This window comes from Parasteatoda tepidariorum, chromosome 5, assembly GCF_982258835.1.
Source record: "Parasteatoda tepidariorum strain Cologne lab strain chromosome 5, Ptep-v5.0, whole genome shotgun sequence".
Classification (NCBI taxonomy): domain Eukaryota; kingdom Metazoa; phylum Arthropoda; class Arachnida; order Araneae; family Theridiidae; genus Parasteatoda; species Parasteatoda tepidariorum.
Window position 1 is genome coordinate 12,292,221 of NC_141759.1, and position 144,179 is coordinate 12,436,399.

The window sequence follows — 144,179 nt, forward strand, 5'->3', positions numbered from 1 at the left end:
GATGCCACATCCACCCTATAGCCCTGACTTAGCACCATCGGATTACCATTTGTTTCGATCCCTTCAAAGCCATTTGAATGGTTAAACTTTCGATTCCGATCAGGCTATTAAAAATGAGTTGGACCAGTTCTTCGCTTCTAAAAATCAAAGCTTTTTCGAACGTGGAATTTTTCAACTTACCGAAAGGTGGCAAATAGTAATCCAACAGAATGGTCAATATATCATTGATTAATGTTTGTTGTTAATATAAAAAAATTCACTTTGGAAAACATGAAAAAAAAACGACATTAATTATCGAACAACCCTATAAATTTGTGCTAATTTTACCTTGTTTTGTGTTTAAATTTAAAGATAATTTCGCTGTTTTGTGTAAAAGTATAAAATGCCACCTTGCTTTTCTTTTAAAACAACTTATACATTATTATACTTTTTAACTTATCTAAATTTGTACCAATTTTACAATGTTTTGTTTTTAAATTTGGAGATAATTTCGTTGTTTTGTATAAATGTCTAGAATGCCACCTTGCTTTTTTTTCCAAACAACATATTACTATAGTTTTTACTTATCTAAATTTGTGCTAATTTTACCATGTTTTGCTTTTTAAATTTAACGATAATTTCGTTGTTTTGTATAAAAGTATGAAATGCCACATTGTTTTGAATTATAGTTTAAAATCAAATTGGCATTTCATTCTCTCATATTCAAACTGATTTCATTCAACTATTCATACTCTTGTGGAAGAAACGAGAAATAACATTTCTTCTATCACTTATAAAGTATTTTGAGGCAATTATTAGGTCCACAATAAGGTTATATTCACGAAAACAAGAGCCTCATTTTACAGAATGTTGTAGAGTATTTAACTCAATGGTAATGTTGTAGCTTAAAGAGCATATATAGCGGAAAAAAGCATGTGCATACATGTTTAAACTTATAGAGAAACTATCCACCAAAACTAAACGGTACATCTGATAAATACATATTGATGGGTACAAATTCTCTTTCACTTAAATATCCTTGTAAAATTGGGCGCATTCCTTTCCTGCCAGAATTTTCCATTGAAATTAATACTTTTCAATTTAACCAGACCATAATAATTACTTTGGGAAATCAATTTATTGTTGCATTTATACACAAATACTTGATCTTACCTAATTCGCGGATCCATTTCAATAGGAATTGTACGTCCCGCTTTTGCCGGTTTGTCATTAAGCATTTCATTAAATGCTTGGCGGTAGCGCATAAAATATCATTTGGAACTAATATCATAATAATCATTTGGAACTCTGTTGGTCAATTTTAGGCATTCTATATAAAGCTATAGAATACCAGATTTCATTTATTGGTTTAAAAAAAGAAAAAAAGCATAAAGCATTCCTGCAAAAATATCAGGACATGGAAGTTGAGGGTCGACAATGTCACCTTAGTGGTCAACTGTCATTGTAAAAAGCCTCCGCTGAGAATTGAACCTCATATCTTTGCAAGGTCAGCAAACAACTGACCCCTCACGGCTTCATGTATATATTTTCAATATATATATGAAACTCAACATAAAAGATTTAAGACTTTCAAACTGTGGTTTATCTATGATATTCTACACGCACAATACAAACCAAATTAATGCTTTATTTGTACTAAAAACGCGTTCTCAATGAAAAGTTTCCACCATATGATAGTGAAGAAACCGAAACAATTATATGATTTCTGAGCAGGTAGCATTTGCATTAGATACCAACAAGTCAAATTCTAAGATTAAATTCTCAATACGCACTCAATACATCTACCATCAAAAGTTTCACTGGCGGATGTATTATTTCTAAATCGAAAATTATTAACGCGAACTAAAGTTACAAAGATAAAAATACATGTTAATTTTAATTAATATTTTGGTGCGGTAGATAAACAAATTTCGTTTTACTTTTCTGTAATCTGAAGTAAATTCCAACAAAAACCAAATAAATAAAAGAATGGTAACCATTTCGCTATCTATATATTTGTAAGTACATATCAATCTACATTATCAATACATTTGTGAGAGAATAATAAGAATAGTGAAAACAAAAATTTTCCAGAGCATACTAAGCAAAAGGATCAAAAATTGTGAAAGATTAATATTAAAACATTCCATTTAGATTGAATTTATTTTTTATTCATTTATTTGTTTAGGTCAGGTAGAGTAGCAACTGCAGATTACAAATTAGGAGACACAGGGATAGTGGTGACAAAGGGGATGATTATACTTTTTCCACTTTACGCAATGCATTATGACGATGAATATTTTCAAAATCCTGAAATATTTAACCCTTTCGCGCCGACTGTCACAAATACGTGCCAGCATAAAACCGTATCAACCAGGGTAAAAAGATAATACTGGTAATCAAAGTAATTCTTTAGCAGTTTATTAGTGGGAGGAGTTATAATTGTTTGATTTATTTAATTCACCATTACTTTGTTCAAAATAAAACTATTTAGTTATACTTTGAATTAACATTGATTATATATATGATTAAACTAGCAATAATTAAAGTAAAAGCAAAGTAAGTCTGTCAAACCAGAAACGACTACATTTAAGTTACCGTTTTTTATTTAATTACATCCCGATTCTGATTTTGTACGAATGCTTTTCTGAATCACCCGTCCCCAAGGGGTTAATCCCGAGAGGTGAAACGTGGATCATAATTTTCTTGGAGGCGAATGCTATGCTATGCTATGTAAATGTAAATAATCAGAATTGCGGTTACCGTTCGTGGAACAGTAAATTATATAGGTTGTAAATTTGAGTCTGGCAACGAACTCACACAGTGTATTCTTATTGAAGAAGTAAATTCATGTAGGTGTTCAAGTAGTGCTGTTTACCTATGCTATTTTCCAGTGCTCTTTTTCCTTGCTTTTCTTTTGGCTTTTTTAGGTGGTTCTGGCGAAAATTATTCCTTTTGTAAAACTTTTCGCAAGTTCCTTGTATGTGTGGCGAAAATGTGTAGTTGTTGCACCTCGTTTAAGTAAATTCCATTGAAATTGAACACTGTTCCATGAAAATTGATTTTTGTCAAAAGGGAGTAGATTTCACACTCTTACGTTTCATTCCGTATGCCCCCGTACGTATGATTTGAAAAAATTGCGCCTGAAGTGCGCATGCTTCAATTCTAGTAAAATACAGTTGTGTCCATGAAAAAGTATCAAATTTACGTGAATGAAAAAGAAATTTTTAAGAATTCCTCAAATTTAATCACTTTATCGTTGTGGAATATTATCTTACTTTCGACCACATATCCAAAACGAACATTTATAATGGAACGTGGATATTATGGAAGTTAAACTAAACTAAATTGTATAATTAAAGAAAATATATTTTCTAATTTCAAATAACCAAAAATATTTAGTTTCTTAAGGACCTATTACAATTCGACGACCAAAATTTTAAACTAACGCATATAATTTAAAAAAAAATTAAATCAACCGATTGTTGTAACATCACAAAATTCATTTTAACATTTCGTAATAACGAATCCTTCATTTTCATTTTGTGTTGGCGTTTTATTTGATCAATTTGGAACACGGCTTTAATGTTAATTTGAAGCTAAGTTTAAATAAATTTTAAAAAAACAAACAATTTTTAGCAGAAATGGTCAGAGTCCTTGAAGCTTGCACTACGGAACGGTTAGCAAGATTAAAAAAAAAAGCATGCTTCAAATCTTACGGATGAAAGCGTACGGAATGTAACGTAAATTTCCAAAGTCTGTCTAATGTCTTCAAAACCTGTAGTAAAGACCATAACGGTTTTCCTGAAATCAGCATAAAAAACTACTTTATAAAAAGAAAACGCCATAGCTGATATCTTTATATTAATGTAAGCTTCTCATAATGTCACTCTTTCATCCTTTTTGAACATGATTATCGAATTCCATTTTATTTGTTTCTAGATTCATGGATTCATCTCCGCAAAAGCATTTTCAGTACGCCTATTTACCATTTGGCGAAGGACCAAGAAACTGTTTGGGGATGAGATTCGCTCTGATGGAAATCAAATTATGTACGGCAAACATATTGCATCATTATAGAATCAAAACTCATTTAACAACAAAAGTAAATAACCTTTGATTTTACTAATTTCTTTTTATAGATCTTAAAAGAAATATTAAATTTAGTGACTTTTTTGCAAGTACCATTGGAGTACAGGAAATTCACGCCTTTTCTCAGTCTAAAGGAATTACCTCTAGGTTTGGAGACAAGAAATAAATTCACCACAGCAAAAATCTAATTTCTAAAAGTGTATTGGAAGTTACGTGACGCAATGTATCTTTAACTTATACTATGCCGTGTTTTGAAAGGTAACGTATTTCAAAGGTTTCCTTCGTTGTAGAAGTTCTTTACCTAATGATTAATTTGGGAATTTGTTTTAAATTTATTTGCAGGCCTTTTAAATTGTTTGTTTTAAAAGCAACACTGCAAAGGTGTATATCAAGGATTACCTTTATTGTAGAAATTCTTTATAAGGAAATAAATATTTCATTTTTTTGGGGAAATGTATTTCATATTCTTTTGAATCATATACTAACTAATAGATCATAAATTAGTGCCGAGAACAGAGCTGCTAGCAACAGCACTTTCATTTGGATTTTTTTTAGTGGGATCGAAACAGCCAATTTGAAAGTATTAGACTATTATAATATTTGAAGTAACAGTGTTATAAGATTAGAAAGTAGTCAGAAAGATAAAAAAAAAATTGTCTTAAGAGTTTGCCAAGTGTGTTAAACATTTTGCATTAAAAAAAGTACTGCAAAGGCGCATTTTAAAATTACCTTTATTCTAAAAATTCTGAATACATGATTTGCAACAAGTGTAGATTTAAAGCTTTCTAATAGGTGTCAATCCATGATATTCTATACACAAAAATCAAATTAATGCTTTATTTGTACTAAAAACGTGTTCTCACAAAAAAGTGTCCACCTACTTATTAGAAGAAACCTAAACAATTATACAAATTCAGAGCAGCTAGGATTTGGATTACATGTAGGCGAATCAATTTCAATGAGTTGAATTTTACGGCTGACTAAGAATATATTCCAATAATGTACTCATTAATACATCTACCAGCTGAAGTTTTCAATGGCGGACGTATTGTTTAAATTGAAAATCTATAATTTAAAACTCAGATATATTGCAATGATCAAAATTTATATTAATTATAATTAATATTTTGGTGTGGTAGATAAATAAATTTTGGTTTCTCTTTTTTAATACTTCAGAGATGCCAACTTGCTCCGAACAGCAAATATATATTTTAAAGTGGTAGTTTATCAATTTTCATTCTTGGTTTAATAAATTCAATTTAGTAGATTTTTATCCACCACTATTTCTAAATAATTCGTAAGCGTATATAATTCACCACTTTATGGTACTTTAGTCATGCTATACCTTTTAAAAAGCATGCAAAATCGTCAAATGTTTGCAAAATTTACTTTGCAGTTATTTACCGTTTTTTTTTTTGTTGTGTCCGGAGCAGTTGGCATCTCTGATACTTTAACGTGAGCGCATTTATCGAAGTACCTGCCTCTCGGCACTAGCCTATTCATCTGAGATTAAACTGCCAAATTCAACGGTCGAATGACTAACATACAGAACAGTAAAATGGGATATATATATATATATATATATAAAGATTTGTATAATAATTCATAAGATACAAGTGCGATGACAAGAAGTCAGAATAACATGAAAATTAAGCTATTTACATAGTCGAAAAAATAATATTTTTCAAGTTTACAACATAGTGAGTAAAAACAAAGTCGAAAAACTAGTTTATACCTATTTACAGTGGAGCGAAAATAGATGATGTAGATCTTAATCTTAGAAGAGAGTAATAGTTTGGATAGACTACATTACCTCTCTGCCTCTCCTCCTCCCATAATGAGCGTCGCAGATGCACAGAGGAGTAATTTAATCTAGAGGAATAATATATATATACATATTCTTTACTGTTATCTAAAGTAGATTTCGACAAAAAGCTTATAAATAAAAGAATGGTAACCATTTCGTTATTAATATATTTGTCAGTATATATATTAACATTTAACCATTATCAATATACTTGAGGGAGAATAATAATATTAGCAAAAATAATAACTCATTTCATTCAATCCATACTCTTCTTGAAGAAACTAGAATTAACATTTCTTCTATAGCGTATACAGTATTTTGAGGCAATTATTAGGTCTACAATAAGGTTATATTCACGAAAGCACGTGCCTCAAAATAGCACAGAACGTTGTAGAGTATTTAACTCAATAGTAATGTTGTAGCTAGAAGAGATAGAGCATGTGCATACATATTTACACTTATAAAGAAACTGAACTCTCCGGCAAACCAAAACGGTCCATCTGATACATATATATTGAAGGGTACAAATTCTCTTTCCCTTATTATACTTCTTGAATTTGGCGCATTCCTTCGTTGCCAGAATTTCCCGTTGAACCAAATGAAACAAATTTATTGTTGTATTTAAATACAAATGCTTGATATTACAAAATTCGGGGTTCCATTTCACTAGGAATTATACTTCCCGCATTTTCCGGTTTGTCATTAGGCATTCCATTGTATGCTTGGCAGTAGTGCATAAAATATCATTTGGGACTAATATCATAATAATCATTGGAACTTTGCAGGTCAATTTCAAGCATTTTATATAGAGCTATATAAATCCAGATTTCATATATTGGTAAAAAAAAATCATTGCTACAAAAATATTAGGATATAGAGGTTGAGGGTCTACTATGTCGTAGCAATGACTCCTTAGTGGTCAACTGTCATTGTGAAAAGCCTCCGCAGAGAATTGAACCGCATATCTTGGCAGTCTCAGCAAACCACTGATCTCTCACGGCTTCATATATATTTGCTGGTAGCTAATACAAATGCTTTGCTTGAGTAAATATAACATATGAATATCTGATTCATCGAATCTAATTTGACACAGATATACAGATTTGACACAGATATACAGAATTTGACACAGATAATTTGACAGATATTGACATAGATAAGTATAAACATAATTTGAAATATGTATACATAAGTTGACATAAATAAATATCAACATAAATTTATACATATTTCACACATTAAATTTCTATATTTAATTGGCACACGTTAATTTATGACATACACTGAAAGTCTGAAATTTAGAGTTCAGTGTTGATGGGAAAAGGAATTGGGAAATAAAATAATCACTGAGCTAGAGAGGTCTCTCCTATGATCCTCTGTAAATAGCTTCTTCATTTTTTAAAAGGTCTTGGAGCTCTTTCACAAGTGATGCGAGTCTGTGTGCTAATTTAACTGGTGTGGAAGCAACGGTACGAGGGCCCTTCGTGCTGACAAAGAATAAACTCTCATAATGTTCTCGTTATATCTACCAGCTGAAGTTTTCGCTGGAAGTTGTCTTATTTAGATTTACTTTTCTTTACTGTGGTATTAGGTTATGGCTCGAATTACCATTTATATACAATATAATTAATATTTTAATGTGGTAGATAGAGAAATTTCGTTTCCCTTTTCCAACGCTTCAAAGTAAGCGTTTCATCAAGACACAAGCTTTGCGGCTCTATAACCTATTTCTCTGAGATTAAATTGCCAAATTTAACTGACGAATGCCGTCAAATGACTAATATACAAAACAGTAAAATGTGTGATATATACAAAAAAAAATATTGTAATAATAATTGATAAGATACAAGTGCGATTACAAGAAGTCTGAATAACAGAAAAATTTGAAAGTTTAGACTTCGGTAATTTTTGAAGAAGTAGTATTATAACATTAGAAAGTAGGCAGACTTGTTAAAAATTTTGTCTAAAGAGGAAAACTGCAAAAGTACCCGGTATCAGCAGGTCTTTCATAAAAAATAACAGTTATTATAAAAAGCATTAGGGATGACAACTATCTTGATAAAACAGGGCTATTTAAAAATTGTATAGCTTTGCAAAAGCTTGTTCCGAAATTATATAGATAAATTTTAATCTAAAAATAAGACATGCGTAGCAACGCTAAGCTGTAATATAATTTTCTTTAATATAGTGGTAGTTAAAAAAAATTAATTATGATAATATTTTTAAAATTTTTATAATGTATTTTGTTAAGAATCATGTCATCAGTTATAGTTTTTTTTTGTTTTTTGTCTAACTTGCACAGTACTCCTAATTTCTGCAATAGATTTTTCTGAAATAAATAGAGTTGTAAGATGAGTTATTATACTTAATTTCATTTTGGATTTAATAAAACTGTGATTTGCAATGATTTTGAATACATGAAAATGAAGTTCTTGTAAACACAAACATTGCTACAATTACTGGCGAAATTGTGGTAGGTTATTGTTAAGAATCATGTTATCAGTTATACTTTTTATTTGTCTTACTTTCCCAATTCTCCTAATTCTTACAACAGAATTTTTCTGAAGTATAAGTAAGATAAGTTATAATACTTAATTTAATTTTGGGTTTAATAATTATGATTTGCAATGATTTTGAACACCATTACAACAATTAAAAAAATATATAGGACCTGATAATCATGCAATTAAGATTAGTTAGACATACTGACTTCAAAGAACTTTATTTGAAAATATTTAAGGGGGTAAAATAATTTACTGTTTAGATAGCAACTTTGAAAAATGTGAATTGTTAAAAAACTCTTTTTTCGACATGAATCTTTTCATCAAAAATTGTGAAAATTCTGAAGAACTAAAGTTTTGAATTAAGATATAATAAAAATTCTGTTTTCCAGATTCTTTCTGCATTAATGTTAAAAGAAGAAAGAACAGCTGCTAGAAAATACCCCCTTTCCACATCCTTACTTACAGGGAATCATTAAGTGCTTTTGTATACCGATAAACTTGCGTTCGGTATTATTCCTTCATTCGAGTTTCAAGTAATAATACTGTTGAGTGTTACATAAATGGTATTGTCTTGTTACAGCGCACATTATGGGTATCATATGTAATGAACATGTAAAGAAAAATGAGGATAGTTATTCCTAAACGCTCTAAGTTACAGAGTCGTTCCGATAGTCACAGTAGTAGTACTTCCTGAGTAGACAATACTTCCGATTTTTTCAGGCAAGGCAAAGAAAATTTGTATAAGTATGTTACATGTAACAGAATCGCTTTTACTTATACTTTATTATCCGCATAACTAATTAACATTAGTTTTGAACACGCTTGCATTATTTTCCTTTTTACTTAAGTAGGGGAAGATAAAATGAGACAAAGAATTATAAGCCACCCAGCTATCTAATAAATCTATGATAGATATTAGTTCTACCGGATATTCCTGTTCTCGAAAGCATACACCTTCAGTACAGTAATGCAAAACAGTAATTTACAGTAATGCAAAAGGCTGTTTCACAAATAAAAGTGTTGGGTAATTTTCCCTTTGAATCAATGGTATTGTTATAGATTAAAGTGACACAGAATACATAGTGAAAAAGAGCATGTTCAAACTTGTGATGCAAGTATCAGTCAGAAATAAGATACACATGAGAGGTCTACATTTAAGGATAAATGCCCTATGATTTTTTTTCTAAAAGCATCTTTTGCATCCTCGTATAATGGGACACGTTAATGTATAATCCTTGTATAATGGGACACGTTAATGTATAATGGGACACATTCCGGTAGACCCTGTAGCTCTGATACCACTTTTTCTTCTCATCCTGATTATAGATACTCTAAAAATGCTTCTCATTCAGGGGAACCAACTACAGCCTTTTTTGGCAAAATATTTTATAGACTGACAGACCATTTAAAATGAAATCTTTCCAGATATTAGTTAATTTTGATAACATTTTTAGCGCGTTTACACCAGAAACTTGGCACAAATTGTAGCAGAGTACCTCCGTCTGATAGCATGATATAAATTGAGACTAAATGGCTTTTTCAAGAAAAAAGATTCAAGTGTTGGCTGTGAAGCCTCTGTTAAGTTACAGTAAAATCTGAGTAATCACACCAGAAACTGAAGAAGAGGTGTTCTTTTATATCAGCCTTTGAATCATTTACTTATAGTGGTTGGGAGTATAACTTTACATCAAAATTACTCAGCAAAAAGTCAGACATTAAAAAGTAAAATTTACTACCAAAAAAAAATTCTACGCAAAGAGTAAAAAATATACAACCTAAACATGAGAATAAAGCCTTTAAAATTAAAGACTTTATTATTACTTCTCATGAAATAGTTATCACAACTTTTTAACTTCTTCCAGAATTTGATTATCCTAAATTTTAAAAGTTATGCCTAATTCGCTTGTTACTTTAGCGTTAGAAATACGATGATTTTTTGAAAAATCTGATGGATGCCGTTGAAGATCAAAAACCAGAGAAAAAGAAAATAATTTTGCTGTTGAAAAAGACGAAACAGATCAGCAACAAACAGAGAGGTGCTTGAACAGTTGAAATACAACTGTAGGTTCTAAATTTCAAACATATTTTTTTAACTTATGTAAGTTTGTGCTAATTTTACCATGTTTTGTTTTTAAATTTAAATTTAAAGATAATTTCGCTGTTTTGTATAAAAGTGTGAAATGCCAACTTGCTTTTGAATTACAGTTTAAAAGCAAAGTGGCATTTCATACTCTCATATTCAAACACATTTCATTCAACTATTCATACTCTTGTGGAAGAAACGTGAATTAATGTTTCTTCTGCAACTTATGCAGTATTTTGAGGCAATTATTAGGACAACAATAAGGTTATATTCTCGAAAACAAGAGCCTCATTTTACAGAATGTTGTAGAGAATTTAACTCAATGGTAATGTTGTAACTTAAAGAGACAGAGCATATATAGAGGAAAAAATCATATGCATATAAAAAAAAACTATCCAACAAAGCTAAGTAGTGCATCTGATATATACATATTGAAGGGTATGAATTCTCTTTCAGTTATTTATATCGGCACATTTTGCATCCTTTTAAAATTGAGGGCATTCCTTCACGGTCAGAATTTTCCGTTGAACCAGATACTTTTCAATTTAACAGGACCATAAAAATTACACTGGGAAACAAATTTATTGTTGCATTTATATACAAGTATCTTACCCAATTCGGGGTTCCATTTCACTAGGAATTGTACTTCCCGCGATTGCCTGTTTGTCATTAGGCATTCCATTGAATGCTTGGTAGTAGTGCATAAAATATCATTTGGAACAAATATCATAATAATAATTTGGAACCTTGTAGGTCAATTTTAGGCATTCTATATAAAGCTGTAAAAATCCAGATTTCATACACTGGTAAAAAAAGCATTCCTGCGAAAATATCAAGACCTGATGATTGAGGGTCGGCAATGTCTCCTCTGTGGTCAACTGTCATTGTGAAAAGCGGCCAGTGAGAATTGAATCTCATTTTTTCGAAATGTCCGCAAACCACTGATCCCTCATGGTTTCATATATATCTGCATTATATATGGTACTCAAAATAAAAGATTTAAGACTGTGGCTTATCTATGATATTCAACACACATAAATCAAATTAATGCTTTATTTGTACTAAAAACGCGATCTCACTAAAAAGTGTCCTCATTCCTAAGAAATTAACCTAAGTAAAGAAAACTAAACAATTATACGAATTCGGAACAACGAGCATTTGGATTATATACCGAGTAAAGGTCTATGCCTTAAATCAGGGCTTCTTAAACTGAGGGTCGCGACCCCCAGGGGGGTCGCGAGACTACTGAAAGGGGTTCGCAAAGATCTGATACTTTTCAATCATTATAAATAAAATTTTAAAATTAGTATACACACTACGTACTAACATAAATACAAATAAAAATCATACAAAATACTATTGTAGTTTTATTATAACTATTTTTTGAAAAAAGTGGCAATGCAAAACTGTTATGTAGGGCCTATAAATGAAAATATGGAAGTAGCATTTAAAATAATAAATACAACGCGCTCCTCGATTTTCAACTGAACGTTCGACATTGATGTCTGGCCGCCGGCGTCAGTGTTTGCAAGATAACTTAGTGATTATAAGTACCCAGACGCCGCGTGGCCTTACAGCTTACACATACAATACGGAAGCATAATCAAGCTAGGCTAGGCGAATCGGCATATTATTTTTATAAAAGAATAATAAAAAAAAAAAATAAAAGCTTCTTTTTCGGCGTCTTTGTGATACGGTGCCTTTGTGCGATGCACACTTTGAACACGCCATGCGTCGTGGTTGATCTGATCGTAATTTGTTGTCATTGCACTGGTAAAGATTCGAGTGTAGTTATTTTTCTGTTTGTACTTCAGTTTGGACTCAGCTTTGTCTTCGTAGTGACATGTGTGTATTTACTGTGTAATTTTCAGTTGGTGTTTTTAATTATTACGTTAAAGTTCAACTACATTTTGTTTAATTATTTATTATTATTTAACCATCATGGATAAGTGGCTAATTAAAATTCCAACTAATAAGTCTGCCACGCCGTCACAACCAAGTTGCAGTGCTTCAAATCCGACTTCTAGCAAAACAAAAAAAAGAAAATATGACGAATCATATTTGCAGTATGGCTTCACATGCTCTTCTCACAACAATGAAGAACAACCAGTGTGCTTAATTTGCAAAGAAGTTTTGGCTGCAGAAAGCATGAAACCGTCAAAACTGCAACGACATTTGAATACTAAACATGCAACGTTATCAAAAAAGTCAATAGAATATTTTGAGCGTCTTTTGCAAACATCAAATAAAGAAAAGAACACTTTGGAGAAGTATGTTACTTTGAATGATAAATATCTATTGGCATCGTATGAAGTTTCGTATTTGATAGCAAAAACGAAAAAGCCTTTTACTATTGGAGAGCAACTTTTACTACCTGCAGCTATAAGAATGTCTGAAATTGTTCATGGAAAACAGTATGCTGCTGAAATTAGTAAAATTCCATTATCAAATGACACTGTGTCCAAAAGAATTTCAGACATTAGCAATGATCAATTTCAACAGCTTCTTATGAAGCTTAAAGACAGCTCAAAGTTTGCAATACAACTGGACGAGTCGACAGACATTTCAAAAATGGCACAGTTGTTACTTTTTGTAAGATATATTTATGAGGGAAGAATTCATGAAGATATACTGTTTTGTCGTCCTCTGGAAGGTCATACTCGTGGAAAAGATATATATAAAAAAGTAAATGAGTTTTTTGAAAAAGAAGGATTAAATTGGAAAAATTGTGTTGGTGTGAGCACGGACGGTGCTGCAGCAATGACCGGACAAGATCTTGGTTTTACAGCATTTGTTAAAGCTGGAAATGATCATATTACATTTACACATTGTATGATTCACCGAGAGGCACTTGTTGTTAAAAAAATTGCACCAGAATTAAACACTGTGTTTTTTGATGCAGTCAAAATCATTAACTTAATCAAAAGTCGAGCACTTAATAGTCGATTGTTTAAAAATTTGTGCATTGATATGGATTCGGATTATACAAGTTTATTGCTACATGCTGAAGTTAGGTGGCTATCAAGAGGTCGAAGTTTGAAACGATTATTAACTTTAAAAGATGAAGTTCTTATATTTCTAACAGAGCAAAATTCTAATTTGGCCGATTATTTTCAAGATAATTTATGGCTTCTCAAGCTATGCTATTTGGCAGATATTTTTGATAAAATCAATGATATGAATTTATCAATGCAGGGAGTCTGCGTTAATATGTTTATATTAAAAAATAAACTTGAGGCCTTTGTTAAAAAAATTCTTATATGGAAGAACAGAGTGGAAAGTGGATCGCTTGAAATGTTTCCATTTACTGACGAGTATATAATTAGTAACAATATTTCAAAAAAAGATACTCCTATAACAAAAATTATAGTTAATCATTTGAAGGATATGGAAGTTTACATGCATAGGTATTTTCCCAATGATATCGATACACAACAATGGATTTGCAATCCATTTTCAATTGAAATGGAAGAAATTAATTTTTTAAACTTAAAAGCACAAGAAGAATTTGCCGAATTAACAAGTGATACTACCTTGCGACTTAGATTTTCTCAAGTGCCTGTGCATGAATTTTGGATAGAAATCAAATCAGAATATCCCCTACTATCGGAAATGGCAATGAACAAATTACTGCCATTTTGTACAACATATTTATGTGAATCAGCCTTTTCCACATTAACTTACATAAAATCAAAATACCGTTCAACTTTAATAAACGTTGAAAATTTATTACGATCTGCACTAACTCAAATTGAGCCTAGATTTAATTATTTGCGTAAAAATAAACAATCACATCCGTCACATTAATATTGCTTGATGTTAATAATATGTTTTTATTAAAAAAATTGTTACAAAAGTTTATTTTTTCTATTGAATATATAGATATAGTTTTATGTTTTCTTATAAAAAAATTGTTACAAAAGTTTATTTTTTCTATTGAATAAATATATATATAGTTTTATGTCATTCTATTTATTGTGTTTTATTACGACCGATATCCCGTCAACGTTTCCAATTATATATATGTGAAATGAATGGGTCCGTATTCTTTAATCCTTATTTTATTTACATTGTAAAATAGTGCGATATTACATCTACATCTACGGTTAATATATATTTCATTATATGGAGGAGGGGGTCGTTTAAAATTTCCTAAGCTTGAAGGGGGTCGCTATATAAAAAAGTTTAAGAAGCCCTGCCTTAAAAATTGCAGCAGTTTAAGAATAAATTCTAATAATGTACTCATTACATCTACCAGCTGCAGTTTTTGCTGGCGGATGTATTATATACATCAAAATTACTTTACAAAAATCATTATACTAGCTTAGAAGATGAAAATGTATATTAATTATAATTTATATTTTGTTGCGGTAGATAAACAAATATCGTTTTCCTTTTCTATAATCTAAAGTAAATTTAAAAAAAAACAAAAAAAAAAACATATAAATAAAAGAATGATAGCCATTTCGTTATCAATATATTTCTAAGTATATATCAATAAACTTTATCAGCTAACCATTATCAGTAAATGTGTGAGAGAATAATAATATTAATGGAAACAAAACTTTCCAAACATACTAAGCACTTATAGCTAAAACAATAAAATTGTATGTGTTTCACAATTTTTTTTTTCTGTAATAATTCCGAAAACACGCAAAAACATCAAAATTTCAGTACTTTTATGAGTAAAAACTTCAATGATCTGAAATAGTGACCCATAATTCAATTTCTTAGATAGTTATAAATTATTTAAGAATTGTGCCATTTCTCTTATTCACAAGACTTAAATGTGAGTGGGCTGTTAATCTACATTTTAGGGAAAATTGGGAAATGATGCTTTTCGAGAAATGAAGATTATGGACGCCGTTGTGTCAGAAACTTTCAGAATGTATCCTCCTGCTTTAATGTAAGTAGTATCATTAACCTTTTCGGAACCGGCAAATCATAAATGTATTCGTTCGGAATCTCAGAATCATGATAGTAAAAAATAGAAAATGGTAGCTTAAATTTGGGCAAGGCTAATTTGACAGATTTATTTTTGATTTCACTTTAAATTTAACACATACAATATTTGAGTTTTGAATGAATTTTTAATTCGAACTAAGTAGTAACCAGTCTGGCTACCAGTTTTATCTTATTTTTACCCTGATTATCCACACCCTGAGAATGCATGAAAGACTCGCCCGTCTGAAAGAGGTTAAATAATATCATAACTGCCAACTTTTACACATTTGGCGTAAAATGTTATTTCTATTTTTAAAGTGGCAGTAAAATCTTCATTTATGATCTTTTTGACCTCCAATATTTTTTTGTAAAAAAATTAACAATGTGTATATTAATATGTGAAACTGCTCATTGTACTCCGCATAAAGTTTTCCAAAATGCAAAATATGATATCTGCCTAAAATTATAATTTAATTACCATTTTACTGTTTCTTGGGTAAATCCTTCTAGAAAGGATGAATCGTTGGCAGGTATGTGATGTTACACCAGACCTGTCAGCCACTAAACTGTATGCAATATATTTTATACAGTGGTAGACACTTAAAATCCAAAACTTTCAAAGTGATGTGTGATTTTTTTAATATTTTATAATCTTCGACAAGGAGAAATAGGACCTATGTGGCCTGGTATATGAACTTTTAAATCATTTATATCTTGTGGTGTGAAAGATAAATTCAAATTATTAAAAAATAATATATTGAAATTAAAATGTAGCTAGAATAAATTTTTACAAAGTGAAAAAAGTTGGAAGCCCTGCATTACTGTGTTACAACAATGACTTCACCTGACGCAGCTCAGCAATTTTGCTTCACGCGCAGATCTTTTACGATTTGTTACACAAAGCCTTAAAAATTGGCCTTTAAACCTTATTACAGTAAGGTTTAATACACTCTTTAATATATATATTAGCTTAACATATTTCACCTAAATATATTACCAACGGTATATATTAAATCACCTTAGATACAGTCCCAGGCCAAAGAGTTTGCCAAGTGCGTTAAACATTTTTCATTAAAAAATATACTGCAAAGGCACATTTCAAACTTACTTTTATTTTATAAATTCTTGATGCATTATTTGCAACATATGTAACTCGAAATAAAAGATATAAGGCATTCGAACTTGGGGTTAATCCATGATATTCTAAACACACAAATCAAAGTAATGCTTTATTTGTATTCAAGACGCCTTCTCACATAAAAGTGTACACCCACAATTTTAAAGAAACCTAAACTATTATCCGATTTCAGAACAGGTAGAATTTGGACTACATGCCGGCGAGTCAAGTTCTATGCGTTGAATTTTATCGTTAACTAAGTATAAATTCTCATAATGTACTCATTACATCTACCAGCTGAGGTTTTCACTGGCGGATGCATAATTTAAATTTTATGTATACATCGTTTAAAAATTTAGAAATACTTGTGATTAAAATTTATATTCATTATAATTTATATTTTGATGTGGTAGATAAAAAAATTTCAATATCTTTTTATTTCTGTCCGCAAAATGAAATCAAATGTAGAAAACGTTTTTGATAGATTTCGCTAACGGCCATTTTGGATAGCAAGTTGATTTCCCACGAGTTCTTAGTCATTTAGATCACTTTGACAATCGATATATTTAGATAACTTTTTATTCCTGATATGAATACATTTCGATTAGAATGTTCAAGCATTAAGTAAATTTGATTCTTTAAATGATCTTAAAGATCTGTTTACTTTCTATTTGTTATAATTAAAATTTAGTTTTTTTGTTGTTGCAAGATTGTTTATCCCAAATAAGAGCATACATCGCGATCATCTCAGCATAGATTTTTTAGATTATCATATTGCAAAACTGAATTTCAAATTTTTTGAAAAGACCATAAATTGTGACACCGCAGGTTTTAAAAGAACTTTTACTCTTGAAAACTTAATATAAGACATAAACCTCAGGTCACGGTAGCTTATTTTTGTAGCTACGCAACTTTATCTAAAATACAAAATATTTGATTTTCTTTTCACTCCAAATTGCGATCAAATTACCAGATAGATCCACCTTAAAGATAAAATTTCAAGATGAGTTAGAAAAGGGACTTTGACGGTCTCAGGCTCCCAGATAAATTTTAATGATAATGATGATGATCATCATCATCCTTATAATTTGTTTTATATAGTCAAACCGTTTCTGCCCAACTTTATACGTTATTATAATAAATAATTTTACATATAACCGGTTTGTTCTTGCTTAGGTCCGTGTATCATTTGGTATCATATTGTAATGCAATACGTTAAAAATAAATACAAATAGGAAGTATATACAAAATCTCCTGAATAAAAACCCATTACTTGTACGTTTAAATATAAAAGTTAAAAATACTTGTGCAAAACATGCAATTATTAAAACACTACGGAGCATCTAATAATTTGGTTTAATTATTATATACAAATATAATACTTAATATAATAATTATTCCAAATTTATGTAATATATCGTCTAAATTTATCGATTCATCGAATTTTTATTATATATCGTCTAATTTAATCAAATTATACGCGAACGCTGGTTGCAAGTGCCAAACCAGAGTAAAAACAATAAAGCTGTATAGTATCACATGATAATTAAGATTTTACATGAAATCTTATAATGCGTCTAATAATTTGTTCAGGGATTGCATTAAGGTTTATATTAAGCCTTAATATATACCTTAATATTTCAGCAACCGCCTTCGGTGCTCATATTTAGTAGAATTTCAAAACAATCTTTAACAATATATAAACTTTAATGATATCCGAGTCTAACGTACAGCACAACTAGGTTAATTGAATATGCTAATTCTTCAACCCGTTTTCCAATCCTAACAAGTAAATTAGTTTGAAACAATTCATTAGCCAAATAGTTTCTCCGTTTAGCTGTTACCCGCGACTTTTCCCTCGCGAAAGTACTTTGATTTCAGTATCAACAAGTTTCAAGCCATGACCGCAAGCGTTGGCGGCGCTCAACGTGTTAAACATGCAGGGATTGATCTTTAATTTTGACCATGCATCTTTGAATTAGCGATAGAGTTTGCGATAAACAATATTACATTTTATCTAATAAAATATCTGATTCTAAATCTGGTAACCAGGACTGAAAGCGAGACTGAAAAGAGGAAATATTGGTAGTGGAAATACTATTTCAATAATAGAAAATTTTCGGGAGGAATAAATCTATTCTTAGCAATAACCAAATAATTGTTGTTAATTTTTTCACGGGGAAGAAGTAATTCAATATATAAGTTGTATCCGTAAATAAAATTTGGTAACAACGGATATTTTATTATTAAGGAAAAAAAGTTGAAAGCGAATTTTATTAGCTACCAGTTTTTACTCTTTTCCGTCTTGATATATGGAGAATTTCTGGTTGGCTGGTAACAGAACTAATATTTATTAAATACAAAATATATGTATTTTTTTAACTTTTGATTAAGCTGAAAGTTTTGTCTCTTCCCAAATGTTGTTTTAAGTTATCTGTGAATCGTGAAAAAATTATTGTTGAGTTGAAATGTGAATTTATTTTTAAACATTCCATTTAGACTTAATTTACTTTTTTTTTAAATTTATTTACTGATAACATTACTATTTTCGAAATGAATACAAAATTTATGTATTTTCATAGCTTTTGATTAAACTGAAAGTTTTGTCTCTTCGAAATGTTTGTTTTAAGTTATCTGTAAATTGTGAAAAATTTATATTAAAACATTCCATTTAGACTCAATTTATTTTTGCTTTATATATTTATTTAGTTCAGGTAAAATAGCAACTGCTTATTACAAATTAAGAGACACTGGGATAGTGGTGACAAAGGGGATGAATATTCTTATTCCACTTTACGCAATGCGTTACGAGGCTGAATATTTTCCAGATCCTGAAATATTTAATCTCGATAGGTAAAACATGGATCATAGTTTTCTTGGTGGAGAATGCTATGCTATGAAAATGTAAATAATCGGAATTGTGGTTACCGTTCGTGGAACAGTAAATTATTTAGGTTGCAAATTTGAGTCTGGAAACGAACTCACACAATGTATTCTTATTGAAGAAGTAAATTCATGTAGGTGTTAAGTAGTGCTATTTACCTATGCTTTTTTCCAGTGCTCTTTTTCCTTATTTTTCTTTTCGCTCCTTTGGAGCTTTTTCATTCCTTTAATTATTCCTTTTTGGAAAACATTTCGAAAGTTTCTTGTATGTGTGGTGAAAATGTGTAGTTGTTGCACCTCGTTTAAGTAAATTCCGTGGAAATTGAACACTGTTCCATGAAAGTTGATTTTTGTCAAATGAGAGTAGATTTCACACTCTTACGTTTCATTCCGTGTGCCCCCGTACGTATAATTTGAAGAAATTGCGCCTGAAGTGCGCATGCTTCAATTCCAGTAAAATACAGTTCTGTCCGGGAAAAAGTAACAAACTAACGTGAATGAAAAATAGATTTTTTAAAAATTCCTTAATTTAATCACGCTATCGTTGTGGAATATTATCTTAACTTTGACCACACATCCAAAACAAACATTTACAATGGAACGTGGATATTAAGGAAGTAAAACTTCTTCCAACTAAATCGTATAATTAAAGTAAATATATTCTCTAATTTCAAATAACCAAAAATATGTAGTTTCTCAAGGACCTATTATAGTTCGACGACCAAAACTTTAAACAGAAGCATATAATTTTTTTTAAAAATTAAATCAACCTATTGTTTTAACATCAAAAGATTCCTTTCAGCATTTTGTAATAACGAATCCTTCATTTTCCAAGTCAACACTACGGCAAGGTTAGTAAGATTTCAAAAAAAGCGTGCTTCAAATCTTACGCATGGAAGCGTACGAAACATAACGTAAATTTCCAAAGTCTGCCTAATGTCTTCAAAATCTGTAGCAAAAGAGCAAAACGGTTTTTCCATTTGAAATCAGCATAACAAACTACTTTATGAAAGGTAAACGCCATAGCTGATATCTTAATCTTATTTATCAGTGTAAGCTTCTTAAATTGTCACTCTTTCATCCTTCATCCTTTTAGAACATGATTATCGAATTCCATTTTACTTGTTTCCATATTCATGGTTTCATCTCCGCAAAAGCTTCCTCTGTACGACTACTAACCATTTGACGAAGGATCAAGAAACTGTGTGGGGATGAGATTCGCTCTGATGAAGATCAAATTATGTATGGCAAACATATTGCATCATTACAGAATCAAAACTCATTCAACAACAAAAGTAAACAACCTTTAAATTTACTAATTTATTCTTATAGATTGTAAAAGAAGTATTCAAGGTAGTGACCTTTTTTTTCGTAGGTACAGTTAAAGTACAGGAGATTCACGCTTTTTTTCAGTGCAAAGTAATTACCTCTTGGTTTAGAAAAAAACATTAATTTACCAAAGCAAAAAATTTCTAAAAATGTATCGGAAGTTACGTGACGCAATGTTACTTGAAGTTATACAATGCAGTATTTTGAAGTGTAACGTATTTCAAAAGTTTCCTTTATTGTAGAAGTTCTTTATTTAATAATTAATTTGGGGATTTTTTTTAAAACTTATTTTGCTATGACTCCCAGCAAATAGATCACAAAATTTCCAAGAGCGTTGCAGCTTACTTTAACTCTCTCATTTGGAAAATTTTAGCAGTGGTAGCAGCCAAAATTTTGTATAGTGGAAAATTGTATGTTTGCGTAGTATTTGACTTGATAGTGTCACGCATAAGAAGCCAGGGCTTGGAAATTGTTTGTTTTAAAAACAACACTGCAAAGGTATATATCAAGGATTACTTTTATTTTAGAAATTCTTTTTACGGAAAAAAATATTTCAATTTTTTGGAAACGTATTTTGTATTCTTTTGAATTATATACTAAATAATAGATCATAAATTAGTGCCGAGAACACAGCTGTCAACAACAGCACTTTCATTTGGAGATTTTTTTATTTGCAGCGAAACAGCCAATTTGGCAGTCTTTGACTATTATAATATTTAGACTGACAGTATTATGAGATAAAGAAGCAGTCAAAAACATAAAAAATTTTGCCTAAAAGTTTGCCAAGTCCGTTAAACATTTTGCATTTAAAAAAAATGCTACAAAAGAACAGTTCAAAATTACCTTTATTCTAGATATTTTAGACGTATGATTCGCAACATATTGAAACTCAAAATAAAAGAGATAATGCATTCTAGCTTGGGATTAATCCATGATATTCTACACACACAAATCAAAGTAATGCTTTATTTGTATTAACCCTTTCGCGCCGACTGTCACAAATACGTGACAGCATGAAACCGTATCAACCAGGGAAAAAAGATAAAGCTGGTAATCAAAGTAATTCTTTAGCACAGTTTATTTGTGGGCGGAGTTATAATTGTTTGATTTATTTCATTCACCGTTACTTTGTTCAAAATAAAACTATTTAGTTATACTTTGAATTAACATTGATTATATGTATGATTAAACTAACAATAATTAAGATAAAAGCAAAGTAAGTCTGTCAAATTAGAAACGACTACATTTAAGTTACCGTTTTTTATTTAATTACATCCTGATTTTGTACGAATGCTTTTCTGAATCACCCGTCCCCGAGGGGTTAAAGAAGCGTTCTCTCAAAAACGTGTCCACATTCGATTTCATGCCGACGAGTCAAATTCTATGCGTCGAATTTCCCCGCTGATTAAGAATAAATTCTCTTAATGTACTCATTACGTCTACCAGCTGAAGTTTTTCACTGGCGGATGTATTATTTAGATTTGGCATCACTTAATTGAGTTGCATGGTTTCAAAAGATTAAAAAAAATAATAATTATTATTAATATTTTGTTGTGGTAGATAAGTAATGTCGTTTCTCTTTTTTAATGCTTTAATGTGAGCGTATTGATTGAGGCACCTGACTTGTGACACTAGCCTATTCATCTGAGATTAAATTGCCAAATTCAACGCGCGAATGCTGTTGAATAACTTATATACGGAATAACTTTGTTTTGAAATTTAAAGATAATTTCGTTCTTTTTTCAGAAAGTACGAAATGCCACCTTGTATTTTTTTTCAAACTTATTTATTATAATAGTTTTTAACTTATCTAAATTTGTGCTAATTTTACCATGTTTTATTTTTAAATTTAAATAAAATTTCTGTGTTTTTTTTTATAAAAGTAATAAATGTCACATAGCTTTTGAATTATAGTTCAAACTTATATATTATTAGAGTTTTAAACTTATCTAAATTTGTGCTTATTTTACCATGTTTTTTTTTTTAAATTTAAAGATAAGTTCGCTGTTTTGTATAAAAGTATGAAATGCCAACTTGCTTTTGAATTATAGTTTAAAAGCAATGTGGCATTTCATACTCTCATATTCAAACTCTTTTCATTCAACTATTCATACTCTTGTGGAAGAAACGAGAATCAACATTTCTTCTATAACTTATGCAGTATTTTGCGGCAATTATTAGGTCAGCAATAAGGTTATATTCACGAAAACAAGAGCCTCAAAATAGAACAGAATGTTGTAGAGAATTTAACTCAATGGTAATGTTGTAGCTTAATGAGACAGAGCATATATATCGGAAAAAAGCATATGCATATAAAGAAACTATCCAACAAAGCTAAGCAGCACATCTGATACCTACATATTGAATGGCACTTTTTGCTTCCTTGTAAAATTGGGTGCATTCCTTCACGGCCAGAATTTTCCGTTGAACCAAATACTTTTCAATTTAACACGACCATAATAATAACATTGGGAAACAAATTTATTGATGCATTTATATACAAGTATCTTACCTAATTCGGGGTTCCATTTCACTAGGAATTGTACTTCCCGCGTTTGCCTGTTTGTCATTAGACTTTCCATTAAATGCTTGGTAGTAGTACAGTCCGCAAAAAAAAAAACGAATCACCCTGAATAACTTTCGTTCTAATGATTGGATTTTCACGAACTAAGTGTCAATCTTAATGGTTCCTGGGGGTGACCTCAAACTTGCTAATTAATTGGTGCTAACTATTAATTAAGTTACGAAATCAGACACAAAAACGTACTTTCTCTGAATAAACAGACATTTTTTTTTACATATTTGGATTTTTAACCTTCAAAATATAGGGGGTAGCCGCAATCTGGGAAATATGGTCCCCATAGATTGGTCAGGAGAGCGATCCAAAGTTCGTACCCCTTAATGTTAATTTCACTTTTTACGTTTTTAGTCATATTTTCAAAACTAATGAAGCAATTTAAAGAAAATTGCACCCACTCATAAAACTCATTTACCCAAAGATAATTTCATGAAAAAAATAATTTTTAATAATTATTAATTATTTTTTATTATTTAATAATATTGAGGATGAAAAAATTTTGAATTATAAGGTATGAATTTTTTTATACCATATTAATCTACATATTTTTCAATTGAAAAATCTAAAGTTTCAACTGTTTTTATTTATTAGAAGCTGAGAAAAATTAAAATTAATAATTCTTAAAAAAATTATTTGGCGACACTAGAGAAATGATTAAATGGGGCGATTAATATTAAAATGTGATAAACTTGCAAGGAACTTGACTTCGCGCGCGTAGTGTGAAATTTCATTCATATTTTTTTCGCTAATATTCGTTTGCTAATCTTTTTATTTTTATTTCTTTCTAACTATAAAATACAATGTTTCCTTTTTAGACTTAATAATTTATTTGAAATTTAGTAAAGAAGTTTGAATAAAATATTTTGAATAAAAAAGAATTTATTCAAGGAATGTTTAGTTTTATAAAATAGGATATGATATGATCTTCTGATAGAATATGATTACACACCAGATTGTGCTTCTTTAATGTGATTATTTTTTATTTTTTGCTTTTCAATAACTGATACAATTTCAATAATATTCATACGTATGCATAGATTTGGAATAATATATTTATCAATTTCTTGAATATATATTTTATAAATATTAATAAAAATACGTAGTCAGCATTTTTAAACATCTCTCACAACATCGCAAATTTCTCAACATCTTATAGGGTAAATTAACGAATGAAGTAGCACTTAAGCTTAGCTTGCCTTTAAGAAAAAATCATAAAAATTTCAAAATTTGTAATTTTAGCTAAATGATGGCGTCGACATATTTGTCATTAAATACAAATAATGTAAAAAAAATTTCGATAACTTGCATAATATTGTTTTAAGCTTTTGGTGGTTTAAATAATAAGTAGTAAGATAACCAAGTGAAGGAACAGTTCTTACCAGTGAATAAACACTAAATTTTCCAGTGAATGAACACTTAATTTAGAGAATGTTTGATGCTCGTTAAGAATCCATAGACCACACAAATGTGTAAAAACAAGATTTTTTTTGGAATTACAACATATAATCACAGTTAACGTGAAAAATGTTACTTTTCTTTCAGTCATGGAATGGAAAGTAAAATATGTTTGAATACATAATTTTAAAAAAAAATGTTTTTCATTTTTTTTCTCACAGTTCAATAGTCCGTTCTAAATTATGAGTGTTTATCATTGCGTAATCCGATGATGTTTTTATTATTATTATAATTAGATCACTTTTTTGTTTACTCTTTTCCCCATATTTTTTAAAGCTATTTTTTAATATTTTTAAGTATTTTTTTTCTCTTCGCCAATGGCCAATGTAAATGTATCTTCGAAATTTCTTTTGATTTTCCAGTACCATTTCTAGAATTCCTCACTGGATAATAAATGAGAAAAAGGAGTTTCGAAGTTTGAGTAAAATCCATCTCTCATTGACTTATATCTAGTGGGTCTTCAGCAGTACTTACCACTTACTTATGGAACCAATTGTTTTTGCAACTAACAATGCCTCAAGAGGACTTATATCAAAATCTGTTTTCAAGATACTTTCATTATCAATGTTAGTTGTATCAGCTTCAGTGCCAAAATTTGATTAGCCAAATGTTCTTTTTGAAATAAATTCTTCAATATTGAGAAAAGCACAGGCTATTGGATACTTGGGAGATTAAACTTTTCTGTCGTCAATGTTCCTTTAAAAATTTGCAACATAACTTGTGAGATTTCCTTCTCATGCTTCTGAAGAAATAGTGCATCGTTACTCTCGAAGCATGTATTTTGTTGATAAGTTTTCTTGCTCATTATCTCTTGGTGTCTGTTTTGCATGCATTTGTTAAAGGCAACGTTTTTTACGTCGAATGGAAAAATATCGCATTTCATAAAAGCATTTTAACTTCATCAGTTGATGCCTCAAAATCTTATTTAAAAATGGATGTAAAATTTTCTCGACATATTGCTTTACAATTCTTTTAAGATCTAACGGGAGATTTCCCTGAATTAGGTAGAAAACTAAACCAGAAAATTTGTTTTGATGAACATAACTTGCTCAGTTTCAAATTGATATGAGATTTACACCTATCCAAAACAAGCAAAATAGGGAATTTGGTAGCATTTTTAGTTAGCCATGGGTAGAAACATTTGCAATATATTTGTAAAATGTTGTTGCGGTCATTGTTTCATTTTATGAATCGCTTTTTCCAATGAAATATATAGCAGGGACTGATTCTGTAATATCTCAAAGAATTCTTCAGTAAGGAAAAACTACCAATGGAGGTACTTTTTCTTTCCTAGGAACTAAGGAATAAAAATTCTTATAATTTTTAGGGCCGCGGATTTTTCCTGTTTAAGGGCAGTATTCAACTCTTGTTTCGTTCGCATTGTAAATGCAATCACTTTCTAAAAGGATGCCTGGGCTACTTTCCTCCTAAAGATTCATCTAAAGTTCTTAAAACCAGTATTTCGAATATTATTCTCTAAGGGAAGTTTCGCTTTTTGAAATTATCTTCGCATTGCACCGAGTTATCGGTGGATGTCGCCTTAAAAAAAACTTCACCCATTTTTCACATGGATGATTGATTTTAAATGGATTTTTCCTACCAGTTCCCGTCTGGACGTTAAAAGCCGCAATAAGATAATAACTTAGCTAATTATTAGCACAAAGGCCTGCAACGAAATTTTCTATTCAAGCTTTCATTATTATATTTAGTCAGCAAACATAGCTTATTAAGGTGTCTAAGGTATGATGTAATAACTAATCACTACATTTATTACGATAAATTATTATTATAATTCTTCAAATAAATTTAGCAATTAAATTTGCATTTTGAAATGAAATTGTTATAGGAACTATTCATACAACATTTAACTGAATTTTAGGTGTCCTCTATATCGCAGAACTACTAATTATCCATGTAAAATCATATTTCATTCATACTATTCATTCACTGGGAAATCTATTCCCAGTGAAGAAACATGCCTGTTCCTTCACTGGTTAGAAGTTGTTTTTTGTACTTTTAACATAATTTTAATGTATAAAATGACTAAAAGTACAGAAAAATTAAAATTTTCCTTTTATTTTCATTAACTTGAAAAAATCACAATAAAGGAACACTTGTTTATTCATTGGTTTTTCATCGTTTGGCAATCCAGTTAATAAGCATCCCCTAATCTCAGTACTTGCTTATGTTATGATGCTTGAAATAAATAAAAACGTAACTTCAATAACCATATTTTGAATTCTCTTTTTCACCATGAGGAAAAAAAGCATTATTATATGCAATTAATTGTACTTTAAACGGAAAACTACCACCACTGACCTTATAATTGTGTCAAAGAAACAAGGCGTTGAACAGATACTAACAAATTCAAAACTTTTTCCAGAGAAGACTCTAAGACCAGGTAACTCAATGCATTGTTAGATGACTTCCTATTGTTAGGTAGTAAGCTACTGTTACCAATCAATCTAAATTAAAACGTTTAAAATCTTATTTTTAAAAAATATCGATGAAATGTTCCTTCACTGGTTGGTTTACCCTATATCGTCTTAATCTTAAAAGAAATTTCCGGAAGTGTTTCACAAGTGTTACGCAGAACTATTTTACCAATTATTTAAGTAAATTTTGACATTTTTAAGAATCTTATTCTTTACCCTTTTACGTTTATTATTTCTTCATTAATATGCTAATAATTTTTTTTAGTTCCTTAATTTAGGGTTTCTTTAAAGTAAAGTTCCTTTCTAAATTATAGTCAAGTTTTCTTAAAAAGAATTATTGTCTGCTAGCCAAGAATAAAACCTTGTTAAAAAATTAAAAACATTCCGCTGTTTAAAATTGTTTAATGCAAAACAGCTGATTATTTACTAAGGATACTATTTTTTTTTTAAAAAAGAGTATAAATTATTGATTGTCTTTTTTTTTGTTTTGTTTATCGTGACTTCAACATAGATTATCTAAAATAATTTTGATGTTTTATAAGTCACTACAAAGAGTATAAAGATACAGAACATAAAAAGCTGTCGAATACGTAGCCAAATTTTTAAGCTTCTTAAAATATCTCAGTATCTTAAATGTCGTCCTAACATCTTAGTTGTGAAATAAAATTTTTTATTATCTGATCACGTGTGATTCACTAATTATTTCATTATATCTTTTACTCTTTCTTTATGATACCAAGTAGATTTTTTTCCCGATAATATACTAAACTATTTTGTTTAATTTTTTTACTTTAGCACGATTTCCAAGATATTATTGTAGTATAATTTGTTATCAGAAAATGCCTTATTTTGTTAAGTAGGAAATACTAAAAATTAAAATTTGTAAGAAGATTCCGAAGCCGTGCCAATTTTAGAGTCATCTGATTTTAAAAAAAATGCTGTAAAAAATACGCAATTTCCAAACTTATTTTAATAATAGAAAAATAAAAAAACGTGGCAAGAGGGCTAACATACTTTTGACAGAAATTGTGAAAACTAATTTTTCCTATATTTCGTCAAAAGAGGATAAGAATGATATTGCTCCAAGGGACCTACTCAATAATTTCGCTATTTCCAGAATGAAATCTGTTTGATCGAAACATATTATTACTTGAAAATTAAAAGGAGGAAAAAATTAGCTTTTATTATTTATCTAATCTTATTCCATTTATTTAATGATAGCAGTATTAAGGTTAAGAATATGCGATGGAACTATTATACTATATTACTATTATACTATAAATGCATTAAATCATGTAGCTTGAATAATTTTATTTTAAGTAAATTATTTAATAATTTCAAGCAAATAAAGGTGTAAAAATAAACTCGATCAAAATACTCCGAAAGCATACCCTAAAATATATGTAGAATAAACTTTGGCATCGATACATAAAAAATACCTTTTCAAAACTTATTTTAATATCGAGTGAAATAATTTAATATGTTGTGTAACTAAATGGATAATCCCAAGAAACTGAATCGAAAATATAAAAACTTCATTGATTTAAAAAAATAATAGATGATAATAAAAGTAGACATGTTTTAAGCGTCCAATAATGAAAGTCACAAGTTATTCAAGCCTGACAAGTCTTGAGAATGGACGATTATATTTGAACGCTCGAAACATGTCTACTTTTACTTCCCTCTTCCCAGCAAAAACATAAGTTCTGGCCATCTTCGAAATTACTGACGGTACTGATTGAAAAGTGAAGGTGCAAATTACTGTCAGCTGGGTTGATTGCTGGGCCACCCTATGAACTTTTGCCAACATTGTAGGAAGTGTTGGGCCTGTACATTACAAACAGCCGCATCCCGTCAGTCTGAATCTACCCAATGGGCCACCAAGTTAAAGTTGTCTGCTGCCGCCAGTGAAGCGGTCGAGCGAGTAACTGTAACTGTGAATTTATTGTTTAGAAAAAGAAGCACGTTGGATTCTTATAATTTTCAAAAAAGGTAAGGTTTTATTTTTTTCTATTACATTGAAGTTATTATTTTAATCATTTTTGATTTACTATTGTTCAAATATGTTTACGACGTGCAGATTTCGGTTTACAAAGAACCGCGTTTGAAGTGCTGTTTTGGCGCTATGTTTTAGATTGGCAATCATCTTTATTCAATTAATACATCATAATTAACACCTTTCTAAGATAGAATAATAAAAAATATTAAATTTAATTCAATGAAAATGTACAGACAAATGTTTTATCAACACCAAGATCGCCGCCAAATTTTTAGCGACAATCGAGCAGTAGCACGCCAAAAACAAATATAAATTCTGTTGTATGTTGACTCTTTAAGTGCAATTCATAATATGTTGTAGCATATGATATAAATCAGGTTTATCTAAGTATATTATGAAAATAGGTTTGTATAATAATCAAGAATTTTCATTAAAACTTATTTCTTTATGTTAAATAATATTTAGATTTTAGTTAACTAATTGCTGTTAGTAATATTAAAAATTGTTTCTGTTATATGTATTTCATTTTAATGAAATTTTTGAGCTAAATTCAAGTGTAAAAATAGGTAAAGGTTTAATAATTTATACTAAATAGTTTAAATTAAGATGAAAAATTTATTTGTACATGTTAATATAAATAATTGCGAAGAATCGTGCTGTGAATTCTTAAACAACCTAAAAAAAATATAGATTATGGAAAGTTTTTTAGCACGCAGTTGCTCATACTTAATTGTATATTGGCTAACCAAAACAACCATAAATTCTTCGCCAAAAACAAATATAAATTCTGTTGTATGATGACTCTTTAAGTGCAATTCATAATATGTTGTAGCATATGATATAAATCAGGTTTATCTAAGTATATTATGAAAATAGGTTTGTATAATAATCAAGAATTTTCATTAAAACTTATTTCTTTATGTTAAATAATATTTAGATTTTAGTTAACTAATTGCTGTTAGTAATATTAAAAATTGTTTCTGTTATATGTATTTCATTTTAATGAAATTTTTGAGCTAAATTCAAGTGTAAAAATAGGTAAAGGTTTAATAATTTATACTAAATAGTTTAAATTAAGATGAAAAATTTATTTGTACATGTTAATATAAATAATTGCGAAGAATCGTGCTGTGAATTCTTAAACAACCTAAAAAAAATATAGATTATGGAAAGTTTTTTAGCACGCAGTTGCTCATACTTAATTGTATATTGGCTAACGCCACTTATACAAAAAAAAAATATTACAAAATTCTTTTATATTTTGAAATCAATGTTAAGTTACTTCATAATTTTTGTTAAGAGTTAAGTGAATAATGTTTTTATTGTGAATTTCAAGTTAATATTCATATAAAATAATGCCCGATTTTTATAGGGATTACAAAAATATATAAAAGTTCAATACAATATGAAAACAAAATTCATACTCAATAAAAATAACAAACAACTCTTTTTCTATTAGTTTTAAAAATGTTAGAAAACCTGTTAGCGCTCTCCATGAATTTCTATAGGTTTTCTTATTTCTTGCTGTGTTTATTATTAATTTAATGAACTCGCACTCATATTGGTAACATGCGATCAAAATTTCTACTTTTCGACTAGTTAGAGTACTAAAATCTACAGGAGCTCTGTACTTGTTGACAATTTAAATTACAATCATTTCCTGACCGCTATAGACAGAATATAATACCATTTTATTTACAAGTACAACTTCTTAAAAGGATGTTTGACCACTTTCGAAGTAGCCGAGGTGCTTCAAATTTAACTTGTATTCTATTGAGAAAACAAGTTATAACTGCTTCCGAATCACTGAAAGCTAAATTTATAATAATTTTTTGCAGAGAATCTTTCAGTGGAAATAAAAGTTTTTCAATTAACTCCTTGAAAGATTTTCAATGCTAACCTTATATTTTGTGATCCTAGAGCCGAACTTAGAAAATTTTGTTGTTTTATTGTTGACAATTCTGTTAAGAAAATTTCCTGACCTACAAGTTATTTTTCTCATTCTAATTTCTGAAAAATGTTATTCTAATTTTCATTCAAACGTTTTGAGTGCCCGTTGTGTAATGCTTTTTAAATTTTTGCTGAAAGTTAAGCGAAATTTTTTTTACTGTATATCTCAAGTTAATATTCACATGAAAGTAAGACCTTTTTTTTTCTTTTACCTCTTTAAATGTTAGAAAACCTGTGCCAGTCCTCCATGAATTTCTGTAAGTTTTATTACTTAATGTATTTATTATTTATTGAATTATCTCGCTTTCATGTTTGTAACAATGGTAACTTGCAATTGAAATTTCTACTATTTTCCAACTGAGTGAAGTACTGCGTCTCTGTTCTCATCAACTTCACTTTCCAAGTAGCTGAAGTGCTCCAAATTCAACTCTTATTCCATTGACAACTTACATCTTATCACATAAAGGAATTTTTTTTTTCTTAAACTAAATATCAAATCCTTATATTGAGCTTTGTATGGAAGTGCTAGACTAATATAATTATTAATAATAGTTTATTAGACACAATATGCTTTAATATTAGATTCCATTGAACACTAATTTAAACGTAAATTTACGAGTAGTTTGAAACACGGCTTAACGAAAAAATCTAGCCGCTTTTTTTTATTGATAATTTTCTTATTTTATTTTCATAATCTGTTTTGGCTTGAGCAAAATAGTTGTTGTTTGCCTGTCAGTCTGACCACAGCAAAGTGAGGGTTTAAACGCACATATTTTAAATTATTGTACTAGGGGGTGAACCATATGGAAACGACAAAAATTTGATTATAATCAATTTGAAAAGTTTTTTTCAGAATAAATTAAATTTCAAAAATGACTTTTATGTGAAACTGTTCTATTTTACATAAATTAAATTGAAAAAAGCAACTATTACCAAACAATTCCCCTGATACAAATTTTTAAATTTATTAATAGTTAAAATGATTTATCAATTAACTTATTTTTTTTTTCATCATCTGCAGAATCTTTGATGTGCATAAATAATTTAATATTATTTTGAGAAGTAATATTTTAATTATTATTATTTGAATTATGATTTTAAAGAAGGATTAAGGACATTTTAATGTATTAAGCAAATTCATTTATAAAGTACAGTGAATTCTCACTTATGCACCAGTCTTTGGGACCAAGAGAAAAAGCGTATAAGATTTAAAAAACAGTAAGTTCATGCAAATAAGAAAAGCTTCAGATTCAGCAAAAGCTAAATTTACAATAATTTTTTGCCGAGAATCTATTAGTGGGAATAAAAAAATAAATTTCAATTAACTCTTAGGAAGATTTTCAATGCTAACCTTATATTTTGTGTTTTTTTTATTGTTGACAATTCTGTTAATAAAATTTCCTGGTCGAAAAGTTATTTTTCTCATTCTAAATTTCCTGGCCTACAAGTTATTTTTCTCATTCTAATTTCTAAAAAATAATTTAATTTTTATTTAATCTTTCTGGGTGTCCATTGGGTAATACTTTTTAAATTTCTGCTAAGAGTTTACCGTAAAATATTTTTACTGTATACAAGGTAATATTTACATAAAAATATGACCTTTTTTTTCCTTTTAGCTTTTCAACCTGTGCCAGTCCACCATGAATTTCAGTAAGTTTTTTAACTTTTATCATATGCAGAATCTTGGATGTACATAATTAATTTAATATTAGGTACTTTGAGAAGTAGTATTTTAATTATTATTACTTGAATTATGATTTTAAAGAAGAATTAGGGACATTTTAATGTATAAAGAAAATTTATTTATAAAGTGCAGTGAATTCTCCCTTATGCATCAGTTTTTGGGACCAAGAGAAAAAGTGTATAAGATTTTAAAAACAGTAAGTTCATGCACATAAGAAAAGCTTCAGATTCAGCGAAAGCTAAATTTACAATAATTTTTTGTGGAGAATCTTTAAGTGGAAATAAAAAAATAAATTTCAATTAACTCTTTGGAAGATTTTAAACGCTGACCTTATATTTTGTGATCCTAGAGGCGAACTTAGAAAATTTTGTTGTTTTATTGATGACGATTCTGTTAATAAAATTTCGTAGCCTGCAAGTTATTTTTCTCATTCAAATTTCTAAAAAATATTATTCTAATTTTTACTTAATCTTTCTGGGTGTCCGTTGTATAATGTTTTTTAAATTTCTGCTAAAAGTTTACTGAAAAATTTTTTTACTGTATATCTCAAGTTAATATTTACATAAAAATAAGACCCTTTTTTTTCCCTTTTAGCTCTTCAAATGTTGGTAAACCTGTGCCAGTCCACCATGAATTTCTGTAAGTTTTATTACTTTTATCATCTGCAGAATCTTTGATGTGCATAAATAATTTATTATTTTGAGAAGTATTATTTTAATTATTATTATTTGAATTATGATTTTAAAGAAGGATTAGGGACATTTTAATGTATTAAGCGAATTCATTTATAAAATACAGTGAATTCTCATTATGCTTCAGTCTTTGGGACCAAGAGAAAAAGTCCATAAGATTTTAAAAACAGTAAGTTCATACAAATAAGAAAAGCTAGATAGAAAAGTTTCAATAGCTGAATAAAACTACAAATAGTCGTGAATAGCGGCTAAACCTTCTAATTGTTTTTAATGATTTCGAGTAATGTTTTTGTCATCTCTGTTTTCACGTAAACTGAGTAATAGTAATCGCTATAGCTTTACATTCCTTGACCAAAAACTAACGTTTTAATTGGTGGTGGGAAAGACACTGCTAGATAAATTTTGAAAGCATATGGGTGGTATATATGGTGGTTTCAATGTGGGTGGTGTGATAGATAAGACACCTTATTCAAATTCATATAAAAAAATGTCTTCCTAGAAACAATAAAGGTGAAAAAAATCCCATAGGGAAGAAAAATGAACTGTATTACTAGATCCAGTAACTTATTTCCTTTTATCTGTAACGAAGATTGTTTATTTGCTTTAAACTGAAAACTTTTTCTAAAAAATGGGATTATTTTTTTCTATTTAAACAAAAAATAAAATCAAAATTTTAGACTTTTAAAAAAAAATTGTGTGCTGAATTGAAATATTTATTTTCTGAATGATGCATAAAGAATTATAATTATTATTATTTTCCTATATAATGATCAAGGGCCTTTGAAAACCTTTGTATATATGCAAAAGGCACATAAAAGAGGTGGCGCAGAAGTGATTGGTCACTGTATGTAGTTTTATATTTTAATAATGGTTATTAATTTTCATTTTAATCGTTCACTTCCCTATTCAATGAAAAAAGTGTTATATTTATAAATTTTATTGATGTATATAAAATATTTTTTTAAAAATTTTATTAAGTACAGTAAGATTTTAATTGTGAAAACACAATCATATTTAAAAACCTACCTTGTTAACATAGCTTAAAAACGTGTAGGTTAAAGAGAAAAAAAAAAGTAACAACAAAGTACTGATTTGAAGCATCTTGAAACTAACCTGTACAATATTGAATGCCTTCTAAGACATTATTTGGTATTTGCGATAAGAACAATTTTTTAGTCCAAGCAAATAAAATGCCCCGTAAAAGTTAAAAAATTCTTAATAAAATGTGTAAGTAAATTTAATTTATGGTAACTAAGAAATAATGTTAATAACACCTACATTTCACTTATTTATCTATTCTTCAATAGTACAAAATATTTTTATTTGGCAATAATATATACACCTACCTTTTTAAAAACAAAAAAGTTTTCTTGAAACAGAAGTTTAAAATGTAAACACATTAGGAATCTCTAAACTAACATTTAAGTGCGACAGAAGCAAAAAGATTATAAAAATCTTACGATTTTATGAGTTAAACGAGATGAAAAACATCAGAACCAGTTTAATTGCATATTGAAATGTTGAAGTTTTAAAAGATTCTTTTTTAACTTTCCGCCCTATAAACGGGTTGTGGTTGTGTGACGTGGGCGACCCTGCTTCACCACAGGTGCCCACTGGGTAACGAGAAGAAAGTAGTAGTTCTGGCATTCCTGTGGCCAATGGGACAACCCCCCAATGCCTGCAATTTAAAAAAAAAAGGGAAAAAAGTCTATAATAAGGAAACGCCCATTGTAATGCTCCTGTCCTTGGGCAATCAAACAGGTTTAAATGTTTTCAGTCTAATTTTTCTCTGAATTATTCATTAGATTTAAATAAGTTTTGTTTCTTTTTATTAGTGGCCCATAATGTGTGTATCCTATTACAGAGTTTATTTGCTAGAATTCGAAAAGTATATGTTGAAATTGGTTAATGTGCAACTCCTGCTATTCTAATCTACAGAAAATGACAACTAATTTTTCTGTATCAAATAAAAATGCAGTGTACCTCCTCGAGAAGGGCCAACCGTCCTCACTGCCCTTTGACAACACTGTCTGATAATATTCCTTTTAAAAAATTTAATGTGTAAATTATGATTACACACTTTTAAAATTATTCGTGTTAATAAGTTTGATTCAGATACCATTACAAATATTTACTTTGTTAATTCTCAACTGGTTAAATTTTTAAAAGATTTTTTTAGTATCAATAAGTTTATTAAAAGATTTTTTAAAAAAATTTGAAATGAATATTTTTTTTAAAAATATGTACCTTTCAATATTTATTTTTAATTAATCGTTTATTAGTTAATAGTTTAAATTATGGAAAAAGCCTTCAAGTTTAGCAATATTTTTTTCTATTGCACAATGTTTTCTATTGCACAATGATTTTCTATTAGCATGTTTTTTTTCTTTGTAAGCTACAAATTTTTCTCATTTTGATAATGGGTGAGAACTACTTTTTGAAATATACATGTAAAATAGTAGGTATAGGATGGTAATTTTACAGTCGTTAAGAATCGAATTCAGCTGTTACATAATAGTACACATTTTGTTAACTATTTACGGTGTTAATTAAAAGCCCTTTAAAAACTCGGTGTACCCTTTTTTTTTTAGGAAGCACCTTTCCCTTTTTTATTCCTAGGCATAGTAATGGAGTATTTAACAAATATTTTTTGTTAAAAGAAGGAACTAAATTAATAAAAAAATTTGAAGAAAAGAAATTTCATCAGAGATGTAAACAATGTTATTAATATTTATGTAAACCTTTCATTTTTTGTCTTACATCTATACCAGTTATATAAAGACATTATGGAAATCGTGACATTGGTCAAATCTGTCGTTATTCTTATCTAGTTCTTGTGTTTTTTATATGAGGAAAACATTAATTTCACAAAGCATCACCATTAAAGTAATTTAAGAATTTATTGATTTATAAAGTTATTACAGAATTGTAAAATTATCTGCCTTTTTAACTAGCAAATTTTGAGCAACCTTTTTTCATATGGTTTCAATTCAATACATATTATTGTTTTGATGCCTATTTTAATATGAAAAATGTTGTAAATTTTGAAATTTTTTTTGTCAAGGGTATACAATTAAAAATTTAATCATAAAAGTAAAGCGAAAAAGAAATACTATTGATACATTCGTGCATGTAAGTAATATATATTTAAAAGTAATTTTTCTTCTACAGCTTTCCTTGAAACAATAATTTACATTAGAATATCATAATTGTTTTAAATATTAAATGCAATAAAATTGAGCACCATAAAATTAATGAAGAAAAAACTGCATGTTTTTTAAAATTAAATATTTTCTGAGAAAAGGTGAGCACAAAATTAAACACCCTGAATAACTTTTCATTTAACAGTTAGATTTTCATGTACTAGTTGTCAATCTTAATGGGTTCGTGAGTCAATATTCAATAATTTCATTCAGAAAGGAATTTTATGTTCAAAATCTTTCTAAATTATAAGACAGGTGTATGTTTTGCATGGTGTTACTAATTTGAAGACTAATTTGATGAGTCAAAATTTATCAATGAAATGATAAAAGCAAAAACTTTTCGATAGAAATTTTAGTTTTAAAAGCTCATTTTCACAAAAATACTTATGTTTTTAAAATATACGATTTGCATAATTTTTATTTTATTATCCTCTCTTTCAGGAGAACTCTTCTGTGCTATTCCAAGTGATTCTATGTAGACAAAGATATGATTTCTCTGTTGTTTTTATTATTTTTAAAATTAAATTGAAATTTGTGTAATATTTGTATTGATTAAGGTATGTCTTTGTATTTATATGTCTTTGTATAATAAAATGTTTGCAAGAGACAATGTTGATTATTCATTTAACTAATTTCAGGGTACATTCAGTTCATTACATGACTGGTTACATTAGTACATTTTTGTCCAATACACCTATTTTTTGTTAAATTTGCTGCAAGACTAAATATAATCAGTAAAACATGAATTCATGATCAGTATCGCACTAAATGATCATCTCTGGACAGCCTCTTAATATTATCGGCTGTAGGTTGTATTTATTTTTGTATAGGGTACAATAGTATCACTAGATTCCTTAAGAACACAGCTTTAATTTTAAAACATATATATACTGACTACAAGCTATTATAGACATATATATTGACTTCAAGTTAAACTTGAAAAATTACTTGTGAGATACAGAATTTTCATAATTCTGGACAGCAGTTTTATTATTCTGCTTTTAAGTAGAATATCACTGTAAAGAAAAGATTATTACATATGTTTACCTAGTTTAAAAATGTATTGATAAGTGGAAGCATAGATTGTGCACAGCAAATCTTTAGGACTAAGGGGTTGAACTGTGTAAAAAATATTCTTTGCATAAAACAATTTAAATGAAAAAATTAACCTAGAAATATTTTCTTAGTTCATATATTAATAATTTATTCAGAAATGTATTAGATAGCTAGATATTTATTTAGCTAATTGAATTAAATAAAAATTAGGTTTGTGGGTTTTAGTTACTCCTGTAACTAGGTCAATGACCTCTCGTAAACCTCTATAAACTAAAGGGATGCTGCTGGGTGTATATAAATTGCTGGCCCTCAATTATTGATTCATTGATTACCCTCTACTGGAAAATGTCGGGCAATCACTCACCCAGCGCGTTTTAGACAGTAACTGCTGGGTTAGGTACTACCGGCCATCGATAGGCCGGTATTGTTGGCTCGACAGAAGGCCAGCCATTCACTTTAGTACAGTTGAAAGTGACTTTTGCCGGCACAGACCCGTCGCTTTAGCTGGTGGCAAACAGCAGTTTTGTGGAGCTGGACCTACAAATTTGTTTTTGCTGGGTTCATATGTTTTGAAGCCAGTTGAGTTTTTATCGTCAATTTACATTTGGGTCTTTATCATTATTTTGATAAGGATTTTACACTCGTTAAAGTAAACATATGCATTTTAATATTTTAACAGGATTCATGTGGTCTTTAAAAACGTAAGAGCATCAATATTGTAAAAGTTATATTTAACTTAAAATTTTGAGACCGGATATTTTGAGTTAATGAAATTAAATATTTTATCTTTTAAATTTTTGGGTCCTATTCAGTATCTTAAGGATCTTACAAGCTCTTTTTAAAAGGAGAGTATCAGATATATATAAGAAAACATAAATAATCATAGTAGCAGTATTTGGTGGTAAATGTAGCTTATCGTAATTGAAGAATATGCTGCGCGACATTGTATGGTGAATTTGCGAACGTAAGTTTCAGAATGCATCGAAACACGAGGATGCTATTTGCTAATCATCTTTATCCAAAGAAAACCATGTAACCTAAATATCTAGCAGAATGAAGCGATTTTATAAACAACGAATCATACAATATGCAACATATTATTTCAATATCTTATTCTTAAACATAACATATTTTAATGTCTTTAAAATGCTACTAAACATTCAGCAATTCCTTGAGTTATAGAAAAAAGAAATATCTTAAATTACAGAAAACCTTGTGAATGTGCATTAGAATTACTATGCAATCTACATTTTATTTTTCTAGAACTTTTTTTTTCTTCCAACTTTCTTGCCTAGAAGATTCGATTAACCCTTTCTCGCCGACTGTCACAAATACGTGACAGCATAAAACAGTATCAACCAGGGTAAGATAAAACTGATAATCAAAGTAATTCTTTAGCAGTTTATTTGTGGTCAGGGTTATAATTGTTTGATTTATTTAATTCACCATTACTTAGTTGAAAATAAAAGTATTTAGTTATACTTCGAACTAACATTGATTATATATATGATTAAACTAACAAAAATTAAATTCAAGGCAAAGTAAGTCGGCGAAATTAGCAACGCCTGCATTTAAGCTACCGTTTTTTATTTATTTACATCCTGATTCTGATTTCGTACGAATGCTTTCATGAATCACCCGTCCCCAAGGGGTTCAAAGCTGTAAAAATGATTATCCCTAAAATTTTGTATATAGCTGTAATAAGTTATGTTAATTTGATTATAGTATGAAATCCTCGAATAAATTTAGCAAAAACAGCATAATCTAAACAATATCAGATAAAAAGTTCATGTATTTAAATTCTAAAAACTTACAAAATCATATATAATTTATAAATCGATTCAAATTTTATTTTCAAAGGACATTAAAATAATTTTTTTTTTTTTTTGCTTTTTAGACAGAAATTAGCTTAAAAATTGTCTATTGCCTAGAAACTTCGAGATATTTTCTATTAACAATGAATTAAACCTCTCTGAATAATCAGAAAACATTATTTCAATTTTTTTACAGTCATAGCATGGTTGCCTAGCAACCTAGTAAAATGAAGCATTTCTCTTTTGAATTACTCAATGGGTTATCTTAAAATATTCATTTGCGCAGGCGACTTTTTTTGGCGGTTTTCTGGACTATCGCCAAATATATAAACCTTTATTGCGGCCCAATTTACGATCCAATTTTTTTAAAATTTTGTCTACCCCCCCTAATTTAAGTGTCTAGATTCCAAATATGTAAAAAAAATTATATGTTTATTCAGAGAAAGACCGTTTTTGTGTCTGATTTCGTATGTTAATTAATAGTTAGCACGAATTAATTAGCATATTTGAGGTCACCCCCAGGAACCATTAAGATTGACACTTAGTTCGTGAAAATCCGATCATTAGAACGAAAGTTATGCAGGGTGATTCGTTTTTTTTTTTGCGGACTGTACATGAAATATCATTTGGAACTAATATCATAATAATAATTTGGAAGCTTGTCGGTCAATTTTAGGCATTCTATATAAAGCTATAAAGAAACTAATCATAAAAAAAAGAAGCATTCCTGCGAAAATATCAAGACATGAAGTTTGAGGTTCCGCAATGTCACCTTTGTGGTCAACTGTCATTGTGAAAAGCCGCCAGTTAGAATTGAATTTCATTTCTTCGAAATGTCCGCAAACCACTGATCCCTCACGGTTTCATATATTTTTGCATTATATATGGTACTCAAAAGATTTAAGGCAATCAAACTGTGGCTTATCTATGATATTCTACACACATAAATCAAATTAATACTTTATTTGAACAAAAAACGCAATATCACTAAAAAGTGTCCTCATACCTAAACAATTAACCTAAGTAAAGAAATCTAAACAATTATACGAATTCGGAGCAACGAGCATTTAGATTATATACCGAGTCAAGTTCTATGCCTTATGTCACGTGCATTATTGCTTTTGAAATATATCCACCAATGTAACAGCAACAAAACAATTTATTAATCTTTAAAACAAATAAACAAAGCAATTATGAGCATATTATAAGAGCCCTCAGCTGCCGAAATACAGAATTATAGAAATATTCTCTTATCGAGGAAAGACCACCCTACGCGCCGGCTCCTCTTTTCTTAATTCTTTAATTGGGTTAGTGATTAACTTGCCGTCTAGCGGCGAGCCAATCAGTACACCCTCCAACCAAGATTGAAATATAACTTTTTCAATGTCATGTGCATTATTGCTTTTGAAATATATCCACCAATGTAACAGCAACAAATCAATTTATTAATCCTTAAAACAAATAAACAAAGCAATTATGAGCATATTATAAGGGCTCTCAGCGGACAAAATACAGAATCATAGAAATATTCTCTTATCGAGGAAAGACCCGCCTACGTTCCGGCTTTTCTTCTCTTAATTCTTTAATTGGGTTAGTGATTAACTCGCCCTCTAGCGGTGAGCCAATCACTATACCTTAAATTTTTGCAACTGATTAAGAATAAACTCTAATACCGTACTCAGTACATCTACCAGCTGCAGTTACCGCTGGTGGATGTTTTAAAAAAATCAAAAATAGTAATAAGAAACGTATCACAGCTGTGAAGATGAAAATGTATATTAATTATAATTTATATTTCGTTGCGGTAGATAAACAAATTTCGTTTTCCTTTTCCATAATCTAAAGTAAATTTCTACAAAAAAACATATAAATAAATGTAACCATAAATGTAAAAAAGAATTGTTACCATTTTCTTATCAATATGGTCTAAGTATATATCAATAAACTTTATCAGCTAACAGTTATCAATACATTTGTGAGAGAACAGAGATGCCAACTTGCTCCGGACAACAAATATATATTTTAAAGTTGTAGTTTATCAATTGTGATTCTTGGTCTAATAAATTCAATTTAGTAGCTTTTTATCCTCCACTATTTCTGAACAATTCGTAGACTTATATAATTCACCATTTTATAGCACTTACGTCATACTATACCTTTTAAAAAGCAGGAAAAATAGTCAAATATTTGCAAAATTTCTTTTGTAGTTATTTACCGCTTTTTTAATTATTCTGGCGTGTCCGGAGCAGTTGGCATCTCTGAGAGAATAATAATATCAATGAAAACAAAAATTTTCCAGAGCATACTAAGCACTTATAGCTAAAACAATAAAACTTTATGTGCTTTAAAATTTTTTTACAGTGATAATTCAGAAACCAAGCAAAAACATCAAAATTTCAGCACTTTTATGAGTAAAACTTCAATGAGCTGAAATAATGACCTATAATTCAATTTCATAGATAGTTATAAATTATTTAAGAATTGTGCCGTTTCTCTTATTCACAAGACTTAAATATGAGCGCGCTGTTAATCTACATTTTAGGGAAAATTAGGAAATGATGCTATTCGAGAAATGAAGATTATGGACGCCGTTGTGTCAGAAACTTTCAGAATGCATCCTCCTGCTTCAATGTAAGTGGTTTCATTAACCTTTTCGGGACGGGCAAATCATACATGTATTTCATACCTGCCAACTCTTCCGGATTTTCCGGAAGATTTTATTTTCATATTTAAAGTGGTAGTAATTATATGCTATTTTTTCCTTTACAATCTTAATTTTTAAATGATATTGATCACCACTATTCTTACAAAAATTAAGCACATATATTAATATGCCTTACTGTCATGGTTGTCAACTTAAGTTTTCTCAAATACAACGTATTTGTTTGCTTAAAATTGAAGTTTGAATTCCATTTTAATACCACTGGGAAAAATAATAATGGAAGGGATCTCAGAATCAGTATAGTTAAAAATAGAAAACGGTTGCTTAAGTTTGGGCATGGCTAATTTGACAGATTTATTTTTGATTTGATTTTAAATTTAACACATACAATATTTGAGCTTTAAAAGTGGAACTATGAATTTTTATTTCGAACTAAGAAGTAACCAGTTTGGCTACCAGTTCTATCATAATTTTACCCTGATTATCCACACCCTGAGAATGCATGCAAGACTCCAGTATAAGATTATTCCATCGTGACTTTTGGGCACAGAACAAACCAGTATAAGATGAAGTGGTTGGTGGCGCTTACCGATGTACCCTACATTTCCAGCATGCAAGACTCGCCCGTCTGAAAGAGGTTAAATAATATCATAACTGCCAACTTTTACACATTTGGAGTAAAATGCTATTTCTATTTTTAACGTGGCAGTAAATTGCATGCTTTCTATATATTCCTTGTATTTCTAAACTTAATTTATGATCTTTTTGACAACCAATACTTTTTTAAAAAAAAAATTAATATATATATTAATATATGAATCAGTTCGTAGTACTCCGCATAAGATTTTTCAAAATGCAAAGCATGTTATCTGCTTAAAATTGTAAATTAATTTCCATTTTTCTACCACTGGGGTAAATCCTCCTCGAAAGGTTCAAACGTTGGCAGGTAATAAGCTTTCTGCAAAATATTTTATAGAGAGGCAGACATTTAAAAACCAATGCTTTCAGTGTGTTGGGTGATTTTACCAACATTTTGAAATATTCGACACGGAGAAGTAGAATAGATGTGGCGTTGTATATGAACTTTTAGATCATTTATATGCAGTGGTGTGAACGATAAATTCACATGATTAAAAAGTAGTATATTAAAACTTAAACTTAGGAACCAATTCACCTGACGCAACTCAACAATTTTGTATCACGCGCAAATCTTTTACGATTTGATATGCAAAGGCTTAAAAATTTGCCTTAAAACCTTATTACAATAAGGTTTAATATACTCTTTAATATATTAAACCTTAATATATTACCTTAATATATTTCACCTAAATATATTACCAACGGTATATATTAATCCTTTAACGGGCCCTTTATTTCTAGTAAAGGTAAATTAAAGTATTTTTGAAATTGAAATTGCTTTAAGAACAGTAATTGATATATAAAAAAAACTCATTTAGTTTATAAAAAGGCCATTTTTTTGGTGGTAAATATATTTAACATGACCTATTAGGAACTTACTGACTTTTAGTTTTTTTTATTTATAAAATAAATTCCTTAAATGCTACAAACTTCAAAAGGAATTATGTATTTTATAACTTTTATACGTTTTTTAAAAGTGACAAATGGTTACCAATTTTATTCAAACTCACTTCAAGAAAGCTGAAGTTACTGAAAAATGGAAACCTAAATTAAAAGTGGTAAAACATGGTGGTAAGTATACTTACCACGGCCTTCAAAAAGGTTAAACCGCGTTAGGTAAAGGTGAATACTGTCCCTGGCTGGATTATTAGACGCACTATAAGTAAATAATGTAAATTCTTAATTATCAAATGATACAATACAGAATTATTGTTTTTACGCGACTGAAACCGGTTTGCACTTACTTTGCATCAATTGGTTAATAATGTAATGTAATACGTCAAAAATAAATACAAATAAGAAGTAAAGACAAAATCTCCTGTATAAAAATCCATTACTTGTATGTTTAAATATAAAAGTATTGCATATAAACTCGTGCAAAACACGCAATTATTAAAAAACTACAGTGCGTCTAATAATTTGGTCTAATTAATATAATAAACAAATATAATATTTAATGTAAAAATTATTCCATATGTATATAATATATTGTCTAAATTTATCCGTTTATCTAATTTATATTATATATCGTCTAATTTAATCAATTGATACACGAACGTAAGCAAGCGAAAACCGGCTTCTGTTGCGTAAAAACAATAAAGCTGAATAGTATCTCCTGATAAATAAGATTTTACACAAAATCTTATAGTGCGTCTTATAATTTGGCCAGGGATTGTATTTAGGTTTAGATTAAGCCATGATATATACCTTAATATATTAGCAACCGCCTTTGGTGCCCAGCTTGGTCGAATTTGAAAACAATCTTTAACAATATATAAACTTTAATAGCAACTAAGCCTAACATACAACACAACTGAGGTTAATTGAATATTCTAATTTTTCAACCCGTTTTCCAATTCTAACTCTTAAATTAGTTTTAAACAATGCATTAGCCGAATATTTTCTCGTTTAGCTGTTGCCCGTGACATTTCTCTCGTGAAAGTACTTTGACTTCAGTTTTAACAATTTTCAAGCCATGCCTGCAATATTATCAATATTGCGGTAAAGTAGAGTATTAATAGATTAAAATATTGCTCACAAACGGCGAGCTCCGACAAAAACAATATGCGTCACCCTATCACCGTTTATGTTAAAAATTTCTTCAGCCATTTTAGAAAAGGTCTGAAATAAATCTATTTACATGTTTCCGAAAGAAGTTTATATTTCCGTAATATTTATTTCTATAAATATTCAACAATATTTAAATTATTACTTCACCCTTTCGCACCGGACGGGACATGTGCTGTCCCAGTCTGGTAAATTTTTGATATTACTGTTGGGACAACATATGTCCCAGTTACTGAAAAATATCCAGGACCGAAAATAACGCCCACTTTGGTCTCCAAACCGATTTTAAGGCCGTCTCATCGCTCTTTGTCCACAAATTTCACACGTCAATCACAACTTGCTCCGGACAGCGAATAAATATTTTCGAGTGGTAGTTTATTAACTGCGACGGAAAAGAGAAAGTACTGGTGGTAGAACTATTTCAATATTATATAATATTTGGAAGGAGTAAATCTATTCTTAGCAATAAACAAATCATGGTTGTTAATTTTTTCTCAGGGAAGAAGTAATTCAATATATAAATTGTATCCGTAAAAAATTTGGTAGCTAAGAATATTTTTTTATTCCCGAAAAAAAAGTTGAAAAGGAAATTTATTTGTTACCAGTTTTTACTCTTTCCCGTCTTCATATATGGGGACTTTCTGGCGTGCTGGTAACAGCATTATTTTAAATTAAAAACTAAATTTATATACTTTGTTAACTTTTGATTAAACTGAAAGTTTTGTATCTTCGCAAATGTCGTTTTAGTTTATCTGTGAATCGTGAAAAAATTATTGTTGACAAGTTGAAATGTGAAAAATTTATTTTTAAACATTCCATTTAGACTTAATTTACTTTTTTAAAATTTATTTATTTAGGTTATGTAGAGTAGCAACACTGGGATAGTGGTGACAAAGGGGATGAATATACTTATTCCACTTTACGCAATATATAATGATGCTGAATACTTTCCAGATCATGAAATATTTAATCCCGAAAGGTAAAAATGCATAATAATTTTCTTGGCGGAGAATGCTATGTATAAAGATGCTATGAAAATGTTAATGATCTGAATGGTGGTTACCGTTTGTGTTGCGTAATTGTTTCACCTCGTTTAAGTAAATTCAAGGGAAATTGAACACTGGTGCATGAAACTTGATTTCTTTCAATTTCTTGATTTTTTAAAAGGGAGTAGATTTCGGACTCTTACGTTTCATTCCGTATGCTCCCGTACGTATGATTTGACGCATGCGTCAATTCCATCAAAATGCACTTTCTCTTGGAAAAAAGTATAAAACTTATATGAATGAAAAAGAGGTTTTTAAAGATTCCTTAATTTAAACAGCGCTAACGTTGAGAAGTAAATAATGTAAATTCATAATTTTCAAACGAAATTATACAACATTATTGTTCTTACGTGACTGAAACCGGTTTGCTCTTGCTTACGCTCGCGCATCAAATGGTTAATATTGTAATGCAATACGTTAAAGATAAATGTAAATAGGAAGTATATACAAAATCTCTTGAATTTTAATGGTTAACCAAGCACAAATGAGGTTAATTGAATATTCTAATTCTTCAAGCCGTTTTCGAATACTATCACTTAAATTAGTTTTAAACAATGCACTGGCCAAATATTTTCTCCTTTTTAGCTGTTGCCTGCGACCATTCCCTCGAGAAAGTACTTGGATTTCAGTTTTAACAATTTTCAAGCCATGCCCGCAATATTATCAATATTGCGGTAAATTATAGTATTAATAGATGCATGCCATTGCTCGTAAAAGGCGAGCTCCGTCACTAAAAATATGCGTCACTCTATCGCCGTTTATGTTCAAAATTTCTTCAGCCATTTCAGAAAAGATCAATAATAAATCTACATACTTGCTCCGTAACGAAGTTTATTGAGTATTGAGTACAGTAAAGTGCGGCGAGCTCTCTGCTTATCGCTTATAGCTCTGCGTTTAGAAGTTTATATTTCGATAAATATTCAACATTATTTAAATTATTACTTAAGACAACCTAACATAATAAATGATAACAGTAGCGTTGCCCATAGATAGAGAAATACGTGAGTTTATGGTGCCACCTGAATACGTGAGTTTATGGTGACCAATTTTTTATCTTATTTTATGAGTTCTATATACTTGCAGCTTATGCGCAGTTAATAAAACTTATTAATTATTTTCGTTTTTCTCTTTGTTTTTATTGTGCTATATATATATATATATTATACAGCTTAAGATAGAAATACAATACTTATGAAAATCGAAGATTTCAAGTTGCGACAACGCCACGCTGCTAATGTCACAACTAAACGAATATTGGGAGAAAAATGTTTTAAGATGAAATTAAAAAAAATATTACCCTTCATGAGCGAACTAAAAGGATCAACAAAGAAGGAAAAAAAACATAAACATAAAATAACGTATTAAATATCCCCTTGTGAAAGCACTGGGAAGAAAATTGCAATCAAGCCACCTAAAACGGGGAAATCTTTAAAAGAAATTAAAACGTTCTAGCACATCCACTTAAATTTACTTTGAAATGTTCGCTTGATTCAATCCCTGCTATTTCAAACATGCAAGGATAGATCTTTAATTTTGATAATATATCTTTGAATTAGTGATTGAGTTCATGATGAATAATGTTACATTTTATCGAATAATATTTAATTCTAAATCTGGTAACACTGTTATTTTTGAAAATAAATATAGAATGTGTATATTTTGTTAACTTCTGATTAAACCGAAAGTTTTGTCTCTATGGAAATGTTGTTATAAGTTATCTGTGAATTGGGAAAAATTTAGTGCTGTTGAGTTCTATTTTATAAATCTATTTTAAAGCATTCCATTTAGACTTAATTTCTTTTTTCTTTCTTTCCTTATTTAGGCCCGGTAGAGTAGCTACTGCAGACTACAAATTTGGAGACACTGGGATAGTGGCGACAAAGGGGATGAATCCCACTTTACGCAATGCATTATGATGCTGAACATTTTCCACATCCTGAAATATTTAATAACGAAGGGAAAGACATGGCTAAAAATATATTCGGTTGAGTACGCTATGCATAAAGAATGCTATGTCTTGCTACGAAAACCATAATAATCGGAATTGTGGTTACCGTTCGTGGAACAGTAAATTTTGGCTGCGAATTTGAGTCTGGCAACGATGACGTCAGTCAGTGTTTTCTTATTGAAGAAGTAAGTTCATGTAGGTGTTCAAGTAGTACTGATTACCTATGCTTTTTTCCAGTGCTCTTATTCCTTGCTTTTCATTTCGCTCTTTTGGAGCTTTTTTAGGTGCTTCTGGCGAAAATCATAAATTTTTGAAAACATTTCGCAAGTTTCTTGTATCTGTGACGAAATTGTGTAGCTGTTACACCTCGCTTAAATAAATTCCATGGAAATTGGACACTGTTTTATTAAAATTATGTTTTGTCAAAAGGGAGTAGATTTCACACTCCTACGTTTCATTCCATGGAAAAAGTAACAAACTTACGTGAATGAAAAAGGGTATTTTAAAAATCCCTTAATTTAATCAGGCTATCGTTGTGGAATATTATCTTAACTTCGTCCACAAATCTAAAGCAAATATTTACAATGGAACGGGGATATTATGGAAGTTAAACTTCCTCCAACTAAATTGTATAATTGAAGTAAATATGTTCTCTAATTTCAAATAACCAAAAACATTTAGTTTCTAAAGGATCAATTATAATTCGACTACCAAAATTTTAAACTAAAGCATATAATTTTTTTTTAAAAATTAAATCAACCGATTGTTGTTACATCATAAGATTCATTTTAACATTTTGTAATAACGAATCCTGCATTTTTATTTTGTGTTGGTGTTTTTCTTGTTCTATTTGAGCACAGCTATTATGTTAATTTGAAGGTAGGTTTAAATAAATAAAAAAAAACAATTTTTAACAGAAAAGGGGAAAAGTGCTCGTAGCTTTGTAAAACCAAGCCAACACTACGACTTGTAGGAACGGCTTGAAAGATTTCAAAAAAAGCTTGCTCCAAATCTTACGGATGGAAGCTTACAGAATACAACGTAAATTTCCAAAGTCTGCCGAATGTCTTCAAAACCTGTAGCAAAAGAGCAGAACGGTTTTTCCATTTGAAATTAGCATAACAAACTACTTTATAAAAGGTAAACGCCATAGCTGATATCTTAATCTTATTTATCAGTGTAAGATTCTTATAATGTCACTTGCATCCTTCATCCTTCTAGAACATGATTATCGAATTCCATTTTACTTGTTTCCATATTCATGGTTTCATCTCCACTAAAGCATCCTCAGTACGCTTATTTACCATTCGGCAGAGGACCAAGAAACTGTTTGGGGATGAGATTCGCATTGATGGAGATCAAATTATGCAGGCAAACATATTGCATCATTACAGAATCAAAACTCAATCAACAACAAAAGTACAAAATCTTTGATTTTACTAATTGATATTTATAGATTGTAAAAGTAGTATTAAGTTCAGTGACATTTTTTTACAGGTACCATTGGAGTACTGGAAATTCACATCTTTTCTCAGTGCAAAGTAAAAAACAAACCCCTTGGTTTAGAAAAAAACAATAATTCTCCACAGCAAAAAAATTACTAAAAATGTATTTTGAAGTTACGTGACGCAATGTTTCTTTACGTTATACAATGCAGTGTTTTGAAAGGTAACGCATTTCAAAAGTTCCGCTTTTTGTAAAAGTTCTTTATTTAATAATTAATTTGGGGATTTTTTTTAAAACTTATTTTGCTATGACTCCCAGGAAATAGATCACAAAATTTCCAAAAACGTCGCAGATTACTTTAGATCTTTCATTTGGAAAATTTCAGCAGTGGTAACAGCTAAAATTCAGTATAGAGGAAAATTTTATGTTTGCATAGTATTTGACGTGATAGTGGCACACATAAGAAGCCAGGGTTTGGAAATTGTTTGTTTTAAAAACAACACTGCAAAGGTATATATCAAGGATTACTTTTATTGTAGAAATTCTTTATATGGAAATAAATATTTCATCTTTTTGGAAATGTATTTCATATTCTTTTGAATGGTATACTAACAAATACATCATATATTAGAGCCGTGAAAAGAGCTGCTAACAACAGTACTTTCATTTGGAGATTTTTTTAGTGGTAGCGAAACAGCCAATTTGGAAGTCTTAGACAATTATAATATTTGAAGTAACAGTATTATAAGATTATGAAGTAGTCAGAAACATAAAAAAAAATTGTCTTAAGAGTTTGCCGAGAGCGTTAAACATTTAGCATTTAAAAAAAAGGCTGCAAAGGCACATTTCAAAATTACCTTTTTTTCTAGAAATTCTTGATGCATGATTTGCAACATATGTAACCCAAAATAAAAGATATTAAGCATTCTAACTGGGGGTTAATCTATGATATTCTACACACACAAATCAAAGTAATGCTTTATTTGTCTCAAAGACGCGTTCTCACAAAAAAGTGTACACATACAATTTTAAAGAAACCTGAACAATTATAAAATTTCAGAGCATGTAGCATATGGATTACATGCCGACTATTCAAGTTCTATACGTTGAATTTCATCGCTAACTAAGAAGATATTCTCGTAATTGACTCATTACATCTACCAGCTGCAGTTTGTCACAGGTGGATGTAATATAATTATTTTTTCCAAAAGTCAATGACTCGCAGAAAAATTTATATTAAAAGATTTAAAATTATAATAATTATTATTAATGTATTATTGTGGTAGATAAGATTTTTCTTTTTTTAATGTGAGCGTATTGAACGATGTACCTGACTTGTGGCACTAGTCTATTCATCTGAGATTAAATTGCCAAATTCAACGGGCGAATGCAGTCGATTAACTTATATACAGAACAGTAAAATGTGTGATATATACAAAAAAATGATTTGAATAATAATTGGTAAGATACAAGTGCGAGTACAAGAAATCTGATTAACAGAAAAATTAAGCTATTTGGATAGTCGAAAAAATAGATACATACAAATTTACAACGGCATGAGTAAAAACAAACCGAAAAATTAGTATACAGAACAGAATGTTGTACCTTAAAGATACAGAGCATATATATCGGAGAAAAGCATGTGCCATACCTGCCAACTCTTCCGAAAGATTTTATTTTCATATTTGAAGTGGTAGCAATACTCATGTTATTCCAATTAACTATTTGAATTATTATGTTAATTATAAATGAGTTTGACCACCACTACATATAAATAATTACAATAAATATATATAAACATAATAATTCCTGCACTAGCGAATTTCTACAGAATCAAAATATAAATATATTTTTGAATCAAATTGTTTTTCGTTTATTGTTTTACAACCACTCTGAAAATCCATTTTCGGGAAGAGTGAAAGTTGGCAGGTATGATGTGCTTACATATTTACACTTATAAAGAAACTGTCCAACAAACCTAAATGGTACATCTCATTCATAGTTATTGATTTGAACAAATTCTTTCTCACTTATTATGCTCGTTAAATTGGGCGCATTCCTTCGTTTCCAGAATTTTCCGTTGAAACTAATACTTTTCAATTTTACTGAACAATAATAATTACATTGGGAAACAAATTTATTGCTGCATTTACATACAAGTACTTTATCTTACCTAATTCGGGGTTCCATTTCACTAGGAATTGTACTTTCCGCGTTTGTCGGTTTGTCATTCGGCATTCCATTGAATGCTTGGTAGTAGTACATAAAATATCATTTTGAACAAATATCATAATAATCATTTTGAACTTTGTCGGTCAATTTTAGGCATTCTATATAAAGCTATAAAAATCCAGATTTCATACACTGGTAAAAAAAAGCATTCCTGTAAAAATATCAGGACATGGAGGTTGAGGATATGCTTTCTTTGTACTAAAAACGCGTTCTCACAAATGAGAGTGTCCTCATGCAATTGTAAAGAAACCTAAACAAATATACGATTTCTAAGCAGCTAGCATTGGGATTATATGCCGATTCATGTTTCAAGCTTTGAATTCTGCCGCTGACTAAAAATAAACTCTCATTATGTACTCATTACATCTACCAGCTGAAAGTTTCACTGGCGGATGTAATATTTAATTTCAGAAGAGAGTCGAAATAAAAATATATACAGTTTTAAGAAGATAAAAAATATATTAATTAAAATTAATATTTTTCTGTGGTAGACAAACAAATTTCGTTTTCAATATATTTGTAAGTACACATCAATCTACTTTAATAGCTAACCATTATCAATACATTTGTAAAAGAATAATAAGATTGGTGAAAACAAAACTTTTCCAGAGCATACTAAGCACTTATAGGTTAAAAGATAAAATTTTATGTCTTTTGCAATTATTTTGCAAAAGGCAAAAAATTTTACGCGTCGAATTAAATAAAGGCAGTGATAAATCAGATACAGCGCAAAAGCATCAAAAAATGTTTATCATCCTTAATATTAAAAACTATTGATAACTTAACTCCATAGCTTGAATTTCTATCTTGTGTAAGTGTTGTCAACAATGCCGGTATTGCAAGCCATGGTGGCTCAGGGGATAGAGCGCTAACCTTTAAATGAAGTGACCAGAATCCGAGTAATGGCTAGTCGATCCGGCTCGCACAAACCACAGTGCTGACGCTATATATCCTCAGTGGTAGTGGCATACTGGAATGGAGTCCCTTTACCACTAGACTATCCGTGGGTTGTTTTCCTCTTCATGTAACGTAAATGCGTGTTAGTTTGATCCACAATTTCTCCCAATACTTCATTAATGCATATTTGTTTAAACTTATGAAGAAACTATCCAACAAGACTAAACTGCACATCAGATACATACATATTGAAAGGTATAAATTCTCTTTCACTTATTATACTTGTAAAATGGGGTGCATTTCTTCGCTGCCAGAATTTTCCGTTGATCCAAATAATTTTCAATTTAACGGAACCATAATAATTACATTGGTAAATAAATTTATTGGTGCATTCATATACAAGTACTTACTCTTACCTAATTCTAGGTTCCATTTCACTAGGAATTGTATTTCCCGCGTTTGCCGGTTTGTCATTAGGCATTCCATTGAATGCTTGGTAGTAGTACATGAAATATCATTTAGAAGTAATATCATGATAATCATTTGGAACTTTGTCGGTCAATTTTAGGCATTCTATATAAATCCAGTTTTCATATATTGGTAAAAAAGTATTCTTGTAAAAATATCTAGACATGGAGGTTAAGGCATCACCTTCTACATCAAGAAGCCTCCACACGGTCTTTTATAAGTAGTCCGCGCAGACCGTTAAAAAAGTGACCCAGTTGTGCGCATGAACCCAAAACCTTTTATAAAAGTAATTGAGAGAATTTTATTTTATATATTTGAGAATTGAATCTGTAGTGGTTGAGAAGTGAAGAAGGCAAACCAGTAAATAAAATAAATTTTTAGTCATATATTTACTACCACTTTCTTATTTTAACTATATTCTGCATTAAATGACTCGTTCAGTAAGTGGATATAGGATTCTCTCTTGAGACTTCGTGGAGTGAGGTTGTTTTATGACTGAGCTCCAGTGCTGAAATGTCTTCCTATCATAAATTTGGACGAGGCGGCAAACGAATGTTTAATTCAAAGCCTCCACCCACCATAGACCATGATGAGATGAGAAAAGAGTGTCATGATTATGCTGATAAAGAGGCTACCCCTGACAATATTGATGCCATGATCGATCGATGCAGATTTTACATGGTAGAGTACGAAGGATACTATCAAAGTGACAACAACGATGTAATGTCGTACAAGAACAAGTTCAGAATGAAATATAAACTCGAACGCTACCTGATGATCAAAGAGGAATGGACTGCAAGGGAATCAACCAAGCCAGAGAAAGCAGAAATGATTGAAACCACAAACACTGAGGCTGAAACTCCTGTGCAGACTGAGCCAACTCTGACTCAGATAGAAAAGATGGATATTCCTTCTGAGGAAACAACAGAAACTCCGGGCTGCCCCGAAAAGAAGAAAAAGAGAAAGAAGAAGAAGCTCAAAACTTGCGTCAACACGGCGATGCAAATCGACTTAGAATCTGACGGTGAAAGAAAACACCCCGACCCAGCTAAAGCTCCCGCAACCCCTGCGGCACCAGTACCGGCGGAGACCGAGGAAGAAACCGATGCCCCGGCGACGGTGGACCCTCCCACCCCAAATCCATCAGAAAACAACTCCTTGAAAAGAAAACTAAAGACCCTGATTAGAGGATTGAACATAGACTCCGATTTACAAAAATTGGAAGAACACCTTAAAAACTTTGGACTTTCACCAGAGAAAATAATACAACTCAAGAGAAGGAGTGGTCAGGAGCTTAGGCCCCTCCCACTTTTTCTGGTTATCCAATCAGACAACAGTGAATCCAGAAAAATATTCAACATCAGCACAATACTTGAAAAAAGTGTGAGAATAGAACTCTTTCGTGGAGGAAGATTCCAGATACAGTGTTACCGGTGTCAACAGTACGGACATACACAACGAAGCTGCACTTCTCCCAACCCTGCCTGCATGAAATGCGCCGGAACACATCTCACGTACCAGTGTACGAAGCCCAGAACAACTCCTGCCTCCTGCGTCAACTGTAATGGTGAGCACCCAGCCTGTTTTTCAGGCTGTGGTGCAAGACCCAGGAAGGTGCCGAAAAATAGAAACCCATGCCCAGCAAAAGCCACAGATAGAGCCAGTAGATTCCTGAACCTCTTTAGAGAGATGAAAGAACTTCTCCAGGACGAGGAGCTAGTTAAGCTCCTTCGTTCCCTGCTTCCTGAGTCACAGAAATGATATGGACTCAATTACACTCAGGATATTCCCTATCCTGATAGTCACAGCTCACCGCTGTGAATCACTTTTATTTTTATTCCTATTTAGGTACATATGATTTCACAACATATTACTAATCCAGTTTAGATGAATCAGTAAATGGCGCTTCGCGCCAATACGCTGAGCTACCACCTATATCTTGCATCTTGCATAAGTGGATATATTTCACAGTGGTCTGATCGGACCACTTATGAAAAACCGTGTGGAGGCTTTCAGTTATAGGAGGCGTTGGTTGAGGGTCCAAAATGTTTCTTTGTGATCAACTGTCATTGTGAAAAGCCGCCGATGAGAATTGAACAGCATATCTTCGCAATGTCAGCACACCACTGATCCCTCATGGCTTCATATATATTTGCAACATATTTAACTCAAAATAAAATATTTAAGGCCTTCTAACGGGGGTTAATCCATCATATTCTACACACACAAATAAAAGTACTGCTTTATTTGTATTAAAAGCGCGTTTCCCACGAAAAAATGTCCACCTACAATTTTAAAGAAACCTAAACATATATATGATCTCAGAGCAGGTAGCTTTTGGATTATATTAGCTATTTGGACGAGTCAAGTTCTATGCGTTGAATTTCACCGCTGATTAAGAATAAATTCTCATAATGTACTCGTTACATCCACCAGCTGAAGTTTTCACTGGCGGATGCACTATTTAATTTCTGAGGATACTGACTTTCAATATAAATGATCATCATCATCATCAGCAACATTTATCTGGGCGCCTGAGGCCGTTACCGGCCTTTTCTGTGAGAGTAGTGGTGGAGGTACCTTTGTAGTGGCACTAGCCCAGCGTTTCTCAACGTTTCAGTATTCGTGGCCCAGTTTTCAATCATAATTTTTATCGCACCCCCCACTTATAGTAAAATTTATACAACAATAATATTTATTGAGTATTTTGAATTTTGTCTTTAAATTATTTTTAACTAACTGCCAAAACAAAAGTAAAGTAAAAGCCAGCAGCAATTGAGATTGTAGAAACTATGTTAGATGATAATTTTTCAAAACAATTGCAGTCCATACCTCTTTCAAAAGATGCTGTTGCTCGTCGAATTGGTGATATAGCTTAAAATGTACAATGTCAGCTTTTCTCGATGTTGCGTGACAAATTATTTTCAATACAGCTCGATGAAGCAGCCGATATTAATAAAGATGCTCATTTACTTGCTTATGTTCGATTTTGTGATAATATGTCAGTAGTAGATCTACTTTTCTGCAAATCGATAGAACTCAAAACGACAGCTCTAGCATTATTTGCTATTTTAAATGATGTTATGAATGCGGCAAACATGGAATGCAAATATTGCATCGGAATATGCAACCATGGAGATCGTTCGATATCCGGAAGGTTCGAAAGTAAGAAATTAAATAACTTGAATCTTCAACTCCTAGGAGTAAATACACATATGTTGGATACGAGAGATAAAGTTAATGCCTTTTGTAGAAAATTGGAATTGCGGAGCAGAAATTTAAAAAATTTAAAGCAACAATGCCTAACAATGTTTGCAAATGTGGATGGTTGTACTAAAATTTACACGGCTGAGGAAGAACATAAAAAATTTGTTTTTGTAACCATTGAAAATCATTTAGCCATGCTGGTAAAGAATTTTAAAAAGTATTTTCCTGCTGACGACAAACTGATAACAAGTTACGAGTGGGTTAGGAATCCATTTCATAAGACTCCCAAAGGATTCTCAATTGATCAGGAAAAAACTTTCAAAGACTTCACGACAAGTGGAGAAACCAAAATACAATTTAGTAATAAATCACTATTTGAATTTTAGGCAGGAGGATGATTTTTCTGCACTGAAAACAAGAGCATTTCGCATTCTATTACCATTTTCAATATCCTACCTTTGTGAAACTGGAATTTCTGCTGTGGCTTCTTTGAAGACAAAATATAGATCACGGCTAAAAATAGAAATAGAACTGAGAGTGGCTATTACTAATATTAAGCCTCACCTCAAAAAACTTTGCTCTACAAGACAGGTACAAGGAAGTCACTAAAAATTATTATTATTATTATTTTTTAAATTTATTATATTTTGATTAAGTAAGGTGGGTAAGCCAAAGGTGGCCAGTGGTAGCGTAGCCCTCCCCCAAAGTAAAATTAAATTTATTTTGAATCATAAGATGTTCCTGCTGTTTGGTAAATCTTGTATCTGAGGTGCACGAGGCTGAATTGGAAGATATTTCCTTGAATGGCCTCCATTGTATGACGTGATTTAATTTTTTGCAGTTGTTCTAATTTCCGGGTAAGAAGATATTGTAATTTATATGTGTTTAAATTCCTAGAACTTTGAGTTATGATATGTTTTCTGAAAGTTTATTTCTTTTTCTTTAACCACATTACTTTAATTCGAATTAATCTATCAGATTAATACTTTTAAGTCGTGCAAGTGGCGAGAGAGACCAAATGCATGTTCCCAAGGTGTCCCGACACCGGTGCAACTTTGGGGACACGTGGGCCACCTTCGGAAACAAACGTGAAATCTATAAAAGAGATAATTATAAATCATTACGTAGCAGATTATTTCTCAAAAAGGAATGATTGACTTGAATGTCAATTGATTTATTTCATTTTAAGCAAATGTGGAACTTTAGTATTTTTTTAAATTTTCATTATATTTTGACGTTCTCTGCACTTTAGTAGAGTTTGGCAATATGATGTGGTAGATGGATCATGGGTTGGAGTCCCGATGCAGGAAGTTTGATCAAAAAGTCGTCCACGAAGGCAAGTTTCTCCCAATACTTGATGAAGGAGTTCCCCTGTCTTCTGGATCGGGTTCAAAATTACAAGGCTTCGGAGTTGAACATTGATAATCACAAACTCAATAATTTTGCTTGCTGTTCAACAATGTTTATCACATGTAATAAAATTTCTTTATTGCATACAAAACCTGAATTTTAGGTGCCATTTTTTAGCAAAGTAGGAAATATGACTACCTCGGCATTGTTTATGATCACAAATGCACTGAAGAAATAACTAGTGTGTTTGCATGGTTTTAGCTGATATAAGTAATGAGAAAGGAACAGTGTCTAATTTCTTCATTGCTTTTTCTTTTTAATTACTTAAAAATTTTCACTGAGTTGACAGTTCAAGGAAAAACACATAATTCTCTTTACTCCATCAGTAAATTTTTCATATATTGGTAAAAAAGTATTTCTGTTCAAATATCAGGACATGCAGGTTGAGGGCTCACGATGTCTCCTTTGTGGTCAACTGTCATTGAGAAAAGCCGCCGCTGAGAATTGAACCGCATATCTTCGCAATATCAGCAAACCACTCATCCCTCACGGCTTCATATATATTTGCAATATACATATGTAACTCAAAATAAAATATTTAAAGCATTCAAGTGGTTTATCTATGATATTCTACCCGCACAAATCAAATTAATGCTTTATTTGTACTAAAAACCTGTTCTCACTAAAAAGTGTCCTTATACAATTGTAAAGAAATCTAAACAATTACATACCTGCCAACTTTTAATCCCTTCCATTATCATTTTTCCCAGTGATATTAAAATGGAATTAAAACTTCAATTTTAAGCAAACAAATACGTTGTATTTGAGAAAACTTAAGTTGACAACCATGATGCTTGGTGCTTGGTATAAGTGGGATCTCAGTATTTGGCCCGAAGGGCCACCAACTGATTCGTCATATTCTGTTAGGTCGTAAAACTAGTAGTCTTGCTCCTATAAGAAATGAGTTAAAGAAAGTAATTCACGGCGGTGAGCCGTGACGTCAGGATAAGTAAAAATCCTGGTAGGAGTGGATCCAAAATTAATTTTGGGTCTCTGGGAGTATAGAACGAAGAAGCTTAATAAGCTCCTCATCCTTCAGCAGTTCTTTCATCTCCTTGAAGAGCTCTATAAATCTGGTGGCGTTGTCGGCAGCTTTCACGGGATGAGATTTCTTCTCTTTCGGCGCTTTTCTGGGTCTTGCTCCGCAGTTGCTCACCGTTGCAGTTGACGCAGATGGCTGGGGTCGTCCTGGGTTTAGTACACTCGTACGAGAAATGTGCTCCGGCGCATTTCATGCAGGCTGGGTTGGATGCTGGGCAGTTTCGTTGCGTGTGTCCGAACTTCTGACAGCGGTAGCACTGAATCTGGTATCTGCCTCCTCTGAAGCGTTCTACTTTCACTGGTTTTCCTAAGACTGAGCTGATGTTGAAAATGTTTCTGGCGGTGCTGTTCTCTGATTGGATGACCAAAAAAAGTGGAAGGGGCCTAAGCTCCTGACCACTCCTCCTTTTGAGTTGAACTATCTTTTCTGGAAAAAGTCCAAAATCTTTAAGATATTTTTCCAATTCCTGAGAATCGGTATCGATATCCAATCCTCTGATGAGGGTCTTGAGCTTTTTACTCGATGAAGAGTCACTTGATGTTGTAATTGGAGTGGGAGGGTCCACCGCCGCCGGGGCTTTGGTTTCTTTCTCTGCCGGTACTGGGGCCGCTGAGGTAGCGGGAGCTAACACTGGAATCTGGCTGATGGTTTCGCAGTCCGATTCTGGGTCTACTTGCATCGCCGAGTTGACACAAGTTTTGCTTTTCTTTTTCTTTCTCCTCTTTTTCTTTTCGGTGTTGGCCGGAGTTTCTGAAATTTCCATTTCGGCTGAGCTAAGATGTTGTTCCTCAGTCTGGGTGACAACCATGATAGTCACACATATTATTATATGTGCTTAATTTTTGTAAGAATAGTGGTGATTAATATCATTTGAAAATTAAGATTATAAAAGAAAAAAATAGTATATAATTACTACCACTTCTTCCGGAAAATCCGGAAGAGTTAGCAAGTATGCAATTATGGGATTTCAGAATGTTTGTTTGCATTTAGTTTATTTTTAAGTAGTGCTCTTTTCTGGATTTCATATTTAATACTCCACCTATTTGTTAAAACTCTAATTTAAAATTTTTGAATATGCTTGCTGATGTAATTGAACTGTTACGCCCACTTCGAACTTTCGAAGTGCCCCCGGATGCCCCCTTACGGGGGCGGGAAGGGCTTAAGCTTGTTATTGATAATCACAAACTCAATAATTGTGTTTGCTGTTCAACAACGTTTATCAAATGTAATAAAATTTCTTTATTGCATACAAAACCTGAATTTCGGGTGTCATTTTTAGCAAAGTAAGAAATATGGCCACCTAGGCATTGTTTATGATTACAAATGCACTGAAGAAATAACTAGTGTGTTTGCATGGTTTTAGCTGATGTAAGTAATGAGAAAGGAACAGTGTCTAATTTCTTCATTGCTTTTTCTTTTTAATTACTTAAACATTTTCACTGAGTTGACAGTTCAAGGAAAAACATATCATTTTCTTTACTCAATCAATAATTTGTTTTCAGTGGTATGCATTGATTTGGTTTATTCGATTATTAATAATAATAGCAGTTTAGAGAAAGTGTTAGTAGTCGAAATTTTTATGTTTACATAGTATTTGATGTGATAGTGGCACACATAAGACGCCAGACCTTATAAATTGTTATAAACTTTTAATTTAAGTTTCCATTTTTCAATAACTTCAACTTTCTTGAAGTGGATTTGAATAAAATTGGTAACCATTTGTCACTTTTAAAAAACGTATAAAAGTTATAAAATACATAATTCCTTTTGAAGTTTGTAGCATTTAAGGAATTTATTTTATAAATAAAGAAAAATAAAAATCAGTAAGTTCCTAATAGGTCATGTTAAATATATTTACCACCAAAAAAATGGCGTTTTTATAAACTAAATGAGTTTTTTTTTTATATCAATTACTGTTATTAAAACAATTTCAATTCCAAAAATACTTTAATTTACCGTTACTAGAAATAAAGGGCCCATTAAAGGGTTAACGTTAGGCATTTATTTAAAAAAAATTTATTTGGTTTATTTGATTATTAATAATAATAGCAGTTTAAAAAAAGTGTCAGTTTATAGGAATCCCGGAAAACAGAGTAAAGAATACAGTGTATTAGTAGTCGAAAATTTCATGTTTATATAGTTTTTGGCGCGATAGTGGCACATATAAGAAGCCAGGCCTTGTAAATTGATTGTTTTAAAAGCAACATTGCAAAGGTATATATAAAGGATTACTTTTATTGTAGAAATTCTTTATATGGAAATAAATATTTAAATTTTTTGGAATCGTATTTTGTATTCTTTTGAATCGTATACTGAATAACAGATCGTAGAATCATAATTTTTCTGTTTTGTATTAAAGTATGAAATGGCAACTTGCTTTTGAATTATAGTTTCAAAGCAAAAAGGCATTTCATACTCTCATATTCAAACACTTTTCATTCAACTATTCATACTATTGTGGAAGAAACGAGACTTAACGTTTCTTCTGCAACTTATGCAGTATCGAGGCAATTATTAGGTCTACAATAAGGTTTTATTCACGAAAGCACGAGCCTCGTTTTACAGAATGTTGTAGAGTATTTAACTGAATGATAATGTCGCGCGCAGCTTAAAGAGACAGAGCATATATCGTAAAAAGTAACCTGTATTCATATATTTACACTTATAAAGAAACTTCCCAATAAAACTAAACGGTGCATCTGATACATACATATTGAAGGGTATAAATTCTATTTCATTTATTATCCATGTAAAGTTGGGCGCATTTCTTCACTGCCAGAATTTTCCGTTGAACTTTTCAATTTAGCAAAATCATAAGAATTACATTAGGAAACAAATTTATTATAGCAATTTTATACAAGTACTCTATCTTATCTAATTCGGGATTCCATTTCACTAGGAATAGTACTTCCAGCGTTTGCCGGTTTGTCATCAGGCATTCCATTGAATGCTTGGTAGTAGTGCATGAAATACCATTTGGAACTAGTATCATAATAATAATTTGGAATTCTCACGGTCAATTTTAGGCATTCTATATAAAGCTATTAAAATCCAGATTTCATATATTGGTAAAAAAAGCATTCCTGCAAAAATATCAAGACATGGAGGTTGAGGGTCCACAATGTCTCCCTTGTGGACAACTGTCAGTGTGAAAAGCCGCCACTGAGAATTGAACGGCATATCTTCGCAATATCAGCAAACCACAGATCCCTCACGGCTTCATATATATTTGCAATATATATGTAACTCAGCAATATATATGTAACTCAAAATAAAATATTTAAAGCATTCAAGTGGTCTATGATATTCTACGCGCACAAATCAAATTAATGCTTTATTTGTACGAAAAACCTGTTCTCACTAAAAAGTGTACTTATACAATTGTAAAGAAACCTAAACAATTATGAGGTATCAGAGCAGCTAGCAGTCTGATAATATGCCGAATCAAGTTCTATGCGATGAATTTTGCCGCTGATTAAGAATAACTATCATAATGTGCTTATTACATCTACCAGCTGAAGTTTTCATTGGCGAATGTATTATTTACACCAGTGGTTCCCAACCTTTTGTGGACCATCGCCCCCCTCTTGGGGATGGCTGACACATATCGCCCCTTTCTCTTTTTACTCAAAAAACCATTCTCTGTTGTTTGTGAGCAACCAAACACTGAAAATATGCTAAGTTACTTCATATTAATTTAAATTGTAATGCAAATAAGGAGGCACATTTATCCTGTCATTTTTATTAATTAAAAAAAAATTGTCCATCTTTTTTTTCAAAAAGAAATGATATTTAAAACGGAATAATCAAAACAAAAGTAAATTTTTTTAGAATTCATATTTTAATGTAATCAAGAGAAAGTTAAAACGTTAACAACTAAAATTTGAGAAAAAAAAGAGTGAGAAAGTACATTTTTATCACTTCAATGACTGCCCTGTGCTTGGTGTATTTCAAGTTAAAGCTTGAATGTCAGGTTTCCTGCTCGTCAGATTCAAACGTCAGATTTCCCCTTTGAAGCAAATGTCCAACCTATCTCTTTGCTTTGTGAGCAGCTGGAAGACAGAACTAAACCATCTCTGCACCAAATATGTTGACGGGAACGAGATGAGAAGTGGCTCAGTTTGTTTCCACAATTGTGGATAAGTGGCCATAAGCTTTATCCAAACTAACTCGTAACGGTATTTTTTAAAGATGACTTTAGCCTCACAGTCATACTTCAAAACTAAAAACTCAGTCTACAAAGAGGAAGTGAGCTTATCCACAACTTCAAAAGAGAAAGGACCGAAAATTCAATGTATGGAATTTCTTATTTCATCAAATCTTTAAATCTTGATTCCATAACTGATCAAGGTAATTAGTAAAAATTAAGATTTTATTTTCGAGAATCTCGATATCTGCCATTGAACACTTTTTAAGAGTTGGAAATTGCATTAGCTCTTTGCGACCAATGTTTGGCTTGTAGATATCAAACTTGGTGATGAATGAAGATATGATTCCCTTAGCCTTGATAATGTTCATTTTATTTCCTTGAAGTTTCACGCTGATTTCCTTCATTTTTTCAAAACTATCAGTGAGGTACGCAGCTCCCAACTTGCGTTGCTTCAAACTCTCACTTAAAACAGGATAAGTGGTGTCGAGAAACTCAGTAACCGAATCCAGCAATTCGAAGAAACTGCTCAGTTTCCTTTTGAAAGCCATCTCACAGCTGTATGTAGGAGCAGGAATTCGAAATCTTCATTATTTTCATGGCAAAGTTGTCGGAACAAACGGTTATTAGGAGAATTAGCTTTTATTTTACTGATGCCGGAAATAACCAATTTTTCGCAGCCAAAAGTTAACGTTAAATGGCATAATGAATGGGGAGATAACTTCCGGTACTTCTTTTTTACTGTGACCCAGAAACTCGAGTATGACAACCAGACAAGGTTGGAGCACCATCTGGTTGCACAAGCACTTACGTTTGTGAGGGGAATTTCTTTTTCCTCAAAATAATCCTTGACCAATTTAAAAATCGACGATCCCTTTGAATCTGTGTTCAAAGTTCTTGTAAACAACATTTCCTCGTTAATCTCCTCACTCTCATTTATATATCTCATGTAAGCTAAAACAGCTTTGTTATCTATCACAGTTGATTGATCAATCTGCAACGCAAATTTACCTTCTTTCAAAAATTTGATGAGTTTTGATTCAACGTCGGCGGCCATCTCATCAATACGCCTGGAAACAGTATTATTGCTCAGAGGAACAGAGTGGCTTATCAGATTTCCGCCTGCGATACCAAAACGTATGACGAAAACGATCCTGCACTTGATTTTTTTTTTAATTTTTAACTATCATAATTCTTTGTCTACACCAGAACCATAAGTTTCATATATATTTTCAATTTCAATCTTAAATAGCTTTTGTTATTAATATTATTAGAATTTTTATCTTTTGAATACTCGTTGCCCCCCTAAGGATTATCGCCCCCTTTGGGGCGATCGCCCCCAGGTTGGGAACCACTGATTTACACCAAAAAAGTTTATTTATCTAATTCGTTGGGCAATTCGTTTATTTAGCAATTCGTAATAGCTCAGATGATTAAAAATTTTATTATTTATAATTAACATTTTAGTGCGGTAGATAAACGATTTTCGTTTTCATCTCTACAAAATAAAGTAAATTTCAACAACAAATCATATAAATAAAAGAATGGTAACTGTTTCGTTATCAATATATTTGAAAGTATACATGAAGCAATTTTATGAGTTAACATTTAACAACATATTTGTGAGAGAAAAAAAATATTAGTGGAAACAAAAATTTTCCGGAGCATGCTAAGCACTTATAGGTAAAACAATAAAATTTTATGTGTTATGCAATTTTTTTACTGTGATAATTCAGAAACAGCGCTGAAGCTTCAAAAATGGACATTATACTTATTATAAAAACTATTAAAAACTCCAGAGCATGATTTTCTATCTTATGTAAGTGTTAACGACAATGTCGGTACTGCAAGCCATGGTGGCTCATGGGATAGCTCTCTAACTTTTCAATGAAGTGACTTAACACGTTCACGCCTTGTGTTGCGCCTGAAAGCGAGACGGAAAAGAGAAAATACTGGTAGAAGAACTATTTCAATATTAGATAATATTCGGGAGGGGTTAATCTATTCTCAACAATAACAATTCACTGTAAGGAAATTTATCACGGTGAAAAAGCAATTCAATATAAAAATTGTATCTGTAAAAACAATTGGTAGTTATGGATTTTTATTATTCCCGGAAAAAAACTAAAAAATTAAATTTATTTGTTACCAGTTTTTACTCCGGTGCGCTGCCAAGATGAGACAATCTAGCGTGACCCATCGGTGGGTCAACCTGGCGTGAACGTTGTAAACAATTTTACGATTTCAGAGCAGCTACCATTTTGATTATATGCAGGTGAGTCAAGTTCTATGCTTTGAATTTAAATTCAAGACAAAGTAGAAATTCTCATAATGTGCTCATTGCATCTACCAGCTAAAGTTTTCAATGGCGGATGCAATATTAAGTTTATTGTTGACTTGGAACAACCTTAGGAAGTTAATAGATTAAAATATTTAATAACCATTATTAATATTTTGTTGTGGTAGATAAGAAATTTCATTTCCCATTTTTAATGCTTTATCCAATTAACGCCCAGCGTCATATATTTAGGACAGATCCTTTTTTCAGAGTCATTCGTTGTGGGGAAAACTTTTGTTTGCATTTTCATTTACCTGGGTGAATTAAAAGATTCTCAGATACAAGAATGATTTAGTTATTTCTGATTAGATCTAGAATTATAAGGAGCAAGTTCCTTTTGATCTATCAAAGACTTTTTGAATGCTCTAACAGTAGAAAAACCATTTAATTTCGATAATATATTATACCACTTTTTCTATAAAAACCACTTCTTGTATCATTTCAATATATAAATTCGGGACGAAATGGGTTAATGTGAGCGTATTGATCGAGGCACCTGACTTGTGGCACTAGCCTTTTTATCTGAGATTAAATTGCCAAATTCAACGGGCGAATGCGGTCGAATAACTTATATACAGAACAGTAAAATGTGCGATAGATACAAAAGAAAAAGGATTTGAATAATAATTGATAAGATTCAAGTGCGATTACAAGAAGTCTGAATAACAGAAAAAATAAGCTATTTGGATAGACGAAAAAATAAATATATACAAATTTTCACCGGCATGAGTAAAAACAAAACTGAAGAACTAGTATATACATATTTATAGCGGAGTGAAAAATAGATGATGTAGATCTTAATCAGAGAAGAGAGTAAAAGTTAGGATAGATTACTTTACCTCTCTTCATCCCCTCCCCCCATAATTGGCTTCACAGGTGCACAGAGGAGTAATTTCATCTAGAGGAATAAAAATCTATATATATATATATATATATATATATATATATATATATATATATATAGTATCTAAAATACTAGCTTTATAAAATTAAAAGAATCTTTTGAGACTAAACTCAAAAAGAATTATATCTATCTGCAAATAAGCTTATCTGGTCTCTAAGAACATTAAATTTCTCTTTCACATACTTAACTTGGCTCTTCGCGTATACATTTAGTCCCGTTGAATAGCGATGAAATCTTTATTTATAAAATGAATCCACCCCGCGCAATAAAAAATCGTAACGAAGCCGAATTCCCATAAAAATCAAGACGTGTTGAGATATTAGTTCATCTCCATCTGGTCTGAAGATGTTCCAGACGCCGGTTCTAACATCTGGGTTATATAGATCACATGACATGAACATATGTTACGTTAAAGAAGGTACACTTATCTTTTAGAAATGAAACTGTAAGCATCTATCCAGGAGCTCTGCTCCGTGTATATATAATTTGTAAATAGATCCTTTATTCTTTTCTCAATAAAAGCATAGAAACTTCATTTGTTGTCATCCTTATAGAAAAGGATATTAAAAATAACTAAAACATGACTGCGAAAATTGGAAACAGCAATATAATGATGAATGAAAAGCCGGCACGATTCTCTCAGCCCGGAACCCCTATGAAATAGCATGTGAATTTAAAGATTATTGCAAGTAATTTTGCTTTGAAGAAATTAACTGGAATTGAGAGATGCAATAAGAAAAGTTTGATGAACTCCCGTATCGGCCCCTTCTCTGCTTGGGACGGAAAGTCGGAGGTTCATTTTGCAAACCCTGAAGCCCGATGGAGATCCGTGGGTGAACTTCGTCGAAGGAGGGATGACCTTATTTACGCCCTGTGTCTTCGCGGAGGTGATAATTTTCGCCGCCCCTGTTCTAAATGCGCCCTAGGAAAAAGACTGACTCTCGCAGGAGAAAATATTGAAGAGTGAAGGAGGAAAGGGACTGACTATTGTGTTTTTTTTTATACTGTGCGCTCGCGTTGTTGAACAGATGAAGATCGGTAAGTTTTGAAAATAATTTTGTTGAACTAAAAATGATAGTTTTATTACAATACTGAAGATAGTTATAAATAGAAATTATATTTTATTATGGAGTGTGTTGCAATTTTAAAAAGTATATAGAGTGTGTTGGTATTTTAAAAATGTAATACTTTGATTTTATTTTCATTTGATTTTGATTTTCATTTCTCTTATTGCAAAAATAAGTATCTTATTTTAAGTTATTGACATAATTATTGTTGTGAAAAATGGCATATCTATGGAAACTAGTTAAATCGGAACTGGTAATTTTAGCGAACGAATTAGAATTAGATGTAAATGAAAATAACACAGTTCCAGAGATAAGAAATAAAACTGTAACGCAAGATAATTATGACGAATCTATAACTAAAGAAATAGTTAATAGAATTTTAGAAGAAAAACGGGAAAAATCAGAATTACAACTTTTAAGAGAAAAGATTTTAAGTCTAGAAAATAATGACAAAGATGTATCCTATTTAGGTAAACTAGTAAAAGCTGATTTAATTGTTTTGGCAGATGAGTTAGGAATATTAGTAAGTGATACCGAACCAGTTTCCGAAATCAGGAAAAAAATAATATCAGATGAGAATTACAATGAGGGGTTAACCAAAGAAATTGTAAGTCGTATAGTAGAAGAAAAGAAAGAAATGCAAGAATTACAAATTTTAAAGGCTAAAAATCAAGAACTTGAACTTTATAAATTAACTTTTCAAAGTAATGATAAGGAAACACGTTCAAGTGTAAATTCATCTAATGTAAACATTTCCTTAATGAGATTGTCACAACCGTTTGACCCTCATAAAGATGAGATATTTTTGTATTTAAAAAATTTCGAAACTAAGGCCAAATTGGCTAACATTCCCGAAACCGAATATGTTGTTTATTTATTGAATATGTTACCCCATGATATTGTTAACCAACTAACACGGGAACCGGGTGAATTGGCTCATGATTATTCACATATAAAAACCTTATTATTAAAAAGGTATAAACTTAATCCAGAGCAATTAAAATTTAAATTCTTTTCAACTCATAAAAAATCTCAAGACTCTTGGCGCGATTTTTGCAACGAAATATCTGCTTACTTTAATGATTGGCTAGCTGAGCTTAAGATAGAATCATTTGAAGAATTGAAGGAATTAATTATTGCTAACCAAATCAAAACTAGAGTACCAAATGAAGTAAAGCAGCATTTTCTTGATACATGGAATTCTATGAATAGTTCTTTAAATTTGGCAGAAAAACTAGATGAATTTGAATCTTTAAGAATCGGTATAAATAAACAGACAGGTACGAAACCAAAACAATTTTCTCCTACTTTGCAGAGACGCGCTACATATAATGCACCACAAGTAAAAAGAAATTTTTTAAATAATTATCAGAGTGGTCCCGGACAGTTCAGATACCAGACTGATCAACAGCATTATATGGGACGAAATTTTAATTACCCTTATAGGGCTGGTTTCAATCAGTATAGTAATCAGTCTAAATATAATAGTAATGAAATGAAACGATCAACTGAAAAAACTCACCACGGAACTGTTTCTGATAAATCTTCCCGAAACAAATATGACAAAAAGAGTGAAAATTATAATGATAAGTCTTCTCAAAACAAATGTAACAAAAATGTTGGAAATGGTGTTGAAAATGGTATTAATGATCAATGACAATTAAATTCTTTATATTTTTGTGATATGATTATGTCGAGAAGTGATGGCACAAAAATTGAAATTCCGGCCCTTTGTGATACTGGAGGAACAATATCAATTGTTCCCTCAAAATTATTAAAAAATATTAACTATAGAAAAATTGAAGAAAGAGATAAGGTGCCATTGCAACAAACACAAGGCACAATTAATGATTTTGATTTAATTGAAATAGATGTTTGTATCGGTAAATTGACAAATAAAATTAAAATGTATAGTATTAATACGAATTTGAATTATTGTTTGCTATCACTACCTGACATGTACGTATTTAATATTAAATTAGATTTTGATAAAAGAATTGTTATTCAAGGTGAAAATGAACTAAAATGCTCTAAAAATATTGTAACTCATTCAATGTGTTGTCTCAGTGTAGTTAAGGATAGTCATTGCTCATCACCAACGAGTAAATATTCTAAATCTAAATCACTTGAATCTGTGGATTGTAATTCACCACAGGAAATAGTAGATAAGAGACTATCCTTATTAAGAGAAAAATATAATGATATTTTTAGTGAGGATAGGTATGATGTTGGACTCATAAGATTAGAGCCTCAGAAGGTTATTCTTACTTCTGAATTGCCAATATCTTTACGTCCATATCGTTGCTCTCCTCAAGATAATATAGAGATTGAGACACAAATTAAAAAGTTGTTAGAAAATGATATTATTAAACCTTCACATAGTCCCTATTCAGCCCCTGTAACGATGGTTACTAGAAAAGATGAGGGAAAAAGAAATAGACTTTGCATAGATTTTAGACGATTAAATTTAGTAACAAAATCAGATGCTGAACCAATTCCTCGAATTGATGATGTTCTTGATGACTTAACGAATGCAAAATATTATTCTAAAGTGGATTTATGTTCAGGTTTTTGGCATTTAAAAATTAGAGATTGTGACACTGAAAAATTTGCGATGACCACTAATTTTGGCTTATATGAGTGGGTAAGACTCCCTTTTGGTTGGAAGAACAGCCCAAGTATATTTCAGCGAGCTATTCGCCAAATACTACAAAAACATAATATTAAATTTGCTAAAAATTTCTTTGATGATATTATAAATTATAGTAGTTCTCTTGAAGAGCATTTAGCTCATTTAGAAAAAATTTTCGAAATTTGTAGGTTCTTCTTCTTCTTCTTGCTTGAGCTTGTCAGATATGTGGCACCTCTGCACATGTTGCATTTTGTACCATACTCCAAGCCCAATTTTTCCTAGTTCCATTGTCTCGGGTCGCCTACTTTATTAATATAGTCTGACAGTCCCTTAATTGAATTAAGGTGAAGCTCTTTAGGATATGGATTGCCTAAGGTAGTGAGGCGCGTAAGGGCGAGGGCATCACATTCGTATAGGATGTGATGTGCTGATTCTACCTCTTCACGGCATTTCCGACATATTGGTTCTTGTTCGAAAAGTCCCAATCTATGTAGATGTTTCCTGAAATGATAATGCCCAGTGATGAAGCCTACAATTGTTTGAATCTTCAATCTTGGGAGCCTAAGAATTTCAGAAGAAATTTTTGCAGAAGGGCTGCTGATCATGCTTTTAGCATGTTTTTGTCCAGGAGAATTGCGCCAAACTTTGTTCATCTCCTGTTTTTCCCATTTTAGGACAGCCTTCTTTGTAGTCTTCATATTGATTCCACAGAAGGGTTCCGTTCCTATTGGATTGAAAGAGGATCCCTGTTTTGCGAGTTCATCAGCTCTTTCATTACCATCAATTCCCATATGCCCTGGTACCCAAATAAGAAGGATTTTATTCCTTTTTGCCAGTTCTATTAGGAGATTCTTGCATTCCAGAACAATTTTTGATTTTACTTGAAATGAGTAAAGAGCCATCAAGGCTGCTTGACTGTCGCTGAAAATAAGAATCCGCTTACCATGGTAGCCTTTCTTAATATTTATCTGCAGACAGTTTACAATAGCAAGTACCTCCGCCTGAAAGACAGTAGCATACTCCCCAAGACCTTCAAAAAGGTTGAATCTTGGTGACAAGCCACAGACACCCAGTCCTGAGAGGTTACCTTTCTTTGATCCATCGGTATACCAGATTAGATCATCATTTTTTGTATCGATCGTGTTGTTATCCCATTCTTCTCTGGTAGGAAAAACTACTTCAAATGGTCTTTCAAACACGTACTTTCTCTCCATGCAGTCCGAAGGCATAAGGAGAGTTGGATGGTAAATTTTCTTAGTAATACTGGTATGACCTCCAGAAGAGGGCTTGTCATACCATTGATATTGCAATTTCATTCTATATGCAGTCATTCTGGCAGAGCTGCACATGAAGATATCTAAAGGAGTCAGGTCCAGAATTGCCTCAAGTGCTCTGGTAGGGGCCGTGGACATTGCACCTGTGATACACAAGCAGGCTAGTCTTTGCAGACTTCCCAGCTTATCCTTCACAGTTTTCTGTTCCACTTTACACCACCATATCACTGAAGCATATGTGAAAGCAGGCCTGACAATTGCTGTGTACATCCAAAACATCATTTTTGGTTGTAATCCCCAGTTTTTACCAAGCATGCGTCTGCACATCATTATGCATTTTTTTGCTTGATTGATTTTGTAATCAACATGTTTATTCCAGGTGAGTTTTTGGTCAAGAATTAAGCCTAAAAATTTCACCTCAGAGGCAATATTGATTTCAACGTTAAAAAGTTTTGGGATAAAAAAGCCTTCCCTTTTTATTTTACGAGTGAATGGTACTAGATTGGTCTTCTGTGGATTTATGTCCAGATTCCTCTCCCTGCACCATTTGCTTACATAACTTAGAGCGTTTTGCATAAGTTGGCAAGTTATGTGAAAATCTTTGCCAAGGATGAGTATGACAATGTCATCCGCATATCCCTGGGTATAGTAGCCTGTATTATTTAGATGTTTGATTAGGCTATTTACAACCAGATTCCAAAGTAATGGTGATAGTACACCTCCTTGTGGACAGCCTCTGGTTGTTTTCTTTTCTAATGTCTCGTTGAAGATATTCATTTGAATGGCTCTGAAGTGAGTACGAAATGCGGGTTTCTCTTAAAGCATATTTATTTCATGAACACAAACATCAATATAACATAAACTAAATTAAACATTATGGGTCGTCCTGCGACCAAGCTAGCTAGTGAAAAAGTTGAAAAGGTAAGTGGCTGTTCTTCCTCTGAAGGACAGAATATATATCACTAGGATCACAGGGTTGCTTTTACCTGAAGATCTTAAATCGCCAAGCTGGCGGTAAGACTGGTGAGAGTGGCGAGCACCGCACACTCCCCCCGCAGTGTATCACTTACTATACTTTTTTGGAAAACGCACAGTTCTTCCAAACCTATTTTTGGTCTCCCGCATTACAGGAGTACACGGTATTTCAAACTTTAGTGTCTTAGTTATTTCAGAAGGTTGTAATAATTCACTTTCAATGAAGGCAGGTTTCACACGATCTATGGAGATTGTCGACTTCCGACCTCTAATATCAACTTCAAAAGTTTTATCAGTTCTCTGAATCACTTTAAAAGGTCCATCGTAAGGGGCTTGCAAGGGTTTCTTCACAGCATCATTCCTAATGAAGACGTGACTACATTCTTTTAAGGCTGGATGCACAAACACTGACTTTGTAAAGTGGCTAGAAGCTGGAGATGGTCTGATAGTAGAGAAATGTTTCTTTAAATCCTCGACTAGTTGAATTGGGGACGAGTCCATTGTTGTTGAGTCAAAAAATTCTCCTGGAAGACGAAGTGTTGTCCCGTACACGAGCTCTGCTGATGATGACTGTAGATCTTCCTTATATGCTGCTCGAAAACCCAACAGGATAGCTGGTAAGGCGTCTGACCAATGGTCTGTACTGTAGGCCTTGAGTGCAGCTTTCAAGGGTCGGTGCAATTGTTCTATCATCCCATTACTTTGAGGATGGTAAGGTGAGGATCGAACTCTTTTGATGCCCAGAAGTTGTGCTAGCGCTTTGAAGAGTCTACTTTCGAACTGGCGACCCTGGTCGGTCGTTATCACTGAAGGTGATCCAAAGCGAGCAATCCAGGTTTTGAAGAAAGCTTCCGCTACTGTCTCCGCTGTAATGTCAGGAATTGGAACAGCTTCCACCCATCTAGTGTATCTGTCGATCATTGTCAAGCAGTATGAAAATCCTTTAGATGGTGGTAATGGGCCAACGATATCAAGATGTATATGGTCAAAGCGTTTGGACTGTATTGGAAAATTAAAAATAGGCGATTTAGTATGACTTATTATTTTAGATTTCTGGCATGGAATGCAGTGTCTAGACCACACATTACAATCTCTATTCAAATTAGGCCAAATAAATCTATTACTAATCAATTTATTAGTTGCTTTTATTCCTGGGTGTGATAAGTTATGAATAGTATCAAATATTTGTTTACGAAATTGTTTTGGAATAAAAGGTCTAACGTTTTTAGTAGAAATATCACAATATAAAATAGTGTTCGAATCTGGCATATTTACTTTTTTTAAATCCAAACTTTGAGAATTTTTGATTAAATAGTTCAATTCTTTGTCATTTTCCTGAGCTTTTGCAATTTCGCTGTAATCTATAGGATTTGGCATATTTATAGATGCTATTCTTGATAACGCATCTGCAGTTATATTGTCAGAACCATTTAGGTGTCTTAGATCTGTTGTAAACTGCGATATAAAATCTAATTGACGAGCTTGACGTGGAGAAAATTTATCTAACTTTTGCTTAAATGCATAGGTGAGTGGTTTGTGATCTGTGAACAAAACGAAATTTCGTGCTTCAAGCATATACCTGAATTGTTTGATTGAAGCGTATGCAGCAAGCAACTCCCTATCATATGCGCTATAGCGTTTTTCAGTTTCGGATAACTTGCGCGAAAAAAATGCTAACGGCTGAAGATGTTCATTTTCTGTTTGAAATAATGCTCCCCCAATAGCAAAATCCGAGGCATCTACTTGCAGTACTAAATTTGCATCGGGGTTAGGATGAGCAAGCAGCGTAGCGTTCGCTAAAAGAGTTTTGCAGTTTTGGAATTCGCTTATTGCTTGTTCTGACCAGTTAATCATACGATTATCATTGCGCTTTGAGCCTTTTAAAAAATCGTTTAAGTGAGTTTAGTTATGAGCTGCGCGAGGTAGAAAACGACGAAAAAAATTTAGAAGTCCGAGAAATCTTCTCAATTCCTTAATTGATTTTGGTTGTGGGTAATTTAAAATAGGGTCTACTTTATTGGGTAATGGTTTGGTGCCATCCTTAGTTATTAAGTGGCCTAAAAATGAAATCTCTGGAACACCAAACAAACATTTTGATACATTTACCGTTAAACCGTATTCATTTAATTTTTGAAACACGGTTTGAACATGCATTTTATGCTGTTCTTCTGATTCACTAAAAATAAGGATATCATCGAGGTAAACATAGCAAAAAGGCAAATCTCCCAGAATTTCATTCATGAACCTCTGAAAAGTTTGCGCGGCTCCACATAGACCGAAATTTAAGAAAGGAAACTCAAAAAGCCCAAAAGGCGTACACACAGCAGTTTTTTGTATGTCATCTGGGTGTACTGGGATATGAAAATAAGCACGGACTATATCAATCTTAGAAAAAATATTTTTGTTATTCAGCGCGTGTGTGAAATCTTGTATATGGGGAATAGGGTACCGATCCGGAGTTGTCACGGCGTTTAATTTCCTATAGTCTCCAATTGGTCGAATACTTCCCGAGCTTTTAGTAACGACATGGAGTGGAGATGACCATGGTGACTTCGAAGGCCGGCAAATACCCTGCTCTAACATAAATTGAAATTCTTGTTTTACAACATCGTATATTTTTGGACTTAATCGCCTAGGTTTATTGTGTATAGGCGGACCAGTTGTATCGATGTAATGCACAGTATTATGACACGCCTGCTTAATTTTTGGTGTTAATTTAGTTAATTCCGGAAAATTTGATAATAATTTATGATAATATGTGTCACCTGAAATTAATTTTACTGAAAACACATTAGTTTTGGCAGTTATGCCCAATAAAGAAAGATTAGTGACACCATCAATTAATTTACGACGTTTTAGGTCTATCAACAGTCCAAAGTGCTCTAAAAAATCTGCTCCTATAATTGGAATAGGCACCGTAGCAACTAAAAATTTCCATTTAAAGTCTCTTCGTAATCCTAAATTAATGTTCAATAATTTACTTCCGTAGGTAAAAATTTTTGAATTATTAGCTGCAGTTAACTGTAAGGGACCAGGATGTAAATTTTTAATCATTTTTGGGACGGGCAAGCAGCTCACATCTAAACCTGAGTCCACTAAAAATTTTAAATGAGTTTTTTTATCATATACAAATAAGCGACACGAACGTACGGCTGTCGGATCTTTTGTCGCTGTAATAGCGACAGCTGGCTTTAGTTTTCCTGGTTATTGTTGTATGAACACGGTGAACAACATTTTCTAGCTTTTTGGCCGAATTTCGAATGATAAAAACAGATTTCAGACGATCTTTTCCGATCCCTAGAGCTAGATGTATATCTACGAAAATTATTATATCTTGTTCGAGAACGATTGCGTGATCTCTCGCGAGAAAATTTTTCAACTTGCTGGCTAAGTGCAGCTATTTGCTGGCGAAGTGCACATACTTCCTGATATAGCGGGTTCGATGTTGACGGATTTTCTCGTGTTTTTGCTGAGAGTAAGGGATTCGAACTCGTGGCGTTATTCGTTGCACAAACATTTGGAAGGGAATCCGTTCTAACTTCGGCTATTTTATCTGCTAGCTTAGCTAAATTTTCTAGCGACTCTGAGCTAACGGAAATAATTGTTTGTATCTCTGATGGTAAACGCTGCAGCCATAAGGTTTTCAAAAAATCCTCATTTAAAGATGTACCTGCCAGCGTTTGCATTTTCCTCAATAAATGGGACGGTTTGTCGTCTCCTAATTGTAATTCAGAAAGAAGTTTACGGATTTGCTTACTTTCAGAGTCTGTAAATTCCGCGATAAGTCTTTCTTTAAGAGTATGGTATTTATTTGCAGTTGGAGGATTAAACAAAATATCTGAAACTGCTGATAAAATCTCTGGGTCTATTGCTGCAATGATATTGTTATATTTAGTTTGGTCGTTGGTAATTCCTGATAAATCAAAATTGCTTTCTGCCTGAACAAACCAAAGTTTGATATTATTTCTCCATATTGGTGGTAGTTTAACAGCTATACGAGCAATTTGTGCTTCGGCAAGATTCTGCTCACCTTCATTTGGCATTTTGAACTTTAAATAGAAGCAAGTTTAAACAGCTAAAACTAATTCATGTATTAACGTAATTTGACAAGTATTTTAAGTTTAGAATTGACTAGTTACCTAAATATAAATACTACCACTGATAACTTAATGACTAAGAGGGACAAATTGCATACCTAAACCAAGCGAATGACCATAAAAACATACTTGAATCGTCGCCTTTGTAATGCCATAATTCATACAGTATAATCCAAGGGTTCTTCGATGAAAGTTGATTTTAGCATGCTGCGAAGTCCAGGTCACCACTGAAGTGAGTACGAAATGCGGGTTTCTCTTAAAGCATATTTATTTCATGAACACAAACATCAATATAACATAAACTAAATTAAACATTATGGGTCGTCCTGCGACCAAGCTAGCTAGTGAAAAAGTTGAAAAGGTAAGTGGCTGTTCTTCCTCTGAAGGACAGAATATATATCACTAGGATCACAGGGTTGCTTTTACCTGAAGATCTTAAATCGCCAAGCTGGCGGTAAGACTGGTGAGAGTGGCGAGCACCGCAGCTCTATCCATAAGTAGGGACTTAATCCATAAACATAAAGTTTGGTCTATCCCTGTTTCCCTTAAGGCATTAAGGATGGATGGGTGAGAGGTATTATCAAAAGCACCCTGAATATCTAGGAAGGTGGCCAATGCAATTTCCTTTCTTTCCAGGGTGTCTTCAATCTTAGATACTAGCTTGTGTAAGGCTGTCTCTGTAGATTTACCAGGTTGGTAGGCAAACTGTAGATTATGCAAGGGGTTATTGCTACCCAGGTAATCCCTAATATGCCTATCAATAATTTTCTCCATAATTTTAAGAAAGAATGAAGATAGGCTAATTGGTCTGAAAGACTTAGCCTGGTCATAGTTACTTTTGCCAGGTTTAGGAATGTAAACAATCCTGGTCTTTTGCCATAGCTTTGGAATATGTCCCAGTGCCAGACTGGCTCTGTAAATTCTGGTTAACACAGGGATGATAGGGTCTCCTGCCTTTTGGATCATTACAGGAATGATTCCATCAGGTCCAGGGCTTTTAAGTGGTTTGAAGGTGGAGATAGCCCACCTAACATTGTTTTGATTGATAACGTTCTTAGCATAGGTCCATTGATTTCTTTGTATTCTTTTTACAGATCCAATGAAATGCTGTCCTTCATTGCTATCCATATCAATGGCTCCTGGAAAGTGAGTTTTGGCCATAACTTCCATTATCTCTTTTCCAGTGGTAGCAAAGTTGCCATCCTCATCCTTTAAGGTGCCAACCATTATGGGTTCATCCCTTCTAAGGATTCTCTGGAGTCTAGCTCCTTCAGAGATAGAATTTACCTCTTCACAGAACTTTCTCCAGGATTCTTGTTTGCTTTTCCTGACATTTTTGTTATAGTTGGTGAGGGCTCTTTTATAATTGTCCCACTCACCATGTTTCTTTGCTTTATTAAAGAGTTTTCTAACATTTGCCCTTTCAGTTTCCTAGGAGTTGTTCCACCAAGGACATTGGGGCTTTGCTCTTTTGGTACGTATTGGGCAATTTTTATTGTATGAACCTAGAATTTCGTTCTGCAGAGTTTCTGCTGCAATTTCTAGATCATAATTATCTCTAATATAATTTTCTCCCATTTGAGTCAGCCCCATGATATCATCTTGGAATTTCTTCCAATTTGTTCTCATGGGGTCTCTGAAGCAGCGATCAATATTTATATTGGAGTTTATTTCAAAATGGATATTTTGATGGTCGGAACCTGATGGTCTCCCATCTACTTTCCATTTCGTGATATTTTTACTAATAGCCGGTGTTGCTATAGTAATGTCAATTACTTCAGAACGATTAGAAGTTATAAAGGTAGGGTCATTGCCTTTATTCAAAATATCTAAATTGTAATTAAGAATAAATTCTAAAAGACACTCACCTCTTTTATTTGTGTCTGTGCTGCCCCATACAGTATGGTGAGCATTGCAGTCCAGCCCTAAGACTACCTGCAAGCTGTTTTCTGCACAAAACTGCAGGAGTTTGTGCAGTGTTTGGTCAGGTGGAGCCTTCTCTTCATAGGGTAGGTAGACTGAGCAAAAAACAATTTCTCGGTCTCTTCCCTCTATGTTGAGTCTGACTTTCACTGCTGTTAAATCCCTATGAATAAAATCTGTTAGAGGTAGAACCTTAATATCTTTATCTATTAGGATACATGTTCTAGCTTCACTATTAAGATTATAAATGAGCTTACCTTTTGTTCCTTTGAGGCCACTGATTTTTCCCCTGACAAGCCAAGGTTCTTGGATCAGGGCCAGGTGAAAATCCTCATCAAGAAATTTCTTGGTGAGGTTTGTAGTGCCACTTCTACTGTGGTGGATGTTGGCTTGAAGAACCTTCACCCCCATCGTTTTTGGAAGGTTTGTCTAGGACTTTGGCTTGAACTTGGTGAAGTCCGATATAAAATTTATATCCCCTTTTGCCAAGTGTAGCCGCGTCCAGTTCAGGCACGCTAAGGACGATGGTCTGTCCTGATGGTTCATTCTTCCGATGAAGTATGTTCCATTCGGTTGGAGTAAGCCCACCATTTTGTGCCTCAATCTTTCTCAGAACCTCTTTGGACTCCAGTTTACTACAGACTTTCGGCAGTTTAGCAATGATCTTAGTAGTTCTGACAAGTTTCCTTGCCTCTCCTACCAAGAGAGTTTGCTCCTGCCATGGGTTTATCTCAACTACAATCTGTTCCAGCCACTTAGAGCTCCCCAGATCTGCACAATTGATGATAAGTGCCCCATTTTCTAGTCTGCAAGAAAGAAAAGTGGGGACAAAACCCTCTTCATTTCTAGAAATTTTTTCAGTTATCAAGAACTCAAGGTCTAGGGCCTGTTCTTCGGATAAGCGCTCAAGAGGATGTCCTTCAAGAATCACAGCCATTTTAACTGCGGTTAGAGCTTCCTTAAAGGTTATACCTTCAGGTCCTTCTTTCCTGGCAGCCTTTGGGGCTACATCTTGTTCCATCCTTTGGCTTTGTCTTTTCTCGCCTCTCTGCTTTGGTTTGGGTTTTTCTACCCAGGTACCCTCAGCCATCTTCTTTTCTCGGGCAAGTTTCTTTTTCTGTGCACCAGATAGTCTTTTTTTAAGTTTGATCCCATCCATGGAGGCAGTCATGCTATTAATAGCTTCCTGCCCCACTTGAGATGTTGATTGGGTAGAGGTCATTTCTACCTCTTTTGATGAAGGGTTCATTTTATCTCCTTCAGTTGGTTTTTCCCTAGTTTCCTTTTCTTTTGCAGAAAGGTCTACTTTGGGATTTTCACCTGCAAATGCAGTAATTTGAGTTGTATTTTTGTCATTTTCAGCCATAAATTACCTCAAATAAAAAGCTCAGGTAAAGAAAGTCAGCCCAGCATTGCCTGAGTTACTGGGTAAGGCAATTACTCTAGATGTTCGCCAGTCAAACTAGAGGCTCCGTTAAGACACTATAACCGCAGTGCCATTCACCCAAGGCACGGGTCGCGTAACACCTGGGTTACGGGAGTTGGTTCGCGACCTCCTATTTGTTATTCAGAGGCTATCCTGTCAGTGCTACAGGACATTCGGCTATCCACCACCTGCCGTCGCGCCTGGTAGCCGCTCAAGCCTCAGGAATTTGTAGGTTAGAAAATATCAAGTTAAAAGGTTCTAAGTGTGATTTTTGTAAAACAAGTATTAAGTTTTTGGGTTATGAAATTTCCGAAGGTAAATGTTCTCCTAATGATGCAAATATAGAAACAATTAAAAAACTTCTGCCTCCTCATAACGTCAAGTCATTACAAAGGTTCTTAGGTTCGATTAATGTTTATCATCGTTTTATTCAAAATTACGCAAAGTTAAGATTGCCGTTAAATAAATTACTTAAAAAAGATGCTAAGTTCGTTTGGTCTGAAGACTGTCAAAAATCATTCGAAGAGTTAAAAAACGCGTTAATTTCCAAACCAGTTTTATGTCTTTTCAACCCACAAAGAAAATGTCATTTGTATGTAGATGCTTCTGGTGAGGCTATAGGTGCAGTCCTTAACCCTTTCGCGCCGACTGTCACAAATACGTGACAGCAAAAAACCGTATCAATCAGGGTAAGAAGATAAAACTGGTAATCAAAGTATTTCTTTAGCAGTTTATTTGTGGGCGGAGTTATAATTTTTTGATTTATTTAATTCACCATTACTTTGTTCAAAATAAAACTATTTAGTTATACTTTGAATTATCATTGATTATATATATGATTAAACTAACAATAATAAAGATAAAAGCAAAGTAAGTCTGTAAAATTAGTAACGACTACATTTAAGTTACCATTTTTTATTTAATTGCAACTTGTTTCTGATTTTGTACGAATGGTTTTCTGAATCACCCGTCCCCAAGAGGTTAAACAAGAGCACCCGGATGGAACACAACATCCAATATCATTCCATTCGAGGCAATTAAGAACTTATGAGAAAAATTATTCAATTACTGAGTTAGAATATTTAGCAATAGTAGATGCTCTTGATAAATATCAACATTATCTTCATGGAACACCTTTCACCATACATACAGATCACGCAGCTCTAGTTTGGTTGAGAAATGTGAAACATCTGACCGGTAGATTATTTAGATGGTCTTTAAAGTTATCAATGTATGAATATGAGATAAAATATAAAAAAGGAAGTACTAATTATGAGGCAGATATGCTCTCTAGAAATAAAATTTCTCACCATAATTGCTATTCAACACATTTAATTCAAAAAGAAAAATTAATTGAACATCAAAGGCTTGATAATGTAAATAATCCTAATTTTAAGAAAATTAATGATGTTTTAACTGTTAGTAAAAAGGGTTTAATTAAAATTGTAGTCCCCTTTTCCTTAAGAGAAGAATTAATTTCAAAAGTACATGAAGAATATGGTCACCCAGGTGTAAAGAAAATGTTAAGCATTATTTCCCCATACTATTATTGGTCAGATATTATTAAGGACATTAGTAATTATGTTAAGCACTGTGAAACTTGTCAGTTTAATAAGATCTCACACTTGAAAAAATACGGTTTGTTACAGTCAATGCCACCCTGCAAAGAACCTTTTGAGTTAATATCACTGGATTCTGTAGGTGGTTTTAACTATTATAACTCTTCTAAAAAATATTTGAACATTGTAATTGAACATTGTACCAGATATATCTGGGCTTTTTGTAGCAAAAATATTACATCAGAAGTGTACTCGAATTTGTTGAAGCCTTTATTTACATCCTATGCCCCAAAGGCTTTATTAACTGATAGGAACCCAGCCTTTACTTCTAGTCGATTTAAGAAATTTTTGAGAAATCATAATGTAAAACAGTTGCTGACAACTAGTCACCATCCACAATGTAATGGAAAATCAGAAAGGGTAGGACAATCAATAGTTACTAGATTAAAATGTAAAGTAAATAACTTTTCTAAAAAGATTCCTTGGACTAAATTTCTTGAACAAGTTGTGTCTGAATATAATAATACTCCTCATGCTGTTACAACTTTTCCACCTGCTTATTTATTGTTTGGCTCCTTGCCTTTTGATTCCCCTATTGATCAACCTTTATACCCCCCAGTCGAAAAAGCCAGAGAAATAGCTTTCGAAAAAACCAAGGAACGTCATTTGAAAAATAAACTTAGATATGATTTAAAATTTAAAAATGCAGATTTTAAAGAAGGAGATTTGGTAATAATGGAAGAATATAAATACCCTAACACTAGAAAATTAACTTCTCCTTATTCAGGCCCTTACACTATATTAAGGAAACTTTCTAATGTAAACTTTGAGATAGATAAATATAATAATCAAACTGAAATCGTTCACTCTTCCAAATTAAGATATTTTTATCCAGTTGAAGAATTTCATTTAACACCAGAAGGTGAAAATTAAGAGTACATTTTATGTAAATTTTAGTCAATTTCTGTTATGATATTTTTGTAATTTTGCTATAAGGAAAATTCGAATTTTGTAATTTATTAAAAATGATACTGAACTGTTATCAATAATATTAATAAGAAGAATTATTCAAGGAAAAATTGTGAATTTGTTATACATTAAGACTAAGTTTGAACTGTCATATATATTGCTGATGATGAGAAGAAATATTACCCCTTTTCTGGAAGATCCGACCCTTAATTAGTGAAAACCAGCGTAGTGTTTACCCATACCTGAGATAACAGATTATGTGGACGAAGCTTTATCTTTTCTTTTGTCTTTGTGGTAATATTAAACCACAAATGCATATAATTGATGATGACACACTTAAGGTTGCCAGGATCATCCATAACTGGAAATTATGTTTGGAATTGTATTTTTCTTTATTTTATATTTTGATGTTTGTATTTTATGAAGGTGTTTATACTTTATACAGTGACATGCAGTCACAAAGAATGAGAAGTGGCAACGATGCCAAAAATGTTTAAGAAATTTAGTTTTTAAATTTTAGGCCTAAAAAATGAATGTTGTTAGTGAAAATGAGTACTAAAAAATGAATGTTTTTAGTGAAAATGAGTACTAAAAAATGAATGTTTTTAGTGAAAATGAGTACTAAAAAATGAATATTGTTTGTGGAAATGAGTACTAAAAAATGAATATTGGATGTGGAATGAGTACTAAGTTGTTGTAAGAAAAGTTGTTGTAAGGTATGTACTAGAAAGAATAGTGATTACTGAGATTAAGTAGTGCATTTGAGATTTATAGAAATGAAGAGGAAAGTTAGTTTTTTTACTTGAAGTATTTTAAGGAGTTAGTTAAAGAGAATATTTTGAATAACTATTTCAAAGTGTAACAGAAGAGAGAAAATTCATGAGTATTTCAAAGCTCTGTGAGATGAATATTTAAGAGATTTTTGTAAGAGATTTAGGATAATGATGAAGTTTTATAAGAATGCTAATAGGTCCTCAATCAAGTGACTAATGTCACAAGGACTTAAACGTACGTAGCAAATTTTAAGGCCTATTGTTTAGTTGCAACTACATTTTTATATTTATATTTTTAAAGTAGATGTTACTTTAGCATCTTAAGAAGTAGAATATTGAGTGTTTTTATAAATGTTTTATATAATCTATTTAAAAAAATTTTTGAGAGTTAGTACGAAACCATTGCAATTGAGGTAGTTTCATATGTTTTGTTAACATTATATTTGAATATTGTTTTTAAATTTTAGATTGTTTTTGTAATTCAGATCATGTGATCTCAATCATCCAGATTAATATCCATTTTAAATAGTTTAAATAGAAGCGGGTAAGTAAGGATTTTGATCTTTCCTCAATGAGATGTGATGTGGAGCCTGATCACCTCCGGGTCAACACCTTTGAGAGGGGGGATATTGTAGATCTAAAATACTAGCTTTATAAAATTAAAAGAATCTTTTGAGACTAAACTCAAAAAGAATTATATCTATCTGCAAATAAGCTTATCTGGTCTCTGAGAACAATATATATATATATATATATATATATATATATATATATATATATATATATATATATGATAAAAACAATAAGTTTCATTTACCGCGCCTAAGCTGCAAGTAAACAGAACTCATTAGATAAGTTAAAAATGAAGAATAAAACAAAGAAGAATTATGGATTTATGAAAAAAAAGGGGGGGGGGAATAATAAGCAGTGCAGTAAGAACGACACTTTAAAACCCTCTTGTTACACTCAATTTGCGCTTTTGTTTTCATATTTTGTAAACTGGCAATCTTTCTGCGAAAACATTTTTAAATCTTTCTTGAAAAAATTTCTGTCCATGTAAGTTGATCTGATTTTGCTACTCGCTTTATAGTCCCCTTTTCAATGTTTTTTATTTTTATTATATTTTATTTTCTGTTTTTACATGTTATTTTTACTTTTTGTAATCTATTTTATTTGTTGTTATTTTTATAAAAAAATTTTTGAGTGCTCCTCACACTATTGTATTACTATATTTTGCTTTGGCTTTATTGATACAATATCAGAAAGCACTCTGTTTTGCGGATATAATCGTGTGGGCTGAAGAAAAGATTATATCTTTTCTTCCGGTTTTTTTTCTCCCGGCTTTTTAAATAAAATTTCATCCTTTTTTTTTAAACTGTTGTTTGTTATTTTTTTTACTTATTATTTCCCCCCGCTTTTTTTTCCTTATATCTATAATTTTTCTTTGTTTTATTCTTCATTTTGAACAAATATATATATATATATATATATATATATATATATATATATATATATATATATATATATATATATATATATATATATATATATATATATATATATATATATATATATATACACTGCTGGCCAACCAAAATGCAACACCAAGAAAGACAAGAAATATCACAACAAAATTTACTTTGTAGATAACATGTTGATCAAGTAATTTTTTTATTGCTTTTTCTTATTAATTACTTAAAAATGTTCACTGAGTTGACGGTTCAAGGAATAAAAAATCTAGTTCTTTACTCAATCAATAACTGTTTTTTTCTTTTAACCTCATGCATATATTTTCAAAAAAAATTTTTTGGTTCATTTGATTATTAATAATAATACCAGTTTAGAAAAAGCGTCTGTTTATAGGAATCCCGGAAATCAGTGCAAAGAATAACGCGCATATGTAGTCGAAAATTTTATGTTTTCATAGTATTTGACGTTATAATTTGTAAATTGTTTGTTTTAAAAGCAACACTGTAAAGATTTGGAAGTTTCAGACTATTATAATATTTGAAGAGACAGTATTGTAGCATTAAAGAGTATTCAGGCAAATTACAAATTTTGCCAGAAGAGTTTGCTAGGTGTGTGAAGCAATTTACTTAAAAAAATGAAAAAAAAACTGTAGAGGCACATTTTGAGGATGATCTCATATTTTATATTCTTATGAAACGTATTTTGTATACTTTTGAGACTTATTTTGTATTCCTTTGAAACATATCCCAACTAATAGATTATAAATTATTGTGAAGTGTAGAGCTGCCAACAATAACACTTTCAATTGGAGATTTTTTTATTACATTTTTTGCATGACTGTCATTTTGAAGGTTTAGATTTAGGTAGTTTTTGAGGTAGTAATTTTATAATATTAGGAAGTAGTCATACTTGTTAAAAGCTTTGCCTAAAAAGGAAAACTGCAGAAGTATCAGGTATTAGCAGGTCTGTAATAGTAAAATAACAGTTATTATAATCTCAGTTATTATATTATCTTGATAAAACAGGACTGTGTTATTTATTAATTAAATGGGCAGGGAATGTTTGTCATGATTTGTCATCTAGTGAGAGAATTGACACTGTTCTAAAACTTATTAAATAAATTACTGAAAAAGAAATTCTTTTACAAATTATTATCTTTGAGTTAACGAGTTTTACATTAGAGTGTAAATGTTTTTTTGGTTTTTTAAATATTTCTGAGATATAATAAATACGAGATATAATTCTAGATTTCTAGAGATATAATAAATACATTTTTTTAGTATCTTTTAATTTTTTTTATATATTGTGGTGGACAAAATCTTTTTAACCAAATGTTAAAATGCTCTTTTTAAATCAAACGTAAATTATCTGCTACTACTTTAATAAGTAAATGGGAAAATTCTCCAGTTGAAAGCCGAGGAAGTTGGCAGGTCTTAATAAATATTTCATTTCATTTTATAACTGCCAATGTCTCCTTTGTGGTCAACTGTCATTGTGAAAAGCTGCCGGTGAGAATTGAATCTCATTTCTTCGAAATGTCCGCAAACCTCTTCTCTTAATTCTTTAATTGGGTTAGTGATTAACTCGTCCTCTAGCGGTGAGCCAATCACTACATCTTAAATATTGCAGCTGATTAAGAATAAACTCTAATAATGTGCTCATTACATCTACCAGCTGCTGTTATCGCTGATGGATTTATTATATAAATCAAAAATAATTAACATTGAAGCATCACAACTTGGAAGATGAAAATATATATCAATTATAATTTATATTTTGTTGCGATAGATAAACAAATTTCGTTTTCCTTTTCTATAATCTGAAGTAAATTTCAACAAAAAAAAACATATAAATAAACGAATTCAAACCATTTTGTTATCAATATGGTCTTAGAATATACCAATAATATCTATCTAAGTATATATCAATAAACTTTATCAGATAACCATTATCAATACATTTGTGATAGAAAATAATAATATTAATGAAAACTAAACTTTTCCAGAACATACTAAGCACTTAGAGCTGAAACAATAAAATTTTATGTGTTTTACAATATTTTTACAGTGATAATTCAGAAACCACGCAAAAACATCAAAATTTCAACACTTTTATGAGTAAAAACTTCAATGAGCTGAAATAATGATCCATAATTCAATTTCATAGATAGTTATAAATTATTTAAGAACTGTGCCGTTTCTTTTATTCACAAGACTTAAATATGAGTGGGCTGTTAATCTACAATTTAGGAAAAATTGGGAAATGATGTTATTCGAGAATTGAAGATTATGGACGCCGTTGTGTCAGAAACTTTGAGAATGCATCCTCCTGCTTCAATGTAAGTAGTTTCATTAACCTTTTCGGGACAGGCAAGTCATAAATGTATTCGTACGGAATCTCAGAATCAGGATAGTAAAAAATAGAAAATGGTAGCTTAATTTTGGTCATGGCTAATTTGACCGATTTATTTTTGATTTCACTTTAAATTTAACACATACAATATTTGAGATTTAAAAGTGGAACTATGAATTTTTAATTCGAACTAAGTAGCATACCTGCCAACTTTTAATCCTCTCCATTATAATTTTTCACAGTGGTATTAAAATGGAATTAAAACTTCAATTTTAAGCAAACAGATACGTTGTATTTGAGAAAACTTAAGTTGACAACCATGATAGTAACGCATATTTATATATGTAGTTAATTTTTGTAAGAATAGTGGTGATCAAAATCATTTAAAAATTAAATTTATAAAAGAAAAAATAGTATATATTTACTACCACTTTAAATATGAAAATAAAATCTTCCGGAAAAGTTGGCAGGTACGAAGTAGTAACCAGTTGGGCTTTCAGTTTTATCTTACTTTTACCCTGATTATCCACACCCGTCCGAAAGAGGTTAAATAATATCATAACTGCCAACTTTTGCACATTTGGCGTAAAATGTTATTTCCACTTTTAAAGTGGCAGTAAATTGCATGCTTTCTATATATTCCTAATCTTAATTTATCATCTTTTTGACCATCAGCACTTTTAAAGTGGCAGTAAATTGCATGCTTTCTATATATTCCTAATCTTAATTAATCATCTTTTTGACCATCAGTATTTTTCCAAAATGCAAAATATGTTATATGCCTAAAATTATAATTTAATTTCATTTTACTGTCTCTTGGGTAAATCCTTCTCGAAAGGATGAATCGTTGGCAGGTATGTGATGTTATACTAGATCTTTCAGCTACTAAACTTTATGCAAATATTTTATACAGTGGTAGACACTTAATATCCAAAACTTTCAAAGTGATGGGTGATTTTACCAACATTTCATAATCTTCGACAAGGAGAAATAGGATCTATGTGGCCTTGTATATGAACTTTTAAATCATTTATATCTTGTGGTGTGAAAGATAAATACAAATTATTGAAAAAAATAATATATTAAAACTTAAACGTAGCTAGAATAAATTTTTACTAAGTGTAAAAAGTTGAAAGCCCTGCATTACTGTGTTACAACAACGACTTCACCTGACGTAGCTCAGCAATTTTGCTTCACGCGCAGATCTTTTACGATTTGTTATTACAGTTTGTTATTACAGTAAGGTTTAATACACTCTTTAATATATTATACCTTAATATATATTAGCTTAACATATTTCACCTAAATATATTACCAACGGTATCTATTAAACCACCTTAGGTACAGTCCCTTGCCAAAGAGTTTGCCAAGTGCGTTAAACATTTTGCATTAAAAAATATACTGCAAAGGCACATTTCAAACTTACTTTTATTTTAGAAATTCTTGATGCATTATTTGCAACATATGTAACTCGAAATACAAGATCTAAGGCATTCGAACTTGGGGTTAATCCGTGATATTCTAAACATACAAATCAAAGTAATGCTTTATTTGTATTAAAGACGTGTTCTCACATATAAATGTCCACCTACAATTTTAAAGAAACCTAAACAAATATCCAATTTCAGAGCAGGTAGCATTTCGATTTTATTCCTACGACTCAAGTTCTGTGAATTGAAAATTATCGTTAACTATGAATAAGTTCTCATAATGTATTCATTGCATCTACCAATTGAGGTTTTCATTGGCGCATGCATTATTTAAATTTGACGTTTGTAAAATTGACAGATATATTTTGCATTATGATTAAAACTTATATTAATTATAATTCATATTTTGATGTGGTAGATAAAGAAATTTCAATATCGTTTTATTTTTGACTACAAAATGAAAAGAAATGTAGAAAATATTTTTGATAGATTTCGCTGACGGTCATTTTGGAAAGCAAGTTGATTTCCCACAAGTTCTTAGTTATTTAGATCACTTTGACAATCGATATATTTAGATTACTTTTTATCCTTGATATGAATATATTACGATTAGAATGTTCAAGCATTAAGTAAATTCGATTCTTCAGATGATCTTAAAGATCTGTTTACTTTCTATTTGTTATAATTAAAATTTAGTTTTTTTAGTTGCAAGATTGTTTATCCCAAATAAGAGCATACATCGCGGTCTCAACATAGATTTTTTAGATTATTATATTGCAAAACTAAATTTCAAATTTTTTGAAAAGACCATAAATTGTGACACCGCAGGTTTTAAAAAAAATTTTACTTTTGAAAACTTAATATAAGACTTAACCCCTTGGGGACGGGTGATTCAGAAAAGCATTTGTACAAAATCAGAATCAGGTTGCAATTAAATAAAAAGCGGTAACTTAAATGTAGTCATTGCTAATTTGACAGACTTACTTTGCTTTTTCTTTAATTATTGTTAGTTTAATCATATATATAATCAATGTTAGTTCAAAGTATAACTAAATAGTTTTATTTTGAACAAAGTAATGGTGAATTAAATAAATCAAACAATTATAACTCCGCCCACAAATAAACTGCTAAAGAATTACTTTGATTACCAGTTTTATCTTTTTATCCTGATTGATACAGTTTCATGCTGTCACGTATTTGTGACAGTCGGCGCGAAAGGGTTAAACCTCAGGCCACGGTAGCTTATTTTTGCAGCTACGCAACTTTATCTAAAATACAAAATATTTGATTTTCTTTTCAGTCCAAATTGCAATCAAATTACCAGAAAGATCCACCTTAAAGATAAAATTTCAAGATGAGTTAGAAAAGGGCCTTTGACGGTCTCAGGCTCCCAGATAAATTTTAATGATAATGATGATCATCATCATCCTTATAATTTGTTTTATGTAGTTAAAACGTTTCTGCCCAACTTCATGCGTTATTATAATAAATAATTTTATATATAACCGGTTTGTTCTTGCTTATGTCCGTGTATCCATTGGTTAATATTGTAATGCAATACGTTAAAAATAAATACAAATAGGAAGTAGGACACAAAATCTCCTGAATAAAAACCCATTACTTGTATGTTTAATTGAATTACCTGTTATGTTTATGAATTACTTGTGCAAAACATGCAATTATTAAAACACTACGGATCATCTAATAATTTGGTTTAATTATTATATACAAATATAATACTTAATATAATAATTATTTCAAATTTATATGATATATCGTCTAAATTAATCGATTCATCGAATTTTTATTATATATCGTCTAATTTAATCAAATGATACACGAACGCTGGTTGCAAGTGCCAAGCCAGAGTAAAAACAATAAAGCTGTACAGTATCACATGATAATTAAGATTTTACATAGAATCTTATAGTGCGTCTTATAATTTGTTCAGGGATTGCATTAAGGTTTATATCAAGCCTTAATATATACCTTAATATTTTAGCAACCGCCTTCGGTGCTCATATTTAGTAGAATTTCAAAGCAATCTTTATCAATATATAAACTTTAATGATATCCAAGTCTTACGTACAACACAACTGAGGTTAATTGAATATTCTAATTCTTCAACCCGTTTTCCAATCCTAACAAGTAAATTAGTTTTAAACAATGCATTAGCCAAATATTTTCTCCGTTTAGCTGTTACCCACGACTTTTCCTTCGCGAAAGTACTTTGATTTCAGTTTTAACAAGTTTCAAGCCATGACCGCAATATTACCGCAAGCGTTGGTGGCGCCCAACGTGCTAAACATGCAGGGATTGATCTTTAATTTTGACCATGTATCTTTGAATTAGCGATAGAGTTTGCGATAAACAATATTACATTTTATCTAATAAAATATGTGATTTTAAATCTGGTAACCAGGCCTGAAAGCGAGACGGAAAAGAGGAAATACTGGTAGTGGAAATACTATTTCAATGATAGAAACTTTTCGGGAGGAGTAAATCTATTCTTAGCAATAAACAAATCGTTGTTGATTTTTTCTCGGGAAAGAAGTAATTCAAAATATAAATTGTATCCGTGAAAAAAATTTGGTGGCTATGGATATTTTATTATTCCCAAAAAAAAGTTGAAAACGAAATTTATTTTCTACCAGTTTTTACTCTTTTCCGTCTTTATATATAGCGAATTTTAGGCCTGTTGGTAACACTGTTCAGCTTGGTGCAACATCTCCACATCACTCATTTAAAAACTCAAAATATGCCAGAATAAAATCCTCAGGAAAATAACAAAAGCAAGATGGTTTATCCGCAATAAAAACATACATCATACAAACATAAGTACATCATATAGTACATTTCGGATAAGTACATCATATATCATTTCGGATTAGTATCAGTATAATCATTTTGAACTTCGTTGGTCAATTTTAGGCATTCTATATAATGCTATAAAATTCCAGATTTCATATATTGGTAAAAAGAAGCATTCCTGCAAAAATATCAGGACATGGAGGTTCAGGGTCCACAATGTCTTCTTTGTGGTCAACTGTCATTGTGAAAAGCCTCCGCTGAGAATTGAACCGCATATCTTCGCAATGTCAGCAAACAACTGGTTTCACACTGGTTTCCTCACGGTTTCACACATATATATATTTTCAATATATATGTAACTCAACATAAAAGATTTGAGGCATTCAAACTGTGGTTTATCTATGATATTCTACACGCACAATACAAACCAAATTAATGCTTTATTTGTACTAAAAACGCGTTCTCAATAAAAAGTGTCCACCTTATGATTGTGAAGAAACCAAAACAATTGTATGATTTCTGAGCAGGTAGCATTTGCATTAGATACCAACGAGTCAAGTTCTATGCATTGAATTTTACCGCTGAGACTAAGAATAAATTCTCATAATGTACTCATTACATCTACCAGCAAAAGTTTTCACTGGCGGATGCATTATTTAAATCCTCTACCAATAAAATTTAGATTTTTCTTGCTGCTATAATGTTGCAAATTTTAAATGTTTTCATACAATGTTCTACTTCATGATGTATGGGTTAGAGGCCGCTGCGCGGCCTAGGTACCCAATTTATTTTTTAGATAAAGCAAGAAAACTTAGACAGCCCCAGCTTAGAAGATTAAAATACATGTTAATTATAATTAATATTTTGTTGCGGTAGATAAACAAAATTCGTTTTCCTTTTCTATAATCTGAAGTAAATTCTTAAAAAAACCAAATAAATAAAAGAATGGTAACCATTTCGTTATCAATATATTTGTTAGTATATATCAATCTTCTTTATCATCTAACCATTATCAATACATTTGTGAGAGAATAGTAAGATTCGTGAAAACAAAAATTTTCCAGAGCATATTAACCACTTATAGGTTCAACGATTAAATTTTATGTGTTTTGCAATTTTTATACAGTGATAAATCAGAGCAAAAGCATCAAAAAATTTTCATTATTTTTAATATTAAAAAGTATAGAAAAACTCCATCGCATGAATTTCTATCTTGTGTAAGTGTTGTCGACAATGCCGGTATTGCAAGCCATGTTTGCTCATGGGATAGAGTGCTAACTTTTCAATGAAGTGACCTGGATTCCAGTAATATCTAGTGGATACGAATTTTGCACCTTGCTCGCAACGACCACAGTGCAGACGTTAAATATCCTTAGTGGTAGACGGATAATGGGTAAAAGTCCCTTTGCCACTAGGCTAACCGAGGGTTGTTTTCCTCTCCATGTGTGACGCAAATGCGGTTTAGTTTTATCCAAATTCCTCCACAAAGGCTAATTTCTCCCAATAAGCTCAAGGAAGCTCAAGCTCTCCTCCGGCTCAAGGAAAAAAATTTTTCTTTACTCAATAAATAATTATTTTCAATTGGTTATTAATGTTGATAGCCATTTAGAAAAATTGTCAGTTTAAATGAATTCCGGAAATCAGTGTAAGGAATACCGTGCAATGCTTTATACATCTCTGGGGTTATTATCAGGTAAATTACAGTTATTATTAATATCATACTGTCATTACTAATCTTTTATGCCATTTATATTAAAGAAAACAAAATAGGATCCCACTCGTTGCACTAAGATATTAATTTCAACTAGTAGTAATGAATATATATATATATATAAGTAAATACAAGAAAACATGAAGAAAGTTAAGAAAAACAATAATCGGATAATAATAATAATTAAGAATAACAATTTCGGGGAAATCCGTGGGTAAAATTGATTGCTAAAAATTTCTTTATTAATTTATACAATTTTTCCATGTGCAAATCCATTTCGGGCAAATCCGTGGCTAAAATTATCTACTAAAGGGTTTTTCTTTGTTAATTTTTCCATGTGCAAATCCATTTCGGGCAAATCCGTGTTAAAATTATCTATTAAAAAATTTTTTCTTTGATAATTTAAATACTTTTTCTATGTGCTAATCCATATTGTGCAAATCCGCGACTAAAATTATTTGCAAAACAGGAAATTTATGTTTCTCTTTTCTTTTTTATATTTTTTCTTAAATAAACATCTATCTTTTAAAACTATTTATAATCAATTTTTAAAATTATCCAGTATAATATTACCTTGCGCACATCCGTTTCGGGCCCATCCTTGGTAACTAACAAATCAAAGCTCAGAAAAACAAATCACTTCAGCAGTGCAGTAAGAACTACACTTTAAAACCCTCTTGTTACACTCAATTTGAGCTTTTGTTTTCATCTTTTGTAATCTGGCATTTGTGAAAACATTTTTAAATCATTCTTGAAATATTTTCTGTCCTGGTAAGTTGATCTGATTTTGCTACTCGCTTTATAGTCCCTTTTAAATATTTTTTTATTTTATTTTCTGTTTTTACATGCTATTTTTACTTTTTGTGATCTTTTTTATTTGTTGTTATTTTTATAAAAAATTTTTTTGAGTGCTCCTCACACTATTGTATTAATTTATTTTGCTTTGGCTTTATGGATACAATATCAGAAAGCACTCTGTTTTGCTGATATAATCGTGTGGGCTGAAGAAAAGATTATATCTTTTTTTCCCCGGTTTCATTTTTCCGGTTTTTTAAATAAAATTTCATCTTTTTTTTTAATTTTTTTATTTTTATTTTTTTTATTATATATATTATATTAACTTTTGTTTGTTATTTTTTACTTATTATTCCCCCTCCCCTTTTCTTCATATGTCTATAATTTTTCTTTGTTTTATTCTTCATTTTGAACTTATATATATATATATATATATATATATAAAACACTGGTAGCTCTTGACTTCCACAAGCCAAGATTATTAGAAATGCATAATTCGAGGAAATTTTAAGTTTTTTTTTGGTATTATTATCGTTAATAAAGTGGTTTGAAGATGCAATATAGAACGCATAAAAATAGTTTTATTTATATACACAGAGATGCCATCCTGCTCCGTGCAGTGAATAAATATTTACAAGTGGTAGTTTAATAATTGCGATTTTTGGTTTAAAACATTCAATTTAGTACATTTTTATCCACCAGTATTTCTAAACAATTCGTAGGTTTATACGATTCACCACTTTTATTTCGATCTTATAATTAAATGGGCTGAAAACGACAGGTCTCATGAATGCTGTAATTGTAACAAAAACCATGCAGCCGACTATACTGGGTGGATAAGCAGAAACAGCCTTCGAGCAACATCAAATTCGACGCCTTAACTTGCTCACCGATTAGTGTCATTAATCCTTTGATTAATTGATAGGAATTGCTCAAAAATGAAGAAGTGCTCCCCCTTCTGCGGGCGATCATCGGGGAAACATCTCAATCCCAGTGAGTTCTATTTTTATTTTCAAGACTTTGACATTAAATTCACTGAACTTTACACAGCAGACTTTTACTTAAGTTAAATAAAATTACATTAAAATTTATTTTCTAATAATACAGCCAATTTATGCATATATATTTATCAACTTATGCACGTTAAATTCGTTTGCAAATTCTATTGTATTAAATGAGCAATATTTATCTGATAAAATATATTTACTGCATTTTCGCCAAGTATGTTATTTCATCATGCATCAAGGAACGATTTATCTATATTCATCAATTATGTCTTTCATTTTTCAAAAATCAATTATTGTACAAATCAAATCATGTTTTATCTTTATTTTTAATTTAAGTCTACAATCAATATTTCTAATGTTATGTAAAAGCGTCAATTTGTCATATTAAATTTTTTCATTGTTTTATTATTTCACAAGCAATCGACTTGATTTTTTATGGCTACCACAATGTTTGCCAGATCAATGTATTTTAACTTACTGTATGAAATTTAATGATGAACGCTTTGCAGCCCACTTGCCCAGTTTATTTAAATAAATCAAGCAAGCTTAATCTTAAAATGCTATCAATTCAATATTGTAATAGTCTAAGACTTCCATATTTGCTGTTTCGCAACCACTGAAGAAAGCTCCAAATGAAAGTGCTGTTGTTAGCCACTCTGTCAACGCTACTAATATATAAATACTAATATATAATATTAACAAAATATATAAATTTTGTATTTATTTCGAAGATAACAATGTTAACAGCAGGTCTAAAAGTCCCTATATATATATATATATATATATATATATATATATATATATATATATATATATATATATATGTATAAAGACGGAACAGAGTAAAAACTGGTAGCAAAAAAATTTCGTTTTCAACTTTTTTTCGGGAGTAATAAAATATCCACGGCTACCAAATTTTTTTGACGGATGAAATTTATATATTGAATTACTTCTCCAAGAAAAAATTAACAACAATGATTTGTTTTTTAGCTAAGAATAAATTTAATCCTGCCGAAAATTATCCGTTATTGAAATAGTTCTACTAACAGTATTTCCTCTTTTCCGTCACATTTTCAGGCCTGGTTACCAGATTTAGAATCAGATATTTTGTTAAGTAAAATGTAACACTATTTATCATAAACTCTATCACTAATTCAAAGATTCGCAGTTGAAACTAAAGATCAATCCCTGCATGTTTAACACGTTGGGTTTAACACGTTGGCCATCGGTAAGCGACACTGGACTTTCCATTTAGGTCGCGTCAGCCACCGGTGACTCACACTGAAATTACATTTAGGCTGCGTCTGCCACAGTTTGCTGACACTGACCTTTCACATAGGCCGCGAAAAACAGCTGGTTGACAGCGTATAACATGATATCAGTGATGCCAACTGCTCCGGACACGCCAAAATAATTAAAAAAACGGTAACTAACTACAAAGAAAATTTTGAAAATATTTGACTATTTTTGCTTGCTTTTTGAAAGGTACATAATTATTTATCGCCTTGAACTGGAGTAGAGAACAAAGTGAAAAATTAAAACGAAGTAAAAATTTTATAAATATTATCATAAATATTTATTTTTTAGCAACCAGTATATCAAAGAAAGTTATATTACAACTTTGCGTTAAGTATGAGATATTTGTAAAAAGAAATTCATTTATGTAAATTCAGAACAAGGCTCGTGCAAAGCTAAATATAAATTTATTTATTATACTGGTAGTTCGAGGTTCTAGCTATGCTGAGTAATTTGTGCAGGTGATATTTTAAGTTCCGAAATCAGTTTCACAAATATTCACTGAATAAACTTTTTTTCACTGGATTTGGATTCTTAAATCTAAAATAACAGGAAGCAGTCGCAATCTACAAATCATGATTCCCATAGTTTAGGCGGGAGAGCAGTCAGAAGTTGTTATTATAACTTTTTGCGGATTTATTATATCTCTAGAAATATTTAAAAGAGCAACAACAAAAAAATTGCACTCTAATGTAAACCTCGTTAACTGAAAGATAATACTTAGTAAATAAATAATTTTTAAATAATTTATTCAATAAGACTCATAAAAATGTCAATTCTCTCACTAGATGAAAAATCATGACAAACATTCCCTACCCATTTAATTTTTAAATGGCACACTCCTGTTCTACCAAGAATGTTGTCATTATCAATGCTTGCAATAATAACTGTTGTTCTACTATTACAGACCTGCTGATACCTGATACAATTGTGGTTTTTCTCTTTAGGTAAAATTCTTAACAAATGTGACTACTTTCTAATGTTACTATAATACTGCTACTTCAAAAACTACCTAAGCCTAAACTTTCAAATTTTTATGTTACTCAGACTTCTTGTAATCGCACTTGTATCTTATCAATTATTATTCCAATATTTTTCTTTTGCATATATCTCACATTTTACTGTTCTGTATGTTAGTCATTCGACCACATTCGCCCGTTGAATTTGGCAATTTAATCTCAGATGAATAGGCTAGTAACGCAAGGCAGGTACCTCGATCAAACGCTTACGTTGAAACATTAGAAAATGGAAATGAAATTTCATTATCTACCACTACAAAATATTGATTATATTTAATAAATATTTTAATAAACTACATGTAATCCAATTTCTTTGCAACTATCGGTCAATTAGATGACACATTCGCCAGTGAAAACTTCAGCTGGTAGATGTAATGAGTACATTATGAGAATTTATTCCTAGTCAGCGGTAAAATTCAACGCATAGGACTTGACTCGTTGGCATGTAATTCAAATGCTACCTGCGCTGAAATAGAAAAATTGTGTAGGTTTCTTTCCGGACATCTGGTTGGACACTTTTTTGTGAGAACGCGTCTTTAATACAAATAAAGCATTACTTCGATTTGTGTGTGTAGAATATAAGGGTTTGACACTCAATTAGAAGGTCTTCAATCTTTTATTTTGAGTAGCAAATCATTAATCAAGGATTTCTACAATAAAGATAATTTTGAAATGTACCTTTGCAGTGTTTTTTTAATGCAAAATGTTAACACATTTGTCAAACTCCTAAGGCAATTTTTTTTAATGTTTCTGACTGCTTTTTAATCTTATAATAATGTCACTTCAAATATTATATTAGTCTAAGACTTCCAAATTGGCTGTTTCGCTACCACTAAAAAAATCTCCAAATGAAAGTGCTGTTGTTGGCAGCTCTGTTCTCGGAGCTAATTCATTGTCTATTAGTTAGTATACGATTCAAAAGTGTCAGACTATGAATTTCAATGGGCTGAATTTGCATAGTATTAATTTCGAGTAAGCGTTCAAAATACATCAGAAACAATACCTCTCTTGCCTATCTAGATGAAATTCCAGTTTTTCTCTCAAATCACTCTCTCAAACATCTCTTTAAGAAAAGGGGGAGAAGCCTGTAGAGGGGGATTGGGTAGTTCTGAGGTGCGGGGACAATTGCTGAGCAGGAAGGCAAGAGCCTTGAAGCTATAAAAAAACGAGAGCGATGCTTCTCTCTCACGGGGGCTTCCTCGACTGCCGCCAAGAAGGCACGCGGAAAAGAGCAAAGTGAAATACGGTTAAACTTAGGGTGGTGATAATCGATAAGAAAAATTAGTTGATCAAGTTAAAGTAGGGAAAGGCTATTGCGGTTAAACGAACGAAAACTGAAAAAACTATTGAGGAGTAGAAAAACAACGCACGTGTGATGTAGCAACATCACACTATCCCCCTTAGGAAGAGAAAAAAACTTACCTGACATGTTAAAATTAAAATCGATTGATAAAACCAATTACTTAAAGTGAGTGAGGACCACGAGGAGCCAACAACATCCTTTGAACCTGCCAAAACAAAAAATACAAAAGACAGTATTGTTGACAATAGCAGCATAGCAACAAAATTATCAAATACAAACAATGTGTACTTCTTGGCTATACATAAAACCTGAGTTCCATATCACATGCAAAATATCATTAAATGCAGAATATTATAACTGCAAGATTACCAAAATTAATTATCAAAAATTAATTGTCAAATCCATTTGTACATACATTCATTACTTAATCTACATAATTGTGTTAAAATAGTCACATAAATTTCAGCTTTTTTTTTCATTATTATTATTCTTACATTGGCCTTACATAACACTGTAGAAAGCTGCATAAAACTACTTACAATTTTTGTACAATAATTTGTACTTTGTTTTGTGAAACTATCAGCCAAAAAGAAAATCCCTTTCTTTTTCCAGAAAGTAAAACATCAACACCATACTTTATCCAATTCTTTAACACATTTTTAAGTAACATAATGCTGTACATAAATTACATATTTACATATATACAAAAGGAAAAAATAGAAAAAAATGCATGCAGTATCACATGGCTTTATAACATTATAAAGCTTAAATACTGAAATTGGATAATTGTATATTAACATATTATACCTTAGAAATTTGGGTGGTGGATTGTTTACCTACTCAAACAAACATATACATGCCAAATTTTTAAATACATTTTGCAAGCATCTATAAACATGACATAAAATTTATTATTACAAGTTCAACATATTAAACTAAGTTAAGATGAAAAGGCTTAAAATTGATATATATATACATTAAAATCATCTATGTTAAAATTGATATAGCTGATACACTTTGAAAAAAGTACATTTTACAGAATGTTGTAGAGTATTTAACTCAATGGTAATGTTGTAGCTTAAAGAGCATATATAGCGGAAAAAAGCATGTGCATACGTGTTTAAACTTATAGAGAAACTATCCAACAAAACTAAACGGTACATCTGATACATACATATTGGTGAGTACAAATTCTCTTTCACTTAAATATCCTTGTAAAATGGGCGCATTCCTTTCCTGCCAGAATTTTCCATTGAAATTAATACTTTTCAATTTAACCAGACCATAATAATTACATTGGGAAACAAATTTATTGTTGCATTTATACACAAATACTTGATCTTACCTAATTCACGGATCCATTTCAATAGGAATTGTACGTCCCGCTTTTGCCGGTTTGTCATTAAGCATTCCATTAAATGCTTGGCGGTAGCGCATACAATATCATTTGGAACTAATATCATAATAATCATTTGGAACTCTGTCGGTCAATTTTAGGCATTCTATATAAAGCTATAGAATACCAGATTTCATTTATTGGTTTAAAAAAAAAGAAAAAAAGCATAAAGCATTGCTGCAAAAATATCAGAACATGGAAGTTGAGGGTCGACAATGTCTCCTTAGTGGTCAACTGTCATTGTAAAAAGCCTCCGCTGAGAATTGAACCGCATATCTTTGCAAGGTCAGCAAACAACTGACCCCTCACGGCTTTATGTTTATATTTTCAATATATATATGAAACTCAACATAAAAGATTTAAGGCTTTCAAACTATGGTTTATCTATGATATTCTACACGCACAATACAAACCAAATTAATGCTTTATTTGTACTAAAAACGCGTTCTCAATGAAAAGTTTCCACCATATGATTGTGAAGAAACCAAAACAATTATATGATTTCTGAGCAGGTAGCATTTGCATTAGATACCAACAAGTCAAATTCTATGCATTTAATTTTACCGCTGACTAAGATTAAATTCTCAATACGCACTCAATACATCTACCATCAAAAGTTTTCACTGGCGGATGTATTATTTAAATCTAATTCGAAACTTACGAACGCTAGCTGAAGTTACAAAGATTAAAATACTTGTTAGTTATAATTAATATTTTGGTACGGTAGATAAACGAATTTCGTTTTACTTTTCTATAATCTGATCATGGGTGAAAGCCCTTATATACCAAGACGGAAAAGAGAAACACCTGGTGCATAAAACATTTCATTCCAGCATTTTTTTCGAAAAAAATGAAATATCTGTAACTATCAAGATTTCTTTTATAATTCTGGCTCATATATAAAACTGCTTCTTTTCCAAGATAAAGTAGATATTGTTGAAAAATATAAAAAAATAATAAGTAAACTCCTCCCCAAAACTAGCTATAACTGAAATGGTTTTACTACCAGCCTTTCCTCTATTCCGTCTCGCTTTCACCCCTGAATCTGAAGTAAATTCCAACAAAAACCAAATAAATAAAAGAATGGTAACCATTTCACTATCAATATATTTGTAAGTACATATCAATCTACATTATCAATACATTTGTGAGAGAATAATAAGATTAGTGAAAACAAAAATTTTCCAGAGCATACTAAGCAAAAGGATCAAAAAATGTGAAAGATTAATATTAAAACATACCATTTAGATTGAATTTATTTTTTATTCATTTATTTGTTTAGGTCAGGTAGAGTAGCAACTGCAGATTACAAATTAGGAGACACAGGGATAGTGGTGACAAAGGGGATGATTATACTTTTTCCACTTTACGCAATGCATTCTGACGATGAATATTTTCAAGATCCTGAAATATTTAATCCCGAGAGGTGAAACGTGGATCATAATTTTCTTGGAGGCGAATGCTATGCTATGCTATGAAAATGTAAATAATCAGAATTGTGGTTACCGTTCGTGGAACAGTAAATTATATAGGTTGTAAATTTGAGTCTGGCAACGAACTCACACAGTATATTCTTATTGAAGAAGTAAATTCAAGTAGGTGTTCAAGTAGTGTTGTTTACCTTTGCTATTTTCCAGTGCTCTTTTTCCTTGCTTTTCTTTTCGCTTTTTTAGGTGGTTCTGGCGAAAATTATTCCTTTTGGAAAACATTTCGCAAGTTCCTTGTATGTGTGGCGAAAATGTGTAGTTGTTGCACCTTGTTTAAGTAAATTCCATGGAAATTGAACACTATGAAAATGGAGTTTTTTAAAAAGGAGTAGATTTCACACTCTTACGTTTCATTCCGTATGCCGCCGTACGTATGATTTGAAGTAATATCACCTGAAGTGCTCATGCTTTATTCTAGTTAAATACAGTTGTGTTCATGAAAAAGTATCAAATTTACGTGAATGAAAAAGAGATTTTTAAAAATTCCTCAAATATAATAACTTTATCGTTGTGGAATATTATCTTACCTTCGACCACATATCCAAAACGAACATTTATAATGGAACGCCGATATTATGGAAGTTAAACTAAACTAAATTGTATAATTAAAGAAAATATATTTTCTAATTTCAAATAACCAAAAATATTTAGTTTCTTAAGGACCTATTATAATTCGATGACCAAAATTTTAAACTAACGCATATAATTTTTAAGAAAATTAAATCAACCGATTGTTGTAACATCACAAAATTCATTTTAACATTTTGTAATAACGAATCCTTAATTTTCATTTTGTGTTGGCGTTTTATTTGATCAATTTGGAACGCGGCTTTAATGTTAATTTGAAGCTAAGTTGAAATAAATTTTAAAAAAAAACAATTTTTTGCAGAAATGGGCAGAGTCCTTGAAGCTTTGTAAGACCAAGCTAACACTACGGAACGGTTAGTAAGATTAAAAAAAAAGCATGCTTCAAATCTTACGGATGAAAGCGTACGGAATGTAACGTAAATTTCCAAAGTCTGTCTAATGTCTTCAAAACCTGTAGTAAAGACCATAACGGTTTTCCTGAAATCAGCATAAAAAACTACTTTATAAAAAGAAAACGCCATAGCTGATATCTTTATATTAATGTAAGCTTCTCATAATGTCACTCTTTCATCCTTTTTGAACATGATTATCGAATTCCATTTTATTTGTTTCTATATTCATGGATTCATCTCCGCAAAAGCATTTTTAGTACGCCTATTTACCATTTGGCGAAGGACCAAGAAACTGTTTGGGGATGAGATTCGCTCTGATGGAAATCAAATTATGTACGGCAAACATATTGCATCATTATAGAATCAAAACTCATTCAACAACAAAAGTAAATATTCTTCGATTTTACTAATTTATTATTATAGATCTTATAAGAAATATTAAATTTAGTGACTTTTTTGCAGGTTCCATTGGAGTACAGGAAATTCACGCCTTTTCTCTGTGTAAAGGAATTACCTCTAGGTTTAGAAACAAGACATAAATTCACCACAGCAAAAATCTAATTTCTAAAAGTGTATTGGAAGTTACGTGACGCAATGTTTCTTTAACTTATACTATGCAGTGTTTTGAAGGCTAACGTATTTCAAAGGTTTCCTTTATTGTAGAAGTTCTTTACCTAATGATTAATTTGGGAATTTGTTTTAAATTTATTTGCAGGCCTTTTAAATTGTTTGTTTTAAAAGCAACACTGCAAAGGTGTATATCAAGGATTACCTTTATTGTAGAAATTCTTTATAAGGAAATAAATATTTCATTTTTTTGGGGAAATGTATTTCATATTCTTTTGAATCATATACTAACTAATAGATCATAAATTAGTGCCGAGAACAGAGCTGCTAGCAACAGCACTTTCATTTGGATTTTTTTTTAGTGGGATCGAAACAGCCAATTTGAAAGTATTAGACTATTATAATATTTGAAGTAACAGTATTATAAGATTAGAAAGTAGTCAGAAAGATAAAAAAAAAATTGCCTTAAGAGTTTGCCAAGTGTGTTAAACATTTTGCATTAAAAAAAGTACTGCAAAGGCGCATTTTAAAATTACCTTTATTCTAAAAATTCTGGCTACATGATTTGCAACATGTGTAGATTTAAAGCATTCTAATAGGTGTCAATCCATGATATTCTATACACAAAAATCAAATTAATGCTTTATTTGTACTAAAAACGTGTTCTCACAAAAAAGTGTCCACCTACTTTTTAGAAGAAACCTAAACAATTATACAAATTCAGAGCAGCTAGGATTTGGATTACATGTAGACGAGTCAATTTCTATGAGCTGAATTTTACGGCTGACTAAGAATAAATTCCAATAATGTACTCATTAATACATCTACCAGCTGAAGTTTTCAATGGCGGACGACATGTTTAAATTAAAAATCTATAATTTAAAACCTCTGATATATTGCAATGATCGAAATTTATATTAATTATAATTAATATTTTGGTGTGGTAGATAAATAAATTTCGGTTTCTCTTTTTTGATACTTTAGCGTGAGCGCATTTATCGAAGTACCTGCCTTGCGGCACTAGCCTATTCATCTGAGATTAAACTGCCAAATCCAACGGTCGAATGACTAACATACAGAACAGTAAAATTTAATATATATATATATATATATATATATATATATATATATATATATATATATATATATATATATATATATATATATATATATATATATGTATATATATATATATATATATATATATATATATATATATATATATATATATATATATATATATATCTTTATATATATATTTCGTCTGTTCGTGTGTATGTCACTGAACTCCTCCTAAACGGATGGACCGATTTAAATGAAATTTTCTGTGTACCTTCAGAAGGATTCGAGAATGGTTTGTATCTAATTTTTTTTCATTTTTTGGACAGATTTAACGTGTATTTTAAATATATCTTTATTTAATCGTATTCGGATCCAAACTAGACATAGAAACATAATAAATCAAAAATAATATTCACGCACGTTGCAACAAGTCATATTAAACTCTAATACTTATGCATGCCCTTAAAAGAAGAGCATCAAATATATTTGCAAGTATGTGAATAAAGGCAATGATATAGCAGTATTTCGAGTTGAAAATACCAATGTGACTGCTCTTCCAGTTAATAACAACGACGAAGTAACGCTGTACCAAATAGGCCGGTACATCAGCTCCAATGAAGCTGTTTGGCGTATCTTTGGTTTCCCAATTAATGAACGGGATCCAACCGTTATTCATTTAGCCGTCCATCTTAAAAACGGTCAGAGCATATATTTCACGAACGAGACAGCGATTGACCGAGCTATAAATCCACCAAAAATTACACTCGCCAAATTTTTTGAATTGGGTAATCGTACGGATGCTTTTGGCGTCTTTGCACGGACATTACTCTACTCAGAAGTACCACCCTGTTTCACATGGGTTCAAAAAAATGGACACCCCACAAGCAAGGCACACCGGTTGATGCATGTCCCGGTTTATTCAAATCAAACGCCTTGGGGAGAATATTTACAGTCAATCCAAGGCAGACTGAGTGCTTTTTATTTTCGACTGTTGTTGGTTAATTACACCGGCTCATTGTCATTTCAAGATATATGTAAAGTCGATGGAAATCAGCATCCAACGTATAAAGATGCATGCTTTGCACTCGGCTTGCTGGAAGACGACAACCAGTGGGAATGTATGCTTGCTGAAGCAGCATTGAACTGTACTGCAAAGCAAAATCGTCTACTATTTGCTACAGTATTAGCTACATGTTTCCCGGCCCATATAGAAACGTTATGAGAATATCACAAAGATTCGATGATTGATGATATACGGTATCAATATCGCACACGTTGCAACGATCTAACGATAGTATTCAGCGATGCTACGTACAATGAAGCACTGGTTTTTATTGAGGATCTTTGCATTATTATTGCCAAATTGCCACTCAGTCATTTCGGTATGCTTTCGCTAAATCGAAGTGCATCTGATTTATTAAACACTGACATGAATCGTGAACTTCAATACAATACGATAAAAATGGCAGCGACTGTTACTCGCAATGTTCCACTAATGAATGAGAAACAAAGGAGCATTTATGACCGCATTATGCTCGCAGTTTCAGCAGGACAGTGTGGATTTTTTTCCAGATGCACCAGGTGGAACTGGCAAAACATTAATTACTTCGCTAATTCTCGGTGAAATACGATCAAATAATGGCATCGCGTTGGCCGTTGCATCATCTGGCATTGTAAAATTATCATTTGGGATGATTGCACTATGGAACACAAAAATCGCTTGAGGCGTTGAACAGGACATTGAAAGATATAAAAAAAATAATGACAAATTATTTGGCGGCACTCTGTTACTCCTTTCAGGTGATTTCAGACAAACACTTCACGTCATTCCGCGTTTAATGTACGCTGATGAGATCAATGCTTTCTTGAGATCATCTCCACTTTGGCGTAATGTTGAAAAAGTTCTACTAAAAGTAAATATGCGCGTCCAAATGCTTCAAGATCCATCTGCTGAAACATTCTCAAAACAATTGTTAGATATCGGTGATGGAAAGGTTACTAAGGATGAGACTGGATGCTTAAAATACCGGACGATTTCTGCACAATCATTGATTCACAAGATGCTCTCATTAGCCTAATATTTCCCGATGTACACACGCAATGCATTCATCATGAGTGGCTGGCAGAAAGGGTGATTTTAGCAGCAAAAAATGTGGACGTCAACGAATTGAATCTGTAGATGCAACAGTTATTGCCAGGTAACTTGGTGACATGCAAATCCGTTGATGCAGTTTGCGATCCCATTGAAGCTGCAAATTTTCCAACAGAGTTTTTAAACTCATTGGATTTACCTGGCATATCACCGCATAATTTAGTACTCAAAGTTGGATCTCCGGTTATTTTGCTTCGTAATTTGAACCCACCTTGGCTGTGCAACGGCACGCGATTAGACATTAAAAAATTAATGAACAACGTCATCGAAGTCATTATTTTAAATGACAAATTCCGGGATGAAAGTATATTACTTCCACGAATCCCTATTATGTGCCAATCCCTATTATGCCTATTATGCCCCCACAGATGTGCCAATTCAATTTAAACGCATTCAGTTCCACATTAGATTGGCATTCGCAATGATAAGGCCAAACAATGTCTGTTTGCGTCTTAGATTTGAACACACCATGTTTTTCGCACAGATACGTGGCATACTCTCGAGTGGGCAAACCATCCAGTTTATTTGTGTTAGCTAAAGATGGAATGACAAAAAATATTGTACACTCCATTGCACTAAGAGATTAATATTGTTGACTAATATTTTCAGAATTCGTTGTATATATAATTTATAAGAAAAAGTTGCAATAAATTAAAAAAAAATATTATTTGGTGTGCTGTTACTTTCACATTCCGTCATCGTTCACAGCGCTCCATGCCTCTTCCACTCATATACTACATACGCACACATTTACAATAAATAAGATATATTTTCATACTCTAGAAATAATTCATATGGCAATACATCGTTTGCCGGGTCAGCTAGTATATATATATATATATAATTGATAAGATGCAAGTGCGATGACAAGAAGTCAGAATAACATAAAAATTAAGCTACTTATAAAGTCGAAAAACTAAATGTTTTGCAAATTTACAACATAGTGAGTAAAAACAAAATCGAAAAACTAGTATACACATATTTACAGTGGAGCGAAAAATAGATGATGTAGATCTTAATCTTAGAAAAGAGTAATAGTTGGGATAGACTACATTACCTCTCTGCCTCTCCTCCCCCCATAATGAGCGTCGCAGGTGTACAGAAGAGTAATTTCATCTACAGGAAAAAAATATATATCAGGGATGCCAACTGTTCCGCTTTCTGGAATATTTTTAATAAAGTGGTATCAAATTATATAGTAAAATTCGTTAAAGAAGGATAGTTACGCCTACTTTTTAATAGAGCAACCAGTAGATGAATGTTTCAATGTTGCATTTTGTATGATACTTATAATTTTTGATATGTAGTGGTGACAAAATTACTTAAAATGAAAAATACTGAACTGAAAGTAACTTAAATTTCGTTACCACTAGAAAATACTATTTTACAAAGCGGAGCACGTTGGCATCCCTGATATATATATATATACATATTCTTTACTGTTATCTAAAGTAAATATCCACAAAAAGCTTATAAATAAGAGAATGGTAACCATTTCGTTATTAATATATTTGTAAGTATATATACTAACCATTATCAATATACTTGAGGGAGAATAATAATATTAGCAAAAATAATAACTCATTTCATTCAATTCATACTCTTCTTGAAGAAACTAGAATTAACATTTCTTCTATAACGTATACAGTATTTTGAGGCAATTATTAGGTCTACAATAAGGTTATATTCACGAAAGCACGTGCCTCAAAATAGAACAGAACGTTGTAGAGTATTTTACTCAATAGTAATGTTGTAGCTTGAAGAGATAGAGCATGTGCATACATATTTACACTTATAAAGAAACTGAACTCTCCAGCAAGCCAAAACGGTCCATCTGATACATATATATTGAAGGATACAAATTCTCTTTCCCTTATTATACATGTTGAATTTAGCGCATTCCTTCGTTGCCAGAATTTCCCGTTGAACCAAATTTATTGTTGTATTCAAATACAAATACTTGATGTTACCTAATTCGGGGTTCCATTTCACTAGGAATTATACTTCCCGCATTTGCCGGTTTGTCATTAGGCATTCCATTGAATGCTTGGCAGTAGTACATAAATATAATTTGGAACTAATATCATAATAATCATTTGAACTTTGTAGGTCAATTTCAAGCATTTTACATAGAGATATATAAATCCAGATTTCATATATTGGTAAAAAAAAACAGCATTGCTACAAAAATATTAGGATATAGAGGTTGAGGGTCTACAATGTCGTAGGAATAACTCCTTAGTGGTCAACTGTCATTGTGAAAAGCCTCCGCAGAGAATTGAACAGTATATCTTGGCAATCTCAGCAAATCACTGATCTCTCACGGCTTCATATATGTATATTTGCAATATATATGTAACTTAAAGTAAGAGATTTAAGGAATTAAAATTGTGGGTTACCTATGATATTCTACACACACAAATCAAATTAACCCGTTTTGTCCCGGCTTTATACATTGAAATGATACAAGAAGTGGTTTTTATAGAAAAAGTGGTATAATATATTATCGAAATTAAATGGTTTTTCTACTGTTAGAGCATTCAAAAAGTCTTGGATAGATCAAAAAGAACTTGCTCCTTATAATTCTAGATCTAATCAGAAATAACTAAATCATTGTGGTATCTGAGAATCTTCTAATTCACCCAAGTAAATGAAAATTCTAAAAAAAAGATTCCCATCACAATGAATGTCTTTGAAAAAAGGAACTGTCCTAAATGTATGACGCTGGGCGTTAACCGGTTAATACTTTATTTGTACTAAAAACACGTTCTCACTAAAAAGTGTTCACATACAATTGTAAAGAAACCTAAACAATTATACGATATTAGAGTTATTATACGCCGAGTCAAGTTCCATGCGGTGAACATCGCCGCTGAATCAGGATAAATTCTCATAATGTACTCATTTACATCTCACCTTTCGCGCTCAACTACCACTTTGCAAGTAGGGCAAGCCGTGGCATTTTGAAGAATGTTCTATTTTTACTGAATTTACAACCGATATTTTAATTTTATAATATATCATAATATTAATTGTAGCTTCTAACTGGTAGATATTTTAATAATATTTTAGGTATTGTTTTTTATTTTTCCGTGATGGATTAACTAGATACTTTCTGAGAAATTATTATCCAATACGTCTTATCAATGACAAAGCAATAAAAACATAGTAGCCTGCACTGACGATATAGAATTCACTCTGATTGTCTGAACGTTAATAAAGTTACGATATTTCATAGATTCTTTTTCGTCGGAGGTTCCGAAATAAAGGAAAATTCACGAAATTTTCTGAATTTTTTTAACAATTTTAACCTGTTTTTAGAGAAGAAAAGTTTATTAAAAAAGGCTATCACCAAAAATAATATCAAATATTACTCAGATTATGCAAAGTGGAACTTTTGGCAGATACCATCGAGCAACAATTCCCCTCCCCAACGCTTTATCTATTTCAGTATTATTCGTTAATGAGACTGAATCTGGCTATGACGATCTCAAACAGAAGTTTATTAATGAGTCAGCTACCACTTCTACCAATGATGGCGAAGTTAAAGCTATTATCAAAAACCTAAAATATAAGGAAATGGGGCAGATAGCATAAACATTAAAATGATCAGAAACCTTCATCGGTGTTTCCTAAGTCAGCTGACGAATCTGTTCATTAGATGTATTCATTATAACTATCCCCCCCCCCCCAAAAAAAAAGGAAGCAAGCTGCTCTGATTTTAACACCTAGCACTGTGCCAAAAATTAAATTTTCAACTAAATTATGTGGAGGCTGTTTTATGTGTAGGCAGCCCAAATTCAGTATTCATAATCATTCCAAACATTATAATTCACTTTTTGGACCGACGAGAGTACAATATAATGAAAAATATGTAAATTTTTTTTTTAATTGTAACTTTAAAATTTTTATTTCCGAAATATATGTAGGAATTTCACCTTACTATTACATTTTTATCAGAGTAATTAGTCTGAAATTATAGTACACTCTTTCAATTTGTTGGATTAGTTAATACTCTTGACAAACTTATAGTTTATATCCTATCATTTGACGTTTTACAATGTTTGAATGACTTTTGAAACTTAGTTCCAAAAAGTTCCACGAGGTAATTAGCTAAACTTTTTTCTGTTGTCTTCTTCGATGTTTCTTCTTTCGAAAATACCTGCCCCATTTTGCCAGTATTGCAAAGGTGGACTAAATATACCAAAAAAAAAAAAATATATATGTTTTTTTTCTTCATGTTTTCGCGTTATTTTTTAATTAATTCGTGCTATTTTGTAATATTATTACGGAAATATAATCTGATTTTCATTTTTAATATAAAATTTCGCAGATTATTATATTTTCATTGCTATATTTAATTATTTAACGTACTATATTATTTTTTTTATACCATTTTGTTTTTTTGGGTATTTTTAGTGTATTTCAAAATTTCAACTATGAATTCAATTTACCTGCACGTAAAAACCCCTAAATAAAAACACACTACAAATTTTATCGAATTACTAATTTTGGCCACGAAACCTTGGATGCTGTCCAACTGTGTGTTTGTAAGGTGTCACTGGAGGAATTCTCAGAAAAGGACATAAAAGCAGCGGAATTTTCTTTAAGATTTTCTTTTCGAATAACTACTTGGGCAAAACAGCTCTTCTTAAATTAAAGAAATTGAAAAAGATCGTGCCCATCGAAATTCAATTTATTGGGGAAAAAGTTTAAGAAAATATGTGTTTGACCTTGTGTTTTGAAATCTGCAGTTTTGAGAAGAAGAAAAAAAGCCAGCAAAAAAAAAACAGGTAGCAACGTTAAGAGTATTTTTTTTTTTACAAGAACAAATAATATTAGTGCAAATAGAATAAAAATTAAAATTGTTTTTGAATCTTTATTGAAAAATAAAAATTTAAATGGAACCGTCTCATTGCAAAGAAACAAGCTCAGGGTTCTTATTGATTTAACATTTTAGTAAGTTAAAATGTTAAATCCTTTTATATTTATTTTTTGGTGAAACTGTATTTTAATTTGAAGGTAGGTTTAAATACAATTAAATTAAAATTAACAATTCAAAATTATCTAAAATATAAGCAATCAACGCCCCCCCCCCCCATCGGGTCGCGATAAAATTATCAAACGTTGACAGGTCTGCGGTGATAAAAAAGTTGGGGAACACTGTGTTAGAGCATTCAAAAAGTCTATGATAGTTCAAAAAGTATTTTCTCCTTATAATTCTAGATCTAATCAGAAATAACTAAATCATCATGGTATCTGAGAATCAGGGCTCGAAAAACCGCCCACCCGCCCCCCTCGGCGGTCAAAAATTCCCCGCGGACAACAAATTTCTCGAATCCAGCGTCCGCGTAAACGGCCATTTTCCCGTTAATGTTCGTGATACATTTTCAATTTTTGTTCTCTTACAAGAGTCTAGCTCCTTACTTCTAAAATGACTCTCTAATCTCGAAATACAGCAACATACTGCGCATGGTGGAATTGATGTTTTCTCTGTCTGGGAGTACTGCAGCGGTTGAAAGGGGCTTTTCAGCAATGAACTTACAAAAAAACACATTATGTACTGATCTTAAACAAGAAGCGTTAAACGCATTTATGAACATCTACATAAATGGAAAACCTCTTTCAGATTTCTGTGCAGAAACTTCTGTAAATCATTGGCATGATTGTGGAACCGGCAAAGGTCATATTTGATTCATTTAAAAAACGCAGTACCATCGGATAAATTGACATTCCAGATAACTTGACCTTTGTCGTTTTAATTATTTCATCAAAGAAATAAATTATTTCATAATAGAAATGCTAGGTTTTACTATTAGTAACTTAGTGTTTCTTTTATTACTGTATAATGTAATCCTAGTATTTGTAATCCTTGTAACTACTAATTCATTGTGCAATTTATATAAATGTTTGTAATAAATATGAGAAAATTATATTTTTATTTATTTAGAAGCGACGGGTTAGTTTCAAAGGAGGACGGGTGCATTGTTGGACAAGCCGTCCTCGGGGACGGGTAAAATTTCTGAGTTTTTTCCAGCCCTGCTGAGAATCCTTTATTTCTCCCAGATAAATGAAAATACTGAAAAAAGTTTCACATCACAATGAATGTCCTTGAAAAACCGGTTAAAAAGACATTGACATTTTTAACATTCACACCTCCATAAGTAGTTACGCCCTTTTTCTTAAGTCGAGTCAAATTTCAATATTGTCCCTTAATCGTAATCCGAAAATTGTAAGAAATTAATTCAACTATTTTTTTATCAAGAAAGATTCCACAAAAAAAAAAATCATAAAAAATCGGTGATTTGATCTCGAAGAGTTTTTATTGACCACGAAACGTAACGCTTACTCTCTCAGAGTGATAAATAATCATACTATGAAGCGTAACGCCTACTTATCTCTACTAAATTGCAAGGAGCATCAGTAAATAATTACACGGTGGAACAATTTTTTAATTCAATTGTGCATCTGTATCTAACGTTTGCATTTTCGCTTACAACGTCGAACGCCTCTCCATGCTTGGTAACCTTTTTTTTTTTTTTTTAACCGGATAACAGCTTCTGTGAATTAATATAATGATCAAGTAAGCGGATGCTTAACTTTTGATCCGAGCTATCTATCTAGTAAAAACTTTTTGTCGAGATGAATGGTCGCCGTCAATCTGAATAAATAAAGAATATGATAATTAAGAAACTCAATAAACACTCAATTTACTCATTCACCTTTTGCTCTCCGCTTAAGAAAGTGAGGGATGCAAAAGGCTTTTTGAAAGAACTTATTCCAAATAAAAGGCTATCTATTGCTATTCACTTGAATTAGAAGGGAAAAATGCTTTACACTATTTACCAATATCATATTAATTTCGTCCTGCCCTTCGGAAACACTTTCTTCAAGAGGGGTTAAAATCACAACATGTATTTTAATTGCTATTACATTTTATTAAAAAAGTATAAAAAAAATATATATTTAATAAAACTGGTATAGTATACACTTTAAATAATTTTTTTAGTGAGCTTTAAAGTCTAACATAGGTCAGACCGAGATAACTTGTAGTAGATGTTAATGCTGTTACTAATTTGTTGCTTCTAGTCCTTGTTTGACGGAGTGAGACCAAGTCTGTGAACCATTGAAATGCAGGAAATCAACAATAAATAGGAAGGATGTATACATGCCTTTCCTTATAACTCCGGAGCAGTTTAAGAAGTTCAGTTTTATGGCATTTAGAGCAAGGTGCCTGCCTTTAGAATACAGTGGACACTTAATGCGGCTGTTGGCAAGAAGTGAGAGGCTGTTATTAGAGCTGGAAGTGTCGGAGAAAGACCCGACTTCCTTTCCATCTACCAGTGACGTTGTGGAGGTGACAAGTTTTCATTTTTTTTGGTTTTATTCGAGAGAGTATCTTTTGAGCCAGTTGAGTAGAAGAAGGGGAGTGATGACTTAAGCCTTCTTTTGCAAGGCGGTCAGTTACCAAGGCTGTCAGCAGAGCAGTAATATGGCAATTACATTCCCATAGATGTTAACATGTGGAGGTACGAAATGGAAATGAATATCATGTTGATTGGAGTGAGCTTTAATTTGTTCATAAAATAAATACTTGTTGTGTCTCTTATGAGGGTCCAGTTGCTCAGGTGTTGAATCGAGCTGCTGCTGTAAGTAAGTATCAGAAGATAGGAATGGTTGCCTTCAATCAGGACGAGTTCAAGTCCTGCATCGATTACTAACAGTTCACTTTGAAACACTGAGATGTCAATGAAGTTGAAATTGCATTGCCTAAGAGAAAATCTTTCTTGTCTAGCAGACATTAAACAAAACTATTATTTCACACAGGGAACTCGTAAATTCATTAAACTTCTTTGTTTTTTACAGAGGAAAATTGTTTCTATATATAAATCAACGAACAATTTATTATAAATCAGCGAACAACAACAATAAGCAAGCTGCTAACTAGTTTAAAATCAAATTACTGTGAGAAGAATTGTTTAACTAGTTTTGGTGTTATAGCATCAGTTTGAGATGATAGCTGTGTCCCATAAGAATATATTTGTCAATTTCAGGGGAATTTTCTTCTCTCTAAAAATTCAAGCCCATCTAATTGAATTTCTTTTTTCATTTATTCATTAATTTATATTTCTTCTCTTTTTGTTTGTATTATAAGCTCTAAAGTAAGCTGACATCGGAGAATTCTCATTGGCCCAGAGAGACACTGCATTTTAGCTTTTAAAAAAATCCCATAAAATATTTTCAGTTCATAAACTTATAAAACTATTAATTTCTCTTTTCTTCTTCTTTTTTTATGTTTTTCATCGAAAGAAATATTTAAATTTTTCAGCCTGATGATCTACCTTAATCAAATAATAAATATAGCTGCCAACATTAGATAGCGGAATAGCAACAACTATTTTTAGTAGTTGTTAAAGGCACTTTGTTCCTGAAAATGCAAGCAAAATCTTTTCAAAGTGGAATCTTTCTTTCATTATATGTACAATACGTTGAAGTTTCATGAAATGGCGGAAATGTCTTTCTTGTGGGTGTGAGACAGAAATTACGAACATTTATCTAGATACACAATGCACTCTAGATATATACGATAAGTCATTTGTCACAGACCGTTAGAAGGAATATCCATCCTCTATGGCAGTGATTCTCAACCACTGTGCCGCGGCACTTTTGTGTGCCGCCAAATTCTTAAAATGTGCCGCCAAATATTAGAAATGATACAATAAAAATTATAATGCTTTTTTTTATTATGAGTAAAGTTTAAATTAAAGAAAAATTTATATATATATACATATATACTTTTTGTAATTTTTCCACGCTTTAACCACGTGAACATCTTTGTCTGCGATTGTCTTGTCTCTGACAATAATAAAATAAGATGGAAGTGCTTAAATTATATATGACACACAATTTTAAAAAATTTTATAAGAGCTAATCACTAAAGTAAGCTATGCAATTAATAAGCAAATTAACAAAGGATGACTTACAAAAATTAAGCTAACAATTAATAATTAGCAAAAGAACTAGTTAACAAGAAATCACAAAAAAATAACAGTTAATGCAAGAAAAACTAACAGTTAATGCAAGAAAAACTAACAGTTAATGCAAGAAAAACTAACAGTTAATTACTATAGAAAGCAAGCTAACAATTAATAGCCAGCAAAAAATAAATAACTGTTACTAACTAATAAAAAATTGGTTGAAAGAAATAATTAATCCCTTAATAAATGTGCTTTTGTAGTACATATTATTTTATTTCACATTCAAAATTATTATCACAAACTATTTAACACAGTATAAAATAGGTAATTAAACTACTTTAAATCTAATTTTTTTCATTGTGTGCCGTCAAATTTCGAAATCGTTAAAAGTGTGCCGCAACAAAAAAAAGGTTGAGAATCACTGCTCTATGGCATGCGAAACCTTTATGAATATCTTGCAGCAGCTGCTGCTATCCTACCACGGTGCAATGACGAGTAACGCCTACAATTAATTCAAAGCTTAGTATGTGCAGAAATTAAACTCTCCTCTCTCTATGAGGAAAATTGTCTAAAATATGAGGGTAAAACAATTTTCGTTACAAATTTCAAAACCAATTTAATTCATGAAAAATATCTTACCTTTCGCAACATTATATTTGAGACGAATTAAATATAATATAAAAAACGTTACTTTACTCCGTAGTTTTAGCAAAATAAAATCATATTTATTCTGGATACTATGTGTAATGAATAGCCCGTGGTGTTTCAAACTTAGAGTAAAACTGTAGGAATGAAATAAGCGTTACATCCAATTAAGCTCTTATTCCAATTGAAACGGCAGTCTAATCGATTTTGTTAGAAGCAAATATTCTTTTAAAATATTCATCAGAAGTAAGAGCTAATTACCAATCTCCTCTGCATTTCTTCCTGCCCATCTGAGAAAATGCTTTCTCCAAGAGGGCTAAGCAACAATGTTTTATGTACTTTTGTTTATAATATCTACATCTGTAACATACAAAATAACAATTATATATAAAAAATATTTTTTTAAGAAAACTGGTATGATACACTATTTAAATAATTTATATTTTTTAGAGAGCTTTCAAGTAAGATTTTCTTCTTAATAGATGAAGAACGGTCATTCATGAATTAAAAGCAATCTGCAAGGCATGGAAGAAAAAGTCAAACACAAATGGAGAAGAATGAAAGCTTTAATAGATGATCCAATAGGGTGTAAAGAGGTGAATACACCCAACATTTTTATTTATTTATTTTCGACAGTGAATCATCCAAAGAGCAATGAACATTTCATATACACAGTCACTTCTCTGACAGTGAATCCCCCAAAAATGGTTCATATACATTAAACATACGCCTACTTCCGCCGCAGTACGAATAATTTGCATATGGTAATGATGATCTTAACTAAAACGGCTAGCAATGTGAATAAACTTTGATTTTCAAAAACCTAATGTAGTTCGCAAGATCAAAGCTCTTAAATATTTTTGACACTCCAGAGCATTTTGAGAACTCTCTCTTATTTAAGCGTTAAAAACGAAACGGATAATATGAAATATCGTATCTGTATCTGGCTATCATAGGGCAGATCATAGGGAATTCTATATCGTCACTACGTGCCACCGTTTTGTCCTTGCAAAGTCATCGATGAAAGTTAATGGATAATAATAGTCTCTTAAAAATAGGATCTTAATCAATTTTCATCAATGTATCAAAACGCAATTATATTATACGCTATTAGGTAAACTAACAGTATTTAACACTGTTAAGAATTAATACTATTTTATTATTTTGATAACAGTCTTGGTTTAAAAGTGATAATTCCAGGAAACAAATTAAAGCTGTCTGCGCAAATTTTATGTGGATGATATGATGAGTTATGAAAGTGAGACCGTTTCTGTATTACCTTATTTGCGTAAGGGCGGAATACTAGGTAAGGGAATTTCGTTTAATGATGGTTAAATCTTGAATGGCAGTGACTTCCGTAAGGAAATTGTTGCTCCTTAAATAGAGTTCGACGCAAATTCTTTTGTTATTTGGCAAAATCAATATGTTCTTACGATACATTGATTGAATGGACAACCTTTTTAAATATATATTCCTAAATTTAATTAGCTTTGAAATTTGAAACGAAGATTGTTTTGCCTCCTCATATATAGTAGACGACCTTTCGTCATAGATCTAAGGAAAGTTTCATCACTGAACTTAACAAAGGTTTGAATTGATTATAGGCGCTACTCATTGTTGTACGACGATATGATTGCACCCCATTCTGCCATTTCTGCAGCCCAAAAGCGATCGCGTGCGTTAGCAGATCAAAAATTCTTTCCAAGGGTCAAATAATTTATTAATCTAGAGTGCATCGTGTGTGGGAGAATTTTTTTTTTAAATCTTCGTCTCGCACCCACTCGAAAGATATATGCACCATTTCACGAAGCTTCAAAATATAGCGAACAAAATAAAAGAAAGATACCACCTTCAATAAATTTCGTTTGGATTTTCATGAATTAAGTGACTGTCATAACGTTTGAAAGTGGTAGTTGCTATACTGCTATCGAATGTGTGCAGTTGTGCCACTTGTTTGATTTAAGACAGAAGTCACAAGCAGGACGAAAATTGTGAAGGATTTTTCGGTTAAAAAAATGTAAAAAATAATGAAACTTTATGTTTATGTTGTACTTTGCAATAGATTTGCAAGTTATCATCTAAGATTTGTAAGTTATCGTCAGATTTGTAAGTTATCATCTTCAGGAATACTTTCGCATTGTTTTTTTTTTTAAATAGACTAGATTACGCTAGACGTATTGGGTGTCTGAGAATTCTCCGAAGCGAGTTTGATTTAGGAAATATAAAACGAATCAAACGAAGAAGAAAAAATAAACGAATGAATAAAAAAATAAAATGAAATGAAAAATATCCGATTAAAGAGCGTTTTTTAAAGAAAAAACAATTGGTCAGAATCGTTACGCATTGCATTTACACAATCTACCTATCTGTTTACTTAAAGAAAAATTTTTTTTTTCAAACAGCAGCGATTCATCCAAAAAAAAAAAAAAAAAAACAATATATAGAAAACTTGTACAAGCATTGCGTTCACGATACATGGATAGTAAAAGTGATTCTTCAGAAGAAGTCGAAGTATAGAACATATTTTATTTTAAACTTTTTTAAAATTAATTGGTTGAATATATAAAAAATAGTCAACACAGCATTGCCTGTAAAAAAAAAATCTTTATTAGTGGCAGACTTAACATATATTTGGCGAAGCACTTAGTTTTTGTGTTGATTGAAGCAAGAGATAGGATTGCTACACGCGACTAAGAATGCGAAACGTGGCGAAGGATAAAAGTCAAAACTCTATAAAAAGAAATTAAAATAATAACTTTTTTATACGATATTTTTTTATAGTTTACTTTTGAAAGTAAACGTAAAGAATTGTGTTTTAAATATAATTAATTTGAAGTATAAGTCATAGTGGAAATCAGGACTAAAATTTACGACTCTACCATTTTTTTCTTCTTTTTTTAGTCGCTTGTGACATCACTGAAGGAAAAAATATTCAAATTATAATTTAAAAGTGAACGTAGTGGCAAAGTCTTGAAAAATATTGTCTTGCCTAAAACTAGTTAAATTGAATAAATTCATTTAATTTTCTATCCTTTTTTTAAAAAAAATTCAAGACTGGTTGAAATAGACTTCTTGTTTCCACTGGCTTTTCTTCCTCGGTCTTTCGGGAGAGAGGACTTTGGAATCAGGCTCCTTTTCTTCACTAGTCTTAGTAGTGGGCTCCACTGATGGTTCGCAGGTGGGAACTGTAGCTGTGGACTCCGTCGGCATTTCAGGTTGACTAGTTATTTCAGTTTCAATGGGGATGATCGTTTCAAGAGGTTCATCAGGATACAGTTCCTTCCTTTTCATCTTTATCCCCTTCAATACGGCGAAAAATCAGCAGGGGTGAAAGTGAGACGGAAAAGAGGAAAGGCTGGCAGTAAAACCATTTCAGTTATAGCTAGTTTTGGGGAGGAGTTTACTTACTCTTTTTTTAAATTTTTCAACAATATCTACTTTATCTTGGAAAAGAAGCAGTTTTATATATATGCCAGAATTATAAAAGAAATCTTGATAGTTACAGATGTTTCATTTTTTTCGAAAAAATGCTGGAATGAAATGTTTTACGTACCAGGTATTTCTCTTTTCCGTATTGCTATTTAAGGGCTTTCACCCATGGAGTGGGATAAGCACATGTTCCGTCCGGTGCGAAAGGGTTAAGGAGAGAAGCTTATATTCATCAAGAAGCGATGGTTTATCTTATACACGAGAATAAGTAACCAATAACTCAAGACCACTGATCCGTTTATTGATTGCGTCTTTTTCCATGCAATCATCATTTTATTTTATTTGATCCGTCGTTGAACAGCCGACCCAATTTTTGGGTTTACGACTACTAATGTTCAACTCCGTAGCCTTGTAATTTTGAGCCCAATCCAGATGACAAGGAAACTCCTGGATCAGTACCCTAAGAGGTATTGATTTGTTATGTGAACATGGAGGACTTTGCGATTCGACAGATTTAACGTGCATCAGTCCCCATTTACTACACGGGGAGTCTTCGGCCGGTGGGGATCGAACCCACGAACCCTTGGACATTGGCCCCCGTGTAATCATTAGTATAAAATTCAACATATTTGAGACGCTCTTCATGTGTCTTAAGGTCTTCGAAGTAGGCAGAGAGCTACCTGAGCCTTTCGGACAGCCGCTTCCCGCCTCTGGCACAACGTTTATAAGACATAATCGCAGAGCTCGGTCACAACACAACCTTACTCTAAGAGGTTCAGTGAATGAATGATAAAATTATTTCCGATAGATTTAAAAATTAACATCAACTAAATATTAATATATCTAACTGTTTTCATAACACCTAAGCAGTACAATAAGAAAATAATTTCAACATTATAATTTATAAAGTTTCATTAGTGCATATATCATATCTGTCAACCCTCATTTTCTAAAATTCTTAAGATTTATTACGAAGTTGTAGAATAAATTACTCACTGCAGCAATAACGTATTTAAAAAAAAATCATAACAAACATTATCATTTCAAATCATAATTATTTTATTTCAAAGCAGAACACTATAAAATAAAATTCATTCAATTATAAAAGCAATATATCGATAATCTTTTGTTAAAATACAAATTAAAAACACATATTTGTTATTGAATAAAATAATTTTTATTCTGTGATCCAAAAAGAAACAGTTCGAATAAGTGCTTTTAATTTATTCATTATATTTAAATCATAAATTTTCTATGACTTTACAACCATTTCGTGCAGTTTAGAATTTTATTCATTCAAATGCAAGTTTTTGTTTACTTGCAACTATATTTCAGAGTAATAAACCGAAAATTTTTTAAGTGCTTTTTAGAAAGATTTTATATAAGGATTCGCAACAGTTAATAATGTGTATACCACACAAACACATGCAGCAGGGATGAATCACACAGGTATGCGTCTCTTATCCAAATTTCTTCATAACATCCAACAAAAGGACTTTCAGCCACATATTAGAACGTTTGCTGTCAGAATCGATTTTACAAGTCCCAGTCTTCCACCGGAGTTCCCAGTCTTCCATTTTCAGGGTCCAGTAGCCCATCACGAAATTGAATTGTTCCTTCCTAGTAGATTAGCTTGAAGATAAAACTAAAATTATAAGAGAAAAAATAAATATTTACATTGAAAACACTAAATTTAAGAATTCAATATTCAAAACTTTAATTGTTCAATTTGAAAACGTTTTTGAAAATTGTGACTTCGGTTAAAAAAAAATTTATAGGCATCAATACCTGCGCCGAAATATCTCGGTAGCTTTACAACTGCCTACAGGTCTGTAGCCAGTGCGTTGGTGCGTGTGTAATTTAAATAAATTGAAATTATTATTGGGATTAAAAACAATTACCACGTTATATTTATGCTTATTTGTTTCTCCATAATAGATATTTTTCTTTTAGTTTTCAATGACATGGAAGTTAAATAATATTCAACTGAAGAAAGAAAAATATTTTGAAAGAATGAAATAACTAATCAAAGAAATATCAATTCTCTTAGAGTGAATGATTTATTAAAATAAAAATTGAAGTCATTAGTAGACGAAGCAGGCAGGTGGTGTTTTTAAGTGTATTTAATAATCAGAAAACTAGCAACGTGGTAGTTTCAGTGTGTATACTTTTATTGTAGCAGAAATGTTTTTGCTTTCACATTAATTTTGACTTAACTAACTAATGTGCATGATTCTTCGATTTGGGGTATTGTTTGAGGAATCTGCACTCCTCTTCATCTAACTCAGGATTGGCAGAAGGCATAAAGTCTACTATATGGACGGCACAAACATTAATAATGAAAAACAATGGCATTCTAGGTGCAGGACCGATGAGTTCATATTCTCCGCGGTTGTCTGCAGAGCTTGGTTGTTTAGTTCCCAATTACACCAGTCTGATACATAGGAATGGAAATAAAACGGATGAAGAAGGCTATGTACAATATTTACACTAAATACAATACATTTTGGACAGTATATCATCGTCTGAATAGAAAAAGGCTATCAATGGATTGTGTGTAATAATTTAAATTACGAATTCTTTTCTCAATATAGCTTTAAATTTTTGCTTGCAGCATTTTCTGCTTTGATAAAAAAAATTTGATTTAATGAGTCAATATATTGTGAGAGTTTTAAAAGTTTTAAGTCATCTCTTAAAAATTGATTCCAAACGTTGTATGGAGCATTTGTAATTAAACGTAATATTTTATTTTTTTCAACATCAAGTTTATTTAGCAAGTGATCTGACACTGTGCTGGTGAAGGAAAAGTGACTATCGGTCTAATGGTTTGTACTAATGGTACGTAAAAGTAGTAGTTTCTATAAGTAAAGTGGTATATTTAAGTGTTTTCCTATGAATGGTATCGGAACATTGAGCACTTTTCAGGTTTTTTGAGATAATCTCTTTTATATGTTAATTCTATGTAAGTTTATTATGAATGTCAGATCAAGGTGTTTAGTTTTTCTCACCACTGGAATAGTTTGGTTGCAGAATTGTATTCTTTCAGTGAATTTTGCACACAATTTTGAGTTTTGATTTAATAATGAATTACTTTTATCAGAATTTATAGCTACACACCGAGTTTTGTACCACTCCTCAATTTTGGTCACAAAGCCTTAAAATAACAAAGTCAGAGTTTAAGACTTTTGGACAGCTGGCGTGTAATCGACATAGAAGATTGGAATCTCCATTCTTCTTTGGGAAATCTGATGTAAACAAAATATACAAGGAGGGCCCAAGGATACTTCCTTGGGGTACTCCGGCATATATGTTTCTGACTGTAGAGTTCGCTTTATTTAACTTGCTATGTAAAGTTCTATTTGTGTTAGGAGTCTAGTAGCTGAACTAAGTCTAAATGCAAATTGAAACTATGTAATTTTACTATAAGGCCTTGATGCCAAACGTAATCAAAAGCTTTAGAAACCTCTAGTAGTTATACAGCTGAGGTCTGTTTTGATTAAAAGCCATATGAGAACTATCTAATAAGCTATTTAACAGTTGAGAGTTTTTTTTTCATACTGCCGTGTACTGTTCATCGAGTTGCTCCGGGAAAGGTTTTCACTTTCTAAGGTCAACAAATCTGTCCAACTTAAAAGGAACTGAGTTTTTCCAAGGCCTATGCACAGTGGGCCAGCATCCAAAGTTTCGTGGCCAAAATTAGTATTTCGATAAAATTTGTTGGGTGTTTTTATTTAGGGGTTTTTATGTGCAGGTAAATTGAATTCATAGTCATTAAAAGTGAAAAGCAAATTATAATTTCGATGTAATAGTACAGAATATCGCGAATTAATTACAAAATAAAGCGAAAACATGAAAAAAACATAATTTTTGTTTTTCGGTATATTTAGTCCACCTTCGCAATACTGGCAAAATGGGGCAGGTTTTTTCGAAAGAAGAAACATCGAAGAAGGCAACAGAAAAAAGTTTAGCTAATTACCTCGTGGAACTTCTTGGAACTAAGTTTCGAAAGTCATTCAAACATTGTAAAATGTCAAATGATAAGATGTAAACTATAAATTGGTCAAAACATAAGAGCATTAACAAATCCAACAAATTGAAAAATTGTACTTTAATTTCAAACAAATTACTCTGAAAAAAATGTAACAGTAAATTGAAATTCCTACATATATTTCTGAAATAAAAATATAAAAGTTACATTAAAAAAAATTTTTTTTTAAATATATTTTTCATTACATTGTACTCTCGTCGGTCCAAAAAGTGAATTATAATGTTTGGAATGATTATGAATACTAAATTTGGGCTGCCTACACATAATTTAGTTGAAAATTTAATTTTTGACTTTTGGCCAAAGATCATGGTCTTCTGACCCACAGTGCTAGGTGTTAAAATCAGAGCAGCTTGCTTCCTTTAGGGGGGGGGGGATAGTTATAATGAATGCATCTAATGAACAGATTTGTCAGCTGACTTATGAAGCATTGAGGAAGGGTTTTGATCATTTTAATGTTTATGTTACCTGCTCCGTGTGCTTTCTTTATTTTTTTATTTTTGATAGAAGCTTTAACTTCGCCATCATTGGTAGGAGTGGTGGCTGATTCACTCATAAACTTCTGTTTGAGATCGTCATTGCCAGATTCAGTCTCATTAACGAACAATACTGAAATAGATAAAGCGTTGGGGAGAGTAATTGTTGCTCGATGGTATCTGCCAAAAGTTCCACTTTGCATAATCTGAGTAATATTTGATATTATTTTTTGTGATAACCTTGTTAATAAACTTTTCTTCTCTAAAAACAGGATAAAATTGTTAAAAAATTCAGAAACTTTCGTGAATTATCCTTTATTTCGGACGAAAAAGAATCTATGAAATATCGTAACTTTATTAGCATTCTGAGAATCAGAGTGAATTCTATATCGTCAAAGCAGACTACTCTGTTCTTATTGCTTTGTCATTGATAAGACGCAATGGATAATAGTTTCTCAGAAAGTATCGAGTTAATACATCACTGAAAAAAAAAACAATATCTGAAATATTATTAAAATATCTACCAGTAAAAAGCTACGATCAATTTTATGTTATTTTCTAAGATTATATTATCTGTTGTAATTGTCCTTGGTAAACTAAAAAAACTTCAAAAAGCCTTTTGCATCCCTCACTTATGGAGAGCAAAAGGTGAATGAGTAAATTAAGTGTTTATTGAGTTTCTTAATTATCATATTCTTTATTTATTAAGATTGACGGCGAGCATTCATCTCGACAAAAAGTTTTTACTAGATAGCTCGGATCGAAAGTTAAGCATCCGCTCACTTATCTCAGCTTACTTGATCATTATATTAATTCACAGAAGCTGTTTTCCTGTTAAAAAAAAAAGCTTACTAAGCATGGAGAGGCATTCCACGTTGTAAGCGAAAATGCAAAAATAAGATACAGATGCACAATTGAATTAAAAAATTCTTCAACCGTGCAATTATTTACTGATGCTCCTTGCAATTTGGTAGAGATTAGTAGGCGTTACGCTTCATAGTATGATTATTTATTACTCTGAGAAAGTAGGCGTTACGTTTCGTGGTCAATAAAAACTCTTCGAGATCAAGTCACCGATTTTTTATGAATTTTTTTTTTTTGTGGAATCTTTCTTGATAAAAAAAAAATAGTTGAATTAATTTCTTACAATTTTCGGATTACGATTAGGGGACAATATTGAAATTTGACTCGACTTAAGAAAAAGGGCGTAACTACTTATGGCGGTGTGACTGTTAAAAATGTCAATGTCTTTTTAACCGGTTTTTCAAAGACTTTCATTGTGATGCGAAACTTTTTTCAGTATCTTCATTTATCTGGGTGAAATAAAAGATTCTCAGCAGGGCTGGAAAAAACTCAGAAATTTTACCTGTTCCCGAGGACGGCTTGTCCAACAATGTACCCGTCCTCCTTTGAAACTAACCCGTCGCTTCTAAATAAATAAAAATATTATTTTATCATATTTATTACAAACATTTATATAAATTGCACAATGAATTAGTAGTTACTAGGATTACATTATACAGTAATAAAAGAAATACTAAGTTACTAATAGTAAAACCTAGTATTTCTATTATGAAATAATTTATTTCTTTGATGAAATAATTTAAATAACGAAGGTTAAGTTATCTGTCAATTATCATTTCAATTTATCCGATGGTACTGCGTTTTTTAAATGAATCAAATATGACCTTTGCCGGTTCCACAATCATGCCAATGATTTACAGAAGTTTCTGCACAGAAATCTGAAAGAGGTTTTCCATTTATGTAGATGTTCATAAATGCGTTTAACGCTTCTTGTTTAAGACCAGTAAGTAATGTGTTTTTTTGTAAGTTCATTGCTGAAAAGCCCCTTTTAACCGCTGCACTACTCCCAGACAGAGAAAACATCAATTCCACCATGCGCAGTATGTTGCTGTATTTCGAGATTAGAGGGTCATTTTAGAAGTAAGGAGTTAGACTCTTGTAAGATAACAAAAATTGAAAATGTATCACGAACATTAACGGGAAAATGGCCGTTTACGCGGACGCTGGATTCGAGAAATTTGTTGTCCGCGGGGAATTTTTGACCGCCGAGGGAGGGAGGATGGGCTGTTTTTCGAGCCCTGATTCTCAGATACCATAATGATTTAGTTATTTCTGATTAGATCTAGAATTATAAGGAGAAAATACTTTTTGAAGTATCAAATACTTTTTGAATGCTCTAACACAGTGTTCCCCAACTTTTTTATCACCGCAGACCTGTCAACGTTTGATAATTTTATCGCGACCCGATGGGGGGGGGGAGGCGTTGATTGCTTATATTTTAGATAATTTTGAATTGTTAATTTTAATTTAATTGTATTTAAACCTACCTTCAAATTATAATACAGTTACACCAAAAAATAAATATAAAAGGATTTAACATTTTAACTTACTAGTACGTTAAATCAATGAGAACCCTGAGCTTGTTTCTTTGCAATGAGACGGTTCCACTTAAATTTTTACTTTTCAATAAAGATTCAAAAACAATTTTAATTTTTATTCTAATTGCAGTAATACTATTTGTTCTTGTAAAAAAAAATACTCTTAATGTTGCTACCTGTTTTTTTTGCTGGCTTTTTTTCTTCTTCTCAAAACTGCGGATTTCAAAACACAAGGTCAAACACGTATTTTCTTAAACTTTTTCTCCAATAAATTGAATTTCGATGGGCACGATCGTTTTCAATTTCTTTAATTTAAGAAGAGCTGTTTTGCCCAAGTAGTAGTTATTCGAAAAGAAAATCTTAAAGAAAATTCCGCCGCTTTTATGTCCTTTTCTGAGAATTCCTCCCGTGACACCTTACAAACACACATCCAAGGTTTCGTGGGCAGAATTAGTATTTCGATAAAATTTGTAGTGTGTTTTTATTTAGGGGTTTTTATGTGCAGGTAAATTGAATTCATAGTTGAAATTTTGAAATACACTAAAAATACTAAAAAAAAAACAAAATGGTAGCTGAAATATGGCGAGCAAAAATAAAAAAAATAATATAGTACGTTTAAATAATTAAATATAGCAATGAAAATATAATAATCTGCGAAATTTTATATTAAAAATGAAAATCAGATTATATTTCCGAAATAATATTACAAAATAGCGCGAATTAATTAAGAAATAACGCGAAAACATGAAAAAAAAACATAATTTATGTTTTTTGGTATATTTAGTCCACCTTTGCAATACTGGCAAAATGGGGCAGGTTTTTTCGAAAGAAGAAACATCGAAGAAGACAACAGAAAAAAGTTTAGCTAATTACCTCGTGGAACTTTTTGGAACTAAGTTTCAAAAGTCATTCAAACATTGTAAAACGTCAAATGATGGGATATAAACTATAAATTTGTCAAGAGTATTAACTAATCCAACAAATTGAAAAAGTGTACTATAATTTCAGACTAATTACTCTGATAAAAATGTAATAGTAAGGTGAAATTCCTACATATATTTCTGAAATAAAAATTTTAAAGTTACATTTAAAAAAAAAATTAACATATTTTTCATTATATTGTACTCTCGTCGGTCCAAAAAGTGAATTATAATGTTTGGAATGATTATGAATACTGAATTTGGGCTGCCTACACATAAAACAGCCTGCACATAATTTAGTTGAAAATTTAATTTTTTGCTTTTGGCTTAAGATCATGGTCTTCTGACCCACAGTACTAGGTGTTAAAATCAGAGCAGCTTGCTTCCTTTTTTTTTGGGGGGGGGGGATAGTTATAATGAATACATCTAATGAACAGATTCGTCAGCTGACTCAGGAAACACCGATGAAGGTTTCTGATCATTTTAATGTTTATGCTATCTGCCCCATGTGCTTTCCTTATATTTTAGGTTTTTGATAATAGCTTTAACTTCGCCATCATTGGTAGAAGTGGTAGCTGACTCATTAATAAACTTCTGTTTGAGATCGTCATAGCCAGATTCAGTCTCATTAACGAATAATACTGAAATAGATAAAGCGTTGGGGAGAGTAATTGTTGCTCGATGGTATCTGCCAAAAGTTCCACTTTGCATAATCTGAGTAATACTTGATATTAGTTTTGGTGATAGCCTTTTTTAATAAACTTTTCTTCTCTAAAAACAGGATAAAATTGTTAAAAAAATTCAGAAAATTTCGTGAATTTTCCTTTATTTCGGAACTTCCGACGAAAAAGAATCTATGAAATATCGTAACTTTATTAACGTTCAGACAATCAGAGTGAATTCTATATCGTCAATGCAGGCTACTATGTTTTTATTGCTTTGTCATTGATAAGACGTATTGGATAATAATTTCTCAGAAAGTATCGAGTTAATCCATCACGGAAAAATAAAAAACAATACCTAAAATATTATTAAAATATCTACCAGTTAGAAGCTACAATTAATATTATCATATATTCTAAAATTATAATGTCGCTTGTAAATTCAGTAAAAATAGAACATTCTTCAAAATGCAACGGCTTGCCCCACTTGCAAAGTGGTAGTGGAGCGCGAAAGGTGAGATGTAAATGAGTACATCATGAGAATATCCTGATTCAGCGGCGAGGTTCACCGCATGGAACTTGACTCGGCGTATAATAACTCTAATATCGTATAATTGTTTAGGTTTCTTTACAATTCTATGTGAACACTTTTTAGTGAGAACGTGTTTTTAGTACAAATAAAGTATTAACCGGTTAACGCCCAGCGTCATACATTTAGGACAGTTCCTTTTTTCAAAGACATTCATTGTGATGGGAATCTTTTTTTAGAATTTTCATTTACTTGGGTGAATTAGAAGATTCTCAGATACCACAATGATTTAGTAATTTCTGACTAGTTGTAGAATTAAAAGGAACAAGTACTTTTCGATATATCAAAGACTTTTTGAATGCCCTTACAGTAGAAAAACCAATTAATTTTGATATTATATTATATCAAATTTTCCATAAAACCACTTCTTGTATCATTTCAATGTATAAAGCCGGGACAAAACGGGTTAATTTGATTTGTGTGTGTAGAATATCATAGGTAAACCACAATTTTAATTCCTTAAATCTCTTACTTTAAGTTACATATATATTGCAAATATATATGAAGCCGTGAGAGATCAGTGATTTGCTGAGATTGCCAAGATATACTGTTCAATTCTCTGCGGAGGCTTTTCACAATGACAGTTGACCGCTAAGGAGTTATTCCTACGACATTGTAGACCCTCAACCTCTATATCCTAATATTTTTTGTAGCAATGCTGTTTTTTTTTACCAAAATATGAAATCTGGATTTATATAGCTCTATGTAAAATGCTTGAAATTGACCTACAAAGTTCAAATGATTATTATGATATTAGTTCCAAATTATATTTATGTACTACTGCCAAGCATTCAATGGAATGCCTAATGACAAACCGGCAAATGCGGGAAGTATAATTCCTAGTGAAATGGAACCCCGAATTAGGTAATATCAAGTATTTGTATTTGAATACAACAATAAATTTGGTTCAACGGGAAATTCTGGCAACGAAGGAATGCGCTAAATTCAACATGTATAATAAGGGAAAAAGAATTTGTATCCTTCAATATATATGTATCAGATGGACCGTTTTGGCTTGATGGAGAGTTCAGTTTCTTTATAAGTGTAAATATGTATGCACATGCTCTATCTCTTCAAGCTACAACATTACTATTGAGTAAAATACTCTACAACGTTCTGTTCTATTTTGAGGCACGTGCTTTCGTGAATATAAGCTTATTGTAGACCTAATAATTGCCTCAAAATACTGTATACGTTATAGAAGAAATGTTAATTCTAGTTTCTTCAAGAAGAGTATGAATTGAATGAAATGAGTTTTTATTTTGCTAATATTATTATTCTGGTTAGTATATATACTTACAAATATATTAATAACGAAATGGTTACCATTCTCTTATTTATAAGCTTTTTGTGGATATTTACTTTAGATAACAGTAAAGAATATGTATATATATATATATCAGGGATGCCAACTTGCTCCGCTTTGTAAAATAGTATTTTCTAGTGGTAAGGAAATTTAAGTTACTTTCAGTTCAGTATTTTTCATTTTAAGTAATTTTGTCACCACTACATATCAAAAATTATAAGTATCATACAAAATGCAACATTGAAACATTCATCTACTGGTTGTTCGATTAAAAAGTAGGCGTAACTATCCTTCTTTAACGAATTTTACTATATAATTTGATACCACTTTATTAAAAATATTCCAGAAAGCGGAACAGTTGGCATCCCTGATATATAATTTTTTCCTCTAGATGAAATTACTCTTCTGTACACCTGCGACGCTCATTATGGGGGGAGGAGAGGCAGAGAGGTAATGTAGTCTATCCCAACTATTACTCTTTTCTAAGATTAAGATCTACATCATCTATTTTTCGCTCCACTGTAAATATGTGTATACTAGTTTTTCGATTTTGTTTTTACTCACTATGTTGTAAATTTGCAAAACATTTAGTTTTTCGACTTTATAAGTAGCTTAATTTTTATGTTATTCTGACTTCTTGTCATCGCACTTGCATCTTATCAATTATATATATATATATATACTAGCTGACCCGGCAAACGATGTTTTGCCATATGAATTATTTCTAGAGTATGAAAATATATCTTATTTATTGTAAATGTGTGCGTATGTAGTATATGAGTGGAAGAGGCATGGAGTGCTGTGAACGATGACGGAATGTGAAAGTAACAGCACACCAAATAATATTTTTTTTTAATTTATTGCAACTTTTTCTTATAAATTATATATACAACGAATTCTGAAAATATTAGTCAACAATATTAATCTCTTAGTGCAATGGAGTGTACAATATTTTTTGTCATTCCATCTTTAGCTAACACAAATAAACTGGATGGTTTGCCCACTCGAGAGTATGCCACGTATCTGTGCGAAAAACATGGTGTGTTCAAATCTAAGACGCAAACAGACATTGTTTGGCCTTATCATTGCGAATGCCAATCTAATGTGGAACTGAATGCGTTTAAATTGAATTGGCACATCTGTGGGGGCATAATAGGCATAATAGGGATCGGCACATAATAGGGATTCGTGGAATTAATATACTTTCATCCCGGAATTTGTCATTTAAAATAATGACTTCGATGACGTTGTTCATTAATTTTTTAATGTCTAATCGCGTGCCGTTGCACAGCCAAGGTGGGTTCAAATTACGAAGCAAAATAACCGGAGATCCAACTTTGAGTACTAAATTATGCGGTGATATGCCAGGTAAATCCAATGAGTTTAAAAACTCTGTTGGAAAATTTGCAGCTTCAATGGGATCGCAAACTGCATCAACGGATTTGCATGTCACCAAGTTACCTGGCAATAACTGTTGCATCTACAGATTCAATTCGTTGACGTCCACATTTTTTGCTGCTAAAATCACCCTTTCTGCCAGCCACTCATGATGAATGCATTGCGTGTGTACATCGGGAAATATTAGGCTAATGAGAGCATCTTGTGAATCAATGATTGTGCAGAAATCGTCCGGTATTTTAAGCATCCAGTCTCATCCTTAGTAACCTTTCCATCACCGATATCTAACAATTGTTTTGAGAATGTTTCAGCAGATGGATCTTGAAGCATTTGGACGCGCATATTTACTTTTAGTAGAACTTTTTCAACATTACGCCAAAGTGGAGATGATCTCAAGAAAGCATTGATCTCATCAGCGTACATTAAACGCGGAATGACGTGAAGTGTTTGTCTGAAATCACCTGAAAGGAGTAACAGAGTGCCGCCAAATAATTTGTCATTATTTTTTTTATATCTTTCAATGTCCTGTTCAACGCCTCAAGCGATTTTTGTGTTCCATAGTGCAATCATCCCAAATGATAATTTTACAATGCCAGATGATGCAACGGCCAACGCGATGCCATTATTTGATCGTATTTCACCGAGAATTAGCGAAGTAATTAATGTTTTGCCAGTTCCACCTGGTGCATCTGGAAAAAAATCCACACTGTCCTGCTGAAACTGCGAGCATAATGCGGTCATAAATGCTCCTTTGTTTCTCATTCATTAGTGGAACATTGCGAGTAACAGTCGCTGCCATTTTTATCGTATTGTATTGAAGTTCACGATTCATGTCAGTGTTTAATAAATCAGATGCACTTCGATTTGGCGAAAGCATACCGAAATGACTGAGTGGCAATTTGGCAATAATAATGCAAAGATCCTCAATAAAAACCAGTGCTTCATTGTACATAGCATCGCTGAATACTATAGTTAGATCGTTGCAACGTGTGCGATATTGATACCGTATATCATCAATCATCGAATCTTTGTGATATTCTCATAACGTTTCTATATGGGCCGGGAAACATGTAGCTAATACTGTAGCAAATAGTAGACGATTTTGCTTTGCAGTACAGTTCAATGCTGCTTCAGCAAGCATACATTCCCACTGGTTGTCGTCTTCCAGCAAGCCGAGTGCAAAGCATGCATCTTTATACGTTGGATGCTGATTTCCATCGACTTTACATATATCTTGAAATGACAATGAGCCGGTGTAATTAACCAACAACAGTCGAAAATAAAAAGCACTCAGTCTGCCTTGGATTGACTGTAAATATTCTCCCCAAGGCGTTTGATTTGAATAAACCGGGACATGCATCAACCGGTGTGCCTTGCTTGTGGGGTGTCCATTTTTTTGAACCCATGTGAAACAGGGTGGTACTTCTGAGTAGAGTAATGTCCGTGCAAAGACGCCAAAAGCATCCGTACGATTACCCAATTCAAAAAATTTGGCGAGTGTAGTTTTTGGTGGATTTATAGCTCGGTCAATCGCTGTCTCGTTCGTGAAATATACGCTCTGACCGTTTTTAAGATGGACGGCTAAATGAATAACGGTTGGATCCCGTTCATTAATTGGGAAACCAAAGATACGCCAAACAGCTTCATTGGAGCTGATGTACCGGCCTATTTGGTACAGCGTTACTTCGTCGTTGTTATTAACTGGAAGAGCAGTCACATTGGTATTTTCAACTCGAAATACTGCTATATCATTGCCTTTATTCACATACTTGCAAATATATTTGATGCTCTTCTTTTAAGGGCATGCATAAGTATTAGAGTTTAATATGACTTGTTGCAACGTGCGTGAATATTATTTTTGATTTATTATGTTTCTATGTCTAGTTTGGGTCCGAATACGATTAAATAAAGATATATTTAAAATACACGTTAAATCTGTCCAAAAAATGAAAAAAAATTAAATACAAACCATTCTCGAATCCTTCTGAAGGTACACAGAAAATTTCATTTAAATCGGTCCATCCGTTTAGGAGGAGTTCAGTGACATACACACGAACAGACGAAATATATATATAAAGATATATATATATATATATATATATATATATATATATATATATATATATATATATATATATATATATATATATATATATATATATATATATATATATATATATATATATATATATATATATATATATATATATATATATATATATATATATATATATATATATATTAAATTTTACTGTTCTGTATGTTAGTCATTCGACCGTTGGATTTGGCAGTTTAATCTCAGATGAATAGGCTAGTGCCGCAAGGCAGATACTTCGATAAATGCGCTCACGTTCAAGTATCAAAAAAGAGAAACCAAAATTTATTTATCTACCACACCAAAATATTAATTATAATTAATATAACTTTCGATCATTGCAATATATCAGAGGTTTTAAATTATAGATTTTTAATTTAAACAATACGTCCGCCATTGAAAACTTCAGCCGGTAGATGTATTAATGAGTACATTATTGGAATTTATTCTTAGTCAGCCGTAAAATTCAGCTCATAGAAATTGACTCGTCTACATGTAATCCAAATCCTAGCTGCTCTGAATTTGTATAATTGTTTAGGTTTCTTCTAAAAAGTAGGTGGACACTTTTTTGTGAGAACACGTTTTTAGTACAAATAAAGCATTAATTCGATTTTTGTGTATAGAATATCATGGATTGACACCTATTAGAATGCTTTAAATCTACACATGTTGCAAATCATGTAGCCAGAATTTTTAGAATAAAGGTAATTTTAAAATGCGCCTTTGCAGTATTTTTTTTAATGCAAAATGTTTAACACACTTGGCAAACTCTTAAGGCAATTTTTTTTTTTATCTTTCTGACTACTTTCTAATCTTATAATACTGTTACTTCAAATATTATAATAGTCTAATACTTTCAAATTGGCTGTTTCGATATCACTAAAAAAAAATTCAAATGAAAGTGCTGTTGCTAGCAGCTCTTTTCTCGGCACTAATTTATGATCTATTAGTTAGTATATGATTCAAAAGAATATGAAATACATTTCCCAAAAAAATGAAATATTTATTTCCTTATAAAGAATTTCTACCATAAAGGTAATCCTTGTTATACACCTTTGCAGTGTTGCTTTTAAAACAAACAATTTAAAAGGCCTGACTTCTTATGTGTGAAACTCTCACGCCAAATACTATGTAAACATAAAAACTGCTGACATTTTTCTTTTTTAGCTAAAGTTAGCGGTTATGTTCTTGAAAATTTCTTGATCTATTTGTTGGGAGTCACAGCAAAATAAGTTTAGAACAAATTCCCAAATTAATCATTAGGTAAAGAACTTCTACAATAAAGGAAACCTTTGAAATACGTTACCTTTCAAAACACGGCATAGTATAAGTTAACATTGCGTCACGTAACGTCCAATAAACTTTTAGAAATTAGATTTTTGCTGTGGTGAATTTATGTCTTGTCTCCAAACCTAGAGGAAATTCCTTTAGACTGGGAAAAGGCGTGAATTTCCTGTACTCCAATGGTACGTGTAAAAAAGTCACTAAATTTAATATTTCTTTTAAGATCTATAACAAATTAGTAAAATCAAAGATTATTTACTTTTGTTGTTGAATGAGTTTTGATTCTATAATGATGCAATATGTTTGCCGTACACTATTTGATTTCCATCAGAGCGAATCTCATCCTCAAACAGTTTCTTGGTCCTTCGCCAAATGGTAAATAGGCGTATTAAAAATGCTTTTGCGGAGATGAATCCATGAATCTAGAAACAAATAAAATGGAATTCGATAATCATGTTCTAAAAGGATGAAGGATGAAAGAGTGACATTACAAAGCTTCAAGGACTCTGCCCATTTCTGCTAAAAATTGTTTTTTTTTTTTAAATTTATTTCAACTTAGCTTCAAATTAACATTAAAGCCGTGTTCCAAATTGATCAGATAAAACGCCAACACAAAATGAAAATGAAGGATTCGTTATTACAAAATGTTAAAATGAATCTTGTGATGTTACAACAATCGGTTGATTTAATTTTTTAAAAAATTATATGCGTTAGTTTAAAATTTTGGTCATCGAATTATAATAGGTCCTTAAGAAACTAAATATTTTTGGATATTTGAAATTAGAAAATATATTTTCTTTAATTATACAATTTAGTTTAGTTTAACTTCCATAACATCCACGTTCCATTATAAATGTTCGTTTTGGATATGTGGTCGAAGGTAAGATAATATTCCACAACGATAAAGTGATTAAATTTGAGGAATTTTTAAAAATCTCATTTTCATTCACGTAAATTTGATACTTTTTCATGGACACAACTGTATTTTACTAGAATTGAAGCATGAGCACTTCAGGAGCAATTACTTCAAATCATACGTACGGCGGCATACGGAATGAAACGTAAGAGTGTGAAATCTACTCCTTTTTAAGAAACTCCATTTTCATAGTGTTCAATTTCCATGGAATTTACTTAAACGAGGTGCAACAACTACACATTTTCGCCACACATACAAGGAAATTGCGAAATGTTTTCCAAAAGAAATAATTTTCGCCAGAACCACCTAAAAAAGCGAAAAGAAAAGCAAGGAAAAAGAGCACTGGAAAATAGCATAGGCAAACAGCACTACTTGAACACCTACTTGAATTTACTTCTTCAATAAGAATACACTGTGTGAGTTCGTTGCCAGACTCAAATTTACAATCTATATAATTTACTGTTCCACGAACGGTAACCACAATTCTTATTATTTACATTTTCATAGCATAGCGTAGCATTCGCCTCCAAGAAAATTATGATCCACGTTTCACCTCTCGGGATTAAATATTTCAGGATTTTGAAAATATTCATCGTCATAATGCATTGCGTAAAGTGGAAAAAGTATAATCATCCCCTTTGTCACCACTATCCCTGTGTCTCCTAATTTGTAATCTGCAGTTGCTACTCTACCTGACCTAAACAAATAAATGAATAAAAAATAAATTCAATCTAAATGGTATGTTTTAATATTAATCTGTCACAATTTTTGATCCTTTTGCTTAGTATGCTCTGGAAAATTTTTGTTTTCACTAATCTTATTATTCTCTCACAAATGTATTGATAATGTAGATTGATATGTAGTTACAAATATATTGATAGCGAAATGGTTACCATTCTTTTATTTATTTGGTTTTTGTTCGAATTTACTTCAGATTATAGAAAAGTAAAACGAAATTTGTTTATCTACCGCACCAAAATATTAATTATAATTAAGAAGTATTTTAATCTTTATAACATCAGCTAGCGTTCGTAAGTTTAGAATTAAATTTAAATAATACATCCGCCAGTGAAAACTTTAGATGGTAGATGTAATGAGTACGTATTGAGAATTTAATCTTACTCAGCGGCAAAATATCAATGCATAGAACTTGACTTGTTGGTATCTAATGCAAATGCTACGTGCTCAGAAATTGTTTTGGTTTCTTCACAATCATATGGTGGAAACTTTTCATTGAGAACACGTTTTTAGTAAAAATAAAGCATTAATTTGGTTTGTATTGTGCGTGTAGAATATCATAGATAAACCACAGTTTGAAAGCCTTAAATCTTTTATGTTGAGTTTCATATATATATTGAAAATATATACATGAAGCCGTGAGGGGTCAGTTGTTTGCTGACCTTGCAAAGATATGCGGTTCAATTCTCAGCGGAGGCTTTTTACAATGACAGTTGACCACTAAGGAGACATTGTCGACCCTAACTTCCATGTCGTGATATTTTTGCAGGAATGCTTTATACTTTTTTTTTAAACCAATAAATGAAATCTGATATTCTATAGCTTTATATAGAATGCCTAAAATTGACCGACAGAGTTCCAAATGATTATTATGATATTAGTTCCAAATGATATTTTATGCGCTACCGCCAAGCATTTAATGGAATGCTTAATGACAAACCGGCAAACGCGGGAAGTACAATTCCTAGTGAAATGGATCCGCGAATTAGGTAAGATCAAGTACTTGTATATAAATGCAACATTAAATTTGTTTCCCAATGTAATTATTATGGTCTGGTTAAATTGAAATTTATTAATTTCAATGGAAAATTCTGGCAGGAAAGGAATGCGCCCAATTTTACAAGGATATTTAAGTGAAAGAGAATTTGTACCCACCAATATGTATGTATCAGATGTACCGTTTAGTTTTGTTGGATAGTTTCTCTATAAGTTTAAACATGTATGCACATGCTTTTTTTCGCTATATATGCTCTTTAAGCTACAACATTACCATTGAGTTAAATACTCTGCAACATTCTGTAAAATGAGGCTCTTGTTTTCGTGAATATAACCTTATTGTGGACCTAATAATTGCCTCAAAATACTTTATAAGTGATAGAAGAAATGTTATTTCTCGTTTCTTCTACAAGAGTATGAATAGTTGAATGAAATCAGTTTGAATATGAGAGAATGAAATGCCAATTTGATTTTAAACTATAATTCAAAACAATGTGGCATTTCATACTTTTATACAAAACAACGAAATTATCGTTAAATTTAAAAAGCAAAACATGGTAAAATTAGCACAAATTTAGATAAGTAAAAACTATAGTAATATGTAGTTTGGAAAAAAAGCAAGGTGGCATTCTAGACATTTATACAAAACAACGAAATTATCTCTAAATTTAAAAACAAAGCATTGTAAAATTGGTACAAATTTAGATAAGTTAAAAAGTATAATAATGTATAAGTTGTTTTAAAAGAAAAGCAAGGTGGCATTTTATACTTTTACACAAAACAGCGAAATTATCTTTAAATTTAAACACAAAACAAGGTAAAATTAGCACAAATTTATAGGGTTGTTCGATAATTAATGTCGTTTTTTTTCATGTTTTCCAAAGTGAATTTTTTTATATTAACAACAAACATTAATCAATGATATATTGACCATTCTGTTGGATTACCTTTTGCCACCTTTCGGTAAGTTGAAAAATTCCACGTTCGAAAAAGCTTTGATTTTTAGAAGCGAAGAACTGGTCCAACTCATTTTTAATAGCCTGATCGGAATCGAAAGTTTTACCATTCAAATGGTTTTGAAGGGATCGAAACAAATGGTAATCCGATGGTGCTAAGTCAGGGCTATAGGGTGGATGTGGCATCAGTTCCCAATTCAGCTCCATTAATTTTTGACGAGTTATCAAAAATGTGTGGGGCTGGCGATATAATGATGAAACATAACTCTTTTGCGATTGGCCAGCTCAGGGTGTTTTTTCTTGATTTCTTTGTTCAATTTCGATAGTTGATGACAGTAGACATTTGAATCAATAGTTTGATTCCTTGGAAGCAGCTCAAAGTAGACTATCCCCTTGCATTCCCACCACGCAGAAAGCATAATCTTCTTTTGGTTATATTGGCTTTGGATGTCGATTGTGGGGGTTCATCTTGCTTGGTCCATGATCGTTTTCGGACTACGTTATCGTAAACAATCAATTTTTTATCACCCGTTATGATTCTTTTCAGAAATGGGTCGTTTTTGTTACGATTCAGCAAAGTTTCGCATATGTTAATGCGTTTGGTGAGGTGGATTTACTTTAATTCGTGAGGAACCCAAACATCCAGTTTGTTTAAGTAACCAAGCTGTTGTAAATGCAAGTAAACGGTTGAATTCGATATGTCGAGCTTCTCTGCTATCTCTCGAGTTGTCATACACCGGTTAGCTTCGATTAACTCCTTTATTTTGTCGTCATCAGTAGTGGTTGGACGTCCAGTATGTGGTGCATCTTGCAAATTAAAATTTCCAGCACGAAAGCGAGCAAACCAACGCTGACACTGGCGTTCAGTAAGGCAGTCCTCACCATAAACTTCCCACAATTTCTTCCGAGCTTGCACCTCATTTTTGCCCTTTCGGAAGTAAAACAATAAAATATGACGCTCTCTTTGAGTGTCCATTTTCAACTAAATTTTTAACCAACTTGTTGTTGACACTCTGGTTTTGACTAAAGAAAGTCTAATCTTTAAAATAGAATACAATAATATAAGCCACGCAATCACTACTGCGTTAAATATGCAATTCAAATCATCTATGAGAAAAAAAAGACATTAATTATCGAACAACCCGATATATCTAGGAAAGTGCCTCTTAATTTTTGGATTTAGGAAGACGTGCCTGTCTCTAGGACGAGATGAAAAGAAACTCGATTATTCAGGAAATCTTGCATATCCGTGTGGAGAATAAATACTATGATTTTATCAACTACATCACTTTTAATAATCCTTTCAAGCAGAGACAACCAATAATCAAAATAGACGGTAACGCAATAAAATCAGTAAATCACATCAAATACCTAGCTATAATATTAGATCATCATCTAAACTACCTAGAACCCATTAAATCACTAAGAACAAGAGCCACAACACTACACAATAATCTCATAAAACTAGCCCCAAGGACCTGGGGCATTAATACTAAAATGCTCAAACATTGGTACAAGACAGTGGCAGAAAAAGCCTTTACGTGCGCTGCAGCAGCATTGGGTACAGAATTAAATAAAACCGCGATCAAAGAGCTGCACAAGGTGCAGCGGTCCCTACTAGTCAGAATAACATGATCATTCAAAACAGCACCCACACCAGGTCTGAATGTTATGGCAGGTTTACCGCCATTGTACCTGCAAATCCAAAAAGAAGCACTACTAGCTAACACACTTAGATTCAATAAAAAAAACACACAATATAACATAAAAGCGGGTGATTATCAACAAAAGATAAAAACACATATCGTCCACCCGGCCCATAAGACTAGCCGTAAATACACTAACCTACCAACAAGTACTGGAGCTAGCAAGACAACGACGGTACAAATCTACACCGATGGCTCCAAAACAGACAATGGCGTGGGAGCTGCATTCTGTGTTTACCACAACAACCAACATACAGATACATACAAATTTACGTTAAAACAAGAAAACACAGTGTTTCAAGCAGAGGTTTTAGCCATCAAAGAAGCCATCAATTGGTTAGAGACACACAGCTGCAAAGATGCAACAATTTTCACAGACAGTCTGGCTAGTATACACGCTATTAGAAAAACGAAACAAAAAGACCCGCACGTGGCAACAACACAAAGACAACTAGAACACCTAGTCAGAAAATGCAACACACAAATACACTGGGTGGCAGCGCACATAGGTAATGAGGCAGCGGATCTAGCGGCTAAAGACGCAGCAGCAGGTCACGGGGTTCCCAGCGGTGTTCTGCTTCCACCATCGAGCCTAAGAAATAAACTTAAAAACATCACACAAAAACTTTGGCAAGCATACTGGGACGAAAATGAAAAAGGCTATACAACAAAATCATATTATCCTAAAGTAGACACAGACCGACTCATAGGCCATCCAGCAGCAATACAATTCCTTACAGGACATGGCTTCTTCCCCTCATTCTTACACAGGATGCAGCGAATAAACACAGACACATGCCCATGCGATGACACAGGTACCCCAAGTCACTACCTGCATGACTGCCCACTAACTGAATCGTAATAAATAATAATAAATAAATAAATAAAAAAAATACCTGTGACGTGACTAGCTATTTTATATTGTACTGTTATTGTCGATGTCCATCCTTTGAGTCTGTAATGTAACACTGCTAGTTAATCTATGTAAAATTAAATTGTCGCTGCTAGGCCGGGATAGCCTGGTCAGTGGGGTGCCGGGCCCATGTCCAAGAGTTCGTGGGTTCGGTCCCCGCCGGTCGAAGACTCCCCGTGTAGTAAATGGTGACCGATGCACGTTAAATCTGTCGAGTCTCAAAGTCCTCCATGTTCCCATAACAAATCAATACCTCTGGGGGTACAGATCCAGGAGTTTCCTTGTCTTCTGGATTGGTTCAAAATTACAAGGCTACGGGGTTAAACATTAGTAGTCGTAAACCCAAAAATTGGGTCGACTGTTCAACGGCGGTCATAAAATAAAATAAAGTAAAACACTTACACAAGATAGAAATTCATGCTATGGAGTTATCAATAGTTTTTAATAGCAGAGATGCCAACTTGCTCCGGACAGCAAATATATATTTTAAAGTGGTAGTTTATCAATAGTGATTCTTGGTTTAATAAATTCAAATTAGTAGATTTTTATCCACCACTATTTCTAAATAATTCGTAGGCTTATATAATTCACCACTTTATAGTAGTGATGGGCAATAACAGGGATTTTCAAATAACAGGTTCCAGCTGTTACGATGCAAAATAATACCTGTTCCAAATACCTGTTCCAAAATAACAGGTCTTAGAAAAAAATCTTCAACTTTTTTATACTTGAAAAATAGTTTAAAATGGCAAGTATTTTTGTAACAGATACATATTTTTCTATTAATTTCACAATATTATTAGGAAAAGTATTTTTTGTTTCTATGGGTAAGGTTTTTTCTAATTAATTTTTAAACTATATGAAAGCAATTATATATTAATTTCTCTTTTATTCTCTATTGTTAAGTGTTTTTCAATAATAAAAAAAGCAATTAATCAAGCTTTTAACACGTCATTTGCCTGATAATGTTTAAAACTTCAGTCAATTTTAGAGAAGATTATGAAGTCCTTTATTTTTATCTGCTACAGATTTTGAAAAAATAATGTTGAGACATTTTTCTGTGAATTCATAAATAACATCTGTATTTCTTAAAGACAAGTGTTATAGCATATTTCAAAAGTGTGTTGTACTTCTTCAATTCAGTATCGTTTTTTTCTTCAGTAAAATATTTACTTTTATGAATTAAACTGAGGTTTACTGGGGCTTTTTTTATCATTCAAAGTATTAGTTTTGAGTTTTCGTTATATTTATTTCATCAAATTTTCAGAAAACATCGTTTGACTCACAAAAAATTTACTCACAAAAAAGTACACATTTTCTTTTTAATACTCAAACGTGACAAAAGAAATATAAAACATATTTGCTTTATAAGTCTAATCTACAAAATATAAATTCTATACCATTTATACATTATGTAGCCAAATGCTCTGTTTCTTGTTCTCGAAGAATTCTAATAAAAAAATTATAAATCGATCCGTGACACACTGTGTATGATTTATCACAAATGCTTTAAAAGATCCAGGAGAACCTAAACATTTACAACTATATTTTTTCGTAATATTCGTCCTCTAGAATTTAAAGTTGACAAAAATTCAATTAAATATAAGCTTAAATTCTTTTACTGTGTAAACTTTTTTACGAAATAGATTATACAAAAACTTGCTTTAAACAAGATGTTTATTTGATACAAATTACGTTTTGTAGAAAGCAGGGAAGTTAGTGCTTATATAGAGGTTCCAGTTGAGTAACAAAATTTGTAAGTTCAAATATATAAATAAAGCTGATTAATTTTAAATCATTTGTTAAATCGAATATCTAGTAAACAAAGTTGTGTTTAAATTACTCTTTTTTTCAACTCCTGCAATTTTGGCAGGAGCCCCTATTTGCTGCCGCTCACCAGCCCCCATGTTTACTTCGCAACCATCGTCGTTTCTTTTTGCGAAACAGATCGTTTTCCCAGATCTGAAGGTACTCGCTTAATGTAAATATATTCTCGCCTTCGTTTAACCCTCTAACTACTATTCCTCAAAGATTTGTTTTGTGATTATTATTACGATCCCTTTGTTTCCTAATCACTTCATTCTAACGCCACTTTCGTAAAATTATTTATATTTTCTGACATAATAAATTTAGTGAAATTTACTGATAGTGATTTATAATTTCATTTACTTAAATACCTAAAAGTAGTCTAACTGCATACATTGCAACCCAGTTCAATGCAACTTTTTAAATATAATTCGAATAACATCAATTTATAGTTTTAAACTAAGAAAAATATATGTTTACTAAAATTTAATTGATTCAGCTTTACCAATTTGCACGAGCTAAAACATTTAACAAATTAAATACAGCAAGAGCATAATCCGATATTTTTTTTAACATTTCTAAAACAAAATTAAATATTCAAAATAAACACCAATATACGAATTTAGCATAATTTTTAAAGAAACAAGCCTTTTTATAACAATTCTAAACTTTTCTTGGATTATATAAATAATATTTTCATTTTAAAACAATTAGCACATTAATTTAAAAATATCACATACTATGTAGCCGTTAATGATAATTTTTATATCAAGTAAAATTCAAACCATTAAGGGACAAAAATTCGCCAAATTAACTGTAACAGATTTTTTTCCTTTCCTGCAGAATATTATCATTTAAAAATATATTATTTACTTTCTTCAAAAATTCAAAATAAATAAATCTCTTAAGCAACAAAATAATAGGCAATGCCAGAGAGACATCTATTTGTATGCGAGTGGACGAAATTCAGCGAAATAACAAATCACTCTTCACGTAGAACATTGATTGAATTACCACAACAAATAACTACGACGGAAGTAAAGGACACGCCTTCATTTAAAGATATTGAGAGTCAATTCGCGACCTCGAAGGTCACGGTCGATCTCGACCTCCAAAACGAAAGCCGAAAAAGAAACCCGCAGCGAAAGCTAGGGAGGTGGGGGGCCAACGGCGTAAAGAGGTGTCTGGATTCTCCAGGTAAAACTCCTTCCCCCAAAAGACGATTGTAATTAATACAGTAAACACAGTAGGTAGCAGAAATAGCCATTAAAAAAAATGTGGAGCACTTTCAAGTAAATGCAGGCACAGTTACTCTATTGAAAACAATTCACTATTTCAAACAAAATATTCTGAATTTTTTATTAAATGTATAAAATTTATACATTTAATTACCTAAAACTTCATTACTTAACTTCCTAAATAGGTTCCTAAAAAAAATAATAGCTATGTAATTAGTTTTTGAGTCCTTAATCGCTAACTGTAGGCTTCCTTTGTTAATATAGCTTGCATGCATATAAAGAAAATATAGTGTTTAAATATGGCTTGAATAGAACATACTAAACATACTAAGATGTCTACAACATATTAAATATAGTTTTAATAATTTTAACAACCCCTTTTTATATTGAAATAAAAAGTAAAAATATTTATTGCTTATCATATGCCCGAAAATCCAAAGAGCATGGAAGACAGGTCACCGTGCCCAGCATTGCTGCAAATTAGCTTAAACTGCAAAATACTAGGAAAGGCTGTGACAAAATACTAGCTGTTCCAAAATATTCCCTGTTCCAATACTAGCCTGTGACAAAATATTCCCAGTTCCAATACTAGCGCCTGTTCCAATATTTGCGCCTGTTCCAATATTTGCGCCTGTTCCAGATACTAGCTGTTCCAAAATATTCCCTGTTCCAATACTAGCTGTGAAAAAATATTACCTGTTTCAAAATATTCCCAGTTCCAATACTAGCGCCTGTTCCAATATTTGCGCCTGTTCCAATATTTGCGCCTGTTCCAATATTTGCCCCTGTTCCAGATACTAGCTGTTCCCTGTTCCAAAATACTAGCCTGTGATAAAAATAACAGGCTGTTCCGATATAGCATATTTAAAATACTAGGTGGTAGTTTTATTAATAATAGGTTGTTAAGACACAGAAGTAGAACCACAAGCGGGGGGGGGCGAGCAGTGGACTAGCAATAATTTAATTTTTTTTTAAATTTAAACCATAGAAACTCTATTTTTTTACTAAGAAATTTAAGACACCCTAAACGTATTTTAACAATATAATTGCAGAATAATCATTTCCTTAGGAGTGAAATTAAAAAAAAAAGG

The 144,179-nt window shown here is 31.6% G+C and overlaps 2 protein-coding genes and 1 long non-coding RNA gene across 5 annotated transcripts; 2 read left to right on the forward strand and 1 right to left on the reverse strand.

The window, feature by feature from the left end:
- Positions 1 to 12,406: 12,406 nt before the first annotated feature.
- Positions 12,407 to 100,772, forward strand: LOC147808566 (zinc finger BED domain-containing protein 5-like). The gene is made up of 3 exons (XM_087162620.1): positions 12,407 to 13,150; positions 15,283 to 15,371; positions 100,625 to 100,772. The coding sequence occupies exons 1-3, from the start codon at positions 12,407 to 12,409 to the stop codon at positions 100,770 to 100,772; spliced, it is 981 nt and encodes a 326-aa protein (XP_087018746.1).
- Positions 28,899 to 37,273, forward strand: LOC147808567 (uncharacterized). Of its 3 annotated transcripts, XR_015433612.1 has the most exons (5): positions 28,899 to 29,198; positions 31,383 to 31,412; positions 32,772 to 32,805; positions 33,434 to 33,478; positions 37,176 to 37,273. It is a non-coding gene; the product is annotated as an uncharacterized LOC147808567 (long non-coding RNA). The 3 variants fall into 3 exon arrangements; XR_015433613.1 differs by lacking the exon at positions 31,383 to 31,412; XR_015433614.1 differs by lacking the exons at positions 28,899 to 29,198; positions 31,383 to 31,412 and adding an exon at positions 30,000 to 30,081.
- A 34,512-nt stretch (positions 100,773 to 135,284) lies between the features above and the next one.
- LOC147808568 (histone-lysine N-methyltransferase SETMAR-like) lies at positions 135,285 to 138,401 on the reverse strand. Its single transcript, XM_087162621.1, has 2 exons — positions 138,043 to 138,401; positions 135,285 to 135,432 (listed from the first exon to the last, which is right to left on the reverse strand). Exons 1-2 carry the CDS (start codon positions 138,399 to 138,401, stop codon positions 135,285 to 135,287), a joined length of 507 nt encoding a protein of 168 aa, XP_087018747.1.
- Positions 138,402 to 144,179: the final 5,778 nt, after the last annotated feature.

Coding starts and splice junctions, on each gene's coding strand:
- LOC147808566 (XM_087162620.1), top strand. CDS start 12,407: ATGGATAAGTGGCTAATTAAAATTCCAACTAATAAGTCTGCCACGCCG. Junction 13,151..15,282: donor GAAAAGATATATATAAAAAA/GTAAATGAGTTT, acceptor TCTACATTTTAG/GGAAAATTGGGAAATGATGC. Junction 15,372..100,624: donor ATGTATCCTCCTGCTTTAAT/GTAAGTAGTATC, acceptor TTATTTGTTTAG/GTCAGGTAGAGTAGCAACTG.
- LOC147808568 (XM_087162621.1), bottom strand. CDS start 138,401: ATGGACACTCAAAGAGAGCGTCATATTTTATTGTTTTACTTCCGAAAG. Junction 135,433..138,042: donor TGGGTTCCTCACGAATTAAA/GTAAATCCACCT, acceptor TTATTTGTTTAG/GTCAGGTAGAGTAGCAACTG.